Source organism: Oncorhynchus mykiss, chromosome 8 (genome assembly GCF_013265735.2).
Source record: "Oncorhynchus mykiss isolate Arlee chromosome 8, USDA_OmykA_1.1, whole genome shotgun sequence".
NCBI lineage: Eukaryota > Metazoa > Chordata > Actinopteri > Salmoniformes > Salmonidae > Oncorhynchus > Oncorhynchus mykiss.
This window is the reverse complement of record NC_048572.1, coordinates 19875362-20019540: the sequence shown is the minus strand read 5'-3', so window position 1 is coordinate 20019540 and position 144179 is coordinate 19875362. Positions and strand designations below refer to the sequence as shown.

General features: G+C 43.4%; 3 protein-coding genes, 2 long non-coding RNA genes, 1 other non-coding gene and 1 pseudogene across 8 annotated transcripts; 4 read left to right on the top strand and 3 right to left on the bottom strand.

Moving 5' to 3' along the window:
• Positions 1-7435: 7435 nt before the first annotated feature.
• On the top strand, positions 7436-12315 carry LOC110529560 (hairy/enhancer-of-split related with YRPW motif protein 2). Its single transcript, XM_021611842.2, has 5 exons — positions 7436-8232; positions 8642-8720; positions 9057-9140; positions 9271-9352; positions 9850-12315. The coding sequence occupies exons 1-5, from the start codon at positions 8150-8152 to the stop codon at positions 10527-10529; spliced, it is 1008 nt and encodes a 335-aa protein (XP_021467517.1). The 5' UTR covers positions 7436-8149; the 3' UTR covers positions 10530-12315.
• Positions 12316-58574: 46259 nt separating this feature from the next.
• Positions 58575-61455, top strand: LOC110529559 (solute carrier family 35 member D3-like). The gene is made up of 2 exons (XM_021611841.2): positions 58575-59456; positions 59968-61455. Exons 1-2 carry the CDS (start codon positions 59021-59023, stop codon positions 60831-60833), a joined length of 1302 nt encoding a protein of 433 aa, XP_021467516.2. The 5' UTR covers positions 58575-59020; the 3' UTR covers positions 60834-61455.
• Positions 61456-81748: 20293 nt separating this feature from the next.
• On the bottom strand, positions 81749-87108 carry LOC101268947 (interleukin-20 receptor subunit alpha). Of its 3 annotated transcripts, none has more exons than XM_036984975.1 (7): positions 87015-87108; positions 85098-85230; positions 84448-84653; positions 84158-84333; positions 83791-83935; positions 83307-83446; positions 81749-83220 (listed from the first exon to the last, which is right to left on the bottom strand). In XM_036984975.1, exons 3-7 carry the CDS (start codon positions 84638-84640, stop codon positions 82210-82212), a joined length of 1665 nt encoding a protein of 554 aa, XP_036840870.1. In that variant the 5' UTR covers positions 84641-84653; positions 85098-85230; positions 87015-87108; the 3' UTR covers positions 81749-82209. The 3 variants fall into 3 exon arrangements, with proteins under 3 accessions (XP_036840870.1, XP_021467513.2, XP_021467514.2); XM_021611838.2 differs by lacking the exon at positions 87015-87108 and adding an exon at positions 86842-87008; XM_021611839.2 differs by lacking the exon at positions 87015-87108 and adding an exon at positions 86842-87008 and having other exon boundaries at positions 83791-83851.
• Positions 87109-87263: 155 nt separating this feature from the next.
• Positions 87264-89289, top strand: LOC110529557. Its single transcript, XR_002474410.2, has 3 exons — positions 87264-87625; positions 88371-88399; positions 88493-89289. It is a non-coding gene; the product is annotated as an uncharacterized LOC110529557 (long non-coding RNA).
• A 4-nt stretch (positions 89290-89293) lies between these two features.
• Positions 89294-91789, bottom strand: LOC118965499. Its single transcript, XR_005052829.1, has 2 exons — positions 90684-91789; positions 89294-89861 (listed from the first exon to the last, which is right to left on the bottom strand). It is a non-coding gene; the product is annotated as an uncharacterized LOC118965499 (long non-coding RNA).
• A 1340-nt stretch (positions 91790-93129) lies between these two features.
• LOC110529204 lies at positions 93130-126274 on the top strand (annotated as a pseudogene).
• Positions 126275-143552: 17278 nt separating this feature from the next.
• LOC118965655 lies at positions 143553-143608 on the bottom strand. Its single transcript, XR_005053036.1, has one exon. It is a non-coding gene; the product is annotated as a U7 small nuclear RNA (small nuclear RNA).
• Between the last annotated feature and the right edge of the window lie 571 nt (positions 143609-144179).

Here is a 144179-nt window from a genome sequence, read left to right as displayed (position 1 = left end):
TGGGCATCCAGCCAGGATGGATGGGGCCGGCTTAGCGTCTCTTCGGCCCAGGATAACCTGCGCCGGCTCTGCGCACTGTGTCTCCGGTGCGTCTGCACAGCCCAGTGCATCCTGTGCTAGCGCCCCGCATTTGCCGGGCGAAAGTAACCATCCAGCCAGGACGGGTTGTGACGGCTCTACGCTTGAGACCTCCAGTACGCCTCCACTGCCCAGTGTATTCGGTGCCTGCTCCACGCATCAGGCTTCCAGAGACCTGTTCTGATTCCACGAACCAGGCCAACAGTATGTCTCCCCAGCCTGGTAAGCCCTGTGGCAGCCCCACGCACCAGGCTTCCCATACGTCTCCTCAGTCCGGTGAGACCGGTTACGGCTCCACGTTCGAAGCCTCCAGTGATGATCCATGGCACAAAGCCTCCAGTGATGATCCATTGCACGAAGCCTCCAGTGATGATCCATGGCACGGAGCCTCCAGTGATGATACATGGCCCGAAGCCTGCAGTGAGGATCCATGGCACAAAGCCTCCAGCGTTGATCCGCAGTCCGGAGCCTCCGACGACGGTCCCCAGTCTGGAGCCTCCGGCGACGGTCCCCATTCCAGAGCCTCTGGCGACGGTCCCCAGTCCGGGGCCTGCGGCGAGGGTCCCCAGTCCGGGGCCTGCGGCGAGGGTCCCCAATCCGGGGCCTGCGGCGAGGGTCCCCAGTCCGAGGGTCCCCAGTCCGTTGCAAACTTTTTTTGTACAGCTTTGACAGTTGTTCTGATAGTAGTGGTGGCGCTCAGCTTACATTCTATAACAGAATTGTGTTATGTGACATGTCAAATTAAAAGCTTATTTAATGCATCAAATAGTGTTATATGACGTGTATCTTTTGTGACATGCAATGTTCAATGTGCCTCACCCTAATAATTTGGTCTATTTTCATCGCTTAATTTTGCCTACTGTTCTAACTTGGTGGTGCACATATAGCCTATACCCTGTTTTAGAGAAATGTAATCATCGAATATGATCTTATATCATCGAACAAGATTTACATGCTAAAATCGCCACTGAAGACCCCTGCTGTATCCTGCAGGCCAGGGCAGCGACTTCACAGTGGTCAGGTCAATTTATGTGTGACTTATGACTTCCTCACTCCCAACTGCTAATTCCTTTTACAAATTTACCACGGGAGTCCCTCCAGTGTGCATAGCGCATGCTGCGTGTGTGTGTGTGTGTGCCTTTCCTTCTTTTAGAGGTGAAAACAACAAATCGGACACTCCATGCTGTTCATATGGACTGGTCATTTTTGTAAGTTTGAAAAAACATTGTACATTTTTGTTTTTGGCAAGGGATGCTACTGCAGATTTTAATGAATGAGTTGAAGGGTTTTGGTGGAAAGCTTTGCAATTCAAAAGTGAAATAGAAAACAAGCTGTAGGGAGACCCATAACTTCCTAAGGCATGTATCCTGACCAAACATTCAGGTGACTAGACAGGAAATAGAAACAGTGAAATGGAGCATCCATCTGTAATGTGTCTATAAATATGTTCTGTACCACTTCTTCCACAGGGATGCTAAAGGTCTCTCATTGCAACAAAAAAAAACATACCACCAGACAAGTGAATGTGCTCGTCCTCAAGCATTCGAGTTCTCTGGGCATGAACATGCATACCTACCCTATGGAGTGATGCAATCTGGACACACCTTTTCTGGACCAGGAGCTGTCAATGCAGAATGGGGGAGGATTTGTGGGCTACTGAACAGAGCCTCCGAGCCTGTGTTGGGGGTGACAGGGTAGCCTAGTGGTTAGAGCGTTGGACTAGTAACCGGAAGGTTGCAAGTTCAAACCCCTGAGCTGACAAGGTACAAATCTGTCACTCTGCCCCTGAACAGGCAGTTAACAGTCATTGAAAATAAGAATTTGTTCTTAACTGACTTACCTAAAAATAAAGGTAAAATAAATACAAATGTTGGTTTTAAAAAGGCCTGACAGAAATACAGCAGTGTGATAGGGAGAATGTCAGGAAGGGACCTATTATTCTGTGCCATTTTGTTCCAGTGTTGTACGACGCCTGGATTCTCGCTTCCCAGGATATCCGACTCACGGCCACTGCTCCGACTAAGAGCCAAATATTTCACTCCTGAGACGCACACTACTTCCTGATATAGGATGCACTTGCTTGTCTCTTTGTGACCTTAAACACTAATAAAGGGCCTATAATGTAACTGGAGTCCAGAGGTTTGGAATCCGCCCAGCCAGGGCATTGTCATAGTGACAGCTCGTTCCCACTCTCAGGGAAAATAAACAGAGGGTCGTTCGTCTCTGACAAAATGAACAACAATAAGGAAGAGTCTGGATTATTTGGATAGGACTGGATAGTTAATTTAGCTAACATGTTGAAATGATGTACACAAATGTTTTGATATTAAATGGGATGGATTAATTTATTGCTCACAGATTGTCATAAAGTCTAAAATAATTGTAAATATTAAATAGACAGTTTAGGGCTGAATCATTAATGATACAAGCAATCAAATACAGGGTATTAACAGGTGCAGCTCTCAGTGCTCTTCAAAAGTAATGGATTTACACAGTAGATCCAAGGTCTGTATTGCACATTCTGTAAGACATCCATTTGTTTTGCACTCATTTTGGGTGTGGCTAAAGGGGACGTCCTTGTCGGACCCCAAGAAAAGAGAACGCATCTGTTGCCATGAAGCAGTTAACTTTGTTTAAAGAAGGCAGCTCACAGGTTACTAAGGCCAGCCTTGTATTAGGAGGGCTTGAGATTATGGCTGTTGCTGTTGTTTTCATTGTGTGCTGGGGACTTGGACAAGAACAATAATGCATGTAATGCTGATTTTGGAACGACTCCACACAGCCTTTCCCAGGCTGGGCAGCCTTGGGAACCACTGATACCATGGCACACCGGGGCTGTGGCTGAGGCATGGTGCTGGGGTTGGGGTTGGGGCTGGGGCCGGGCCCCCATTGCATGGCACAGGGGCAGAGGCTGGGGTATGTTTGGGATGACAAGAATCCTTCCTTCTGCATGGGAATGGAAGACGCACGCTCACTCTCTCTTTCTCATACAAACACACTCTCTCTCACACACACACACACACACACACACACACACACACACACTGTACACACAGTACATTATGCCCTTGCACACGTCGCCCAATGCTGAACCAGCCTCATGCTCAGACTATTCTAAGAGGTGACACAAGACATACTGTTTCAAGATGCCGTCAAGGAGACTCAACGACGGCAGCCATTTTCTAACTTATGTTTTCAATCCATGCCCTGCATCTTTAGCAGTGGCTCTTGTTTTCTATGTACCAAGGATGGAACGTGAAAACAAACAGATAAAGGAGGAGGAAATTTTATCCCCCTTTTGGCAAATTAAATGTTCAACAGCTTACACTGTTTTAGACGATCTGGAGGACACGTGAAATTAATTCTAGAGTACTTTGCCACATTTGTTGCAAATTATAATATCAAAACTGCCTTTGAAATCCCTTTTCAAGGGTTTTGCGACCTGATATTGTTATTGCTGTCATTAGCTGGTCGGCTTGATCACAGCTAGTCATGGAGGAATTGGAATACATTTACAGTAACACACTGGTTTAAAATGCAGATATCTCTCATCATGGGAGGGATTGGTAGGGCAAGTCCCAGTAGGACTAAATGTTCTATTTACTCTATTCCCTGGGTCACACCTGAAAGAGCTTGTGCACGGCACTGGGGTATGTGAGGGTGTTGACAAGTAAATTTGACTGATTTTAAGCAAGAGGTGGGTATGGAAGAGGGAGGTGGGGGGAGTAGAGACCAGCCTCTCAGACCCAGGAAGTGGGGCAGGGGGAGTAGAGACCAGCCTCTCAGACCCAGGAAGTGGGGCAGGGGGAGTAGAGACCAGCCTCTCAGACCCAGGAGGTGGGGGGGAGTAGAGACCAGCCTCTCAGACCCTGGAGGTAGGGGGGAGTAGAGACCAGCCTCTCAGGCCCAGGAGGTGGGGGGGAGTAGAGACCAGCCTCTCAGACCCAGGAGGTGGGGGGGAGTAGAGACCAGCCTCTCAGACCCAGGAGGTGGGGGGGAATAGAGACCAGCCTCTCAGACCCAAGAAGTGGGGGAGGGGGAGTAGAGACCAGCCTCTTAGTTATTTATGAACTGTTTTCACAAACAGAATTTTAAAAAAAATACCACCTCGCTGTTGAAACAAAGTTGTGAAAAAGAAATTAACGTGTGAAAGGTCAAAAGTTGCCCTGGCCCATTATGGAAGCAGTGCATTTCTAAGCTTTTCTATCATGTTAGTTCAATTGGGCAAACAACAAACACAAACAATGTGAAGAATCGGGTTACGAGCAGTGGTGTCGGCAATGGGGCCGACGCTTGGCTAGAGGTAACCTCCCTGTCATACCAGCCCAGCCTGTGTTCCTGGCTGCCTCTCACACGGCGATTGGGTTTCACTGCAGTGCGGTGAGCTGTGGGAACAAGTCATCACACTGGCAAGCTGCCTGGGAGACTGTGCTACCCTCCACCAGGGGTAAGGCACATGACAGGGGGGTGGGGGGTTTGTGCACCAAACAATGCACTATCTTCACTGTTTTACCCAGGAATTGAACTACAGCTGGAGCCTCCAACTGGCAGGGGACCCAGTTCATATGTGCCCCTCTCGGGGGGGGGGGGTGTTCCTCTTAATTGCCTTGTGGTGAGCTACTCCTCTCACAGGAACTGCAATGTGTTTAAAACCAGAAGCAGCATTTGTCTTTGGTTTAATATTTCCTTTCTTTTGGACCCTCAGTTATAATTACCTTTTTTCTGTGTTTTTATTTGATCTTTTTCCCAATTTCTTTACTTCAGTTCCAAACAGCACTCCCTGTTGCAAATCTGCTTTGGGTCCAAGGCTGTGTTTGCACAAGCAGCCTAATTCTGATATTTTTTCCACTAATTGGTGTTTTGACCAATCAAATCCGATCTTTTCACCTCAGATCTTTTTCAGAGCTGACCGGATTGCTAATTAGTGAAAAAAAAATCAGAAACGCAGCCATAGTGGCATATCCATAAGCATATTATTCAGATGTGTGAAAATCTCTTTTACCAAGGCTCACGTCAGATGTTCTTGGCACCTCTATGTCTCCATCTACTCTTTTTATAGTCCTTTATGTTTAGTAGACATTCTCAGTTCAAGACCAGGTGTAGACTCTTGACATTCTCCATGCAAGTACATGTCATACAGTACACACTACACACTCCTTCCCCTCCCTGGGGGCAGATTAGGATTGCTTGTGGTCAGGATGTTCAGTTCCACCATTTTCAATTTTCCTTAGATTATCTAACTTCTCTTAAACACACCATCCCTTTGACAACCATTTCATAATAAGCTAATGTGATAAATTATGAAAATGTATTTCTTCAGGTTATTCTGGCAAACTATTCCAACTATTCAACACATAATTCAAAAGTATATCACTAAATCTCTGCATACTGCACTCTAAACTCCTCTATAAACTGGTCATCTCTGTATACCCGCGTTTTGTGCTTCTACCATGTTGTGCTGCCGCCATGTTGTGTTGCTACCATATTGTTGTCATGTTGTGTTGCGACCATGCTGTGTTGTCATGTGTTGTTGCCATGCTATGTTGTTGTCTTAGGTCTCTCTTTATGTAGTGTTGTGCTGTCTCTCTTGTCGTGATGTGTGTTTTGTCCTATATTTATAATCCCAGCCCCCCTCCCCACAGGACGCCTTTGCCTTTTGGTAGGCCTTCATTGTAAATAAGAATTTATTCTTAACCGACTTGCCTAGTTAAATAAAGGTTAAATTAATCAAATACAAATATCCAACGGTGAATGATGGTGAATACAGTTCTGGGGGGAAATAAAAAAGTAGTAATAGTATATAATACAGTGGGGAAAAAAAAGTATTTAGTCAGCCACCAATTGTGCAAGTTCTCCCACTTAAAAAGATGAGAGAGGCCTGTAATTTTCATCATAGGTACACTTGACAGACAAACTATGACAGACAAAATTAGAAAACAAATCCAGAAAATCACATTGTAGGATTTTTAATGAATTTATTTGCAAATTATGGTGGAAAATAAGTATTTGGTCAATAACAAAAGTTGATCTCAATACTTTGTTATATACCCTTTGTTGGCAATGACAGAGGTCAAACGTTTTCTGTAAGTCTTCACAAGGTTTTCACACACTGTTGCTGGTATTTTGGCCCACTCCTCCATGCAGATCTCCTCTAGAGCAGTGATGTTTTGGGGCTGTTGCTGGGCAACACAGACTTTCAACTCCCTCCAAAGATTTTCTATGGGGTTGAGATCTGGAGACTGGCTAGGCCACTCTAGGACCTTGAAATGCTTCTTACGAAGCCACTCCTTCGTTTCCCGGGCGGTGTGTTTGGGATCATTGTCATGCTGAAAGACCCAGCCACGTTTCATCTTCAATGCCCTTGCTGATGGAATGAGGTTTTCACTCAAAATGTCACAATACATGGCCCCATTCATTCTTTCCTTTACACGGATCAGTCGTCCTGGTCCCTTTGCCAAAAAACAGCCCCAAAGCATGATGTTTCCACCACCATGCTTCACAGTAGGTATGGTTTTCTTTGGATACAACTCAGCATTCTTTGTCCTCCAAACACGACAAGTTGAGTTTTTACCAAAAAGTTATATTTTGGTTTCATCTGACCATATGACATTCTCCAAATCTTCTTCTGGATCATCCAAATGCTCTCTAGCAAACTTCAGATGGGCCTGGACATGTACTGGCTTAAGCAGAGGGACATGTCTGGCACTGCAGGATTTGAGTCCCTGGCGGCATAGTGTGTTACTGATGGTAGGCTTTGTCAGTTTGGTCCAAGCACTCTGCAGGTCATTCACTAGGTCCCCCCGTGTGGTTCTGGGATGTTTGCTCACCGTTCTTGTGATAATTTTGACCCCACGGGTGAGATCTTGCGTGGTGAGATCTTCCCCAGATCGAGGGAGATTATCAGTGGTCTTGTATGTCTTCCATTTCCTAATAATTGCTCACACAGTTGATTTCTTCAAACCAAGCTGCTTACCTATTGCAGATTCAGTCTTCCCAGCCTGGTGCAGGTCTACAATTTTGTTTCTGGTGTCCTTTGACAGCTCTTTGGTCTTGGCCATAGTGGAGTTTGGAGTGTGACTGTTTGAGGTTGTGGACAGGTGTCTTTTATACTGATAACAAGTTCAAACAGGTGCCATTAATACAGGTAACGAGTGGAGGACAGAAGAGCCTGTTAAAGAAGAAGTTACAGGTCTGTGAGAGCCAGAAATCTTGCTTGTTTGTAGGTGACCAAATACTTATTTTCCACCATAATTTGAAAATAAATTCATTCAAAATCCTACAATGTGATTTTCTGGATTTTTTTTCTCATTTTGTCTGTCATAGTTGAAGTGTACCTATGATGAAAATTACAGGCCTCTCTCATCTTTTTAAGTGGGAGAACTTGCACAATTGGTGGCTGACTAAATACTTTTTTGCCCCACTGTATGTCCTTGTCCCTATGTCCACTGCTGCTGGAAATACTCAGTTAGCCAAAAAAAGGTAAAAAAAAAGTTGTCCTAGCTGTGTAAAATGTATTTGGAGACATGGACATTTGCAGGAAGGGTTGCGACATAAAGTCAATATATTTATCAATGATTATATATTTTAGATTTTGATCATCTTTTTTATGATCTACTTTTGCTTTCTTTTTTCAAGTTCAGGTAACGGTTTGGCTACTATACTTGACTATTATCTGCCACACATATATGTTTTGTCATGGTCGAAGCAGTGTTATGTGTCCTGTGTATGTTCTGTCACATTCCGAGTTCGTGTAAACAGTTCCACATGCTTTTCGCGGCTCGCGTGTGTCTTAAACAGTACTAAAACGGTGCAGTCAAATATCTAGCGAACTTGGTCCAGCGTTGGAGCACAAACCTCTCTCTCCTCATTGCTCAGTGGCTCGGGGCGTGTTTTTTCTGATGTGGGTGTTCCCAAGCAGGACGTTGGCAGCTACGCTCCCCTGCATCTGTGAGGTGAGGCTCCAACGGCTCGTTGGGAAAGCTGTACAAAGGGAATTGTACACGCACCAGTCAAGTCTACCTGGACGCGCACCCATCCACGGAACGTTAGTAAAGACAGCGAGTGTATCACCATGAAGAGGCCTTGTGAGGATAGTACTTCTGACAGCGACATGGATGAAACTATTGATGTCGGCAGTGAGAATAATTATTCTGGGTGAGTTCTTAAAGATGAAGATGTGGGGTAAATGTTGGGTAGATACAGAATGGCATTGGTCTTTTTTCCGCGTGTACACCAGGCAAAACGGATGAAACTTTTAACTTGAGTAAAGTTTGTCAAATGTGCATGCCAAAAACGTTTCACTCTGGTGTAAACTTTTAGGTGACAATTGCAAATCATCACCTTTATGTGTGGTTCATGAGCGATGCAGGACAATTTTAGGAGAATTATCTTTACGGTATTATAAATAGTGTTGGTGCAGGCTACATTAGTGTTATCAAAATATGCATTGATGCATAAATTACACAATGTAAACTGTGTGGTTTTGGATAATTGCTCATCCATAACAAAAATAAAACATTCTGTTGAGTAAAATGAACATATATCTTATGTTTGTCCCATGCAGGCACAGCAATGGATCATTTATTAGATGTGGCTCCCCAACAACAACAACCCAAGTTATGGCAAGAAAAAAACGAAGAGGGGTAATTATTTATTTAGTAGTTTATTATCATCATTATTATTATGTATAACTTATTATTTAATAGTGAAGATTCGTTTATAGTTGATTAATTCGACTATTTTAAAAACGAACACGCAGACGTAAATGTACATGAGTAAAATCATCGCGGATAACACACACTAAAGTCTGGGACTTATTTACATTGTTGTCCTCTTGTTCCATTGTAGTTGTCTTTATTGTGTATTACTTATTATTTAAACATGTATTTAATTATTGTTGCGTTATTGTTAAAATTATTATTATTAGGCCTTGTATTGTTATATTTCAAAGTATGCAATAAAATATTTATCTATTGTAGATCATCGAGAAGAGAAGGAGGGATCGAATCAATAATAGTTTATCAGAGTTACGTCGACTTGTCCCAACTGCATTTGAAAAACAAGTGGGTTGAAATTAAATGGAACTTCCTCAAAAGTTTCATTTTCATCAAAACAGTTATGACATTTTGTGGATATTTTTTCATTGAAAGTTATGAGAGTTCTAAGACTCATACATCCTGTTGCTCCTTGCAGGGTTCAGCCAAATTAGAGAAGGCAGAAATATTGCAGATGACAGTGGATCACCTAAAGATGCTGCAGGCCACTGGCGGTAAAGGTAAGGAGTTAATTGGCTGCTTCTCTCTGCCTTACTGTGTAGTGAAATCTGAGTGAGCAGTCCCCTTTGACAAGTGGAAATCAATGCTAATGGTAGGTTTGAACTCGTGGAAAAGTGCTGCTGGGACTAAAGGAGCACTTGACCCTAAGATTGTGGTTGCTTTCATAAATCCGTGGTAGGGGAGAAGGCTGCATTCACAGGTTGCCCTGTCAGGGGTTTGTTTGAGGTTTTCGGCAAGTGTAAAAACAGGTGAGACAAAACAAACATATAAACATCCCAGCACAATCCCAGACTGTTAAGGTTATGCCTGGAAGCACAGACGGAGCCCTAATGGTCAGCCTCGGAGACCAGCATGTATCCATCCCTCTCCATTTAGTAATCACTCCCATCAGTAGCTGGTGGCTACATTACAGATCATTAGAGAGACCGGCAGTATTTATAGGTGTTTGTCATTCATAATTTCAATATCCATCCTTTGTGTCTGTCTGTCTCTATAGGGTATTTTGATGCCCACTCCCTGGCCATGGACTTCATGAGTGTGGGCTTCAGGGAGTGTCTGACGGAGGTGGCCAGATACCTGAGCTCTGTGGAGGGATTAGACAGTAGCGACCCCCTGCGTGTGCGCCTGGTCTCCCACCTCAGCACCTGCGCCTCCCAGAGGGAGGCGGCTGCCATGACCTCATCTATGGCACACCACCAGCAGGCGCTCCACCCTCACCACTGGGCCGCCGCCTTCCACCCCTTCCCCACCACCTTCCTCCAACAGAATGGACTGCCCTCCTCAGACAGTGCCGCCAGCAGACTGTCTGTGGAGGTGCCCCAGCGTGGCTCGGCCCTCCTAACGGCAACCTTCTCCCATACCGATTCCTCTCACAGGGCGCCCTCTAATGGCAGCGTGGCGCCCTGCGTCCCCCCGCTCTCCACCTCCCTCCTGTCGCTCTCGGCTACTGTTCACGCTGCGGCCGCTGCTGCTGCTGCGGCCCAGACTTTTCCCCTGTCATTCCCTGGAGGATTCCCCATCTTCACACCTCACAGTGTGAGCAGCACATCGTCTATGGTAGCTTCAGCTGTGAGCCCCTCCATATCCACCACATCCACCTCACAGCAGAGCAGAGACAGAGAGAGCAGCAGCAGCAAACCATACAGACCTTGGGGAACAGAAGTAGGAGCCTTTTAAGTGTTTGTCTTTTCAAAGGTCTCATGGTGACTAGAGGACTTCCAAACTTTGAAGATAAAGGAACAAGACTGTTTTATTAACTATAGCTTGGATTTTTTGGTGTTCATGGACTTTTATTCCACCAGCTTATTTAATTTCTGATTGTGTGCAGATTCAGAGCAAATGCAAGTTATCTTATGGGAGCGAGAGCGACGATAATGAAATTCACTTAAAATGTACTAATGATTTATTTTTATTGAATAACAACACTCAAATTGGACCTATCTAGCTTCTGTCTTTTTCTCCATTTTCAGTGTCCGTTTGTTTTCATAATTTTCTTAACACTGTCACTAGACCATTTGCTTCCCCAAAATTGGCTATATAATTCATATTATTATGACTATTATTTTCTGAATATGTGAAACAAAATTCCTTAAAATATCCAGCAGAAGTTTTGTTTTGCTCTGACCTCTGACCTCAACTCAGTTGATTCTCTTGGTGGGGAAATAATGTGATAAACACTCACAAACCACCCACTGGACTCAGACATCAGTTCAATGTCTACTTTTGATGTACATTTGGTTGAGTTGTCAACCAAAAATGTTACCATGTCATTGGGTTTAGGTTAAAAGTTGGATGAAAAATATACAAAATTCCCTTACGTTGATTACTTTTTCAAATCTAATCAGTTCTCCACTTTGATTCAACATCATGACAGTGGGCAGTGTCTTTAGGAGTTGTTCTAATCAGTCAGATGAAGAACCAAAGGGTTTGGAGATAATCAGTCAACGAATGAATCGAAGCAGAGTGTTTCTAATCTCATCCATTCATTTTGTAAATATGAGATGAACTACAAGCTATATTGAAGATAGAAGAATACATATTTGATGGTGCACTTCAATTTGCTGCTGGAAAGAAGTGACAAGCGCGTTTTCCTTTAGAAAGTACAAAAACAACACATCAAATAGCCTAGTACTTCCAACTGCAGTTCAATGATACAACTGTAACTTGTTTGGCTTTTTTATTTTGTACCAGTTGCCTATGCAAACAAGCCCTCTAGGCCTACTCTACAGATGTCACTGATTAAAAACGTTTATATATATATATATATATATTTGGCCACTCAGAGAATATTCTTCTTTGTTTTCACCACAGCAGATCAATGGAGCCAGAGTATGTGCCAATGCTCTAACGCCATAATAAAATAAATAGTTTTTTGAAGACCACAAAGTATATGTTTAATCTATTTTGGTGAGGGAAAATATTCATCCTTCCTGTTATGTGTTATTGAGAGGATGGGTAAAACAAAACTCCCTAAGAGAGACACACATAATAACAATTGCATAACTGGCACTGTCTGTACACAGAGTTGTAAATCAGTCACCAACATTTCTACAGCCTTTCGAGACAACAACTCACCCTATTCTGTAATTATATCTACTGTAGGGACCTATAGACATTTAAAACATTTAAAAATATATCAATTTCCATGTGTCTGTTGTGACAATTTTGGACTGCACCTCTAGACAATTGTATGCTATAATGTTATTGGTTAGCCTATTGTTATGCGAGATGGTATTCAAAGGGGAAAAAGGGAATATGTACAGAGTCTGGTTCAGTTATTTTCTCCCTTGGAGAAAGAATATGTCGACGCGATTGCAGGGTATCAGCATCCCTGACGATCCGTTGGATTGGAAGTGGTCCCACTGGGCACAGACATCAGTTTAACATCTAATTTTGATTTACATTTGGTTGAGTTTTCAACTAACGTGAATTCAACGTGAAATAAAAAAATTAAAAAATGAAAATAAGACGAAATGCCCTTAAATTGATGACTTTTGCAAATCTAATCAGATTTCCACATTGATTAAAAGTCATCAACACGTAGATTTTTTTGTGTTGAAATGACGTGGAAAAACATTGATTCAAACAGTTTTTGCCCAATGAGGTATAAAGGAAAAACAACTTTGGTCACTCCTCCCAAGATGGGTATTTACTGGCCTAGTGCACTCTCTTTATCACTGGTCTGTTAGAAAGATTTACGTTAGTAAATCACTGTCAAACCATTAAATTCCTTAATGGAAAAAGTATCAGCATTTCTGCCTACTGCCCACCGACAATCATGGGAACCGCGCTCGGTTATAAATCAGAGGGTTATCTGCTTTAATCTGGACTGGTTCTCACGCCGGGGTGAGCGCATTGAAGTGGCTGTCATAAATCACATGATCCACAGAAACATGAAATGGCCAATGCTGTGGGATGGCCTTACCCTTTGATCAGTTCTACTACATTGCACATACGAGTCATTGGACGAAGGCGTATTCTGATCCCCAATGCTCAAAGCGGTAAGGTATTGGAAGCATTAGGACCTTATCTTTCATATCAGCGAGAAATCATTTTCCAAAAACAAAATATTAAATTGATACCTACCTTGGTAGGGTTAGGGTTCCCACATGGTCATATCTCCATGTTACAGCGCTTATTTACATGAAACAGACAGAAGACAAGATGCGACCACCTGTGCGAATTAGCCACTTAGCATGCTCAGAACACATTTGTGTAAGCGTAACTCGGGAAGTGTAGTTTCGTTAGATGGAGGCGCCCATTGCTGTGTGTATCTGGAAAAACTGCTACAGTAAGTGTCTATTTTTAATTTGTAGGATTCTTTCTCGCTGATGAAAGGTAAGGGCCATGTTTCGAAAGTCGTATCGCAAGCGATGATTCTAAACGTTAAAACAGCGGTGGGATTGTAGTTCATATGAGGCAGTCATGGGCGAAGCTAATGGCTTGCGAAATGTATGGAGAAGGCCACCCAGAGTTTGAGAGCTAGGATGGCCTGTGCTGGTCTGTACACCTTTTAGTGTACATCATCGTTTATCATTGTTAAATATAATGTTTATCGATTCCATCTACATTTTTTATGAAACTCAGTCTACTATAACGTTTCGAGATGCATCATCTCTTGGTTATCAATGTGCCTTTTTTTGGCATGTACCCTAATTCCAATATTTTTTCAATTTTATTACGTGCCAAAAATTGTATTCACATTGACAACAACGGGTTTGATGTTTTTACATTAAGACTGATTCATTATCATCAATGAAGCTTCATCAAGAAGGACAAAATACCTAACTTTTTACTTATACTTTTACTTATAATTGCCAAACTCAACAAGTTGATCTAAATCTTTAAATGATTTTAAACATTTGTGATCATGTTGCAACAAAGTGTTTATTTCTTAAATTGAAAATAACCTACTTCTTATAGGTTATAGGATTAGTTTCAGTAGGTTGTCCCACCATCTAAAGTTAGGCCTACCTAACGAAAAATTATATAATTTTTTTTTTGACAATCTGAAGTTGTAGGCTACAGGTGACAAATAACATTCTATCATTTACACAAAGTAGGCTAGAAGATGTTCAAGTGAGTGATTGCAGGAAACCATAACAATGTCGCCACCTTGTGATTAAATCTATTCAATCATTGGATACCCATTAGCCAATCCAAGACATACATTTGAACCATTTGAACCCAGAGAATAAGATGCATGACTGGATTGTAGGGATACAATTACTAAAGTGGTAGCCTGAAGTGCAGTAGCGGATTTAGGTATAGGCGACATGGGCACCTACACCACCCGATGTCCCAGGAAGGCCATAAAGATCATCAAGGACAACAACCACTCAAGCCACTGCCTGTTCACGCCGCTATCATCCAGAAGGTGAGGTCAGTACAGGTGCATCAAAGCAGGGACCGAGAGACTGAAAAACAGCTTCTATCACAAGGCCATCAGACTGATAAACAGCCACCACTAACATTGAGTGGCTGCTGCCAGCATACTGACTCAACTCCAGCCACTTTAATAATGTAAAAATTGCCGGGGGCAGCACGGGGCGCCCTCACAAAAAAATGTGGAAAGGTGACATTTGCGCGATCGGTTTTCTATCGCTCATTTGCATGTCACGTCAATGATATCATGTCACCGTGTGGGACTGTGGGTCAATTAACCTTGTTGGAGCGGGAACCCTGATTCTAATTTGTGAGGTAGGCAGGCTACTTGATATTTATTAGTCTTTATTTTGTATATATTTTTATATAGTTTTAAATGTAATGATTCTTTATTTGTGTTCCAGATGTCTGAATAAAAATTAGTTAGTGCAGGGGGGGTTCGCCTAGGAAGCCATACAAGCTACAAATCAAATCAAATGTTATTTGTCACATACACATGGTTAGCAGATGTTAATGCGAGTGTAGCGAAATGCTTGTGCTTCTAGTTCCGACAATGCAGTAATAACCAACGAGTAATCTAACCTAACAATTTCACAACAACTACCTAATACACACAAGTGTAAAGGAATAAAGAATATGTACATAAAAATATATGAATGAGTGATGGTACAGAACGGCATAGGCCAGATGCAGTATCGGGTACAGTATATACATATGAGAAGAGTAATGTAGGGTATGTAAACAATATATGAAGTGGCATTGTTTAAAGTGGCTAGTGATACATTTTTTCATCAATTTTTACATTATTAAAGTGGCTGGAGTTGAGTCAGTATGTTGGCAGCAGCCTCTCAATGTTTGTGGTGGCTGATTAACAGTCTGATGGCCTTGTGATAGAAGCTGTTTTTCAGTCTCTCGGTCCCTGCTTTGATGCACCTGTACTGACCTCGCCTTCTGGATGATAGCGGGATGAACAGGCAGTGGCTCGAGTGGTTGTTGTCCTTGATGATCTTTATGGCCTTCCTGTGATATTTGGGGGTGTAGGTGTCCTGGAGGGCAGGTAGTTTGCCCCCGGTGATGCGTTGTGCAGACCTCACTACCCTTTGGACGTACCAGGCGGTGATGCAGCCCGACAGGATGCTCTCGATTGTGCATCTGTAAAAGTTTGTGGGTACTTTTGGTGACAAGCCAAATTTCTTCAGAGGCACTGCGGCGCCTTCTTCACCATGCTGTCTGTGTGGGTGGACCAATTCAGTCTGCCCGTGATGTATACGCAGAGGAACTTAAAACTTACTACCCTCTCCACTACTGTCCCGTCGATGTGGATAGGGGGGTGCTCCCTCTGCTGTTTCCTGAAGTCGACGATCATCTCCTTTTATTTTGTTGACGTTGAGTGTGAGTGTGAGGTTATTTTCCTGACACCACACTCCGAGGGCCCTCACCTTCTCTCTGTAGGCCGTCTCGTTGTTGATGGTAATCAAGCCTACCACTGTAGTGTCGTCTGCAAACTTGATGATTGAGTTGGAGGCGTGCAAGGCCACGCAGTTGTGGGTGAACAGGGAGTACAGGAGAGGGCTCAGAACGCACCCTTGTGGGACCCCAGTGTTGAGGATCAGCGGGGTTGAGATGTTGTTACCTACCCTCACCACCTGGGGGCGGCCCGTCAGGAAGTCCAGTACCCAGTTGCACAGGGTGGGGTCGAGACCCAGGGTTTTGAGCTTGATGACGAGTTTGGAGGGTACTATTCTCACATAGGTATTCCTCTTGTCCAGATGGGTTAGGGCAGTGTGGTTAGGATTGCGTCGTCTGTGGACCTATTGGGGCGGTAAGCAAATAGGAGTGGGTCTAGGGTGGAGGTGATATGGTCCTTGACTAGTCTCTCAAAGCACTTCATGATGACGGAAGTGAGTGCTACGGGGCGGTAGTCGTTTAGCTCAGTTACCTTAGCTTTCTTGGGAACAGGAACAGTGGTGGCCCTCTTGAAGCATGTGGGAACAGCAGAATGAGATAAGGACTGATTGAATATGTCCGTAAACATACCAGCCAGCTGGTCTGCGCATGTTCTGAGGACGCGGCAGGGGATGCCGTTTGGGCCTGCAGCCTTGCGAGGGTTAACACGTTTAAATGTTTTACTCACGTCGGCTGCAGTGAAGGAGAGTCCGCAGGTTTTGGTAGTGGGCCGTGTCAGTGGCACTGTATTGTCCTCAAAGCGAGCAAAGAAGTTGTTTAGTCTGCCTGGGAGCAAGACATCCTGGTCCGCGACGGGGCTGGTTTTCTTTTTGTAATCCGTGATTGACTGTAGACCCTGCCACATACTTCTTGTGTCTGAGCCGTTGAATTGCGACTCTACTTTGTCTCTATACTGACACTTAGCTTGCTCGTATGATAGCACAAGAGGGCTGATTTGGCATCAGTAAATCTGCGCTCAGTCATTCGACCAATGAGGTGCTTGCAAGAAATAATCATCAATCAGTAGGCTTGTGATCTTTATTCTTCCACTGTGATCATCAAAACACGGAAATGTCGAGACCAGACCATGTAATAGGGTTGTCACTAGTTACTACAGCCACAAAGTCATACACCCTTCCCATTTGTACAATGAATCGTCTTAAAATGTGATTTTAAACCTAACCACACTGCTAACCGTATGCCTAATCTTAAATGTTAGTTTTCATAAATGTTTACAATATATGCCATTTTGACTTTGTGGCTATGGTAACTAGTGGAAACCATGTCGCTGGGTGTCTGCTTCATCAAACAGAGAACCACTTGGTTGTTGTAAAACGCACATAGTTTTATGAGAATACAATGTAACAAAGCTTTATTAATCAGCAAAGTAAATATATTTTGCTAATCAATCTTTAAACATGTCTCTCTGGGGTTTATGACGTTGTGGCTGTAGTAACTAGTGATGACCGTGACATAGTTAGTAGGCCTACTCACCAAACTACTCAAAGGTTAGGAATAGATTTCCTGCTCGACATGTCTATGCAGTGGAGATATCACCGTTTATCCTGACACGAGTGGCGTGTGTGACATCCCAGTACTATGGAAATGCCGGTGAATAAACTGTGTATTTAATAAATCAGTCTCATGACGATTTATTAAAGTTGATAATCAATTTGTGCTAAAACTAATTTAAACCATAGATTACTACTAGCTAGTTACTGGTAATCTCAACTCAATGACCCAATTGTTGCATGCAAAGGACCTACTCAGGGACCCTAATGCTGCAAAGTAGGCTACCAGAGGTCAATAGAGAGAGTCACGTAACCGTCAGGGTATCCAGTAACCCTTGAAAATGACACAAGTCATTACACATATGTCTTTGGAGAAGGTGTCTTCTGCACGAGTTTTGTTAAAGCCCCGGTGCTCTTAAAATTAACAGGACCTGTCATAAAGAACAAAAGGTTAAATTGATGTACACCTTTTATAGTGTTAGGGTTCCCACATGGCCATGTTACAGTGCTTGTTTACGGAAGACGAGAAGCCCACTCCATCTTCCTTCTCCACCTGTGCTAATTAGCTATTTGTGTCTCCGAACACCTGTGTGTTGTAAACGTGTTGTCACTGAAAAATACTGTTGGCTGCAACTGTTAAAATTGGTTCAATCCGTTTTACAGTAAGTGTGTATTATGCTTAATAACAAATGGAATAAATAACATAAAATAATATATGTACATTGTCATATTGATATCCACAAAGCAAATCTCCTCATATATATATTTACAACTGTTGATAATACACAGCAGTTCATTCATGGTTACACTATTGGAGCTGTAGCAACCAGATTTTGGTGGTTCTTTTGAATATATTAAAACGTTCCAGCAGTTTATAATTCTATTAAAATGTGTGAAATAATTTTTGGGTGATATGAAAGTAGAGGGATTTATGTTTCTAGAACCATACTGCAATTGAGAATCGATTCACGTTTAGATGGAGTATTTGGCTGTTTTGGTTTCCAGAGCCAATTCGCCTTTAAACAGAACATGTAAGGTCCTTGGACTATAAAGGGGTAACATTAGGCTACTTTAGTCCATTATTGGGCTAGGTAGCCAGCAGATTCCGACCATACCGTTACGGTTGTTTACACTGAGCTCCATGGTGTCGGAATGTAATCATGTTTAGATTAAGGCACCGTGGAGCCGTGCGAGATACCTCAATGCAGGGATGGGATGTGCCACTGTACTCCATATTTGACCAAACTGATACATCGAGAAGATTTAAATACTGCTCATTTTTACAGAAAACTGCCATTTTCATGCTCATGCTAATTAGCATTAGCTACCACAGCTATCAGCCAATCAGCTCATTTGATGTTTAACACAACGTGGCATTTATTTATTGTTCCATTATAGCCCTATGCTAATGAGTGTAGTTGTGGTGTTCCAACAGTGGGATCCCAGCTGTGGCGGCCAGTCGCTCTGCACCCTCCAGGGTCATGGAGGGGTCATCTACAGTACACTGTGGTCTCCACACAGAGTACAGTTATACTTCACTTGGTCATTCATGCTTCAGATATTAAATGAGTTAAAGTAGCATTTAAATTCTGTAGCTTGATCAGGTAAAGATGAATTGTAATGCCTCGTCATCACCTCATGGTGTCACTAAAGCTCTAGTTCTGATATACAGGTCCTTGCTCTCTGCCTCGGGAAGCTTAGTGTACAGCTGCTGCTAATCAGTAGACATGTAGCCTTTCATAGTAAGTATTTTCATATTGTTCAATTCTGAATTATAGTGTAGAGAATATAGTGACTTATGCTTCTAAAAAGGTTAAGTCCTAAACTCATTATTAAACAGAGTTGGGGAAATCGGCTTTTAGTTTCTTTTCACCCAAAGTTCCCTGCCACTAGATGTACTGGTGCCTCTCAGGTAGTTAAAGTTGTTGATTGGGGACGACTTTGCAGAGGAATGTGATTGTTTATCTTGATTGTGTATTGTAAGTTTGTTTATTTGTATTATGTATATTCAGGGCTCCCTTGTAAAAGAGACCTTGGTCTCAATGGGACGGAAATAAAAAGGACTTACCTGCATTTATCGTGAGCGCTTATCTCGATCAGTTATCTGGTCCATGTGACCTGCAGTGTTCTGGTTCTCTGTTTGCAGACAGCTGCCACACTATGATCTTATCTAACATGAGGCGTTTTGCTTACAGTGTCCTCCCTCTCTCTCCCACAATCAATTCCCAGTCGCAGCACACTGGGACCTGGTGCTAACATGGTTTGTCACCGCTGATAAGTCTTGGGCCCTGGATGCTACATTGAGGCCTGATGGGTATCAGAGCCTCTCTGTGGAGAACATATCAGAATTAACAAGGCTGTGTTTGCTCTGACATAACTGTATTTTATCTGGCTGTCTTATGATCGCCTACAGTCTGTGTGCCGGTGTTTAGACAGTGTTCAGCCAGGGAGTCATAAGAGAAGATGTGAAGACATGGTACTCTCCCAGCGGGCAAAAATTGGCATGTGGTTTCATAACCACGACATCAATTTTTTTCGGGTGTAAATCATGTGTCCTAGTTAAGGGCACATCCATTTTTTTTTAAGTGTTCAAATGTTGTCCAAAAGATGCCCAGTGGGTTCATGTGTCAATGGTTACACATTTCACAGTTTCGCACACAGAAACATAACACAGAAAACGTTAAACCAGTGTGTTTATCGGTTTATGAATCTACTCTTGTTAAAGGTTTAGACTTTTTTGAAGATGTATCAGAAAAATATGTAGGGTTATCAGGAAATGTTATAGGCCTATTACCAGTCAGATACCTGTCAAAGATCAGCAATAACAATGATTTGATAGAGGGGAAAGTTACCTTTTGTAAGAGCTGGGGAAATGATGTTGAAATGATGAAGTGTGACTGAAATCACATAATCACAACTGTTCTGGTATTCAGTGATCACCGGTTTGATATCAAAATCTAATACATCTGGTAAAAATGTTCCAGATTGTTACACCATGATGACATTTTGTATTTCTTTCTTGATATACAGTGGGGCAAAATAGTATTTAGTCAGCCACCAATTGTGCAAGTTCTCCCACTTAAAAAGATGAGAGGCCTGTAATTTTCATCATAGGTACACTTCAACTATGACAGACAAAATGAGGAAAAAAAATGCAGAAAATCACATTGTAGGTTTTTTTAATGAATTTATTTGCAAATTATGGTGGAAAATAAGTATTTGGTCACCTACAAACAAGCAAGATTTCTGGCTCTCACAGACCTGTTTTCTTCTTTAAGAGGCTCCTCTGTCCTCCACTCGTTACCTGTATTAATGGCACCTGTTTGAACTTGTTATCAGTATAAGAGACACCTGTCCACAACCTCAAACAGTCACACTCCAAACTCCACTATGGCCAAGACCAAAGAGCTGTCAAAGGACACCAGAAACAAAATTGTAGACCTGCACCAGGCTGGGAAGACTGAATCTGCAATAGGTAAGCAGCTTGGTTTGAAGAAATCAACTGTGGGCGCAATTATTAGGAAATGGAAGACATACAAGACCACTGAAAATCTCCCTCGATCTGGGGCTCCACGCAAGATCTCACCCCGTGGGGTCAAAATGATCACAAGAACGGTGAGCAAAAATCCCAGAACCACACAGGGCGACCTAGTGAATGACCTCCAGAGGGCTTGGACCAAAGTAACAAAGCCTACCATCAGTAACACACTACGCCGCCAGGGACTCAAATCCTGCAGTGCCAGACATGTCCCCCTGCTTAAGCCTGTACATGTCCAGGCCGTCTGAAGTTTGCTAGAGAGCATTTGGATGATCCAGAAGAAGATTTGGAGAATGTCATATGGTCAGATGAAACCAAAATATAACTTTTTGGTAAAAACTCAACTCGTCGTGTTTGGAGGACAAAGAATGCTGAGTTGCATCCAAAAAACACCATACCTACTATGAAGCATGGGGGAGGAAACATCATGCTTTGGGGCTGTTTTTCTGCAAAGGGACCAGGACGACTGATCCGTGTAAACAAAAGAATGAATGGGGCCATGTATCGTGAGATTTTGAGTGAAAACCTCCTTCCATCAGTAAGGGCATTGAAGATGAAACGTGGCTGGGTCTTTCAGCATGACAATGATCCCAAACACACCACCCGTGCAATGAAGGAGTGGCTTCGTAAGAAGCATTTCAAGGTCCTGGAGTGGCCTAGCCAGTCTCCAGATCTCAACCCCATAGAAAATCTTTGGAGGGAGTTGAAAGTCCATGTTGCCCAGCAACAGCCCCAAAACATCACTGCTCTAGAGGAGATCTGCATGGAGGAATGGACCAACATACCAGCAACAGTGTGTGAAAACCTTGTGAAGACTTACAGAAAACGTTTGACCTCTGTCATTGCCAACAAAGGGTATATAACAAAGTAATGAGAAACTTTTGTTATTGACCAAATACTTATTTTCCACCATAATTCGCAAATAAATTCTTAAAAAATCCTACAATGTGATTTCTGGATATTTTTTCTCATTTTGTCTGTCATAGTTTAAGTGTACCTATGATTAAAATTACAGGCCTCATCTTTCTAAGTGGGAGAACTTGCACAATTGGTGGCTGACTAAATACTTTTTTGCCCCACTGTATACTTCACGTGATCCCCCAATGATTTGCCATGAGAGGGGTACTGTAGTTTTTCATAAGTTCAGTTGCAATGACAATGGTTTAGTGTGTGATAAAAATATGACATAGCTTCAGGGGCTAGCCGGTGACGTTTATTACCCTGGTGCACATCCACACATACCCCCCCACCCAATACCCCCCACCACACACAAACACAGACAGAGACCTAGGGAGGCTATATTATCCATCACTCTCTGCATCTCACTCAGTGAGGCAGCCTACCCCGAGAGACATTAGCTATGATAACACAGCAAAGTGTTGAGGGAGGGTCACCATTTTCCTATTAAAACCATGACACTGAAGACCTATTAAACCATGACACTGAAGACCTATTAAAACCATGGCACTGAAGACCTATTAAAACCATGGCACTGAAGGCCTATTAAAACCATGGCACTGAAGGCCTATTAAAACCAATGCACTGAAGACCTATTAAAACCATGGCACTGAAGACCTATTAAAACCATGGCACTGAAGGCCTATTAAAACCATGGCACTGAAGGCCTATTAAAACCAATGCACTGAAGACCTATTAAGACCATGGCACTGAAGACCTATTAAAACCATGGCACTGAAGGCCTAATAAAACCATGGCACTGAAGGCCTATTAAAACCATGGCACTGAAGGCCTATTAAAACCATGGCACTGAAGACCTATTAAACCATGACACTGAAGACCTATTAAAACCATGGCACTGAAGACCTATTAAAACCATAGCACTGAAGCCCTATTAAAACCATGACACTGAAGGTATATTAAAACCATGGCACTAAAGGCCTATGAAAACCATGTCACTGAAGGCCTATTAAAACCATGGCGCTGAAGGGGTCACCTTTTTGTGCCCTCACCCATTTGCATCCCTGCCACACACTCATAAGCCAAAAACAGCAGTCAGACACATGCTCCAGAATGGCGCATTGACAAAGCTGCCTTGTAGCCTTCCACAGTCAGTCCAAACTCAGTGAAGGGAACTCTATATTGGTTATGTTTTGGGGGGATATATTTGTGCCATATAAAATGGATGATTGCACCTTTGTAATGGCCGTTGGTGGTGGAAGAAGGTGAGGACCAAAGCGCAATGTTGTATGTGTTCATGATGTTAATATTTAATTATTCAAACTGAACACTGAAATAGAAAACAACAAAGTGAACGAACAAAACAGTTCTGTCTGGTGCAGAATACAAACACTCAACAGAAAATAATCACCCACAAATCAAGGGTGAAAACAGGCTGCCTAAGTATGGTTCTCAATCAGGGACAACGATTGACAGCTGCCTCTGATTGAGAACCTGTCACGATCGTTGAATGGAGGAGACCAAACGCATAGTTTAATGGATGACGAAAAAACACGAAGTACACTGAACAAACGAACAAAACAACAAATGAACGTGACTGCTAATGAACACTGTGCTAACATGCAACATAACATAGACAATAACCCACGAAATACCCAAAGAAGATGGCTGCCTAAATATGGTTCCCAATCAGAGACAACGATAAACACCTGTCTCTAATTGAGAACCAATCTAGGCAACCATAGACCTACATAAACACCTAGATGGTAAACAACCGCATAAACCTACAAAACCCCTAGACAGTACAAAAACCCTAGATGAGACAAAAACACACATACCACCCTCGTCACACCGTGACCTAACCAAAATATATAAAGAAAACAAAGAATACTCAGGTCAGGGCGTGACAGTACCCCCCCCCCCCCCCCCCCACAAAGGTGCAGACTCCGGACGCAAAAACCTAATCTAAAGGGGAGGGTCCGGGTGGGCCTCTTAAATGGTGGCGGCTCGGGTGCGGGACGTAGACCCCACTCTACCATAGTCATTGCCCTCTTCAAGGGCCTCTTCAGAGGGACGACCCTCGGCTCCGACCTAGGGTCTAAGACCTTAATTAAAGACCCCACTGGACTGAGGGGCAGCTCCGGACTGAGGGGCAGCTCCGGACAGAGGGGCAGCTCCGGACAGAGGGGCGGCTCCGAACAGAGGGGCGGCTCCGAACAGAGGGGCGGCACAGAACAGAGGGGCGGCTCTGGACTGAGGGGTGGCTCCTGGCTGACGGCTCTGGCGGCTCCTTGCTGGCTGGCGGCTCTGGCGGCTCCTGGCTGGCTGACGGCTCTGGCGGCTCCTGGCTGACTGACGGCTCAGGACAGACTGGAGACTCTGGCAGCTCAGGACAGACGGGAGACTCTGGCGGCTCAGGACAGACGGGAGACTCTGGCGGCTCAGGACAGACGAGGCGCACTGTAGGCCTGGTGCGTGGTGCCGGCACTGGTGGTACTGGGCCGAGGACACGCACCTCAGGGAGAGTGCAGGGAGGAGGAACAGGGAGCACTGGGCTCTGGAGACGCACAGGAAGCCCGGGCTTCCACCGGAGGGCTGGTGCGTGGAGATGGCACCGGATAGACCAGACCAAGAAGGCGCACTGGCGAACCAGGGACACCATGCGTAAGGCTGGTGCCATGTATGCCTAGCGGTTAGAGTGTTGTGCCAGTTGCCGAAAGGTGGTTAGAAGCTGACATGATGAAAAATCTGCCTGTGCCATTGAGCAAGGCACTTAACCCTAATTGCTCCTGTAAATTGCTATGCTAAATTACAAATATACATTTCAAACATGTTATTTAATCATTAGATTTTGGACTAGATGGGAAACACTTACAATTTAATTTGAATTTAATTGATTTAACTTGACAAGTCAATTCTTATTGACAATGATGGCCTACCCCGGCCAAACCTGGACGACGTTGGGACAACTGCCCTATGGAACTCCCAATCACAGCTGGTTGTGATACAGCCTGGAATTGAACCAAGGTGTATAGTGACACCTCTAGTACTGAGATGCAGTGCTTTAGGCCACTGCGCCACTCTGGAGCCCCACCAAGATGGGCTCCACCCTCAAAATAGAAATGTCAGCCTTAATTGTGCATTATTGTAGCTTGCAGTAGTGTAGTATTGTATAGGGTGAAATGTTGTTAAGTTGGCATTGGTCTGTGAAGCTGACACAGCAGGTTTCCATTGATACATGTAATAGACACTGAACTCCCTGCCGAGGTCATTCACTGCAGACTGCAGAGGGAGTGGCCTAAAAGCCCATTGTTAGAATCTCACTAGGAAGCCCCTTCCAGCCAGGATATCCGTTAGTCTGCTTTTGGACATAAATGTGAATAAATAGAAAAGCCGACAAATACAATTGGCACCGGCCAATTGTCTGGGAGAAGAAAACAAATTCCATTGCAAAATAATGCTTTTTAGATGTAAATACATTTGACTGGCAATGTTTATTGGTCCATGGGTTCATTTGCATAATTCAGTGGAATTAAATTGCTGTGTGTGTATATTCGTGATGCATCTTATTTATCACACTCGTACAGCATAAAGATCCAGAGCATCTGAGCAGACAATCTGTCACACAGCGCTTTTAGAAACCCAGTCATTGCGCAACAATTCTAAATGTGATTGTGTGTTGAAAATAGTTTTTGGCCATAATTGAAAATGGCTACTATGTTTTTATTTCTCAACTGGTAATTGAAGGGTGCTTCCCATTTGCCATTCAAATGCATTAGCAATAGAAGGCAGGCTTCATCAGCGAGTAACCATTTTGCAATGAGCTGGAGGCATTATGCATTTTGAAAACGCATAGCTACTTAATTGTTTGAAACCTGATAATTTTACTACATATTATGATGCATGTTTTACTTGGCTTCAAAGTAGACTAGGCATATCCTTGGGAGAAATGATTTTATAAACACTTCCATATGCCATTGAAACCAGTAGCCTATTTCTCTCATGTGCTGTTGGTTTTCTACTTTCTTTCATTGTCCGGTAGCCTTGTCCGGTAGCCTACATTCATGGGTAGCCTACTCCCTTGTGTGCTTTTCATGAATTTGGGATCTATCATCCCATAACTATCCCAGAGTCTGTTTGGGCTATTTCTTTCTTGACAAGCTAACAGATAGAATAGGTCAACTTTTCTTCTAAGTGCTATAGTAGATTGACATAGGCTCATAGGCGGCACGTCCATAAGGCTAGGGGAAGCTTTCCCTCAGTAAATGTTATTAAATCACCAAATGATATAGCCTAATTAGCCTACTCCTGTCTATACACCAAAATAGGGTACTAAAGCATGATTTGGCCACAAGGGATCATTAGCTTCCCCTAGCCTTAAAAAAAATAAGTTGTGGATTGTTGCAAATGGGTCAATATCACAAAACAGTACCATATGGACGATGCAACATTTGACATTTTATTTCAGAATTTGTATTCCTTTAATGTTTTACTATAAAAAGGAAATATTAGACTTGTAGAAAAACATGTTGGCCAAGCTCCAGCACTTAGAGTTAGATAATTATAAACACATTTTCAGTGAATCAGCGATATAAACTATTTTTCAGCACCCTGTATTTCAAAAATAATTCATAAAAATCCAAATAACTTCACAGATCTTCATTGTAAAGGGTTTAAACACTGTTTCCCATAAACATTTCATGAACATGCACATGCATGTTCCGTTGTGGAACGGTCGCTAAGACACTAACAGCTTACAGATGGTAGGCAATTAAGGTCACAGTTATGAAAACTTAAGACACTAAAGAGGCCTTTCTACTGACTCTGACAAACACCAAAAGAAAGATTCCCAGGGTCCCTGCTCATCTGCGTGAACGTGCCTTAGGCATGCTGCAAGTAGGCATGAGGACTGCAGATGTGGCCAGGGCAATAAATTGCAATGTCCGTACTGTGAGACGCCTAAGACAGCGCTACAGGGAGACAGGACGGACAGCTGATCGTCCTCGCAGTGGCAGGCCACGTGTAACAACACCTGCACAGGATCGGTAGATCCTAACATCACACCTGCGGGACAGGTACAGGATGGCAACAACAACTGCCCGAGTTACACCAGGAATGCACAATCCCTCCATCAGCGCTCAGACTGTCCGCATAAGGCTGAGAGAGGCTGGGCTGAGGGCTTGTAAGCCTGTTGTAAGGCAGGTCCTCACCAGACATCACCGGCAACAACGTCGCCTATGGGCACAAACCCACCGTTGCTGGACCAGACAGGACTTGCAAAAAGTGCTCTTCACTGACGAGTCGCGGTTTTGTCTCATCAGGGTGATAGTCGGATTCGTGTTTATCGTCTAAGGAATGAGCGTTACACCGAGGCCTGTACTCTGGAGCGGGATTGATTTGGAGGTGGAGGGTCCGTTCTGGTCTGGGGCGGTGTGTCACAGAATCATCGGACTGAGCTTATTGTCATTGCAGGCAATCTCAACGCTGTGCGTTACAGGGAAGATCCTCCTCCTTCATGTGGTACCCTTCCTGCAGGCTCATCCTGACATGACCCTCCAGCATAACAATGCCACCAGCCATACTTCTCATACTGCTCATTCCTGCAAGACAGGAATGTCAGTGTTCTACCATGGCCAGCGAAGAGCTCGGATCTCAATCCCATTGAGCACGTCTGGGACCTGTTGGATCGGAGGGTGAGGGCTAGGGCCATTGCCTCCAGAAATGTCCTGGAACTTGCCTTGGTGGAAGAGCAAGAACTGCCAAATCTGGTGCAGTCCATGAGGAGGAGATGCACTGCAGTACTTAATGCAGCTGGTGGCCACACCAGATACTGACTGTTACTTTTGACCCCCCTTTGTTCAGGGACACATTATTCAATTTATGTTAGTTACATGTCTGTGGAACTTGTTCAGTTTATGTCTCAGTTGTTGAATCTTATGTTCATACAAATATTTACAGATGTTAAGTTTGCTGAAAATAAACGGTGGACAGTGAGAGGACGTTTCTTTTTTTTCTGAGTTTATGTCCACCATGTTACGGACATGCACTTAACTGTCTTTAATCCCTTTTATTGGACTATTTCAATAATATTTACATTTTCATTAAGCTATTGTGTCCCCTTGTCAACGCTGTCCATTTGTTCTGGTCAAATTATAAATAAATAACAGATTTTGTATACAATGTGGGTTTTATACAGAACTTCTGTCAAGGCACAAGGTGAGACCCAAATGCAGACACAGAAGGCAGATGGTTGGAGTCTTACAATGTTTATTAATCCAAAGGGGTAGGCAAGAGAATGGTCGTGGACAGGCAAAAAGGTCAAAACCAGGAGGACTAGAAAAAGGAGAATGCGAGAATGCAAAAACCAGGAGAAGGGGAAACCACTGGTTGACTTGGAAACATACAAGACGAACTGCCACAGAGAGACAGGAAACACAGGGATAAATACACTGGGGGAAATAAGCGACACCTGGAGGGGGTGGAGACAATACCAGGAACAGGTGAAACAGATCAGGGCGTGACAACTTCATCTGATTTGCATCTTATCTTTCTAAATTGAGACATATATTAATGATATTTTATCCAAGTTTATAATTGCGTGGTGTTGGTCATGTCTTATTCTTTAAAATACATTACACAAATTCTTGATATTTGACAATGTAACTGAGTACCAACAAATGTCTTCCTTTGGACTTGGCCAGAAGAATTTGTTGATGCCATTCCGGTGTATGCACTTCACCTTAATGGGATGTTCCTCTACTCCATGATGATGCCAGGGTATCTTTCATGGTCATAATTGACAACGCACCAGTCCCCTACATGATTAAGTTAAATGGTGCCAGGTCACCATGTGGTGTCAGCCTTGTCATGAGACACAAGGAGCTGGTTAGATGCTGCAGTGTCACCCAGAGTTGCCTCTTTGAGCTGAAAACAAGGACCGGCCAACATGCCACTATCCAATTTGCATAGACAAGTAATGTCCCTGTATTTTATCTGGCCTGGTGAGACTCTGATAACCTGATGAATCTTCATTGTTCCTTTAATGGCATCTAAGGTGAAAAGAGATAGCATATGATAAGATAAAGAGTAACAAACACCTTACACATTTCAATACTCAACCAGCTACTGTTCATCTATCACTCCAGTATTTAATTGCTAAATTGTAATTATTTTGCCACTATGGCCTATTTATTGCCTTACCTCCCTAATCGTACTACATTTGCACACATATGCTTTTCTATTGTGTTATTGACTGTACGTTTGTTTATCCCATGTGTAACTCTGTGTTGTTTGTGTCGCACTGCTTTGCTTTATCTTGCGACCTGGCCAGTTGTAAAAGACAACTTGTTCTCAACTGGCCTACCTGGTTAAATAAAGGTGAAATAAAAAATAAAAACATGTGTGTATGGGGAGGAAGGAGGGTTACCTCTTCAGACTGTAGCAACGCACTAGCCTTGGCCCTGGCTCTGAGTATTCTTTTTGAATCTCTCCATTTCTTCCTTTCTGCAGGCTGCACTCTGTCACTGAGTTCAGCTCTTGTCTTCTTCTTCCCTGTCTCTTTATCTTTCCTCCATTTCTCCCTCTCTTTCTGGGTCAGCATTACGTCCTTCTCTCTATTGCCGCTGTCTTTTACCTGCACTAAGAGGTGCCATTCCTTCAGAAAGACCTGATTCAATTGATATTAATTTATTCTTAAATAACTATACATGCTATATATACTGTAATTATATAATACCATTTATGAACAAAAACACATATTTTGCAACACATTAATGCAAGATATCCATTTGTCCTCCCTGTTGAGTGCATGCCATTTTGAGCAAAAATTAGAAACTATACTCCAAGTGATCGTGATGAAGCTAGGATAATGGCTGCCACTTGAAAAGGAATTTGCATAGCTTGACAAATATATTTTGAAATTATGAAAGTCTTTTGTATTTTTGCTTACAGGGTGGACATGTTATGATTTCCACATCCCATCATCAAGTCCATGTCATTATGCTTCTATTATCATGAAGGCATATACACATGAGGATCCTTTTAACATTTTATCCAGTGTTTATTTTTTTTTTTTTTACTGTAAGTTTGAATGATTTATCTTGAGGACAAAAAATAACACTTAGTAATATTGACCCAACTATAAGTGAAAAGTAGAGGCCCAGCTAAGCATATAAAAATATTTCTGTCACAATCATCGTATGAGTGAGATCAAGGCGCAGCGTGGTATGCGTACATTCTCTTTTAATGAATGAAACACTGAACAAAAACAAAGAACGAAACGTGAAGCTATACATATAGAGCAGACAGGCAACTAAACATAGACAAGATCCCACAACTAACAATGAGGAAAATGGCTACCTAAATAGGATCCCCAATCAGAGACAACGATAAACAGCTGTCTCTGATTGGGAACCATATCAGGCCAACATAGACCTAGATGACCCACCCTAGTCAGTATCACGCCCCAACCAACACAGAGAAAAAAACAGCTTACTATGGACAGGGTGTGACAATTTCAAAATTCAATTGTGTGAAAACATTCTGTAATTTGGAAAGCAAATGGCTATTGCTGTCTTTCAGTCATCAACATTCTCAATTTAATTGAGCGAACAACAGTAGGCCTATAGGCTATCTTGCTGGCACCAGCAGGGAGAGCATGTGTCACTGCAGATTTCCTCCTCTGAAGAGGTGAAACAAGGATCGGACCAATACGCAGCATTGTAGGTGTCCATGGTTTTTAATAAGAAAAAAATAAACATGAACACAAATACAAACTAAAAGTGAACTGGCAACAAAACAGTCCTGTGTGGCACAAACACTGATACAGGAAACAATCACCCACAAAATACCCAAAGAATATGGCTGCCTAAATATGGTTCCCAATCAGAGACAACGATAGACAGCTGCCTCTAATTGAGAACCAATCTAGGCAACCATAGACATACAATTTGCCTAGACAGGGAACAGCCCCATAAACATACAAACCCATAGACAAGACAAAACACATAAAACCCCGATGTCACACCCTGAGCTAACCAAAATAATAAAGAAAACAAAGATAACTAAGGCCAGGGCGTGACAGCATGGGCCATATCCCTGGTGAGAGCGTGTTGCGAATATTCACTCTTTATCATTGTTGGGTTAGTGCCACATAAGTTAGTTCTTGGACAATAATTGCCTCCTCCAGTTTAGATGGATATCATATTATATTTGTGTCTCCCATTCTTTTAGGCCTATTATACGGACAAGGTTGTTTTTAATGATCTGTTTGTCAGCAGAGTAGGCTACCCTGTAATTTGTCGTATTAAAAAAGATTCTGCTAATCTCTCCAGTCATAATGTGTAGTAGAATTGCATGAAATGTGTTTTTCCTGTGCAAAGAAGAAACATATCAGATATGGCCTATAGCCCAGGCCTCTCTCTACGCTATACGCGCTCAGCCCTCTATGCTATACATGCTTATGTCACGGTCATCGTCGGAAGGAGACCAAGGTGTAGCGTGGTGAGCATACATTTTCTTTTATTATTGTAAATGTCGCCAACAAAACAAGAAACGACCATGACGCTTAACAGGGCTATAGTGCCACTAACAAAGATAACTACCCACAACTCCCAAAAGGGAAAAGGCTGCCTAAGTATGATTCCCAATCAGAGACAATGATAGACAGCTGTCCCTGATTGAGAACCATAACCGGCCAAAACATAGAAATATAACACATAGAATGCCCACCCTAATCACACCCTGGCCTAACCAAAATAAAGACTAAAAACCCTCTTTATGGCCAGGGCGTGACAGCTTAGCCATGCATTGAACAGTCTGTTTTGCAAACAGTGATTGAGTTATATTATTAGCCTAAATTATGACTATCCAATCTACTCATCATATTACACAAGTCTGCAAATGCGATGATTCATGGAATGCTTTATTATAAAGGTGAATTTTTATGGTGAAAATGTGCTTCCCCCAAACACGGAACTCACGCGCTGCCTATGCATAGGCTAGTGATTTTGCTGTTAATTACTAGTCTTGTTGGCTGAGGGAAAGTACATGTGGACAGTTATAGTGCGCGGTAAGGACACACGTCATTGCATCCTGGACTTGCATGTTCTGTTAAGATTAATTACCATAATCTAAATGTGATTTCTATCCTTCTGAGCACCGTGGGTGGGCGCCTTAATCAGGTTATGCACCCAATGCATATGGGTCCGGTACATTGCTCCTGGACTTCCGAGATGTTAAAATGCTGCCGGTCAAATGTCTGGCGCCACATTTTCATAACGGAAACCCTGGTCTGAGTATGTGTTTTAGAAGAGGAAAGAGGGAGAGATGGAGGGTAGAGAGAGGGTGGGGGTAGGGAGAACAGGGGAGAGAGATAGAGAGGTTTGGGGAGCCTCTTGTCCAGACCCTCTTAAAATGCTTCATCTGGCTGCTGTTGTGCTGATGAGTGTCGCAGTCCCTTGGCAGACAGGGCTACATCACCCTCTGGGTCTCTGTTCCAGGTTCAAGTTGAGCCAGTGGGAATGGGGCTGCTGCTCGCCTGCCTGCCTGCCTTCCGCTGCAGAGGGAGAAGCTGGCCCTTGAAATAAGCGTCATGGTCCAAAACCCTCTGGTAGATTGTGGGAGGGCGGCTGAATGTGGGTACTGTGGAACTGTGAGTTGTGACTAGAACAGCATGGCTGCCTGTGTCTGTGACCTTTCAACCCTGAATCTAGTATTGTCTTTGTCAGCAGGGGACGGGGCTCAGAAAGTCACATTTTTAACACATTCAACTTTGCAGTGTCAGACATTTACTAAACACTAGTGAAGTCCGTGAAGCGTGATCACTAAATGAGGTTTCCATGATTCTCCTGGAATTATTACACAAATGAACCTCCATGAACACTTGTGTTTAAGAGTCTGTAGAACGATGCATACAAGCAGTCGTTGGAAGACAAACTGTCACGTTCTGACCTTAGTTCCTTTGCTTTGTCTTTGTTTTAGTATGGTCAGGGCGTGAGTTGGGGTGGGCAGTCTGTTTTTTTTCTATGTTGGGGTTTGTGTTCGGCCAAGTATGGTTCTCAATCAGAGGCAGGTGTCGTTAGTTGTCTCTGATTGAGAATCATACTTAGGTAGCCTTTTTCTACCTGCGTTTCGTGGGTGTTTATTTCCTGTTTATTGTTTTGTCATTCACCTTACGGGACTGTTCGTTTGTTGTTTTTGGTTCAGTGTTCATTTTGCTTCATTAAGTTATGGACACTTACCACGCTGCGTTTTGGTCCTCCAATCCTTCTCGCTACTCCTCCTCAGAAGAGGAGAACGAGATCCCTTACACAAACCACAATCATATTGTGTTGGGTGGGGTCATAAAATCTGTAATTTCAAGGTAGACTGGTTTATTTTTATTTGGGGATATTCTCCATCTCTGAGTTGAAATATATGGGGTCGTCTTTGCATGAAGACAATCATGATCTCAATTCCCAAACAATGCAGACAGTCAAGTGTGTTTGTTTAGCATCATTTATACGGTATGTATACATTTAAAATCATGTTAGAGAGCATACCTAGCACAGATATTACTAACATTAGCACATGGTTAGCAGACAATAAGAGGTCATGAGCAGATGAGCTCCTGCATTCTTCAGCATGTTCTTGGAAAATATAGATTTGGTGTTAGATAAACTTAGATTTTTTGTCAGGGACATGTACAGGATTCTACCCTCCACAGCATAATCACTCCAAATCAAAACTCAAAACCTACAAACTGATTTTGGAAAGAATTATGGAATTACCTGGAAGGCCCAAGCTATACAGCAAATGCTCTGGCAAACAAACTAAAAACACCATCCAACCTGGAACTGAGTGAGTAATGTTTAGTCTGCTAATATTTTATTTTACCAGGTAAGTTGACTGAGAACACATTCTCATTTGCAGCAACGACCTGGGGAATAGTTACAGGGGAGAGGAGGGGGATGAATGAGCCAATTGTAAACTGGGGATTATTAGGTGACTGTGATGGTTTGATGGCCAGATTGGGAATTTAGCCATGACACCAGGGTTAACACCCCTACTCTTACGATAAGTGCCATGGGATCTTTAATGACCGCAGAGAGTCAGGACACCTGTTTAACGTCCCATCCGAAAGACAGCACCCTACACAGGGCAGTGTCCCCAATCACTGCCCTCAGACATTTTTTAGACCAGAGGAAAGAATGCCTCCTACTGGCCCTCCAACACCACTTCCAGCAGGATCTGGTCTCCCATCCAGGGACTGACCAGGACCAACCCTGCTTAGCTTCAGAAGCAAGCCAGCAATGGTATGCAGGGTGGTATGCTGCTGGCTATCTTTTATATTCAAAAGCCAAGAAGAAAAATACATTACAATGATATATTTTACTTTATGGGGACTGAATGCTGAGTTGGACTAGCAATCTTGCTAGGACAAGGAGTTGGACTATCATGGGGCGGCAGGTAGCCTAGGGGCTAGATTGTTGGACTAGTAACCGGGAGGTTGCAAGATTGAATCCCCGAGCTGACAAGGTAAAAATCTGCCATTCTGCACCTGAACATGGCAGTTAACCCACTGTTCCTAGGCCATCATTGAAAACAAAAAAAATGTTCTTAAAACTGACTTGCAAGGTAAAGTAAATAAATAAGAAGGCGATACAACTTCAATTAGCACTGGCGTGAGAGGTGTCAGAGACCTTTAGCCCAACAATGGCAGGAGAATCAAACAGGCTACTCCAACCAAATGCAGAGGGATTTGAAGCTGCCTCCCACTGTTCAGAGGTAATTAAAATACAGTATCGTCTGTGTGTAAAAAATTATTTGGCAAGAAAAGAGTGCAAAATGGAGCTCCTTATGGAAAATCAAGAGACACTTTTTGCTGACTTATAAAAATGGGAACATAAGCAACTTAATCTTCCACACAGACCATCCCCTGGCATGGCACAGTGCTATATTAACACAGACCATCCCCTGGCATGGCACAGTGCTATATTAACACAGACCATCCCCTGGCATGGCACAGTGCTATATTAACACAGACCATCCCCTGGCATGCCACAGTGCTATATTAACACAGACCATCCCCTGGCATGGCACAGTGCTATATTAACACCCTCTGTTAAATGGGGGGGGGGGGGTGATTACACTCCAGTCAACACTGACCTAGACAACTAGACCTGGAGAGCTGGAGGTGGAGAGAGACATATCGGCACTCTGGACTGTAGTGAGACAACATAAACAGGGGAAAGAGCAGGAGCAAGAGAAGAACAGAGCACTAGAGGACAGGATCAGACTGCTGGAGAAGAGGGTGATGGGGGTGGAGTGTGACAGAGAGCAACCTACTTGAGAGGTGGCCACCCCCACAGAGAAGCCATCAGAACAACCCACCTCAGACCATAGCGTCGAAATCACAGCATGACAGACAAATGAAGAACCCCAAGCCCAGGGGATCCCACCCCCTCTGAGTACCCCCTCTGACAGCCACCTTGATAGCCCTCCTGACAACCCCCCCACACCCACTGAGGACAAACACAAGACACAGACTGTTCTCCTTATGGACTCGAACAGGAAATATATACAAGAAAAAAAACTTTTACCAAACAGAGTGTCTAAACTCTGGTGTCCAAACACCTAGACCTTCTGTCTGAGGACCAACTAGGGTCACCCAGCCACATAATAATACACACAGGCACAAATGACCTGAGTGCAGAGCACAGCAGAAAAGGGTGGCCACAGAGCTCAAGGGAGTGATTGAAAAATCTTCTACTTTCCCCAATGCACAAGTGGTTATCTCCACCCTGCTACCACGAAAAGACTTCCACCCTGCTACCATACTGCGGGTAAACGCAAGTATTTCCTGTGACTGTGCCTCAAAACAAAATGTTTTCCTGGCCCACCACTCCACCCTGGACTTGAATAGCCTTTTTGACCAGGTCCACCTATACAAGGCAAAAGTGCCCATCTTCACCCGGAACCTAAAGGACATCGCTCTCAAACGCAGTCCCAACACTTCACACAGGAGCAACAGTTCAATAGACACCCTGCCCAGACCAGCGAGAAAACCGAAGAAAATGGACAACAATGACAAATGGTTTGATGAAGAATGCAAAAACCTAAGAAAGAAATTGAGAAACCTGTCCAATCAAAAATATAGAGAGTCTACTCCTTCACTATGGTGAATCACTGAAACAATACAGAAATACACTATGGAAAAAGAAGGAACTGCACTTCAGAAATGCAGTTCTGCCGAGGCGGCAGGTAGCCTAGTGGTTAGAGCGTTGGGCCAGTAACCTAAAAGGTTGCTGGATCGAATCCCTGAACTAACAAGGTAAAAATCTGTCATTCTGCCTCTGAATAAGCCAGTTAACCCACTGTTCCCCAGTAGTCCATCATTGTAAATAAGAATTTGTTCTTAACTGGCTTGCCTAGTTCAATCAATAAAATATTTAAAAATCATTTCAATGTAATTGAAGAATCCATAGACTCTAACCACTTCTGGGAAAATTGGAAAACACTAAACAAACACAAATAATGATCTATCCAAAATGGAAATGTATGGGTAAACCACTTCTCCAATCTCTTTGGCTCTATAACAAAGAACAAACAGCAAAAACATATACATGATCAAATACAAATCGTAGAATGAACTATTAAAGACTACAGGACAAAATAAAAACCCTCCAACCCCAAAAGGCCTGTAGTGTTGATGGTATCCTCAATGAAGTGATAAAATATACATACAGCAAATTCCAATTGGCTATACTAAAACTCTTTAACATCATCCTTAGCTCTGGCATCTTCCGCAATATTTGGAACTAATGACTGATCACCACAATCCACAAAAATGTAGACAAATTTGACCCCAATAACTACTGTGGGATATGCATCAACTGCAAATTTGGGAAAATCCTCTGCATTATCATTAACAGCAGACTCGTACATTTCCTCAGTGAAAACAATGTTCTGAGCAAATGTCAAATTGGCTTTTTACCAAATGATCGTACGACAGACCACGTATTCACCCTGCACACCCTAATTGACAAGCAAACAAACCAAAACAAAGGCACGTCTTCTCATGCTTTGTTGATTTAAAAAAATAAATGACATTTGGCATGAGGGTCTGTTATTCAAATTGATGGAAAGTGGTGTTGGGGGAAAAACATACGACATTAAAAATCCATGTACACAGTAAGTGTGCGGTTAAAATTAGCAAAAAACATGCATTTCTTCCCACAGGGCCGTGGAGTGAGCCAAGGATGCATCTTAAACCCCACCCTCTTCAACATATGTATCAACAAATTGGCAAGGGCACTAGAACAGTCTGCAGCACCCGGCCTCACCCTACTAGAATCTGAAGTCAAATGTCTACTGTTTGCTGATGATCTGGTTCTTTTGTCCCCGACCAAGGAGGGCCTACAGCAGCACCCAGATCTTCTGCAGAGATTCTGCCAGACCTGTGCCCTGACAGTAAATCTCAGTAAGACCAAAATAATGGTGTTCCAAAAAAAGTCCAGTAGCCAGGACCACAAATACAAATTCCATCTAGACAGCATTAACATAGAGCACACAATACATTCCTTGGCCTACACATCAGAACCACAGGTAACTTCCACAAAGCTGTGAACGATCTGAGAGACAAGAATGGCATTCTATGACATCAAAAGGAACATAAAATTCGACATACCAATTAGGATCTGGCTAAAAGTACTTGAATCAGTTATAGAACACATTTCCCTTTATGGTTGTGAGGTTTGGGGTCCGCTCACCAACCAATAATTCACAAAATGGGACAAACACCAAATTGAGACTATGCATGCATGATTCTGCAAAAATATCCTCAGTGTACAACGTAGAACACCAAATAACACATGCAAAGCAGAATTAGGCCGATACCGCTAATGATCAAAATCAGAGATGTTAAATTCTACAACCACCTAAAAGGAAGTGATTCCCAAACCTTCCATAACAAAGCCATCACCTACAGAGATAGATTAACCTGGAGAAGAGTCCCCTAAGCAAGCTGGTCCTGGGGATCTGTTCACAAACACAAACAGACCCCACAGAGCCCCAGGACAGCAACACAATTAAACCCAACCAAATCATGAGAGAAAAAAAAGATAATTACTTGACACATTGGAAAGATTTAACAAAAAAACAGAGCAAGCTAGAATGCTATATGGCCCTAAACAGAGAGTACACAGTGGCAGAATACCTGACCACTGTGACTGACCCAAATTTAAGGAAAGCTTTGACTATGTACAGACTCAGTGAGCATAGCCTTGCTATTGAGAAAGACTGCCATAGGCAGACCTGGCTCTCAAGAGAAGACAGGCTATGGGCACACTGCCCACAAAATTAGGTTGAAACTGAGCTGCACTTCCTAACCTCCTGACAAATGTATGACCATATTAGAGACACATATTTCACTCAGATTACACAGATCTACAAAGAATTCAAAAACAATCCCAATTTTGATCAACTCCATATCTACTGGGTGAAATACCAGTGTGCCATCACAGCAGCAAGATGTGTGACCACAAGAAAAGGGCAACCAGTGAAGAACAAACACCATTGTAAACCCATATTTATGTTGATTTATTTTTCCTTTTGTACTTTAACCATTTGCACATCGTTACAACACTGTATATATACATAATATGACATTTGAAATGTCTTTATTCTTTTAGAACTTCTGTGATTGTAATGTTTACTGTTCATTTTTTTTGTTTATTTCACTTTTGTATATTATCTACTTCATTTGCTTTGATAATGTTAACATATGTTTCCCATGTCAATAAAGCCATGCCAATAAATGGAACTGAATTAAGAAGCAGATCATCTCTGCACTTTGGTACAACTGAGGCAATTATTTTGGGGTCCAGACCTAAATTGTGTAGGTCCTCTGAATTCAGAGTGGATTTAGGGAGTGAGATGCTGACTATTAAAACCTCTGTTAGCTACCTGGGATGCATCATTGATGGAAGCTTGGTAGGTTAATGGTTAATGCTAGGACAAAAATGTTGTCTAGAAAGTCCAAGCTGCTTGATAAAGACTCCATGAGAGTTCTAGCCACTGCCCTCATTCAATTACATTTGACTACGCTAGTACTTCATGGTTTGGGGGCTTATCTAACCTTCTGAAAGGGAAGCTCCAGATAGCCCAAAATACGCTGATCAAGATAGTATTGAAGGTGAGTCCACATACTTTCAGGAGCTCGAACTGCTGCCTGTTGAGGCTAGGGAGTTCCAGATTAGACTGGGGCTGGTTAATAGGATTATTTATGGTTCTGCAGTCAGACACAACCACAGCACCATATCAGGTGTTGCTAATGTGTGCTTATACAGGTTCATGAGTAATGCTGGAAAAGGTACTTTCTTGTATAGAGGAGCATCAAGGTGGAATGAGCTGCGTCTGCCCATAAAAACAGCTTCAAGAGAAATACTGAAAACCTTTCTGATTTAATGTCTGCCCGTATGAATGGCCCTTCCAGTATAACTGCAATAATGAAATAGATGTTTTTCTTCTTTGTTTTTATGTTTTTTATGTATTTCACAGCCATACTGTGTACAACCGTGTTGCCGATCTTGCCGAGCCATCTTGTCACAAGAGGACCACAATAGAAATTAGTGTGATGATTTTACTCATGTACATTTTTCAAGTTGTATGTGTGCTTGTTTTTAAAAAGGTTGAATGAATAAACTAAACTAAACAACATGCCTCCACCAACAGAGCCCACATCATCAGAGCATGCCTCCCCAGTGCAATAACTTGTCTATCTATCTGGTGGCGTGCAGAGGGCAGATTAGCTAGTTGGCTGCTGAGGTTTGGACCAGCACCAGCCTGACTTATTGATCTGACCACTGATCGAGAGCATGCTGACTGGTTGCATCACTGCCTGGTATGGCAACTGCCAGGTATGGCAACTGCGCAGCCTCCCACCTCAAAGGGTAGTGCGTATGGCCCAGTACATCACTGGGGCCAAGCTTCTGCCATCCAGGACCTCTATACCAGGCGGTGTCAGAGGAAGGCCCTAAATATTGTCAAAGACTCCAGCCACCCTAGTCATAGAATGTTCTCTCTGCTGCCGTATGGCAAGTGGTACCGGAGCGCCAAGTCTGGGTCCAAGAGGCTTCTAAACAGCTTCTAGCCCCAAGCCATAAGACTCCTGAACATCTAATCAAATGGCTACCCAGACTATTTGCATTGACCCCCCCCCCCCCCCCCCCCCCCATTACACTGCTGCTACTCTCTGTTATTATCTATGCATACTCACTTCAATAACTCTACCTACATGTACTTGTTACCTCAATTACCTTGACATCTGTGCCCCCGCACATTGACTCTGTACCGGTACCACCTGTATATAGCCCTGCTATTTTTAATTTACTGCTGGTCTTTAATTATTTTGTATTATTATCTCTTACTTTTTGGGGGGTATTTTCTTAAGACTGCATTGTTGGTTAAGGGCTTGTAAGTAAGCATTTCACTGAAGGTGAGTGTGTTGTATGTGACAAATAAAAATGGATTTGATTGGGCTTACCAAAGAAAAACCACACCAAAGAAAAACCACTCAGGAATGAGTCCTTTTTGGGATGTTTTTCTTTGATACGCCCTATCACTGGATTACTGTCATACTGTAATTCAAGGCACACCTTGAACTCTTAACACACATACCACACATATGATGCTATTCACTTTTCACGATCAGGCTTTTTGTTTCCACTGTCACATGTGAAAGTCAGTGGCTATGGGAAAGCACTTCTATATATTATAGTCATCATTGTGTCCCACCCTGGTGCTTTTGTGCTCCTGGGCACAGAGCAGGATCATGAGTCTCTCACACGTGGCACATGACCATTTTTTCCTCAAGGCTAACTTACAATATTGTGTTGTTCTGGCCTCAGTGACTTGTATTCGTGTGTAACATCATTCACATTTGTGTATGTGTACCTGATCGGGTATTGAACCAGGATTGTCAGTGTAAGTTGTAAGACCATGTGTGTATACAGATTTATATCCGAAGTACGGCCACTCTGGAAGCTACATAAACAAGTCCTGCAGCATTACTGTTTAGATCAGTGTGTTTTACCATTAGGAACATGTTGCTGTCTCATATTCAGCTAAGACACCAGGTCATTATTGTCCAGTACCGTACTGCACTGCATTGATCAACTTCACTTTAAAGGTAATTAACGGAAATTATTTCCCTAAGATCGTCATGGCGCTTTGTTTTCCTATAGATCGAAAAGACGGCCTGTGCCTTGTGTGTCATGCCTGTACTATCCATTCATTAGAGGCATGGGACTGGATTGAGGCGAAGGCATCGGTTGTAACACAGACCTCATCCAAGGCCTCATGTTGGGTGCCTTTAGAATTCTACCAGCTTCTGGTGTTTACATGACATTATGTGTCCTGTTTGATTCACAGTGCTAGGTGAGCTTGGCTTGCCATGGTGGGCTCTGTTCAATCAGGAGTTTTGGGACAGAAGGTAAACAATGCGCTGGCCGCTGCCTCCTGTTACTGGAGGGCTAATTATAGCAGGATATTGTCTCACCTGAATTAGCCTGAGCGCTGGCTGGGCATTGTGGCAGGAACGAGAGCGAGAGCCACCTACAGCGTCTGAGCCAGACCATGTCATCACTGGGCCTGGATCAGATTTATTGTTTGTTTCCACAGTTACTTAATGAGTGTAAGTCATGGAGATAGACTGTGTCGTCTTCTGAGTCCTACTGTCACTAGTCTCTTTAGAGTGAAGGTGTTGATATGTACTGCAGACTTAAAGGGGGAGCCTTGTTCTCTTTGTGGATCTGTTTCATTCTTCTGTTGAACACCAATCTATCATTTAGACTAGAGAACACGTATTCATCCTCTGCATTGTTCTTCCAAACCTCTTATTTCCTTTGATTCAAACGCATTGTACATTCTTTCTTGGTAGCCTACTGGTTAGAGCATTGGGACAGTAACCGAACGGTTGCTTGTTCGAGTCCCCGAGCCGGCAAGGTGGAAAAATCTGCCATTCTGCCCTTGAGCAAGGCAGTTAACCCCCAACAATAACTGCTTCCCTGGCAGCCCCCCACACCCATCTGATTCAGAGGGAAGACACATTTTGGTTAAATGCATTCAGTTGTCCAACTGACTAGGTCTCCCCTTTCCCTTTTCCAATCCCACGTGTTAACTTCCAATGGGCTCCAGTCCCACAGTGCAGTCATAGTATGGGAGAGGCCTAATGCTGATTAACAGCTTTCTATCTATAATATCACTCTAAATGACTGACTCCCCTGGCACACATAAAACACAGGCCTTGGCCGTGCTCTATGGCAGTGTTAGTATTATTGCTTCCCTAATGTATTTCAATAGGCGCAGAGTATTTTCAAAAGAAATGATTTAATTACCTTTGCAAAGTGGATCAGTCTGGCGCGGGCTGCATCAGGGCTTTTAGCCACCACCCCCACCGTCAGAAGGGGAAGGGGGAAAGAGAAATGTATTTTCAATTAGTTTGATTGCCTGGTATTTTGTTGGGCTGTGTCTGCTTCCACAGGCTCTGCGACTGCTCCAGGACAGAGCAGCCGCTGCTGGAGATGCTGAAGCACCACTCAGAGTTTGTCTGTGACCTGGACATCAACCAGAACAACCTCAACCAGGTAACTAACAACAATCATTTCATGTCTCACTGTCCTCACTGTCCTCACAGCCACAGGACTCAGTCATTGGACCCGACCACCTTGGAAAACAGTGCTGCAAGAGGTTCCGACATAGCGACACTTACCACTGCAATGGACACTTACCACTGCAGAGCACTTTCACTTAGAGAAAAACTCTCAAATGCTACTCGTGCCTTTTCCTGAGGGATACGTTGCACTGAAGAAAACTGTTGTATAGAGTAAAGACCTTTAAACAGGTCAACGTTCACAAGGCCGCAGGGCCAGACGGATTACCAGGAAGTGTACTCCGAGCATGCACTGACCAAATGACAAGTGTCTCCATTGACATTTTCAACCTCCCCCTGCCTCAGTTTGTAATGCCAACATGTTTCAAGCAGACCACTATAGTCCCTGTGCCCAAAAACACTAAGGTAACCTGCCTCAATGACTACTGACCCGTAGAACTCACATCTGTAGCCATAAAATGCTTTGAAAGGCTGGGCATGGCTCACATCAACACCATTATCCCAGAAACCCTAGACCCACTCCAATTTTCATACAGCTCCAACAGATCCACAGATGATGCAATCTATTTTGCACTCTACACTGCCCTTTCACACCTGGACAAAAGGAACACCTATGTGAGAATGCTATTCATTGACTACAGCGCAGTGTTCAACACCATAGTGCCCTCAAAGCTCATCGCGAAGCTAATGACCCTAGGACTGAACACCTCCGTCTGCAACTGGGTCCTGGACTTCCTGACGGGCCGCCCCCAGATGGTAAGGGTAGGTAAGAACACATCCGTCACGCTGAGCCCTAACACAGGAGCCCCTCAGAGATGCGTGCTCAGTTCCCTCCTGTACTCCCTGTTCACTCATGACTGCACGGCCCAGCACGACTCCAACACCATTATTAAGTTTGCCGATGACACAACAGTGGTAGGCCTGATCACCAACAACAATGAGACAGCATATAGGGAGGAGGTCAGAGACCTGGCCGTGTGGTGCCTGGACAACAATCTCTCCCTCAACGTGATCAAAACAAAGGAGATGATTGTGATCTACAGGAAAAGGAGGACCGAGCACACCCCCATTCTCATCGACGGGGCTGTAGTGGAGCAGGTTGAGAGCTTCAAGGTTCCTTGGTGTCCACATCATCAAAATACTAGCATGGTCCAAGCACACCAAGACAGTCATGAAGAGGGCATGACAAAACATATTCCCCCTCAGGAGACTGAAAAGATTTGGCATGGGGTGTCAGATCCACAAATGGTTCCACAGCTGCACCATGGAGAGCATCCACAGATGATGCATGGTTGCATCACTGCCTGGTATGGCAACTGCTCAGCCCCCGACCACAAGGCACCACAAGGCACTACAGAGGGTAATGCGTACGACCCTGTACATCACGGAGATCTTTGTGGGCTATACTCGGCCTTGTCTCAGGATGGTAAGTTGGTGGTTGAAGATATCCCTCTAGTGGTGTGGGGGCTGTGCTTTGGCAAAGTGGGTGGGGTTATATCCTGCCTGTTTGGCCATGTCCGGGGTATCATCGGATGGGGCCACAGTGTCACCTGACCCCTCCTGTCTCAGCCTCCAGTATTTATGCTGCAGTAGTTTATGTGTCGGGGGGCTAGGGTCAGTCTGTTATATCTGGAGTATTTCTCCTGTCTTATCCGGTGTCCTGTGTGAATTTATCTATGCTCTCTCTAATTCTCTCTTTCTCTCTTTCTTTCCTTCTCTCGCTCAGAGGACCTGAGCCCTAGGACCATGCCTCAGGACTACCTGGCATGATGACTCCTTGCTGTCCCCAGTCCACCTGGCCGTGCTGCTGCTCCAGTTTCAACTGTTCTGCCTGCGGCTATGGAACCCTGACCTGTTCACCGGACGTGTTACCTGTCCCAGACCTGCTGTTATCAACTCTCTAGAGACAGCAGGAGCGGTAGAGATACTCGCAATGAAAACTCTTACTCCTGACCTGGTGCAGACCTGTTGCACCCTCGACCACTACTGTGATTATTATTATTTGACCATGCTGGTCATTTATGAACATTAGAACATCTTGGCCATGTTCTGTTATAATCTCCACCCGGCACAGCCAGAAGAGGACTGGCCACCCCTCATAGCCTGGTTCCTTTCTAGGTTTCTTCCTAGGTTTTGGCCTTTCTAGGGAGTTTTTCCTAGCCACCGTGCTTCTACAACTGCATTGCTTGCTGTTTGGGGTTTTAGGCTGGGTTTCTGTACAGAACTTTGTAGCCTAGTGGTTAGAGCGTTGGACTAGTAACTGGAAGGTTGCAAGTTCAAACCCCCGAGCTGACAAGGTTCCTGTCGTTCTGCCCCTGAACAGGCAGTTAACCCACTGTTCCTAGGCTGTCATTGAAAATAAGAATTTGTTCTTAACTGACTTGCCTAGTTAAATAAAGGTTAAATAAAATAAATATCAGCTGATCAAAGAAGGGCTATAGAAATACATTTGATTTGAAATTTGATTTGTAGTGTGTGTGAGTGATAGGGTGTATACATTGAGTGTACAAAACATGATGAACTCTTGCTCTTTCCATGACATAGACTGACCAGGTGAATCCAGGTGAAAGCTAGGATCCCTTATTGATGTGACTTAAATCCACTTCAATCAGTGTAGATGTAGGGGAGAACACGGGTTAAAGAAGGATTTTTAAGCCTTGAGACAATTGAGACATGGATTGTGCATGTGTGCTATTCAGAGGGTGAAAGGATAAAACAAAAGATGTAAGTGCCTTTGAACGGGGTATGGTAGTAGCTGCCAGGCACAGCGGTTTGTGTCAAGAATTGCTACGCTGCTGTGTTTTAATGCTCAACAGTTTCCACCATCCAAAGGACATCCAGCCAGCTTGACACAACTGTGGGAAGCATTGGAGTCAGCATGGGCCAGCATCCCTGTGGAACGCTTTTGACACCTTGTAGAGTCCATTCCCTGATGAAATGAGGCTATCCTGAGGGCAAAAGGGGGGGTTGCAAGTACAACTCATTATTAGGAAGGTCTTTTTTGTGTTTTGTACACTCAGTGTACATCGTCTTGTGAATGTACACAGAAGAGTCAGTGCAGGATAGGGTCAATGCAGATAACCATTTAATGAACTATTGAGCGGCCTTATGGCTATTTAGCAGTCTTATGGCTTGGGGGTAGATGCTGTCTCGGAGCTTGTTGGTCCGAAAGCCGGACACTCCGGTGCCGTTTGTTGGACACTAGCAGAGTGAACAGTCTATGGCTTGGGTGGCTGAAGTCTTTGGCAATTTTTCAGGCCTTCATCTGACACCACCTGATATGGAGGTCCTGGTTGGCAATGAGCTCCGCCCAAGTGATGTACTGTGTCGTCCGCACCACCCTCTGTATCGCTTTGCTGTCGAGGGTGGTGCATTTGTGGTGATGCAGCCAGTCAAGATGCCCTCTGGTGTAGCTGTAGAACCTTTTGAGAATCCGAGGGCCCATGCCAAATCGTTTCAACCTCCTGAGGGGGAAGAGGCGCTGTCGTGCCCTCTTCACAACTTTTTGGGTTTGTGTGGACCATGTTAAGTCCATAGTGATTTGGACACCAAGGAACTTGAAGCTCTTGACCTGCTCTACTACAGCCTCTTTCTCCTGTAGTCCACGGTCAGTTCCTGGTTCCTAACCGTGTGTCAATTTCTCACAGAATGTTGGTGTACATGGAGGTTCTAGGATTTGCATGGTTTCATTGATAAATCAGAGCCATACTATATTTGTGCGCTCGTGAACGATCGTTACAACCCGGCCTCAGAAATGCTCTCCATTCACCTTTTATGGTAACAAAATTGCCCTAATTTTCTGTATGATTTGGAGATGTTGGAACTGGGCTGTGACCGTTTCTAAAATAAACTGCAATGTCAAATTTGATCACATTTAAGTAGAGGTATGGGCAGAATGTTTGAATATTTTTCAGTTACTTTTTCAAACAACAATAGCGAGTGCCAAACATTGATTGTCTATTCGAAAAATGTCAACGCAAATGCTACAGCACACAATTGTTGTTCAATGTTTTGTTTATCAATAGATGTGGTGTTTTTATCTCCCGCCTTGGTATAGTTTTAATTTAATTTAAACTCCTATCGCACATCAATACTGTAGCCTACTGTATACCCATACTGTCAAATATTTTAAATAGGCTACCGGTCTATTTACTTTATGCTTGCAATACAATTGATCAACCAGTAGAAGTTGTGCATACGCATGGTCTGAGATTTGCGTGGAGATGCGCTCACTTTCTCATCAAGTTCAATACTGCTAAATACCATCCTGGCACATGCAACGTTTAGTCTTTAATCTTTTTTGTGCTCACACACCTTTGATAAAGGAGGCCCAGGGGAAACTCTCTGTCAGGCCTGACATCAGTTCAGGGTGATGAATGAGAGACAACAGGTCAGACCAGTCAATGAGACATCACAGCTAGGCTCAGACAGTTGCCATCAACAACTCCACCTACAATACACTGTACTACAGGATACCTCAACTGTGCATATATTAGAAAGGATTTTTATTTTCCCTTTCTTGATAAAAATAGATTTCGGGGTCTCCCAAGTGGTGCAGCGGTCTAAGGCGCTGCGTCGCAGTGCTAGAGGCATCACTACAGACCTGGGTTCGATCCAGGGATGTATAACAACCGGCTGTGATCGGGAGTCCAATAGGGCAGCACACAATTGGCCCAGCGTTGTCCGGGTTAGGGGTACTTTACTTGGCTCATCGTGCTCTAGCAACTCCTTGTGGCGGGCCAGGCACCTGCAGGCTTATCTCAGTCGTCAGTTGAATGGTGTTACCTCCGACACAGTGTGGCTGGCTTCCGGATTAAGCGGGCAGGTGTTTCGGAGGATGAATGACTTTGCCTCCCGAGCCTGTTGGGGAGTTGCAGCGATGAGACAAGATCGAAAAGGGGGGTAAAAAAATTAAATAGATTTCGAAGAAAATATGGCTTTTAACATTCTGCTTTTAAACAGTGGGAATGGCATCTCAGTCATCCATTTAGGTCTTGTACATAACATCATTTCAGTTACCCGTAAAGTTTGTAAATACTTGGTGAAATACAATGCCGCCGATTTTATTTCAATATCAAATCATTTCTGGGTAACAATTAAGTACCTTACGTGATTGTTTTAAATTAAAAGGGTACAAAAATAAACAAAAATAGCCTCTTAGCAAAATACCATTTCTCAAGAAAGTATTTTTCTCCCTCTCTGAGAGTGGTCAGAGAGGGGGCAAATTGTAGGAGCCTAATGGGAGGGATGTTTAACCTGAAAATGAGCTGGCAGAGAAGAGGGCAAACTCTCTTTGTAAATGGTCTATTAACTTGTAACGGTTGTCTTGGATGGAAGAAGGAGAGGACCAAAGCGCAGCGTGTTTAGTGTTCATCTTTTTAATAAACAACTGAACACTTCAAAAATACAAAACAACGAAGGGACAACCGAAACAGTTCTTTCTGGAGCAGACACGCAAAGACTGAAAATAACCACCCACAAAACATAAAGGAAAACAGGCTACCTAAATATGGTTCTCAATCAGGGACAACGGTAGACCGCTGCCTCTGATTGAGAACCATATCAGGCCAAACACAGAAATAGCCTCCTCAACCGCCCCCGTGGCCTCTTATGACAGGCGGGAGACTCTGGCAGCGCCGGACAGGCGGGAGACTCCGGCAGCCCCGGAGTGAAGGACGGTTCTGGCGGCTCCTGGCTGACTGACCGCTCTGGCAGCTCCTGGCTGGCTGACGGCTCCTGGCTGGCTGACGGCTCTAGCAGCTCCTGGCTCGCTGACGGCTCTGGCGGCTCCTGGCTGGCTGACGGCTCTGGCAGCTCCTGGCTGGCTGACGGCTCTGGCGGCTCCTGGCTGGCTGACGGCTCTGGCAGTTCAGGACAGACTGGCGGCTCTGGCGGCTCAGGACAGACTGGCGGCTCTGGCGGATCAGGACAGACTGGCGGCTCAGGACAGACTGGCGGCTCTGGCGGCTCAGGACAGACTGGCGGATCTGGCGGCTCAGGACAGACGGGAGGCTCTGACGGCTCAGGACAGACGGGAGGCTCTGGCGGCTCAGGACAGACGGGAGGCTCTGGCGGCTCAGGACAGATGGGAGGTTCTGGCGGCTCAGGACAGACGGGAGGCTCAGGTGCCTCAGGACAGACGGGAGGCTCAGGTGCCTCAGGACAGACGGGAGGCTCTGGCGGCTCAGGACAGACGGGAGGCTCTGGCGGCTCAGGACAGACGGGAGGCTCTGGCGGCTCAGGACAGACGGGAGGCTCTGACAGTGCTGTCCAAGAGGAAGACTCTGGCAGCGCTCAACAGGCAGGCACCTGTAGGGAGAAGACGGAGAGACAGCCTGGTGTGGGGGGCTGCCACCGGAGGGCTGGTGCGTGGAGGTGGCACTGGGTAGACCGGACCGTGCAGGCGCACTGGAGCTCTTGAGCACCGAGCCTGCCCAACCTTACCTGGTTGAATGCTCCCCGTAGTCAGGCCAGTGTGGCGAGGTGGAATAGCCCGCACTGGGCTGTGCTGGCGAACCGGGGCCACCATGCATAAGGCTGGTGCCATGTACGCTGGCCCGAGGAGACGCACTGGAGACCAGATGCGTAGAGCCAGCTTCATGGCACCTGGCTCGATGCCCACTCTAGCCCGGCCGATACGAGGAGCTGGAATGTACCGCACCAGGCTATGCACACGTACCGGGGACACCGTGCGCTCCACCGCATAACACGGTGCCTGCCCGGTCCCTCTCGCTCTCCGGTAAGCACGGGAAGTTGGCGCAGGTCTCCTACCTGAACTCGCCACACTCCCCCCCCAATACATTTTTGGGGCTGCCTCTCGGGCTTCCAGCCACGCTGCCGTGCTGCCTCCTCATACCGGCGCCTCTCCGCTTTCACTGCCTCCAGCTCTGCTTTGGGACGGCGATATTCGCCTGGCTGAGTCCAGGGTCCTTTGCCGTCCAGAATCTCCTCCCAAGTCCACCTCTCCAGGTATCGCTGCCTCTCCTGCTGCCTGTTACCACGGTTCTTGGTCCTTTCTTGGTGGGTGGTTCTGTAACATTTGTCTTGGTTGGAAGAAGGAGAGGACCAAAGCGCAGCGTGGTTAGTGTTCATCTTTTTAATAAGCAACTCAACACTTCAAAAATACAAAACAACAAAGTGACAACCGAAACAGTTCTATCTGGTGCAGACACACAAAGACTGAAACCACCCACAAAACACAAAGGAAAACAGGCTACCTAAATAGGGTTCTCAATCAGGGACAACGATAGACAGCTGCCTCTGTTTGAGAACCATATCAGGCCAAACACAGAAATAGAAAATATAGAAAAACCAACATAGACTGCCCACCCCAACTCACGCTCTGACCATACTAAATAAAGACAAAACAAAGGAATAAAGTTCAGAACGTGACATAACTTATAACCCACTCAGCCAAACAATCTGACATTTCTGTCTTTTCAAACAGCTCTTACACTAAAAGTGCATTATCATAATTTTCCCAATTTCACAGTATTATTCCAAACTCATAGTGTGAAAATATATGTAAAACACATGAAAATCACTATTTTAACTGCATCCCTTTTCAGGATATGCCTGCACTTGAACAGTAATCAAAATTATTCAGATGCACAAATTTGCCCTGCTTCTAATTGATTTGAATGACGATGTACCCGTCATCTCCAGTTAGCCAAACTCAGTTCATCTGCGGGCTGAAAATCTCTTTCTGGCAGATGTGTGCCAGTTGCACGTCTCCGGCTGCCAATGGAAGTCATGCCTACCCAGCACAACTACACAAAAGCCTGCTTGGCGCTCCAAACAATTTGTTGGGATAAGTGTGTTTGAGCAAGCATGCATTTTGCCTAAATTGTTCTCTGTCAAGCCCAGGTTTGCCTGTTGCCAGCCTGCGGGGGTGCTGGAGGGTTTGGTTAGCTGTGCCAGGAAAAGGGGGCATGCAGTATGGAGGAGGGGAGATACTCCTGCAGCAGTTCTTCTCTCCCTCTCCCCATCAATGGAGAGAATAAACCACAGGCTAAAGCATATAGCCTCCCAACCTCTATCTCATTACGGCAAGAAGATACAGCCTTTATACAGCCCACAACCCTCTTCAGTCTACACGTGATGGGTTGTCTCCTATAATACAGCCCCAAAACACACAGCGCACCACTGCCCCCCAGACACTTACCCTCTCCCCAGCTAATCTGCAGAGCAGTTCCCTACCCCTCACCCTCTCCCAGGGCAATGCTGCATGAAATTCAGTGGTTCTCCCTTACCCTGCTTCATTCACACGTATCTGATTGATCACCTCTCTCTAGGTTGCGCTAGCCTTTGACCAGCGGTATAGTCATTGTGCTGTGAAGTGCAGCACACCACACAGTATAGCACCACACAGTATAGCACCACACAGTATAGTACCACACAGCACCGCACCACACAGCACCGCACCACACAGTATAGCACCACACAGTACAGCACCGCACCACACAGCACCGCATCACACAGTATAGCACCACACAGTATAGCACCACACAGCACCGCACCACACAGTATAGCACCACACAGTATAGCACCACACAGTACCACACAGTATAGCACCACACAGTATAGCACCACACAGTACAGCACCACACAGTATAGCACCACACAGTACAGCACCACACAGTACCACACAGTATAGCACCACACAGTATAGCACCACACAATATAGCACCACACAGTATAGCACCACACAGTATAGCACCACACAATATAGCACCACACAGTATAGCACCACACAGTATAGCACCACACAGTATAGCACCACACAGCACCACACAGTACCACACAGCATAGCACCACACAGAACAGCACCACACAGCACCACACAGAACAGCACCACACAGTACCACACTGCATAGCACCACACAGTATAGCACCACACAGTACCACACAGTATAGCACCACACAGTATCAAGCTATAGCACCACACAGATCAGCACCACACAGATTAGCAGCACACAGTATAGCACCACACAGTATAGCACCACACAGCACCACACAGATTAGCAGCACACAGTATAGCACCACACAGTACCACACAGATCAGCACCACATAGTATTGCACCACACAGAACAGCACCACACAGTATAGCACCACACAGAACAGCACCACACAGTACCACACAGTATAGCGCCACACAGTACCACACAGTATAGTACCACACAGTACCACACAATATAGCACCACACAGAACAGTATCACACCGTATAGCACCACACAGAACAGCACCGCACAGTACAGCACCACACAGTATAGCACCACACAGTATAGTACCACACAGTATAGCACCACAGTACCACACAGCATAGTACCACACAGTACCACACAGTATAGCACCACACAGAACAGCACTGCACATCACAGCACCACACAGTATAGCACCACACAGAACAGCACCACACAGCACAGCACCACACAGTATAGCACCACACAGAACAGCACCACACAGCACCACAAAACACCACACCACACCGAAGAGCAGCCTCTCCTCCCCTACATAGACCCTCCAACCTTTAGCAATTACATGTTAACAGCTCCTTATGGAGCAGGAGTTTGAGCTGCTTTGAGGCCAGGCTGGGGTAATGCATCACAGAGGGGGAGAATATGACAGCTATTCTAACATTCAGAGGAAATCCACGATTTTGGAGAAAGTTGACATTTGGGATTGGATCTCTCCGCTCTCGGCCACCCAGCAGGGACTGGGGATAGGTATACCCCTCAGGGGTCATTCCTCTTCCTACCCTCCTCCTCCTCTTCCTAAGTTAACCCTCCAGACTGCTGCAGCGCTGGCCTCTATGTGGCTTTCACTTGATGTTTTACAGTAAAATAATTCATGGAGACCATTTTTTCCTTCAATGGAAGTGTCACGGGCTGCTTGGCAGCGAGAAAGTCTCCTCTCTGTAGTACTCAGGAATAATGAATCCCCCTCTCACTGAGATGCACAGGAGAGGAAATTAACTGTGGAGCTCAATGGAGACGTATTTCTTCCAGGCTAAATCATACTGGATGAATTATATACTGTAGGTCCCTGTTTGTTTTTATGACCCTCCATGCTTCATTGTTCATAAAAGATAAATCATCTTAGCCTTTATTCAAATGTATGTGGATAGATAGGCCAATATATAATTTGTTGTATGTGAAGACTTTTGACTGCCATGCCATGGAGCTTTTTTGTCTTTGGAGCTAAAAAGCCTAGATCAATTTGCCATGCATGCTATTGGATAGCATTGTCCATGTCTTTATGAAGACTAGATGAAAGTGGACAGTATGTAACTCACTTGACAACCATGACATGCTGTACGTCTGGTAGAGTTCAACCTAATAATAAACCCCACGAAGGCTCAAAGACATATTTGTCTCCACATTGTTGAAAAGGCACGTTGAGGCCTTTTTGAAGGTGCTTTAAAAGCAATGACTGCTTGAATTGTCAATTTTCTTTCAATCTCCACCCAGACACTCTACCCACAGCATGTAAAATAATACAGTTGTACTGTGTGCAAGTCTGATGATCAAAAATATTTGCCCCAACACTAAGACACTATAAAACATCCAATGCTATTATAGGAACACAGTACAACTGTGTACCGAAATTACACAACTCTCAAATCCCACCTATTGTATGAATGTGACCATACAAAACTCACATGCATCCTAATATATCAAATAAAATCAAATTGTATTGGTCACATACACGTGATTAGCGGATGTTATTGTGAGTGTAGTGAAATGCTTGTGCTTCTAGCTCCGACAGTGCAGTAATATCTAAAAAGTAACGTCTAACAAATTACACAACATATTCCCAATACACACAAATCTAAGTAGGAATTAATTAAGACTATATACATATGGATGAGCGATGTCAGAGCGGAACGGACTAAGATACAGTAGAATAGTATAGAAACAGTATATACATATGAGATGAGTAATGCAAGATATATAAGCATTATTAAGTGACATCATAATCCTCTGTCTGACACCAGTTCGAATCCCAACAAAACTTCCTTTCTCATCATATTTCACCTCACATGAGGTCATCATCTCCATCCCTCAGATCACATGGAATCTCCTTTTGATGAGTGCAGTCTGTCTGTGTGTTCACAGGTGGTGGACTGCTCCTAGGTCAAAATCTATGCACCTCCATGCCTGGCTGCCCCTACACGCAGTGCACTGCAAAGAGCTCATAATTGGCCTGCCACAAGGAATGGAGGACTTTTAGGACGGCGGTGGGTTTGCCAAAGCTTCACTGCAGCTTTCATAGTGCTGCTATTAAGAGCCCCCACACACAACTGAGCCTGAATACAGATGGGAAAGCAGGGATTTCTCCTTAGCTCAACACACAGGTCTGGACTCTATCAATTATCTTTGTTAGACTGTCCATTGCATTACAATGTTCAAATCAAACTTTATTTGTCACATATGCTGAATACTTAGGATGCGCCAAATACTCATTCTTAGGATATGAAAGTAAATGTCATGAATCTGACAGAAGGTTCTGTGATCCCTAGAGGAACAGTTGAGTGGAGAGATCCCTAATTTAGCCCTCAGCGATCCCAGCTTTGTGGTGCTTAATGCATAAGAGTTACAATGCTGAGGCCTGATCCAAATGTTCTCTGCAGCCATTTTTTTCTGTGAGTAATTATCATAATAAAAGTGACTGCACTCAGACTCTATGGGCACTCACTCGCTCTTTGAAGGTCTTACCTTACATGAAGCAGAGTCACTGCAAAGCTGTCTGGCATGGCACAGAACTGATATAGGCACACATTTGCTATAACTCTCTTTAAATGAGTTCTTTACAGTCTTTGCAATTGCTTTTTTTGCAATTCATTGTCTTTCACCACTTTATTCTGTCGCCTATAGGCCTACTTTTATGTTAATGTTTATGTTAGTTTTTGTTGTTCATGTCTTATCAAGATTTGCTTAGAGCTATGGACTAAATTATTTAATGGCAATAACACTGGATGCATTCTTATCACTCGTACAGTAATTCCTCCTTGTCGATATGGGAAAACTAACGGGGAATATTAGAATTTGCCTTTCTTGGCTCAAAATGGGATATCATCATGAAACATTCTAATTAAAATTGTTGTTAATATATTTTGTATGCCTATTGCATTTTAATTATCTGCCCTAATGTTGATTTTCCACACTGGAAGCTAAATTGGCGTGGTCAGAATGAATCTATAGATATAGTTAAGACATCAGAAGCAGTAATGAGTGGTTGAGATAACATAGTGAGGAATTGAGGATTCTCCTCAAAGTTTTGTGTCTTAAGGAAAATGAACTGGGTCCATGTGCCCGGCTCCCCGTTTATCATGGCACGACAGACAAAAGATTTAAGTGCCTTTGAATGGGGTATGGTAGTAGGTGCCATGCACACCGGTTTGAGTGTGTCAAGAACTGCAACACTGCTGGGTTTTTCATGCTCAACAGTTTCCCGTGTGTACCAAGAATGGTCCACCACCCAAAGAACATCCAGCCAACTAGACAGAACTGTGGGAAGCATTGGATTCAACACGGGCCAGCATCCCTGTGGAACGCTTTCGACACCTTGTAGAATCCATTCGAACTGACGAATTGAGGCTGTTCTGAGGGAAAAAAGAAGTGAAACTAATTTAATGTAGGAAAGTGTTCCAAATATTTTGTACACTCAGTGTAGGTCTTCACTGCATCTGAGCATACACCACAGCCCTATAGTTCCCCTTCCTTACATTTACATAATTTAGCAGACACTCTTAACCAGAGTGACTTACAGGAGCAGTTAAGGTTATGTGACTTGCTCAAGGGCACATAGACAGATTTTTCACCTAGTGGCTTGGGGATTTGAACCAGCGACCTTTCTGTTACTGGCCCAATGCTCCTTTCCGCTATAGGCTACCTGTCGCCCCATTGCATGGCTGTGGCGCAACACTTGGCACCTTCTTGCTGAAACTGAAATGCTGTGCGTTGAAGCACTTGCAGTTGAGTTGCTTCTGTGTTGAGCACATGCAGATGACATCACAATATATCAGATGGCATATCCACATATAAAGATTTAGACTGTGAAGATCTACGCAGAAATGTTGATTGACAAGAATAGAAGGCTCTCTCCAGTGACTTCACTCTAATACACATATACACATGGCCTATGGACTGCTGTATATATCACAGGAAGTTGGTGGCACCTTAACTGGGGAGGACAGGCCCATGGTAATGGCTTGAGCGGAAATGAGTGGAATGGTATCAAATACATCAAACAAATGGTTTCCATGTGTTTGATGCCATTTCATTTACCTTGTTCCAGCCATTATTATGAGCCGTCTTCCCCTCAGCAGCCTCTACTGGTATATATATTCCTTAAGGTCACCTTTGGGCACGAAAAATTGTCCAACTCCGCCTCTTTCAAACAGAAATGGAGTGTGCCTTTGGTGGTTCATCAATGTGTCATTTTGGTTATGCGTAGCTAGTTCATTAGCTAAGCTAGCCACTGTAGCTACTGTAGCCAGTAACTCCTCCTGTACGTGTTGACTTCATTTCACAGGATTTGTTTTTGGACAGAAGGTGTAGAGATCGGTAAGAAATAGCACTCCTGTATCCAAATATCTTATTCATCCATTTTAAATATATTTTTTTGCATTAAATGACCTGGTATGATGGTGCATTGATCAGTTATACAGTTTAAAGCCATTTTTTTGTGTTTTTGCCCAAAGTCAACCTATAACATTACAGTCAACATATGCATATGGTTATAAGAATAAACATAGACAATAATTAAGTGGAATAATTGGAAAACTTCACAAACAAAGCGACAAACTCAACCATGTCATAGTCTTACAACCATGTTATGATCAAACAAGTATTGGGGTTGAGTGTGGCTGGGTTGAGTTTTTTGGCTCAAAATGTGCTCCTCGTGTGGTGAAGAACAGGAGACGACATGGCATGCATGAAATTAAGAATTGGCTTATATTTTTGCAATAAAAGGTAATAGATTTCTATATTTATTTCATGTAACAGAGTTGAGTTGTTGAGCATGAGGACGCCAATCTAACAATAAAAATACATTTAAAAATATATATATATATAAAAAAATGCATGACGTGCTTGTCTTTGCACCATATTGTTCCGAAGACTTGTATGATGTCACTTCCAGTTGATGACACAAGAATAAATTCACTATTTTTATGGGTGTAATGATGGGGCAGTGAGTCGGAAGCAGGTGCAGGTGAATCGTTTTAATAAAACAACAAAACCAAGAACACGACACTAACATAAGGCAGTACGTCGATACACAAGAACAATACCAACTGGTGAGTGAACATGGGAGAGTGACATATAAAGGGGAGGAAATGATTAAGGTAATGGAGTCCAGGTGTGAATCATAATGATTGATTAAAATCACCTGTGAATCATAATGATGAGTGTCAGGTGTGCGTAAGGATAAATCCCAGGACCAGTGGTTAGTACTCTGGCGACGTCGTACGCCGGAGGGGAGGAACAGGAGCAGACGTGACAGTACCCCCACAACCAGGGGGACGACCTCGAGGACGAGGAGCTTGTCGGCAAAGGTGGAAATCGGAGGATTAGGAAGAGCAGGAGACAATGGGGGATATTGGTTGACGCAATGGGGGGATAGACTGAAGTATGCAACTTAATATTGTGATTTTAATCAATAATCATGCATTTATTAAAAAAAATCCTCAACAAAAAAGCACAAATAGATGTTCACATCTACGGCAAAATCTATGACAAAATGCTTTCTGTCAGTTAATGTATGTGGACATCCCTTCAAATTAGTGGTTTCGGCTATTTCAGCCACACCCGTTGCTGACAGGTGTATAAAATTGAGCACACAGCCATGCAATCTTTATAGAAAAATATTGGCATTAAAATGAACTTACTGAAGAGTTCAGTGACTTTCAACATGGCACTGTCATAGGATGCCACCTTCCCAACAAGTCAGTTCATCTAATTTATGCCCTGCTAGAGCTGCCCCGGTCAAATGTAAGTGCTGTTATTGTGAAGTGGAAAAGTCTAGGAGCAACAATGGCTCAGCCTTGAAGTGGTGGGCCACACAAGCTCACAGAACGGAATCTCAGAGTGCTGAAACACGTAGCGCATAAAAATCGTCTGTCCTTGGTTGCAACACTCACTACCGAGTTCCAAACTGCCTCTGGAAGCAACGTCAGCACAAGAACTGTTCGTCGGGAGCTTCATGAAATGGGTTTCCATGGCCGAACAGCCGCACACTGGGTGTAAAGCTTGTCGCCATTGAACTCTGGAACAGTGGAAACGCATTCTCTGGAGTGATGAATCACGCTTCACCAAATGGCAGTCCGACAGACAAATCTGGGTTCAGCGGATGCCAGGAGAACTCTACCTGCCCCAATGCATAGAGCCAAATGTAAAGTTTGGAGGAGAAATAATGGGCTAGGGCTGTTTTTATGGTTTGGGCTAGGCCCCTTAGTCCAGTGAAGGGAAATCTTAATGTTACAGCATACAATGACATTCTAGATGAATCTGTGATTCCAACTTTGTGGCAACAGTTTGTGGAAGGCCCTTTCCCATTTCAGCATGACAATGCTCCTGTGCACAAAGTGAGGTACATACAGAAATGATTTGTTGAGATTGGTCTGGAAGAACTTGACTGGACTGCACAGAGCCCTGACCTCAACCCCATCAAACACCTTTGGAATGAATTGGAAGGCTGACTGCGAGCCAGGTCTAATCACCCAACATCAGTGCCCGACCTCACTAATGCTCGTTGCTGAATGGAAGAAAGTCCCCGCAGCAATGTTCCAACATCTAGTGGAAAGCCTTCCCAGAGGTGTGGAGGATGTTATAACTTGTATATAATAGGCTGTTATATCCATAATAATGCCCATGATTTTGGAATGAGGTGTTTGATGAGCAGGTGTCCACATACTTTCGGTCATGTAGTCATTGTAAATAAGAATTTGTCCTTAACTGACTTGCCTAGTTAAATAAAGGTTAAATAAAACAATAATACAAAATATATATATATATATATATATATATATATATATATACATTTAATTTAAAAAAGCTTTATGACCAAAAACTTAAAATATACTTAAAAAGGTAAGAGTGACTCAAATCGTACCTGTTTCATGGAATGACCCCTTTATTGTGAGCAAAAAGTAACCGTTGTTGTGGCACAAGTGTTATTCCACAAGGCAAATTCAGCGCTTAATTAAGTGTTGCGCTCATGCAGCTCTCTGGTGCTAGAGGGGATATACAGTGCTGGTGGGCTTATCCATATGCACGTCGCACTGTAGTTTAGTTCTTTCAAAACAGCTCTTCCAGCAGTCTCTGGTCTCTCTCTCTGCTGTATCCAACAGCATGTGAAGCAAAAGAAAGAAAGCTAGAACTTCTCCAACATGAGGTAATTTAATTGATGAAAAACGCATGCTGTCTGGCTGCAAATTGAAACAGACGCGTCAGCATACCCAAGCTTTTTTTCTCTTCAACGTTTTGGGACCAGCCTCTATTTGCTTTTAAGGTCCTGCTTGTAGGTCCTGCTTGCAATTAAAACATTTAAACATCCTGACATTAACAACTTGGACATTTACAGCTGTGCGTTCAAGGAGGAAGACTGTACACTGTGTACACCACTTTATTCCAAGGGACTGAGTGAGTGTTCAAGAAAGACTCACCAATATTTTCATTTTCTTGCTCTTGCGTAAAGGGAAATTCAAGGCAAACATGGAAGTTTGTAAAGGTCGTTTACTTGGTATCTCAGTCGCTGTTGCTCATGGATTTTTCTCGGGATCGTTGAACATTTTACTAAAATTTCTCATCACGACTTATAACTTCAACTACCTCACTCTCATCCAGTGCCTCACCAGCACGCTGGCAGCGATTACACTGGAGATACTGAGGAGACTGGGCAAAGTAGACATACCTCCGTTCAGTCTTCAACTAGCCAAAGTCTTCGGAGGTGTTTGTATTCTGTCCACATTACAGTCCACTCTAACACTATGGTCTCTCAGAGGACTGAGTCTACCCATGTATGTCGTTTTTAAACGGTGTCTACCGTTGGTCACCCTAGGCATCGGCGTTTGCGTTCTGAAGAACGGTATTCCGTCAGTGGGGGTCATAACGGCGGTGCTCATCACTACTGGAGGAGCAGCTTTAGCTGGTAAAATTACACTTATTCAAATAACAATAACTTATACTTACACAGTAAAGTAGAAACGAAACATCATAATTGATTCTAAATAGCCTATGCATAGGGTGCATACCACGCAGTCAATTTTGATGATCAAACTGCATAACAGCAATAATCTATCCTAGTGTTAATAATATTACAAATACACGAATGGTGTTAGTGTAAAAATAAAACAAAAAAAAGAGATTACCACCGTTTTTTCTAGAAACGTCCCTGGTAAAGTATCCAGATGCAACAGCTCTCAATGTTGCCTCTACGGTGAGGAAAGTTCAGCATCATGCTCTGTCCCCTTTAGACCACACATTTAACGCACATCCTATCCATATGGATAGAATGTGTGTTAAAGATGTGGCTCCACACTACTTTTTAATAATGTTTAGAGCATCAGGATACCTTACAATAGGTTTCACCCCCCAAAAAACTAATGTAATCACTTTTTTTTTTTTTTACTGTTCTCACCACTGTGTCTGTGTTTACTCAGGATCTGGTGACGTGACGGGTGACACGTTTGGCTACGTGACGGGCGTCCTGGCTGTGATCATCCACGCCTCCTACCTGGTCTTGATCCAGAAGACCAGCACAGACAGTGAATATGGCCCCCTCACGGCCCAGTACTCCATCGCCATCATGGCCTCCCCAGTTCTCTTAATCTGCTCCATTGTCAGCATGGACTCCATCAACATGTGGAGCTACACTGGCTGGAGTAACCCCTTCATCTCAGGCATCTTCTCCCTCTGCATAGTCATCGGCTGTGCCATGAACTTCACCACGCTGCAATGCACCTACATCAACTCGGCCGTCACCACCAGCTTTGTGGGAGTGGTGAAGAGCATCGCCACCATCACAGTGGGCATGGTGGCCTTCAGCGACGTGGAGCCCACCAGCCTGTTTGTTGCCGGTGTTGTGGTCAACACTGTGGGCTCCATCACCTACTGCATCGTCAAGTACTTTGAGACCAGGAGGAAGACCCTCTACCAGGACCTGGAGGAGCAAAGCAAGGACGAGAGTCTGCCTGGACAAACTTACATTGAGAAGAAGCCTCCCAACGGAGACCTGGAGCCCTTGCCCAATGGTCACGGATGGTCCGATGAAGGATCGATTGAACAGGTCCCCACACAGGACCACCTCCTCAATGATCAGAGCCTCAGTGACATCCCACTTCCAGACACCAGCAACAGCATGGAGTCTATAGAACTCCAGAGAGAGGCCTTTCATAACGAGAATCGGGCCAACCAGGCCAACCAGTCTGTGAGTGACAGTTACCTAAGGGCGTGTAGGTCCATCCGTAACCTGCAGTTCTTGAACAAAGACACCTTAATAGATAATATGGAGGTGCAGAGCCCTTAATGGGGAATCACTCTAATTTCAAACGGTGCATGTTTTGTCAGTCTTTTCTGTTTGTATGTTTTTTCTGTTTATTTGTAAGACTGGTTGGACATTGGGCACTGATTTAATGTTTAGAGATCTGTATTTTTCTCATGGACATGCGTTTATGGAAGCAGCAAAGTATTTTTGAGAAGATGGAGTGTTTATATGAATTGGAAAAAATATACTGACTATTTATAAAAGCATTTATGTTTAAATGTTTTATATGGATTTATCAGTCATATTAATAACAGGTGAATAGTTGATGGTAAATTGCTAAAACTAGGGGTCAAAGACATCTGATACCATAATAATGGAATACCTCCCAACCACTATTTTGCTGTATGGTAAACAAAATGAATTGTCTGTGTGACAGTGCATCGGGTATGGTTGATATGTATTTACATGTTATAAAAAGATTAATACCAGTTTTTGTTTGAATCATTTTATTTGCACAAAATGTTACTGCCTGTCCAGATTCTGTATAGTCCATGAATTGTGATATTTGTCAAGTGAAGAGCGATAGCAACTTCCATTTGCATGTACAATGCAAAGTACATTTAAATGTTTTTATGAAACTCTTCCACTGTGATGTTGGCCTCTTCTTTACGATAAATCCATTACATTGAAATCCATGGTAAATGTTTTAGCCAAATTGCCTTTCCATTGTGAAATGTTTTTGAACTACCAACAATAGATAACTGTTTTGGTAAGGTTCACTTAACATCAACACAATATAGGCGTACTGAACATTTCTTCCTGGGGCAGATAGATATGAGGTAATTGTATTTGTGAGGAGATCATTATCATTAGAGCATATAGATCCTTAATGTCAACATTAGATTGGAAAGAGACTAGAGAATGACTTCGATCCTACATCACTTCTCTTACTGGGTCATTAGTCAAAGTACACCACAACAATTCCCTCAGAGAAAGTCTCAACTGCTCTGGAGTAGAAAACAGCTATTTCACATCACACCCAAGGAGGATGCCTGTGTCATGATTAAAGTAATACGGCATACGTAGCTGTAAAGTAATGCATTCTCCAGTATGTCTTAGAACCCCTCCTTATCTAACTGTATGCAGTGAGAGTATGTCCTTCCAGAGTACCTGCAGGGAGAGGAGAGGGGAGAAGTGTGAGCAATCGGTCCCCTCATCAACCAGAAAGAGAGAGGCCTGCAGTCAGCACATTAGTTGCAGGAAAATCCCAAAGTGCCTTTGAAATGCTCCATTGGGACTCTTGAAGCACAGATAAACCAGGAACTCTGAGTGCGGATAACAGAGGACTTCAAGAAACAGGAACAGAAAAAAATTCAACTTTGTAAAGGAAGGGGGGGGGGGGGGGGGGGTCAGTCAAATGGCCAGGAAAGGAAACACCATGTCTGAATGGTTTTTAAATTAAACAATGTTCAAGATTGGCTCTTATAATTTCGGAATGCAGCATATTTTCAATTATGCTGTTATCCGGGCATTCTCTCTGTAGACCACTGATTGTGGAATCACAGAGGGATATTTAAACACCTCATTAACCATATCTGCATGGGATGCTCCTAACTCTGTACAATCCATACCATGCAGCTACACTTTCTCATTTTGGCCTGCCCATCACATCCTCATCTATGTGATAAGGAAATTCCTTTAATGAAATGTAATCTGTTTTTCCATTTCTACTACCACTTACAGGTCCTTCAGAGAGCATTCACACCCTTTACTTAATCCACATTTTGATGTGTTACAGCCCGAATTCAAAAATTATTTTAAAAAATGTTACTTTATTTTGTGCTAATTCATTGAAAATGAAATACAGAAAAATCTTATTTCCATGACAATTCACACCCCTGAGTCATTACTTTGTAAAATCACCTTTGGCAGCGATTACAGCTGTGAGTCTTTCTGGGTGAGTCTAAGAGCTTTGCACACCTGGATTATACAACATTTGCAAGTTATTACTTTCAAAATTCTTCAAGCTCTGTCAAGTTGGTTCAAATCAAATGTGATTTGTCACATACACATGGTTAACAGATGTTAATGTGAGTGTAGCGAAATGCTTGTGCGTCTAGTTCCAACAGTGCAGTAATATCTAACAAGTAATCTAACAATTCCACAACAACTACCTAATACACATAAATCTAAGTAAAGGGATGGAATAAGAATATGTACATATACAGTGGGGCAAAAAAGTATTTAGTCAGCCACCAATTGTGCAAGTTCTCCCACTTAAAAAGATGAGGCCTGTAATTTATCATAGGTACACTTAAAACTATGACAGATAAAATGAGAAAAAATATCCAGAAAATCACATCGTAGGATTTTTAATGAATTTATTTGCAAATTATGGTGGAAAATAAGTATTTGGTCAATAACAAAAGTTTCTCAATACTTTGTTATATACCCTTTGTTGGCAATGACAGAGGTCAAATGTTTTCTGTAAGTCTTCACAAGGTTTTCACACACTGTTGCTGGTATTTTGGTCCATTTCTCCGTGCAGATCTCCTCTAGAGCAGTGATGTTTTGGGGCTGTTGCTGGGCAACACAGAATTTCAACTCCCTCCAAAGATTTTCTATGGGTTTGAGATCTGGAGACTGGCTAGGCCACTCCAGGACCTTGAAATGCTTCTTACGAAGCCACTCCTTCGTTGCCCGGGCGGTGTGTTTGGGATCATTGTCATGCTGAAAGACCCAGCCACGTTTCATCTTCAATGCCCTTGCTGATGGAATGAGGTTTTCACTCAAAATCTCACAATACATGGCCCTATTCATTCTTTCCTTTACACGGATCAGTCGCCCTGGTCCCTTTGCAGAAAAACAGCCCCAAAGCATGATGTTTCCACCCCCATACTTAACAGTAGGTATGGTGTTCTTTGGATGCAACTCAGCATTCTTTGTCCCCCAAACATGACGAGTTGAGTTTTTGCCAAAAAGTTATATTTTGGTTTCATCTGACCATATGATATTCTCCCAATCTTCTTTTGGATCATCCAAATGCTCTCTAGCAAACTTCAGACGGGCCTGGACATGTACTGGCTTAAGGAGGGGGACATGTCTGGCACTGCAGGATTTGAGTCCCTGGAGGCATAGTGTGTAACTGATGGTAGGCTTTGTTACTTTGGTCCCAGCTCTCTGCAGGTCATTCACTAGGTCCCCCCGTGTGGTTCTGGGATTTTTGCTCACCGTTCTTGTGATCTTTTTGACCCCACGGGGTGAGATCTTGCGTGGAGCCCCAGATCGAGGGAGATTATCAGTGGTCTTGTATGTCTTCCATTTCCTAATAATTGCTCCCACAGTTGATTTCTTCAAACCAAGCTGCTTACCTATTGCAGATTCAGTCTTTCCAGCCTGGTGCAGGTCTACAATTTTGTTTCTGGTGTCCTTTGACAGCTCTTTGGTCTTGGCCATAGTGGAGTTTGAAGTGTGACTGTTTGAGGTTGTGGACAAGTGTCTTTTATACTGATAACAAGTTCAAACAGGTGCCATTACTACAGGTAACGAGTGGAGGACAGAGGAGCCTCTTAAAGAAGAAGTTACAGGTCTGTGAGAGCCAGAAATCTTGCTTGTTTGTAGGTGACCAAATACTTATTTTCCACCATAATTTGCAAATAAATTCATTAAAAATCTTACAATGTGATTTTCTGGATTTTTTTTCTAATTTTGTCTGTCATAGTTGAAGTGTACCTATGATGAAAATTACAGGCCTCTCATCTTTTTAAGTGGGAAAACTTGCACAATTGGTGGCTGACTAAATACTTTTTTGCCCCACTGTAAATATATGGATTAGTGATGACCAAGCGATATAGGCAAGATGCAATAGATATTATAGAATACAGTATATACAGTTGAAGTCGGAAGTTTACATACACTTAGTTTGGAGTCATTAAAACTCATTTTTCAACCACTCTACAAATTTCTTGTTAACAAACTATAGTTTTGGCAAGTTGGTTAGGACATCTACTTTGTATAGGACACAAGTAATTTTTCCAACAATTGTTTACAGACAGATTATTTCACTGTATCACAATTCCAGTGGGTCAGAAGATTACATACACCAAGTTGACTGTGCCTTTAAACAGCTTGGAAAATTCCAGAAAATTATGTCATGGCTTTAGAAGCTTCTGATAGGCTAATTGACATGATTTGAGTCAATTGGAGGTGTACCTGTGGATGTATTTCAAGGCCATTCCTTCAAACTCAGTGTCTCTTTGCTTGACATCATGGGAAAATCAAAAGAAATCAGCCAAGACCTCAGAAACAAAATGGTAGACCTCCACAAGTCTGGTTCATCCTTCGGAGCAATTTCCAAATACCTGAAGGTGCCACGTTCATCTGTACAAAGAATAGTACGCAAGTATAAACAACATGGGACCACGCAGCCGTCATACCGCTCAGGAAGGAGACTTAGACTCTCTCTCCTAGAGATGAACGTACTTTGGTGCGAAAAGTGCAAATCAATCCCAGAACAACAGCAAAGGACCTTGTGAAGATGCTGGAGGAAACAGTTACAAAAGTATCTATAGCCACAGTAAAACGAGTCCTATATCGACATAACCTGAAAGGCCGCTCAGCAAGGAAGAAGCCACTGCTCCAGAACCTCCATAAAAAGAAGCCAGACTACGGTTTGCAACTGCACATGGGGACAAACATCGTACTTTTTTGGAGAAATGTCATCTGGCCTGATGTAACAAAAATAGAGCTGTTTGGCCATAATGACCATCGTTATGTTTGGAGGAAAAAGTGGAGGCTTGCAAGCCGAAGAACACAATCCCAACCGTGAAGCACGGCGGTGGCAGCATCATGTTGTGAGGGTGCTTTGCTGCAGGAGGGACTGGTGCACTTCACAAAATAGATGGCATCATGAGGAAAGAAAAATATGTGGATATATTGACGTAACATCTCAAGACACGTCAGGAAGTTAAAGCTTGGTCGCAAATGGATCTTCCAAATGGACAATGACCCCAAGCATAATTCCAAAGTTAAGCAAAATGGCTTAAGGACAACAAAGTCAAGGTATTAGAGTGGCAATCACAAAGCCCTGACCTCCATCCCATAGAACATTTGGGGGTAGAACTGAAAAAGCGTTTGCGAGCAAGGAGGCCTTTACAACCCTGACTCAGTTATGCCAGCTCTGTCAGGGGGAATTGGCCAAAATCCACCCAACTTATTGTGGGAAGCTTGTGGAAGGCTTCTCAAAATGTTTGACCCAAGTTAAACAATTTAAAGGCAATGCTATCAAATACTAATTGAGTGCATGTAAACTTCTGACCCACTAGGAATGTGCTGAAAGAAATTAAAGCTGAAATAAATCATTCTCTACCATTATTCTGACATTTCACATTCTTAAAATAAAGTGGTGATCCTAACTGACCTAAGACAGGGAATTTTTATTAGGATTAAAAGTTATGAATCGGGAAAAACTGAGTTTAGTAGAATTTGGCTAAAGTGTATGTAAACTTTCGACTTCAACTGTAGATATGAGATTAATAATGTTTACATATCTTGCATTACCAAAGTGTCATTATTAAAGTGACTAGTGATCCAATGATTTCGAGTCTGTATGTTGGCAGCTGCATCTCTGTGTCAGAGATGACTGTTTAACAGTCTGATGGCCTTGAGATAGAAGCTGTTTTTCAGCATATTGGTCCCAGCTTTGATGCACCTGTACTGACCTGGCCTTCTGGATGTTAGTGGGGTGAACAGGCAGCGGCTCGTGTGGTTGTTGTCCTTGATTATCTTTTTGGCCTTCCTGTGACATTGGGTGCTGTATGTGTCCTGGACTGCAGGTTGTACCAGGCGGTGATACAGCCCGACTGGATGCTCTCAATTGTGCATCTGTAAAAGTTTGTGAGGGTTTTAGGTGACAAGCCAAATTTCTTCAGCTTCCTGAGGTTGAAGGCTGTTGCGCCTTCTTCACCACACTGTCTGTGTGGGTGGACCATTTCAGTTTGTCTGCGATGTACACGCCAAGGAAATTAAAACTTTCCATCTTCTCCACTGATATCCTGTCGATGTGGATAGGGGGGTGCTCCCTCTGCTGTTTCCTGAAGTCCACGATCATCTCCATTGTTTTGTTGACGTTGAGTGAGAGGTTGTTTTCGTGACACCACACTCCGAGTGCCCTCACCGCCTCCCAGTAGGCTGTGTCATCATTGTTGGTAATCAAGCCCACTACTGTTGTCTCGTCTGCAAACTTGATGATTTAGTTGGAGGCTTGAATGGTCATTCAGTCATGGGTGAACAGGGAGTAAAGGAGGGGGCTGAGCATGCACCCTTGTGGGGCCCCAGTGTTGAGGATCAGCGAAGTAGAGATGTTGTTTCCTACCGTCACCACCTGGGGGCGGCCCATCAGAAAGTCCAAGACCCAATTGCACAGGGTGGGGTTGAGACCCAGGGCCTCAAGCTTAATGATGAGCTTGGAGTGTACTATGGTGTTGAATGCTGAGCTGTAGTCAATGAACAGCATTCTTACATAGGTACTCCTCTTGTCCAGATGGGATAGGGCAGTGGGCAGTGTGATCGTGATTGCATCGTCTGTGGACCTATTTGGGCCGTATGCAAATTGGAGTGGGTCTAGGGTGGCAAGTAAGGTGGAGGTGATGTGATCCTTGACTTGTCTCTCTGTCACAGATAGCTAGGAGTGGTGTTTGTGGAGTCAGGTACAGAGAGCAATGCTCTCGTTTATTAAGCTGGGTCTAGCCAACAAACAGGCAAAATGACCAATAAACAGGTATGTCCCCAAAACCAGGGAAAATAACAGTCAGCAAAATACGTAAGCAAAACAATTTCACCGCTGACAGTGAGAATAAGCCCACACAAAAGCTGTTTCAACAAGTGTGTTACGAATCCCTTTTGGCCCGACAGTCTAGGGGGATGGTAATGAGACCTGTAACATAACTCATGCAAATTATAATAGTGATAAAGTAAAAGTGTGAACGAAATAACCAGGACAACTGAAATCTACCGTCAAACTCAAGGTTTATTTGAAAACACACGGTAATGGGGGGAGCAGGAAAAGGGGCTGAGCTAGACCCAAGGAAAGAAACAATGAGTATTCAAAAACACCCCTAAGCTAGACTAGCCTACTTTAACAACAGCTAACTAAATAACCAAAAATACAGTTCTAACTAGTGTATTTAACAAAGTCTACCTACGGGTAGTGTATGCCCATGGGCGACTTGTCTTGGTTTCCCCTTTTCCCACCAGCAACAAACAAACACCATAACCAAAACAATACTCACAGGAGATGACAAAGTGCTATGGAGGTGCTCAAACAAAAGAGAGGTTAAGACACAAAACGAGAGTGAAACACGGAGACCTACAGACATGGCATTTACAGAGAGATTGAGCTCTAGATCAAACAGCTGATGGGGTTTTTAAACCAAGGGAAAGGAACTGTGATAGGGTAGGAAACACACCTCCAGGAGGAACTCTTTTGACTTTTCTTCTGGATTTTGCGCTCACGCATTGTGCCTTTTGAATAGTAAACTAAACGTGTGAACAAAACGAGGTATTTGGACATAAATATGGACATAATCGAACAAAACAAACATTTCTTGTGGAAGTGGGAGTCCTGGGAGTGCATTCTGACGAAGATCAGCAAAGGTAAGTGAAGATTTGTAATGCTATTTATTACTTTTGTTGACTCCACTATTTGGCGGGTAACTGTATGGCTTGCTTTTGTGGCTGAAAAGCCGTAAAGCTTTTTTGAAATCTGACACAGCTGTTGCATTAAGAACGAGTTTATCTTTAATTCTATGTAAAACATGTATCTTTCATTGAAGTTTATGATGAGTATTTCTGTTATTTGATGTGGCTCTCTGCAATTTCTCCGGATGTTTTGGAGGCATTTCTGAACATGGCGCCAATGTAAACTGAGGTTTTTGGATATAAATATGAACTTGATCGAACAAAACATACATGTATTGTGTAACATTGAGTCCTGGGAGTGTCATCTGATGAAGATCGTCAAAGGTTAGTGATTCATTTTATCTATATTTCTGCTTTTTGTGACACCTCTCTTTGTTTGGAAAATGGCTTAATGCTTTCTATGACTGGTTGCTGACCTAACAAAATGATATGTTCTGCTTTCGCCGAAAAGCATTTTTGAAATCGGACACTGTGGTTGGATTAACGAGAAGTGTGTCTTTAAAATGGTGTAAAATACTTGTATGGTTGAGGAATTTTAATTATGAGATTTCTGTTGTTTTGAATTTGGCGCCCTGCAATTCCACTGGCTGTTGGCGAGGTGGGACGCTAGCGTCCCGAACGATCCCAGAGAAGTTAAATAGGCCATGATTAACAACAAATAAGTAATAGGTGAAAACAATCAAGACAAAACTAACAGAAAAGAAAAAGGAATCGGTGGCAGCTAGTAGGCCGGCGACGACGACCGCTGAGCGCTGCCTGAACAGGGAGAGGAGCCACCTTCAGTGGAAGTCGTGACACTCTCAAAGCACTTCATGATGACAGAAGTGAGTGCTAGTCATTTAGTTCAGTTATCTTTGCCGTCTTGGGCACAGGAAAAATGGTGGCCATCTTCAAGCATGTGGGGACAGCAGACTGGGATAGGGAGAGATTCAATATGTCTGTAAACACACCAGCCAGCTGGTCTGCGCATGCTCTGAGGACGCGGCTAGGGATGCCGTATGGCCCGGCAGCTTTGCGAGAGTTAACAAGTTTAAATGTCTTACTAACGTCGGCCACAGAGAAGGAGAGGGGGGACCTGCAGGCCTTGGTAGTGGGCCGTGTCGGTGGCACTGTATTATCCTCAAAGCTGGTAAAGAAGGTGTTTAGTTTGTCTGGAAGCAAGACGTCGGTGTCCGTGACGTGGCTGGTTTTCTTTTTGTAGTCCGTAATTGCCTGTAGACCCTGCCACATACGTCTTGTGTCTGAGCCGTTGAATTGCGACTCCATTTTGTCCCTATACCGACGCTTCACTTGTTTGATTACCTTCTGGAGGGAATAACTACACTGTTTACAGTATGTTTGGCCATATTCCCAGTCATCTTTCCATGGTTAAATGCAGTGGTTTGCGCTTCCGTTTTGCTGAAATGCTGCTATCTATCCACGGTCTCTGGTTAGGGTAGGGTTTAATAGTCACCGTCGGTACAACATCTCAAACGCACTTCCTTACAAACTCTCTCACAGAGTCAGCGTATGAATCAATGTTATTTTCTGAGGCTTCCCGGAACATTTCCCAGCCCGCGTGATCAAAACAATCTTGAACCGTGAAATGCGATTGGTCCGACCAGTGCTGAATAGTTCTAGTTACAAGTACAACTCTGTTTGAGTTTCTGCTTATAGGACGGTAGGTTGTTGATCATTGCTTGATCATTTTTTTAACCTTTATTTAACCAGGCAAGTCAGTTAAGAACAAATTATTATTTACAATGACGGCCTTCTCTGGCCAAACCTGGAAGACGCTGGGCCAACTGTGCGCCATCCTATGGGACTTCAAATCATGGTTGGGTGTGATGCAGTCTGGATTCAAACCAGGGACTGCAGTGACGCCTCTTGCACTGAGATGCAGTGTCTTAGACCACTGTGCAACTCGGGAGCCCATTTTCAGGTATCTTCATAGAGTTTGAAGTAGATTTAAGTCAAATCTGTCATTCGGCCACTCAGGAGCATTCAATGTCTTCTTGGCAAGCAACTCCAGTGTAGATTTGGCCTTGTGTTTTAGGTTTTCGTCCTGCTGAAAGATTAATTAATCTCCCAGTGTTTTGTGGAAGCAGACTGAACCAGGCTTTCCTCTAGGATTTTACCTGTACTTAACTCCATTCCGTTTCTTTCTTATCCTGAAAAACTCCCCAGTCCTTAATGATTACATGCATACCCATTACATGATGTAGCCATCACTATGCTTGAAAATATGGAGAGTGGTACTCAGTAATGTGTTGTATGGGATTTGCCCCAAATGTAAAAAAATTTTATTCATTACAAAAGGTTATTTTCTTTGCCAACATTTTTGCATTATTACCTTAGTGCCTTGTTGCAAGCGGGATGCATGTTTTGGAATATTTGTGTTCTGTACATCTTCCTTCTTTTCACTCTGCCAATTAGGTTAGTATTATAGAGTAACTGCAATTTTGTTGATCTATCCTTAGATGTCTCCTATCACAGCCATTAAACTTTGTAACTGTTTTAAAGTCACCATTGGCCGCATGGTGAAATCTCTGAGTGAACCCGAGGCTACCCAAGTTCCCTCTGAAGACTGCCAATTTATCTCTTCCCGAGCTCTTGCAACTAGGCAGAGCTATGCTGTCTCCAGCTGAATGCTTATACATGCTTCACACTAAGAGCTGCCTATGTTGCGGGACTGCTGGTTATTTCGTCTCTACCTGTCCACAAAAAGACCAGGCTTAACGGTTGGAGCGAGTACTCTGGTGGGCCATACGGAGAACTTTTCCTCTCTCCTTGCTCGCATACCTTTTCATGCCATGTTGCTGTGGGGGAACTAGTTAAAATTTATCCGGGTACCAATCGACTCTGGGGCCAATGAGAGCTTTATGGACGCTACCCTGGCTTCCGAGCTGGATATCCCCACTCAGCCCCTCCATTCCCATGGATGTTAGAGCACTGGACAGGGGCTCTATAGGCCAGGTCACCCACAATACCACCCCCATCAACCTATGTGTATCAGGGAACCACAGCGAGACGATCCAGTTCATGCTCACTATGTCTTCTCAGGTTCCCGTGGTATTGGGATTCTCCTGGCTCCAACGACACAATCCCCTGGAGCCCATTCTGCCATGCCCATTGCCTGAAGTCAGCGCAGCCTGTCCCGGGATGTCTTCCTGGGAGCTCGGAAGTTTCCCTGGACCTCGCCACCATTCCCGTGGAGTACCAGGACCTCCAGGAGGTGTTCAGTAAGGCCCGGGCCCCTTTGCTTCCGCCGCAACGACCATATGCCAGTGGGATTGACCTTCTCCCATCTGACAGGTTCTTTAACTTCTTGATGCACCCATCCCGTTACCGGGATCATTTTCATCAACATCCGCTGAATTGCAGCCTTGTGCAGGTCTACAATTTTATCCCTGATGTCCTTTCACAGCTCTCTGGTCTTGGCCATTGTGGAGAGATTGGAGTCTTTTTGATTGAGTGTGTGGACAGGTGTTTTTATACAGGTAACGAGTTCAAACAGGTGCAGATAATACAGGTAATGAGTGGAGAACAGGAGGGCTTCTTAAAGAAAAACTAACAGGTCTGTGAGAGCCGGAATTCTTACTGGCTGGTAGGTGATCAAATACTTATGTCAGGCAATAAAATGCAAATTAATTACTTAAAAATCATACAATGTGATTTTCTGGATTTTTGTTTTAGATTCCGTCTCTCACGGTTGAAGTGTACCTATGATCAAAAATTACAGACCTCTACATGCTTTGTAAGTAGGAAAACCTGCAAAATCGACAGTGTATCAAATACTTGTTCTCCCCACTGTATGTGCCCTCTGTTCCCGCTGTCTTTGTCGGTTATTGTTCCCATGTCCATTGGTCGTGTGAGTACCTATGCGTTGGCGTAGCTGTTATGCTGTGTGCTATATATGTTGTGTATTAGTATTAGTAGTATACGTGTTTGTTTTGGGTGTATTAAAAACCCCTATTGTGTATTCCTGCGCCTGTCTCCAAATCCTTTATACAAGCGTGACACGTACCCTTCGTATACATCACACCTTTCATGTGTCCAGAGTTAAACCCATGTCTCACAGCCCTGCCGTTCTCTACCTTGCCCCACCTCACTGGATTATTGACCCCTGCCAGCCCCGACCCTGAGACTGCCTGCCGTTCTTGAACCTTTGCACCTTCTCTGGATTCCTGAACCCTGCATGCCGTTGACCTGTTGTTTGCCTGCCCCTGTATTAGAAATACACTTTTGTTTCTTCAACACTGCATGCATCTGGGTCATACATGAAACGTGATAATCCAAAGTGTAATTAATAACTTCACCAGCTCAATCCATGCAACTCATTAGGTGACTTGTTAAGCAAATTCTTACTCCTGAACTTATTTAGGCTTGCCAAAACAAAAGGGTTGAATATTTATTGACTCAAGACATTTCAGCTTTTCATTTTTTATTAATTTGTAAAAATGTAAAAATATATATAATTCCACTTTGTAATCATGGGGTATTGTGTGTAGACTAGTGACAACAAATCTAATCCATTTTAAATTCTGGTTGTAAAACATCAAAGTTTTTCGTGACATTTAATCCTAGAAAAGTAAACATTTCCTGTTTTAGGTCAGATAGTATCAGCACTTTATTTTAAGAATGTGAAATCTCAGAATAATTGTAGAGAGAATTATTTATTTCAGCTTTTATTTCTTTCAGCACATTCCCAGTGGGTCAGAAGTTTACATACACTCAATTAGTATTTGGTAGCATTGCCTGTAAATTGTTTAACTTTGGTCAAACATTTTGAGAAGCCTTCCACAAGCTTCCCACAATAAATTGGGTGAATTTTGGCCCATTCCCCCTGACAGAGCTGGTGTAATTGAGTCAGGGTTGAGTCAGGGTTGTAGGCCTCCTTGCTCGCACACGATTTTTCAGTTCTGCCCACAAATCTTCTATAGGATGGAGGTCAGGGCTTTGTGATGGCCACTCTAATACCTTGACTTTGTTGTCCTGAAGCCATTTTGCTTAACTTTGGAAGTATGCTTGGGGTCATTGTCCATTTGGTAGATCCATTTGCGACCAAGCTTTAACTTCCTGACTGATATCTTGAGATGTTGCTTCAATATATCCACATATTTTTCTTTCTCCATTTATTTTGTGAAGTGCACCAGTCCCTCCTGCAGCAAGGCACCCCCACAACATGATGCTGCACACCCCCGTGTTTCACGGTTGGGATGGTGTTCTTCGGCTTGCAAGCCTCCCCTTTTTCCTCCAAACATAATGGTGGTCATTAATGCCAAACAGCTCTATTTTTGTTTCATCAGACCAGAGGACATTTCTCCAAAAAGTATGATCCTTGTCCCCATGTACCGTAGTGGCTTTTTATGGAGGTTCTGGAGCAGTGGCTTCTTCCTTGCTGAGCGACCTTTCAGGTTATGTCGATATAGGACTCGTTTTACTGTGGATATAGACACTTTTGTACCTGTTTCCTCCAGCATCTTCACAAGGTCCTTTGCTGTTGTTCTGGGATTGATTTGCACTTTTCGCACCAAAGTACGTTCATCTCTAGGAGAGAGAACGCGTCTCCTTCCTTGACGGCTGCGTGGTCCCATGGTGTTTATACTTGCGTACTATTGTTTGTACAGATGAACGTGGTACCTTCAGACATTTGGAAATTTCTCCCAAGGATGAACCAGACTTGTGGAGGTCTACAATCTTTTCCTGAGGTCTTCACTGATTTCTTTTGATTTTCCCATGATGTCAAGCAAAGAGACACAGAGTTTGAAGGAATGGCCTTGAAATGCATCCACAGGTACACTTTCAATTGACTCCAGTTATGTCAATTAACCTATCAGAAGCTTCTAAAGCCATGACATCATTTTCTGGAATTTTCCAAGCTGTTTAAAGGCACAGTCAACTTAGTGTATATAAACTTCTGACCCACTGGAATTGTGACACAGTGAGTTTTAAGTGAAATAAACAAAGTAAACCATTTTTGGAAAAATGACTTGTGTCATGCACAAAGTAGATGTCCTAACCGACTTGCCAAAACTATAGTTTATTAACCAGAAATTTGTGGAGTGGTTGAATTTCTTTTTTAATGATTCCAACCGAAGTGTATGTAAACTTCCGACTTCAACTGTAGGTATATTTGGCAAATCTATTTACTCCAATGATACACAAAAGCCCATTATGCCTGTGTTCAAACACACATTTTGTTACATTATATCCTTTTTCTAAAATTGATTCAATAGTTTTTTCCCCTCTACACACAATACCCCATAATTACAAAGTAATAACAGGTTTTTAAGAAAAATATATATAATTCATAATTAACAAAAAACTGAAATATGACATTTACATAGGCATTCAGACGCTTTACTCACTACTTTGATGAAGCACCTTTGGCAGCAATTACAGCCTTGCTTCTTCTTAGGTATAACGCTACAAGCTTGGCACACCTGTATTTGGCGAGGTTCTCCCATTCTTCTCTGCAGATCCTCATCGACCTCAAAAAAAAATCCAAGATGGCATAGCAGTTCAGACGTCTTTTGTCCTCGTCTTGTCGTGTTCTGTTATTATCTCCACCCGGCACAGCCAGAAGAGGGCTGGCCACCCCACATAGCCTGGTTCCTCTCTAGGTTTCTGCCTAGGTTTTGGCCTTTCTAGGGAGTTTTTCCTAGCCACCGTGCTTCTACACCTGCATTGCTTGCTGTTTGGGGTTTTAGGCTGGGTTTCTGTACAGCACTTTGAGATATCAGCTGATGTACGAAGGGCTATATAAATACATTTGATTTGATTTTATTTGGAAATTAGCTGACCTCGTCATCTGTAAGGTAAGTAACTCCAATGTTGGGTTGGGTTGGCAGGTAGCCTAGTGGTTAGAGCATTGGGCAGTAATCAAAAGGTTGCTTGCTCGAATCCCTGAGCTGACAAGGTCAAATCTGTCGTTCTACCCCTGAACAACGCAGTTAACCCACTGTTCCCAGGTAGGTTGTCATTTTAAATAAGAATTTGTTCTTTACTGACTTGCCGAGTTTAAAAAAAGAGGGCCAAGCAGATTACATGTTTTCTTTGCCATTTTCGAAACATAGCAATATTTAAGACATGGATTAAATATTGTAATGTTAACAAGGTAGTTAATGTTTTCATTTTATTAGCTAAACATAACATTTTTAAACAGTGAAATTGTTGCAGAAATCAGTCTTGTTTGCATAGCGATGATGAAATTAAATCATTTAGGCCGTAAGGATCTCCAAAATTCTAATCATCATCAATTCTAATCACAGCGTTGATATAGCAAAGGACGCTAGTAGTTTATCGAATCCCATTGTGACATAGAGGAGGACACTATTTGGCCAGGGGACATTACTTGGGATGGGGGCCCCTCAGGGAAGCATGCTTAGTCCCCTCAAGTACTCCCTGTTCACCCACGACTGCGTGGCCAACCACGACTCCAGAACCATCATTAAGTTTGCTGACGACAAACAGTGACCTGATCACCGACAACTATGAGACAGCCTATAGGGAGGAGGTCAGAGACCTGGCAGTGTGGTGCCAGGACAATAACCTCTCCCTCAATGTGAGAAAGACAAAGGAGCTGATTGTGGACTACAGGAAAAGGAGGCCGAACACACCCCCATTCACACCGACGGGGCTGTAGTGGAGTGGGTCGAGAGTTTTAAGTTCCTTGGTGTGCACATCACCAACAAACTATCATGGTCCAAACACACGAAGACAGTCGTGAAGAGGGCACGACAACACCTTTCCCCCCCTCAGGAGACTGAAAAGATTTGGCATGGGCCCCCAGATCCTTAAAAAGTTCTACATCTGTACCATCAAGAGCATCCGATGGTGCAGCTGGTTGGTTGCATCACCGCCTGGTATGGCAACTGCTCGGCATCCGACTGTAAGGCGCTACGGGCAGTGCGTACGGACAAGTACATCACTGGGGCCAATCTTCCTGCCATCCAGAACCTATATACTAACCTGTGTCAGAGAAAGGCCCAAAAAATTGTCAAAGCCTCACCCACGTCATAGACTGTTCTCTCTGCTACCGCACAGCAATCGGTAATGGAGTGCCAAGTGTAGGTCCAAAAGGCGCCTTAACAGCTTCTACTCCCAAGCCATAAGAATGCTGAACAATTAATCAAATGGCCAACCAGACTATTTACATTGACACCAGTACCAGTACTCAAGACGAGTACGGAGAGCTGACTCAGGTGGCATCAAACAGATAACACGTTCCTTAGGGAAAATGTTGTGCATCATACACCAACACAACAACTCTCTCATTTCTCTCTCCTCCAATTTCTCCATCAACTCACTGACGGTCTCTGACTCTCTCCGTTCACTCTCCTCCAATTTCTCCATCTTTTCCCAGACTGGCTCTGTTTCACTCCCCGGCTCCGCCGATCACCCCTTATGCCCCCCACCCCTTCTCTCCTTGCGTCTGCTTCCAAGGAAGGCTTTGTCTCCTGCCATAATTTCCTCACAAGTCCAGGATATCTTATCCTCATTGATCTCCTCCCAAGCCCAGGATACCTTCTCCTCCTGGGCACGCTGCAAGTGTCCTGTTGTGGTGGGATCTTCTGTTACGATCGTCGTAAGCATACTCAGACCAAAGCACAGCACAATATGGGTTCCACATGTTTATTTAATGAAATGCACAGAAACAATAAAGAATAACTGAAGCGTGACGTTCTGGAGTGCTCACAGGCAACTACACAAAAACAAGATCCCACAAAACACAGTGGGGAAATGCTGCCTAAATATGATCCCCAATCAGAGACAATGATAAACAGCTGCCTCTGATTGGGAACCATACCAGGCCAACATAGAAATAAACAACCTAGATAGGAACACCCTCCTAGTCACACCCCGACCTAACCAAAATAGAGAAATAAAAGGCTCTCTATGATCAGGGCGTGCCAACTAGGCTGTTTGAGAAGGTTTGAATCCTAAGCAACCTGCATATACATAGTTTGAAGTACAATACCAACATAGCTACAGTAGTAGGTCAAAGTTGTGTGCTGGAAAATATTGGTACAGCATGGGTGAAATAGGCATTCTGGTGTTTGTGAATTTCCTTTATTTTTCTGCTTCAGACCCATGCCTATTCTCACTTAAAACATAATATTTTTGTTTTTAATAGTCCCAAGCTCTCGTCTTCTGGCCTATAGATAATCCATCAGCATTAAACTTTGCTTGGTCCATAGCTGTCTATTACCCAGTTCTGCTGCAAATATAGATTTCCTTTACAGAGGAGCACAATCATGAATTTCTGATATGATCATTCACCAACCATAAAACCTACTTCCCGATAATGAAAGGGTTTTGGAGCGATAGTGTGATAGCTCCAGCTCAGAGCTGTATATTACCCCATGGCTCTGGCTGTGAGGATGACAGATTGTGAAGCTTGGAGTGGGAAGATTAGCTGAAGGCTTTCCTGGCCATTACCGCAGTTGTCTCCTCAGCTGTGCAAGGTAATTGAGCAGAATATATGTCTGGTCTCAGCACTGTGTTCAATATCACCCCACTCACCCCTCATTTGTGCAAAATAAGCAATATGACTTAAACAGGCAAGCACTCCTTCGTCTTCCTCAAAAGAGTGAGGCTGGCTGTGAGAGGAGGGAGAGAACTCAGTGAGTGAGGGAGAGTGTGACAGAGAGTGTGAGGACTTTACTTTGATGGTGTTTGCAGTGTGTGACCCACATGGAAACACAGCTTACAGGTTTGAGCTGTCTTCACTCTGTGTAGTGCTGCATATCCACATTTGCCAGGCTTACGAGATTTAAATACAGCAGAGCTTTGCTAAATCAGCTAAATTGGAACTTCATAGGTTTTTCTTTAAGAAGCATATGAATGATGTTTTTTGCCTAAATAAAAGGAATGCTCAAAGAGAAGTGAGATAAGCTTGCCTTGAGCTATCACATTTGTACAGAGCAGGAAACTGTCTCTCAGAAGTGCACCTTCCAAATCCATATCTTCCAATTCACAGTCAGTACAGACAGATAGACTGCAGATGTGCTGTTATAGGAAAAGGGCCCCATCTAGTGTACCTATGATTCTGTTTTTATGATATAAGATATGAAGTTCTGGTTTCACGTGTGAGCAACAGATTGAGGCCACTGATGTGTACAGTAGGCCTGCATGTATTTTTTTATTTAAAAAACTCTGTCTTGAAGTCTTGAACTGTTGTGCTTTATCTTGGCCAGGTCGCCAGTTGTAAATGAGAATTTGTTCTCAACTAACCTACCTGGTTAAATAAAGGCGAAATAAAAATAAAAATAAATGTAAAAAGTCTTGAGAGATCTTTCATATTTAATCTGTTCAATTTTCAAGAATGTCTGAATCATGAGAATAAAATACTAACGTCCACTTAGCTCCTCTTTTCTGAATCCTGATTGGTCCATTTCCTTTTCTTCAGTTCCTCTTTTCAAAATCTTTCATCACAAAAGAGAATAGCTCGCTTGTGTTATGCTTCACAATGAACCAACATAATGCTTCTGGCAGTCTGTTCTATGTTTTTTTGATACTGTGTACAACACAGGAGGTTGGTTGCACTTTAATTGGGGAGGACGAGCTCGTGGTAATGGCTGGAGCGGAATCAGTGGAATGGTATCAAATACATCAAACACATGGTTTTCATGTGTTTGATGCCATTCCATTACTCCGTTCCAAACATTATTATGAGCCGTCCTCCCCTCAGCAGCCTCCCCTGGTGTACTTTACAATATATTGTAGGCCTACATCATTGTTGATTTCTTAATTAAGAACAACAATTGGATTGCTTTTGTGCACACTCAGTGCTGTATGGTGTAAAAGTCACTGGTCTTCTCATATAATGGTTGAAAACCCTTGTTTGAACACGCAGATAAAAGCACACAGTTGATTTACACCATGTTCCAAATCTACAGTAACTGCATATTTTATTCTTAAGAACAGATGACAAGATATTTCATAACCACAATGTATTCTTAAGTCTATTTCCTCACGCCCTCCCTACTCAGTGAGGATTAGAATACATGGAGATTCCATAGGGAGCTTTGTCACCTCCTCAGGTATTGGTCAGAGCATGGACTGTTATTACCAAACAGTTTTATGCCACATGGACGGTCGTTTTCAGCATTGAATCATGACTAGTTGTGTGGGTGATGCCCTACACAATGTAATATTATATGTTGTTATATGATAATTTTATAATGAACCACTAACAAGCCTGCAGATGGAAGCAGGAGTTATCAGGGTGTACAATCATTTATCTGGAACAGACTGGTTCTGTCCTTTAAAGAGACTACAATAAAGCTCACATTCTGCAGTATAAAGACAAATCTGTTTTTAAGGAATGATGTTAAATGTCAAACACAGGCAGATATTTTTTTTTACCTTTGTAGATGCCTTTTCGTGACATAAATGACTCACTTCCTTTTTAATGTGGCTTTTTGAAACAAACAAAAACAAAAGGTCCCTCAGTTCATGTTCTAAATGGTAGACCTCTTCAAAGAGGTGATCATGAGAATAAATATCCACAGTCCATGTGAAAGTCAACTGTTAACAGTTAACCAGTTCACACACACACGCACACACAGTCACACTCGCATACCCACCAAAATATGAAGTAGAAAAAAGTGAATAAACATGCTTTTGGTCATTGGTGCTTTTAAAAGTCAGGTAACATTGTAAAGTCAATATTGCCTCAATGTGCTAAGTATAATACAAGGCACCAATGACATCAACGTGTAAAGTGTTTAAGGAAATAACAGATATACAGTACCAGTCAAAAGTTTGGACACACCTATTCATTCAAGGGTTTATCTTTATTTTTTACTATTTTCTACCTTGTAGAATAATAGTGAAGACATCAAAACTATGTAATAACATATGGAATCATGTAGTAACCAAAAAAGTGTTAAACAAATCAATATATATTCTATATTTCAGACGCTTCATAATAGCCACCCTTTGCCTTGATGACAGCTTTGCACACTCTTGGCATTTTCTCAACCAGCTTCATGAGGTAGTCGCTTACATTTCAATTAACAGGTGTGCCTTGTTAAAAGTAAATTAGTGGAATATATTTCCTTAATGCATTTGAGCCAATCAGTTGTGTTGTGACAAGGTATGGGTGGTATACAGAAGATAGCCTTATTTGGTAAAAACCAAGTCAATATTATGGCAAGAACAGCTCAAATAAGCAAAGAGAAATTAAAGTCCATTATTACTTTAAGACATGAAGGTCAGTCATTGCGGAAAATGTCAAGAACTTTGAACATTTCTTCAAGTGCAATCGCAAAAACCATCAAGCGCTATAATGAAATTGGCTCTCATGAGGACCACCACAGGAAAGGAAGACCCAGAGTTACTTCTGCTGCAGAGGATAAGTTCATTAGAGTTACCAGCCTCAGAAATTGCAGCCCAAATAAATGCTTCACAGAGTTCAAGTAACAGACACATCTCCACATCAACTGTTCAGTGGAGACTGTGGGAATCAGGTCTTCATGGTCAAATTGCTGCAAAGAAACAACTACTAAAGGGCACCAATAAGAAGTATAGACCTGCTTGGGCCAAGAAACAGGAGCATTGGAAATTAGAGTGGTGGAAATCTGTCCTTTATTCTGATAACTCCAAATTCTTGATTTTTGGTAAAGTGTTTTTGGGAGTCGGTGAACAAATTATCTCTGCACTTGTGGTTCCCACCATGAAGCATGGAGGAGGAGGTGTGATGGAGCTTTTCTGGTGACACTGCCTGTGATTTATTTAGAATTCAAGGCACACTTAACCAGCATAGCTACCACAGCATTCTGCCGCAATAGGCCATCCCATCTGGTTTGTGCTTAGTGGGACTATAATTTGTTTTTCAACAGGACAATGACCCAAAACACACCTCCAGGCTGTGAAAGGGCTATTTGAACAAGGAGAGTGATGGAGTGCTGCATCAGATGACCTGGCCTCCACAATCACCCAACCTCAACCCAATTGAGATAGTTTGGGATGAGTTGGACCGCAGAGTTAAGGAAAAGCAGCCAACAAGTGCTCAGCATATGTGGGAACTCCTTCAAGACTGTTGGAAAAGCATTCCAGGTGAAGCTGGTTGAGAGAATGCAAAGCTGTCATCAAGGCAAAGGGTGGCTACTTTGAAGAATGTAAAATATATCTTGATTAACAATTCTTTGGTTACTACAAGATTCCCTATGTGTTATTGCATAGTTTTGATGTCTTCACTGTTTTTCTACAATATAGAAAATTGTCAAAATAAAGAAAAACCCTTGAATGAGTAGGTGTGTCCAAAAGTTTGACAGGTACTGTATATATCCTTTATTTGCATTGTCTTCATAGTTTAGTGTGTGGTTATAAACCTTTACGGCAACACTCCCCCTGCTTGTTAATCATCATGAGGTAAAGTGGCATTGCATGTGCCTTCATATAAATTTTGAATTCAATTGTAAAAAAAAAAGCTATCTGGCAATACATCAATCGTGATAAGTTAGTAGAAAAGTATGGATAAAAGGTACAAAGTAAACAAAACCTCAAAAATAAATTAGTTGCAATCACATTGCTGAAGCATTTACAAAGCATTTTGGATTAGTTAAAAAGATGTCCTTCATTTGATTTGGCAACTGAATCAAATGGTACAAACAGCAATCTGAATTATTCTTCCACATACGGTAAACAAACTTTTTTGCTGTAATAATGTGTGTCCAATAGGTTAACTGTCTGATAGGTTAAGTGTCCAATAGGTTAACTGTCTGATAGGTTAGTCCTCCATGTTGATCTGTAGACTCCAGACATTCTGTAGTTTAGTCAGGTCACTCTCACCCTCACTCTCCTCTGAGGATTGTCTCACTAACACACTGGGTAAGATCTCCAACTGCTCTGACTCCCTGTCCTTCCTTGCTCCCTCCACTTCTGGAATAGGCTTGGAGAGCAAAGGCATCTGGAGGATCCCTGTTGTAGGGCTCCAGTCAACACAGTTACCACCACCTAATCCATCCTCTTCCTCAGACTCCTGTGGAAACAGAGCTTGCCTCTGGCTTCTGTACAGGTTGACCTGGGCTAGCAGCAGGGGCTGATTATCCCTCCTGTTAGACCGCGTCTGGTACTTTGTTGGCACCATCTGCTGCTTTGGGGCTGCTCCCACGAAGCCGTAGTCTGAGGGGTAACTTTGGGGCTCTTCAGCTTTGTCTCCCCACAGGTCCCCCTCAGTGGTCTCTCTGACAGAGACGTGCTGTGGTGCGTAGGGACCCATTTGATCAGGCTCTTTGTAACTTGTGCTCTCCACCCCCAGCTTTATATCAGACAGCAGTGGCATTCTAAAGAGCCCTGTCTTGGGGTCCATGTCTAAACACATCCCAGTCAAAACATTCTCTACAGGCTCCTGTGAACCTGGTGCACATCTCTGTGCTATGTACGGGTTGACCTGGCTGAGACGCAGGGGCCGGGTTTTCTCAATGTCAGATGCCTCACTTTCTCTTACTTCCGGCATCGCTGGGGCCGCTCCAACGAAGCCGTAGTCTAGATGCTCTGGTTGGGCCTCATCGAATTCATCTTCGCATGATCCCTCCTTTGGAGGTTCTATGCCAGGGGCTTGCTGGGAAGTGTAGGGTAGTTCGAGCTCCCACTCTGTTTGGTGGATCAGGGTAGGGATGTTGTTAGGCTTTATGGCTATCAACTCCATGGGCTTGGCAATGTTGACCAGTACCACATTCACTGTCACAGTATGCTCAGGACAGAAAGTCTGCGGTGGGTTCTGAACGTCCAATATTTCCTGTAAGAGCAAAAAGGGTGACATCTTAGTAAATTGCACTTCGTAGCCATTGTTGAAGGCTTCTATTAGTCTCATATTATTCTTACCAGGAAAGGGGGACTTTTCTGTTTATTACCACAGACAAAGTAGTAGAAAAGGCATCCGGCCAGGATCAGCATGAAAAGGCAGATAACTGATGGTACAATGGCTCCCATCAGCATCAGTAGCAGCTGATCGTAGAAGGGATCTGTAAAGACAGAGTGGTAGGGTCGAGATCAAACAAGAGATCTATACAGTGTACAGCCATCATAGGAAGAGAAAAGTCTATAGGTTACAGCTGAGAACATACACACACACACACACCTTCGAATTCAACAAAATTCCTTCTCTACCAGGAAGAGAAAATGCACTCTGGGAAATACCTAAAGTCTCCTGTCACATTTACCGGTAGAGAGAACAATTCTTGGAATGCTTTTGCGATTTACCAAAACCTGTTGGGCAGGTTAATCCTGACAGACATCCATGCATGTAATAAACATTTTCAAAAACACTACACACTAGGCCATTGGATTAACTCAAGTCGTATTTTACCCTTTGGGGTTGTTAGGCACTGCCATTCAGAGGCATGCCAAGGTATAGGAAGTGACAGGACCTGGGAATTAGCAGAGAAACAATACTGGGTTTCATAGGAAAGCAACCCATATTCAAAGGATCTGTTTTCCACAGTGAAGTGATGCTAAAAGACAAAATGAATACAGAAAGTTAAAATACACAAAATAGAACTAACACTCGTAAAAAATCAGCATTATAAAATAATTACGATTATATAAAATATAGAATTGTCTATTATAATATATTAATGCAGCAATTTGCACTGATTAAAGTCCCTATAGGGAGTCCTATATATTATGTCATTTAATTATTTACACAGTGTTACAGTAACCAACATAACACCAACCGTTTTGTTGCTTCTGTTGTCGTACACAGAGAGGTTGTATGTCATCTGAGGGTATATTTTCAACAAGGAGTACTCTTTTGTCATGTTTCCAGTCTTCCATCTCATTGGACCCTTCAGCTTGACAGTAACACTATTCTCCTTCAGCACAAGTTTTACAAGTGGAGGTCCAAAGGTTGCTGTTGGGGAGGATAAACATTTCATATCCTTCTCTGATTTTATTTTGAAGTGGTTCGCTATCGCTCCTAATTCATAGATAAGGAAAATTATATTTGAAGAGGATCTCAACTTACTGTCAGCTTTGGGGTCAAACCTCTTTTCCGTGAATGCCCATTTGGAGGATAGGTTTGTGCCCACAGCCTTGACTCTGGCAAAGTAGCCTTCATCCAGGTCAGTGGTCTCATTGGATAGATCACACTGGGTCTGAGGGATGTCTCTGCACTGGTTCTTCACCCTCCAGCGCACCTGTGTCGCCCCACTATCCATTCTGTCACCATAACTAGGAGACGACAAATAAACACATCATGAGATGTTTCCTTAAATCCATGGATCATGGGTATTTATTTACAATTATAAACTGGGTGGTTCGAGCCCTGAATGCTAATTGTCTGAAAGCTGTGGCATATCAGACCGTATACCACGGGTATGGCAAAACTTTGATTTATACTGCTCTAATTACGTTGGTGACCAGTTTATAATAGCAATAAGGCACCTCCGTGTTTGTTGTTTATTGCCAATATACCACAGCTAGGGGTTGTATACAGGCACTCCGTGTTGTGTCATGCGTAAGAACAGCCCTTAGCCGTGGTATATTGGCTGTATACCACACCCCCTCTGCCCTTATTGCTTAACTAGTTAATGGAAATAGTCTCTCGTGACGAAATTGAGGGGCTGATTTGGTTCTGGGTACCAAGATTATGGAAATGTATAAAAGTGTCCTTACATTGCATACTCCACTGTGTAATGTGTGTCATTTGGTGTGTCTTTCCCAGGATGCCACTTTGCAATGTTCCTCAGGTTCACAGAGTTAAAATGAACTCCTTCAGGACATCCTACACTGGACCCATGTGAGACAACTAGGAAATCAGAAACAGCAGAAAGTAGATGATCAACTGCCAAGGGCATTACGAATTGTCAACTTGAGACACTTTACACTTTATAGAGAGCATCACTAAACAATTCTAAAATGAAATAAGATTTTTAAGAGAATGAAATTACATCCTTTTTCCTTAACATAATGTAGAATGTCTTAAAGTTCTAGTTGAAGAGAAACAGTGTATAGAACAACAACAGGATGTTGATGTGATTAAGGTTGAGAGATAAGATATTTCATAAGCCCTCACAAAGAAACGCTTATTTTCCCCACTGCACGAGACCACATTTGTTTCCTGTGTGTTTCAGAATACCACATGTGCTCAGTTAAACATGTCTTTCAAGGACCTCTCATGATTATATTAACCATATTAACCCTATTTATTGCATCATAAATGCTTGTTTGTTTTTCTGTAAGCTTTGCCAACATACTTTTTGTTGTGATCAATGCCTCAACAAAGCATTAAGTGTTATATATGTCACTACTCAACTCTGTAACTCTATATTTTTTTTGATATAGCACATACTATGTAAGGTAGGTGGAAAATACAGTAGAGGGAGTGAAAACAAAAGTAAACCAAAGTAAATGCCACCCACATACGTGTTGCAGTTGGCTACAGCTGAAGGTGTGTTTGGGCGAGTTTTAAAATGACACAAAATTATTACATTGGTTAAGCATGCTTAACCCCCAATAGGGTGAAAGGTAGCCTAGCAGTTAGAGTACTGGGCCAGTAACTGAAAAGTCACTGGTTTGAATACCTGAGCCGACAAGGTGAAACATTTGTCGATGTTCCCTTGAACCCTAATTTGCACCATAGGCGCTGTACTACTATGGCTGACCCTGTAAAACAACAAATTTCACATGTACTTGTGTAGGAATTTCTAAAGAAGCATATTTGATTGGTTTTGAACATATTTTGTTTTTATATATATTCCAAAAAGTTTTATTTTGTTGCCTCAGGGCAACGTTGGGTAGTTAGGGTACTTTTCAGGGTGCCCTAACTACCCTTTTAACATGATGTTAAAAGATGGCCTTGGTCAATGTTTTTGCCAACATATCCACTGACATTGACAAGCAATTGAGCAGTTAAGATCATACCCTCTGATAGTGAGGACAGTGAGCTTAAGGACAGTGACAGCAAAGAAGAATAGACCCCAGAATCAGGTTTGAGAGGCAGTGAAAATTACTAGTTTATGTCCAACTTGTATTTTTTTTATGAATATTTGTTTCTACTATATTTCACTTAATAAATGTTCTGAAAATATTTTTTGTATCCTTATGGGACAGCATTATGCCATAAATGTCTGGGTGTGGGGGGGTAAACGTTTTTTATTTTATTATTATTGATGGGAAAATGGGAATCTTAAATTATATACAACATATATCCTCCAAATTGATCTACAACAGCTGAACAATGACAGCTGAACTATTCCTATAGCTTGACGGAAAATAATATTAGCAAAATATTGAGATTAAGACATAAACTTGCCCGTTCAATATGTGATAAGATGTAAACTGCACTAGATACCACAATAGTAAACATTTTCCTTGTAATTACTGATTATGAGACGCAGCCAATGAAAACGAAGCCTACCTGGCGTCCATAGATAAATAATCAAGAGATATTTGATCATTCTTTCCCGTAGTATTGGTAAAACAAATATATACTCTTAAGCTCATGGACATTTCAACCAATCGGCTACAGTAAATTATTCCGTTCGAGGATCTCCTTCAGTGTCTTTTATGTTGCTATTTGCTTTACTTTACCTTGGTCAGGTAGCGTAGGAGTCAATACTCACGTGAAATGGGCGGAGTTATTTACAGTAAGCAAGGAGGAATTTAGTGAACACGCGTCTGTTAATAACGTCAGAACAACTTTGGCCGGGTATGGTAAGATAGCGCTCCGTAAGCCACGCCCCAGTGGGCAGAGCTAGGCATGTTGGACTGTGACACGCAACAAACTGGCCTTGCCGAAACCTCCCCCTCCTTATATTTTCCTTCATTTTGTCACTAGGGTCAAATACTTTGTGGCACACATCAGAGTCAAATACTTGCTAGAGAACAAACTACACTCCAGGATAGGCAACCGAAATTAATAATGAATGTATGTGTGTTATATTAAACATAGAGGAGGGATTGACAGCTTCCTTGAAGGACACAAATAAAAAATGCATTCTGCTACTAAGGTCAGTGAAAACTGACAACGGAGTGAAAAGCAGAAATCTCAACTAGCAAGCAAGTCGCAGCAATGAAGAATTGTGTGCGCGTCCACCCAAAGGGAGGGAGAATTCTGTCGGGGGAGATTTTCGGTACAACACCTGTTACCTTCAGACAAATTCCCTGGGTCGAAGAGTAAAACGGAGAACACCATCGTGTTCGTAAGAGTCTCCCCTTTCCATAGATTTTAATACGATAAAATATCTAATTTTATGAGAAACGGCGGAGAATGGGTGGTTCTGTGTAGCCTAGTTATGATAATATAGGCTATTTGAGACCAATGCATTGCAGTTAATTTCGTCTTTGACCTAATAAGTCAAATATCTTTGAGTGTATTTGAGTAGTAAACAGGTAAACAACAACGAGTCCTAGACAGTTTGCAATAGAACATACCAGAGGGGGGCATTGTTTACTAGGCTACTTAAATGATTGGGAACATCTGGTTACCAGCAGTGTTCAGAACACATTGAGTTTATGACAAAACAGATCAGAGGACACCTTTTCACACAGATATGTATTTATAGCAGTGAATGTCATGTATTTCTAAGTAGCAGCCATATCAGGCAGGGAAACTAATTGTTCACAGTTTGATAGAACATTCCAATTTTACAGCTTGACGGTGGCACTCTTTAGCCTACCTGCATTGTTAGGATGTTCAAGTGATCACAACAAAACTACTTATTGGGCTCAAATAGAGATATCATTTTTCTTTGAAAAAAATAGGTCTGGCTGAGAAAAGAAGATTCAGTTTTCTGCCTGAGTGTGGCTCCGATTACAGCAATTTTCTGGATTATCTCGTGACCAGAACAAAACTACCTATTTTACTAGAGAGTGAAATAAATGGTGTTTCTTTGAAGAGATGGGCCTGGCTGACATTAACTGTTTTCTCACCTTGTTCTCCTTAAGGTGATCCATGGTTGTTGGTTATTTACCAGGTAAGAAGAAGTGAAAATTAAACAAGGACTGAAGCAATATACACCTTATTTTACATAACTAGAGATTGAAATAAATGTTGTTTCTTTGAAAAGGAGGGCCTGGCTGACATGGTAATGCAGTAAAGGAAAGGATCCACAGACACACAGGCTGATTATCTTCCTGCACATCTCTTTATTTACCATGCTGGCTGCCATGGTTAACACAAACGCAGGACATTGAATGCTACCTGAATTGGCTCAGGAAAGTATCATAAGTAGGCCTACAGTATCACAGAGAGGTCGAACAGGTGTGTGCTAGTTAGATTATCCAGGTTCCACAGCAACACTATTGACTATTCTCTACCTCCAGTGCATGCTCTCACTAACACTCATATTTTCTCTGTCTCCCCTTCCAGAGGGCCTGAGGCTCTGGGACCGTGACTGAGGACACCCTGGCCTGACACCTCGACATGCCTGGCCCAATTCAAGCTGGCCACACTACCTCCTACCTGCCTGTTACCATGACGACTTTGTGAAAAGCGATCTGACCTTAGGGTCTTGAATGCATGCTTTTATACGGCCTATATCTTTGTATTACAGCAGTCAAATAGAGTATTGAAAACTGGAAGTGTGACTTCTTTCCCTAATGATTTCCTATGGCTGAGGTATTGTGTTAGTAATCAGGTATTCCATACCAAGGCTAGAGCCTGAATGACAACACCAGACACAAATGCAATGCAACTAATTAATCTCATTGTTAAATGACTGTTCAGCCTGTTGAATATTCCATTAAGGAAAATATGGATTTGTTGGCTGAATTAAGGTTTTATTAAAACTTCAAAAAGGTCACACACACACAATAGGGTACGTTTATAAAATAAAGTAATTGACAAGAAAAGTAATTTACAACATCAATTATTGTCACCGCCTCTCCCTTTATTTTGCTTAACTGGGGGAATGGGAGAAATGGTTTACAGTAGGCAGGGTAGTGCTCAACAAGCAGAATGCATCCCAAATGACACCCTGTTTGCCTGTATAATGCATTACTTTTGACCAGAGCCCTATGAACCCAGGTCAAAATTAGTGCACTGTGTATTGGGAAAATGGTGCCATTTGGGAGACATTCCATCTGTTGATGAAGCCACCTAAAAATCAATGGCTGCATACCAATTATCCATCCCTCGCCTAATGGATTGGTGTAAGCATTAGCTTGAGCCTCTTTACGCCATTGTTAAATGGACATGCAGCCAAAGTTAATGGTCACACACCTTTGAATCATTAGTTTAAAAAAAAGGTGTTATATAAACTAGCAAGTAATTGACACAAGTAGTGGGTAAGACATTGGATCCAGAGCTGTATAAGTTAATTATGGACTTTAAAGTAACAGACAGGAAGCATGTAGAGGGGAGCCAGGTGGGATTGGGCAAGGCACATCCAGGTGTCAGGCCAGGGTGTCCTCAATCACGGTCCAAGTGCCTCAGCCCTTCCGGAAAGAGAGACGGAGAAAAATAAAAGTTAATAGTTAGTGAGAGAATGGCTAAAACTATAGTACACACCACATGCACTGGGGTAGAGAACAATCAAGTGTTGCTGTGGACACTGGATAATCTGACTAACACACACACCCGTTTGACCTCTATGTGTCACTGTAGGCCTGTTTATGTTACCCTGTCTGATTCAATTCCGGTAGCATTCAATGTCCTGCGTTTGTGTTAACCATGGCAGCCAGCATTGTAAATAAAGAGACACACAGACAGATAATCAGTCTCTGTCTCTGTGGGTCCCATCCCATTAATGTATTTTTCATTTCAGCCAGGCCTATGTTTTCAAAGAAATACCATTTAATTCAATCTCGAGTTGAGTAAAATAAGTTGTTTGGTTGTTAACCAAATAACACAGAAAATTGCAGTAAACAGCCCCACACTTAGACAGAAAGAGCAATGTACTTTTCTCAGCCAGGCCCATCTTTTCAAAGAAAACAATAGAATTCTATCTTTGAGCTAAATAAGTAGTTGTGATCACAAGAAACTCCTAACAGTTCAGGTAAAGAGCGCCAGTCAGGCAGAACATTTGCACATAAATATGAGTTAAAAGTCTCTCCTAGATTTAGGACAGACACTTCAAAAACTTGTTTAAGATTAATTTCTTTATTTGATTGTCCTTTTTGCCATTTATGAATGTATTAGTCAATGCATACACTGGTCTCAAATATATTAGCATAACTAGGCTACACAGAACCAAGGCTGACGCATTGTAAAATTAGATACTTATCATATTGAAACGTGTCCCAGTCCAAAATGCCTACCCTTGCCCACTGGGGCGTGACTTACAGAGCGCTCTTTGAAATAAGCGCTCCGTATTGTCGTATTCCACCGGATCGAGTTCTCATCACGCCGGTTGTAAAAGCACACAATAACCCTACAATTATTGCCTAATTAAAGCACTGGACTATTCTGACTGGGTAACAAAGGTTATGTGATAACTTCTGTGAATTGTTATATGATAATTAAATGTTTTACAGAAGATTCTACAAGATCTGTGTAAACGTTTGTAATAACTTTAGTTTTGTAGGGCACCATAACATTAACCGTTTGTCAGGCCCACAACATTCTTGAGACGGTAGTGCAGTCATTAATGTACTTGATTGCCTGATTGAAGACTGGTTTGACTGATGTGAATAATTTATCAGACTGTCAAAAGAGCACCAATGGCACCACTCGATTTGAAGCGCTTGATTTTTTACATTATTATGAAAAAGTACGTTTAATTTATTTTAACTAGACGAGACATTAAATGCAGCGGTCTCATTCATATCATTTCAGAAACGTCCCTGGTCTCATTGAACCGTAGATCGTATTTTTATATTAGATGAAATTACTCTACAGATGTGGAACAATTTACTTTTGATTGTGCTACATCGGTTTGTTTTTAAGGCTGTACAAACGTCCGGTCAACTATAATTAACTACAGATGATGACAGTTATACAAATATTTGCCTTAGCAAAGACAGTACAGTTTAGAAATTCCGTGGCCGTTGCATCCAACGGCAATCCATGCTCCGTGAATGGAGCAAAGTGATTTTGCGATTTCTGAAATTATTTCGTGATGTTACTTTTCATCGTTGAAACATGGCGATTTCATGGAAACCCAGCTCCAGCGTATATTTAAGCAATAAAGCACGCGGGGAAGTGGTATATGGCCAATATACCACGGCTAAGGGCTGTTCTTGGGCACGACGTATCGCAGAGTATATTTTTGCCATTACATTTACTTTTGATAATTAAGTATTAAAACCAAATGATGACATTTTACTAAAGTAGTATTTTTCTGGGTGACTCACTTTTACTTGAGTCATTTTCTATGAAGGTATCTTAACTTTTACCCAGGGATGACAATTGGGTAGTTTTTCCACCACTTCCATAGTCTGAGTTACTCCTTGGCTAATGAAAAACACGCCATAGATTTGTCAACTAACCTGGGGTGTATTCATTACGCCGATTCTTCAAGGTGATGTAGGGCGGCAGGCAGCCTAGCCGTTAGACCAGTAACCGAAACATCTCTGGTTCGAATACCCGAGCCGACACCGTGAAAAATCTGTTGATTTTCTTTTGAGCAAGGCATTTAACCCTAATTTGCTCCAGGGGCACAGCACAGTAATACTATGACTGACCTAGTAAAACATTTTACTGCACCCATCTGGTAAATGTGACAATACAACATTTGTATTTAGTTTTTATTTGATAAAACTTGTGTTCTTAAGCAGAAGTTGTAGTTCATTTAATTCACAAATTGTATGGTTTCAACAGTTGCCATTCTAATCTGAATAGTCTGCAAATTGCCTACACATCAGACAGGTTTAGACATTTTTGCAAATGTATTAAATATACAAGTACATGCTTATGAATTATTTTGGCAATTATTTGATTGCAAAAGTGACCAATCTGGTGATATAGTCCAGCTTCTCTGGGATCAGGGCTTTCTTTGGCAGTGGTGTTTTCATGTCATGCTCTATTTTTTTTGTGTGTGTTCTGTTGTAACCAACTTTTCTGAGACTCCCATTTGGGCCAAGTGACTTTAGTGATGTTGGTGTGAGACAGTGTTTGGGGTGAGAGGGAAGAGAACTTTGAATGAAGCAGTCAATGAGGCCAGTCAAGTGCCACCTTTTTTTAAATGAACTATATTTCTGAATCCACTAGTGGCTGATCTCACTTGTGGGAAGTGCAGGTCAGTGTTGGAACCCCCCCACCCAACGTCAAGCAAATTCCCTGTATTGACAATTACTGAATTTTACACCCCTCTGACATCGCTCTCTCTGGGCCCTCCCCCCACACATCCGGTAATCGAGGACCAGCTGGTGTACCTGGCGGTGTACACCATGGAGCGCTCTGAGACGTAGGAGCAGTTTACGACGGCAGCACCAGCCAGCTCCGGTGGCAGCACCTCTCCAGCCAGCTTATTTTCTTTGTGCTCTTCCAGTTCAAAGCTTCCCACACATGGTGCTCTCGTTTCACCAGAAGGTGGGATGGTGTTGATTGGAACAGAAACTCATTTATAGATGTGGACACAGTCAATTGTCCTATTATCTTTAACACTTGTTCTTGCTTAATTTTTTACCATTAGCGGATGAATAAGCACTTCTGTTCCACACAGTTAGTGTGTGAGACAGAGACCGTAAGACAGACCATGTCTAAAATGTGTGTTGCACCTCAGCTGGCCGGCCGAGGCCTGATCAAAAGCAGAGACCACCTGATATGGGTCCTCCAGTTAATCTCTGGCAGACTCAGAAGAACGCCCAGGCAGACTTCCTCCCTGTCATGAAGCTGTTCGACCTGCTCTACCCAGAGAAAGAGGTGTGTGTGTGTGTCAATGACTGTATATATGAATGGACAAAGCCATGGGTCACGTGACTACATCCGTTTCTATGTGACTCAGTGCACTGAAGCCAAATAAAGTTGATTAAGATATTATTATGGACTTTATTATGGCCTCCTGAGTGGTGCAGAGGTCTAAGGCACTGCATCGCAGTGCTTGAGGCATCACTACAGACCCTGGTTTGATCCCAGGCTGTGTCACAGCCAGCCATGACCGGGAGACCCATGAGGCGGCGCACAATTGTCCCAGCATTGTCCGGGTTAGGGGAGGGTTTGGCCGGCCGGGATGTCCTTGTCCGGTCGTCCTCTAGCAACTCCTTGTGGCGGGCCGGCGCCTGCAAGTTGACTTCTGTCGCCAGCTGGACAGTGTTTCCTCTAACACATTGGTGCGACTGACTTCCGCGTTAAGCATGCAATGTGACTTTGCAGGGTTGTGTTTTGGAGGACACATGGCTCTCGACCTTCGCCTCTACGAGTCCGTAGGGGAGTTGCAGCGATGGGACAAGACTATTGTCTTGTCCAACTACCAATTGGGGAGAAAAGGGAGAACGAGTACCAAAAAAATAAATAAAATATTATTAAGATGGAGACATAACATAGCAGATTGAGCTACTCCAGGAAGTGACGTTGCAGGCTATCTCGGTGCTGCCCCCTCTCATTGAGTATCTCAAGCTGAAGGCCGACCGGGGTACTGCAGGCTGCCATGAACAACTAAATTGTCCTTCCTTCTTCTGTGTGCGATTTATAAAATTATCGGTTCAAGGTCATACATCTGGTGTATTAGAATCAATTATTTTCTTGAAAAAAATATTTGACACACAAAGATTGCAATTTTTCCATTCCTAATAATGGGGATCCTGTTTTCTGCAAACCAGGCCTGCAGTACCACCTTGAACTTCCGTGGCTTCAATGAGAAAGGCCAGTCATTCTCCCCTGGTATGTGTATGTCTACCGGTGTAAAGGTTAGCATGCTCACTGTATCTAGAGGGGAGATCATGGAGTAGGACTATACAGTAGCATTGCCCCCTGTGTATCTGTGTGATAGCTCAATAGAGAGACTGTGCTGCCATCAGAGCTCTGAGGGCCTGTTATTTCAGTTTCCTCCATCTGTCTGAACAGCCCTGCAGGAACCCTTACTTTGAGCCTAACTACATCTGGAGCTGCCGTATCCAAGGGGACGTAATTAAGGCATCTGCAGCCACATCTCCATCAATTAACTCCCAGACAAATCTTGCATTAGCATGCAAATACTGAATCTGTGTACTAACGCTGCACTAACACACACACTCATGTTGACTCGTACAGCTTATCCCGGAGCTAAGTGGTTATTTATTAGCTTTTGACCAATGATGATACAGCAAATTGTGAACAAATGAGTAACGTGTTTCAATGAGATAATGCATTATAATAGTCCGGTTCTAAAGCTATTTACTTGGTGTCTACTTTGTTTACAAGACATTGTTATGAATTTAGGATTTATTGAAGACGATTTATTGGTATTGCTAAAGACATTGTGTTGTGTGTATTTCGACAGTGCATCCGGGTGCCGAACATCAGCAAGCCCCAGTCGACCAACGCCAGATCCCACTCCCTCAAGCTGCACCATGAGTAAGAGACTGTCTCCTCCACCTTATAGAACAATAGGCCCTTAATACCAGCTCTTATCTGTCATGCTGTCTACTAGGAAGCTCAGATGGATACACTTACATGTAAGGTGTCCACATGCTTCCCATCCGAAACAGTTCGGAACAGTTCATGCATACATTATGATGACATTTTGGTCTTCGGCAAGGGTATTTCCAGCTGTTAGTGCACACCAAAAAAATTTCTCAAGACAACCGGAAGTCGGTAGTCTGTGGCCGAAGTCTACGCGCCGTCGCTGGTGATTGGTCAACAGAATGGATTCTTCAATTAAGTCTTTGTCTCATTCAGCGAGAGATTAATCGTTTTCATGCACACTTTTTAACTTGAGAAATACTGCAACAAACATCTTAATGTAAAATTGTGCGATTAAGATCGACAAAACGTCAAAATTAATGAGATTTCTTGATTAATTATGACTATTTTCAGGAAGTATGCTGTAATTGTTTTTCAAGCTAAAGTTTTTTAAAGGGAGCATGCGAGCACACTCGTTCGGTAGGCGCCAGCTGAACCAGAAGCATGCAGAAGGCTTTAGGCAGTCAGTCTAAAAGTATTACAGTCGTCAGTGGTCACCAACGTGTAGTGTAACTCAGATGCATGATTTTTGATCCCTTGAGTTTGAGATAAAAGCAACATCTCAAATCTGTGATTCAATTGCATTTAAAAAAAGACTTGCCTCACATTGAACTCTACCTGTCCTTGTGTGTTTAGGTTTCTCCAGCAGAGCCTGACGAACAAGTCCCTGGGGATGACGGATTATAAAAATCGCCTTGCTGTGTAATGCCTACTCCACTAACGCAGAGTGCTTCACTCTGCCCATGGACATGCTGGTGGAGACTATTGCAACGGCAACATGCGCATAACCTTACCTGGCACCAACTGTACCGCATCAGGCTCCATCACACCACTACCCATGAATCCCCTGGACTCTCACTGTCCACACCAGGATGAGGTGAGCTATACTTACCATAGAGATAGATACCAAATATCTCTATTGTGTAACGGGATTCTTCCATCAAAGGAGAGGAGGACCAAAACGCAGCCTGGTTATAATTAATGTTTTTTTTAATAAGAAAAACTATACATGAATAAACTACAAGCACCATGAAACCCCAAAACAGTCCCATGTGGTACTGACACAGGAGACAAATACCCAAAGAATATGGCTGCCTAAATATGGTTCCCAATCAGAGACAACGATAAACACCTGCCTCTGATTGAGAACCACTCCAGGCAACCATATACTTTCCTAGACAACTCTACTAAACACAACCCCATAAATCTAATAAACCCCTAGACAAGACAAGACACATAAATCACCCATGTCACACCCTGGCCTAACCAAAATAATAAAGAAAACACAGAATACTAAAGCCAGGGCGTGACATATTGTCCCTACAACCACTACTACTGTTCTGCTCACAGGATAATACAGCAACATAAACAGTAATGATTAATTTACTCTGAACAAAAATAAACGCAACATGTAAAATGTTGGTCCCATGTTTCATGAGCTGAAATAGAAGATCCCACAGATATTCCATATGCACAAAAAGCATATTTCTCAAAAATGTTATGCACAAATTTGTTTACATCCTTGTTAGTGAGATTTTCTCCTTTACCAAGATAACCCATCCACCTGACAGGTGTGGCATTTCAAGAACCTGATTAAACAGCATGATCATTGCGCTGGGGACAATAAAAGGACACTAAAATGTGCAGTTTTGTCACACAACACAATGCCACAGATGTCTCAAGTTTTGAGGGAGTGTGCAATTGGCATGCTGACTGCAGGAATGTCCACTAGAGCTGTTTCCATAAGCCGCCTCCGACGTCATTTCAGAGAATTTGACAGTAGGTTCAACTGCAGACCATGTGTAACCAGGCCAGTCCAGGACCTCCACATCGGACTTCTTCACCTGCGGGATTGTCTGAGACCAGCCACCCGGACAGCTGAGTAAGCTGTGGGTTTGCACAACCAAAGAATTTCTGCATAAACGGTCAGAAACCGTCTCAGGGAAGCTCATCTGCGTGACCATTGTCCTCACCAGGGTATTGACCTGACTGCAGTTTGGCGTCGTAACATCTTACTTAATTTACAAAAATATAAATGCAACATGTAAAGTGTTGGTCCCATGTTTTTTGAGCTGAAATAAAATATCCCAGAAATGTTTCATACGAACAAAAAGCGTGTTCCTCTCAAATTTTGTGCAGAAATTTGTTTACATTCCCGTTAGTGAGCATTTCTCCTTTTGAGATGAATATCTGTATTCCCAGTCATGTGAAATCCATAAATTAGTGCCTAATGAATTTATTTCAATTCACTGATTTCCTTACATGAACTGTAACTCAGTAAAATTGTTGCATGTTGCGTTTATTTGTGGTCAGTGTAGTTAGAGCTCTTAATAGGGGTTATTGAAGTAAAAATGGAATATCCTCAGCCTACGAGAGAGGCTTACAGGAAGACTTGAGGAGGCGTCCTATGATGTTTTAAATTAAGTAAAAAAATACCCTGCTTGAAATGCTGTGGTAAAAATAATCTCCTTAAAAATAGTCATTTGGATCCTTGTCGTGTTTTTTTTAATGACATGCCATGTCAATTTATTCACATTAATACTGTCCTGTTTAAAACGGAATGAGGTTTAAATAATGAGTTTATATCTAAACATAACATGTAAATGTCGTCATTTCACCTAAATCAGTTCAGCGTAGCCCAATGTGTAAGAAATTCAATTTCTCTGTGCTACATCACAAAAAACAGATGAGCATGTTGAAGCGTGACGTCTTCCTCCCTCTCTTGTTGATCACTGTTGTATTTTCCCTGCTGTTAGTTGCCATTTAGAACTGAGGAAAGAAGGTGGTGGTGGTGAGTTTAAACAACATATATCCATTTCAACCTAAAAGCTATTTTTACAGAGATGAGTGGGCTCTTCTTTAAGTCATGAAAAATACGCTCTGGTGGCTTTGCAGAGGATTCAGTGCTTATTGATTTTACAAAAAAAAGCCATCTGCAATTTCTAAGCCAATAATGCCTTGAACATTTAGCTGTTTTCTGCAAAACCAACACTTGCATATGCAGTATTCTGACAATTTAGTGATCAAAGCCTTTTAAAAAAAGGTAAGCAAATACTCAATCATTTAAAAAAATCTGACTAAATGTCCCGTCTAATTTCACTCCAGCCTCATCAACAGCATCGCCACCCGAGTGATCAAGTTTGCCCACGCCAAGTCCAGCATTGCCCTGGCCCCAGTCCTGGTGGAGAACTACAGCCCTCTGCTGGTCTACATGGAGATAGAGTCCCTGGGCATCAAGGGATTCATCAGTAAGTCCTAGGCTGTGTTCAGCAGGGTACAACGTTGTGGAACGTTCAAATAAAACATTATGTAGAACAAGTATGCCTTTCACTGTAGAAAAAGAAGTCACGTCAGATCTAGCGCGGACATTTGGGTCTGCTATGTTTAAGCTTCATTTATACAGCACATTTCAGACATGGAATGCAATGCACTTTGCTTTACTGGAAAAAATAACAAAACAATGAAAATAAAAGCTGAAATATTTACCACACCACAAACCTAAGATACAAAACAAAAGAATGACAAACTGAATAACTAAAAACCATCCTAGGGAAAAGCAAAGCTAAAAATATGTTTTAAGATCTCTTTTAAATATGTCCACAGTCCAAAAAGTTAGACTTTTGACTCATCTGTCCATAGAGCATTCTTCGAAGAGTCTTCCAGGTGCTTTTTGGCAAACTTGCGTCAACTTTTTAGACGAGATTGGTCCGATTATGTCTGGACGAAAACCAAACACTGCATTCCACAGTAAGAACCTCATACCAATGGTCAAGCATGGTGGTGGTAATGTGATGGTTTGGGAATGCTTTGCTGCCTCGGGACCTGGAAGACTTGTCTTAATAGAAGGAACCATGAATTATGCTCTGTATCAGAGAATTCTACAGGATAATGTCAGGCCATCTGTCTATGAGCTGAAGCTGAAGCACAGCTGGGTCATGCACCAAGACAATGATCCAAAACACACAATCAAATCTACATGAAAATGGTTAAAAAGCAACACATTTCAAGTTTTAGAATGGCCTAGTCAAAGTCCAGATCTAATCCCATTTGAGATGTTGTGGCAAGACTTGAAAGAGCAGTTCATGCTTGAAAACCCACAAATGTCACTGAGTTTAAGCAGTTCTGCATGCAAAGGTGGGCCAAAAGTCCTCCACAGTGATGTGAGAGACTGATCAACAACTACAGGAAACATTTGGTTGCTGTCATTGCAGCTGAATGTGGCACAACTAGTTATTGAGTGTAAGGGGGCAATTACTTTTTCACACAGGGGAATTGGGAGTTGCATAACTTTTATTTTATAATTAATTTAAGTATACATTTATTTTGTTATTTGTTATCTCAGGTTCCCTTTATCTAATATTAGGTTTTGGTTTAAGATCTGATAACATAAAGAAAATCAGTAAGGGGGCAAATACTTTCTCACAGCACTGCATTTGGAAAGTATTCAGTATCCTTGACCTTTTCTACATTTTGTTATGTTACAGGCTTATTGTTTTTCCTCCTCAATCCACACACAATACCCATAATTACAAGCAAAAACAGGTTTAAAAAAACTGAAATCACATTTACATAAGTATTCAGACCCTTTACTCAGTAGTTTGTTGAAGCACCTTTGGCAGCGATTACAGCATCGAGTCTTCTTGGGTATGACGCTACAAGCTTGGCACACGTATATTTGGGGAGTTTCTCCCATTCTTCTCTACAGATCCTCTCAAGCTCTGCCAGATTGGATAGGGAGCGTTGCTGCACAGCTATTTTCAGGTCTCTCCAGAGATGTTAGATAGTGTTCAAGTCCGGGCTCTGGCTGTGCCACTCAAGGACATTCAGAGACTTGCTCCGAAGACACGCAAGTGTTGTCTTGGCTGTGTGCTTAGGGTCATTGTCCTTTTGGAAGGTGAACCTTCGCCCAAGTGTGAGGTCCTGAGTACACTGGAGCAGGTTCATCAAAGATCTCTCTGTACTTTTCTACGTTCATCTTTGCCTCGATCCTGACTAGTTTCACAGTCCCTGCCTCTGAAAAACATCCCCACAGCACAGTGCTGCATGGTGGTGCTTCACCATAGGGATGGTGCCAGGATTCGAACAGACGTGACGCTTGGCATTCAGGCCAAAGAGTTCAATCTTGGTTTCATCAGACCAGAGAATCTTGCTTCTCATAGTCTGACAGTCCTTTAGGTGCGTATTGGCAAACTCCAAGCTGGCTGCCATGTGCCTTTACTGAGGAGTGGCTTCTGTCTGACCACTCTACCATAAAGGCCTGATTGGTGGTGTCACGCCCTGACCATGGTTTACTTTGTATTTTCTATGTTTTGATTGGTCAGGGTGTGATCTGAGTGGGTATTCTATGTTTCATGTCTTGTTTGTCTATTTCTATGTTCAGCCTGATATGGTTCTCAGTCAGAGGCAGGTGTTCGTCATTGTCTCTGATTGGGAACCATATTTAGGTAGCCTGGGTTTCACTGTGTGTTTGTGGGTGATTGTTCCTGTCCTTAGTGTTAGTTTGCACCAGTTTAGGCTGTTTCGGTTTTCATTACGTTTATTATTTTGCACTGTTTGTATTTAGATTCGTGTTGCTATAGTCAATAAACATGGATCGTAATCTACACGCCGCATTTTGGTCCGACTCTCCTTCACATACAGAAAACCGTGACAGGTGGAGTGCCGCAGAGATGGTTGTCCTTCTGGAAGGTTCTCCCATCTCTACTGAGGAACTCTACAGCTCTGTCAGAGTGACCATCGGGTTCTCGGTCACCTCCCTGACCAAGGCCCTTCTTCCTTGGTTGCTCAGTTTGGCCTGGGGGGAATGATGTAAGCCACTGTGTTCCACTGGGATTGTCAATGCTACAGAAAGTTGTTGCTACCCTTCCCCAGATCTGTGCCTCGACACAATCCTGTCTCAGAGCTCTACGGACAATTCCTTTGATCTTATGGTTTTTGTTCTGACATGTACTGTCAACTGTGGTACCTTATATAGGCAGGTGTGTGCCTTTCCAAATCATGTCCAATCAATTGAATCAACCAAAGGTGGACTCCAATCAAATTGTAGAAACATCAAGGATGATCCATGGAAACAGGATGCACCTGAGTGCAATTTCGAGTCTCATAGTAAAGGATCTGAATACTTATGTAAAGAAGGTATCTGTATAGAACAAGTATACATTTGCAAGAAATTTGAAAAACCTGTTTTCGCTTTGTAATTATGGGGTACTGTGTGTAGATTGAGGATTTGTTTAAAATTTAATCAATTTTAGAGTAAGGCTGTAACGTAACAAAATATGGAAAACGTTTCCGAAGACACTGTATGTACAGTATGCATACACACATCAAATAGGCTACATCAAATGTATAAGACCCATATTACGGGTTACCTCAGTAGTTGGATGAGCAAAAATGTCCCTTCTGCTCCTTGACGGAATTAATTCTAAATGTATAGTCTGTTGTTGCTGTCCTTGTGAGGCTATCCAGGTGTGCATTGGTCAGTCTGTTTCTCTGTTTTTGTTTCACAATGTTCATTGTTGAGTCCCTTCTCCTTTCCTCACATTTTTTATTTTATTCATTTTAATTTCACCTTTATTTAACTAGGTAGGCTAGTTGAGAACAAGTTCTCATTTGCAACTTCGACCTGGCCAAGATAAAGCATAGCAATTCAACACATACAACAACACAGAGTTACACATGGAATAAACAAAACATAGTCAATAATACAGTAGAACAAAAGAAAACAAAAAGTCTATATGCAGTGAGTGCAAATGAGGTAAGATAAGGGAGTTAAGGCAATAAATAGGCCATGGTGGCGAAGTAATTACAATACAGCAATTAAACACTGGAATGGTAGATGTGCAGAAGATTAATGTGCAAGTAGAGATACTGGGGTCGAAAGGAGCAAGATAAATAAATAAATACTGTATGGGGATGAGGTAGGTAGATAGATGGGCTATGTACAGGTGCAGTGATCTTTGAGCTGCTCTGACAGCTGGTGCTTAAAGCTAGTGAGGGAGATATGAGTCTCCAGCTTCAGAGATGTTTGCAGTTCATTCCAGTCATTGGCAGCAGAGAACTGGAAGGAAAGACGACCGAAGGAGGAATTGGCTTTTTTGGGTGACCAGTGAGATATACCTGCTGGAGCGCGTGCTACGAGTGGGTGCTGCTATGGTGACCCGTGAGCTGAGATAAGGCAGGGCTTTACCTAGCAGAGACTTGTAGATAACCTGTAGCCAGTGGGTTTGGCGACACGTATGAAGTGAGGGCCAACCAACGAGAGCGTACAGGTCACAATGGTGGGTAGTGTATGGGGCTTTGGTGACAAAACGAATGGCACTGTGATAGACTTCATCCAGTTTGTTGAGTAGAGTGTTGGAGGCTATTTTATAGATGACATCACCGAAGTCGAGGATCGGTAGGATGGTCAGTTTTACGAGGGTATGTTTGGCAGCATGAGTGAAGGATGCTTTGTTGCGATATAAGGAAGCCAATTCTAGATTTAATTTTGGATTGGAGATGCTTCATGTGAGTCTGGAAGGAGAGTTTACAGTCTAACCAGACACCTAGGTATTTGTAGTTGTCCACATATTCTAAGGCAGAGCTGTCCAGAGTAGTGATGCTGGACAGGTGAGTAGGTGCGGGCAGTGATCGGTTGAATAGCATGCATTTAGTTTTCCCTGCGTTTAAGAGCAGTTGGAGGCCACGGAAGGAGAGTTGTATGGCATTGAAGCTCATCTGGAGGTTAGTTAACACAGTGTCCAAAGAGGGGCCAGAAGTATACAGAATGGTGTCGTCTGCATAGAGGTGTACCAGAGAATAACCAGCAGCAAGAGCGACATCATTGATGTATACAGAGAAGAGAGTCGGCCCGAGGATTGAACCCTGTGGCACCCCCATAGACTGTCAGAGGTCCGGACAACAGGCCCTCCGATTTGACACACTGAACTCTATCAGAGAAGTAGTTGGTAAACCAGGCGAGGCAATCATTTGAGAAGCCAAGGCTGTTGAGTCTGCCAATAAGAATGTGGTGATTGACAGAGTCAAAAGCCTAGGCCAGGTCGATGAATACGGCTGCACAGTAATGTCTCTCATCGATGGCGGTTATGATGTCATTTAGGACCTTGAGTGTGGCTGAGGTGTACCCATGACCAGCTCTGAAACCAGATTGCATAGCTGAGAAGGTACGGTGGGATTCGAAATGGTCGGTAATCTGTTTGTTAACTTGGCATTCGAGGACCTTAGAAAGACAGGTTAGGATAGATATAGGTCTGTATCAGTTTGGGTCTAGAGTGTCACCCCCTTTGAAGAGGGGATGACCGCGGCAGCTTTCCAATCTTTGGGAATCTCAGACGATACAAAAAAGATGTTGAACAGGCTAGTAATAGGAGTTGCAACAATTTCGGCAGATCATTTTAGAAATAGAGGGTCCAGATTGTCTAGCCCAGCTGATTTGTAGGGGTCCAGATTTTGCAGTTCTTTCAGAACATCAGCTATCTGGATTTGGGTAAAGGAGAAATGGTGGGGGCTTTGGCGGGTTGCTGTGGAGGGTACAGGGCAGTTGACCGGGGTAGGGGTAGCCAGGTGGAAAGCATGGCCAGCCGTAGAAAAATGCTTATTTCAATTCTCAATTATAGTGGATTTATCGGTGGTGACAGTGTTTCCTAGCCTCAGAGCAGTGGGCAGCTGGGAGGAGGTGCTCTTATTCTCCATGGACTTTACAGTGTCTCAGAATTTTTTTTAGTTAGTTCTACCGGATGCAAATTTCTGTTTGAAAAAGCTGGCCTTAGCTTTCCTAACTGCCTGTGTATATTTGTTCCTAACTTCCCTGAAAAGTTGCATATCACAGGGGCTATTCGATGCTAATGCAGAACGCCACAGGATGTTTTTGAGCTGGTCAAGGGCAGACAGGTCTGGAGTGGGCGGCAGGGTAGCCTAGTGGTTAGAGCGTTGGACTAGTAACCGGAAGGTTGCGAGTTCAAACCCCCGAGCTGACAAGGTACAAATCTGTCGTTCTGCCCCTGAACAGGCAGTTAACCCACTGTTCCCAGGCCGTCATTGAAAATAAGAATTTGTTCTTAACTGACTTGCCTGGTTAAATAAAGGTAAAATAAAAATAAAAATAAAACAGGTCTGGAGTGAACCAAGGACTATATCTATTCCTAGTTCTACATTTTTTGAACGGGGCATGCTTATTTAAGATGGTGAGGAAGGCACTTTTAAAGAATAGCCAGGCATCATCTACTGACGAGATGAGGTCAATGTCATTCCAGGATACCCCGGCCAGGTCAATTAGAAAGGCCTGCTCGCAGAAGTGTTTTAAGGAGCGTTTGACAGTGATGAGTGGAGGCCGTTTGACCGCTGACCCATTACGGATGCAGGCAATGAGGCAGTGATCGCTGAGATCTTGATTGAAAACAGCAGAGGTGTATTTGGAGGGTGAGTTAGTTAGGATGACATCTATGAGGGTACCCGTGTTTACGGATTTGGAGTTGTACTTGTTTGGGGCGCAGTCAGTGCACACAGATGCCACATTTGACCAGTCAATATTATTATCAGCAGAAAATGTAACAAGGGTTTTCAGAATATCCTCTCCTCGTGTTTGTCCCTGAAGGGGCAGTAAACATAAAAGTCCCTTTATGAACGACTCGTTTTGAGGAAAGCGGAACCAAACATAATTGGGCAATGTCACTTACATCAGTGCTTTCGTCAAGCGCAATACGAAAACATGGCGCCATGGATATGTCAGTAATCAGTTGCTTACCGATGTCCTCGCTGATGTCTTCTATGCATCTTGTTATGATCGTTGCAGTCCCTTAATTTGCTTTAAAATAGCTTTCTTGTTTGTGAAATCAGCATACAATATTTCGGCTGAGGCCAAAAAACATTATTTTACAATCTCCACGTCTGTGAAGGCCTTCTTGTTTCTCGCGAGTATCTAAGCAATCTCATATGTTGCCTCTTGTCGTTTTCTCTGCAACGGTGCAAGATCTGTCCATCATTTGTTGTTGTTTTTTGAGCTGTCCTTTGAGTTGCGCAATTTTGTTGTTTCTGAGATTGCTTCGTGGCAGATATGTTTTGTCAAAGTAGGCATGGTGTGACTAGAAATGTTGCTCTTAATTTACTTGTTTAAAACAATTGACTGCCTTGTATAATAAGACAAAGTGAGCTAGTCCCATCATGCAGTACAAAAATACTTGTCTTTCCATTTCTCTTGGAACTTTGTGTTCTTCTTGAATCGACTGTATCCTTCTCTTAGCCACTGGAGCCACGTTAGCTAGCTGCATCTCCCCACCTCCATCTTCCTGGTTATCTGGTGATTGTTCGTTCATAGCTGTCACGTTGTTCTCCAGCTCTTCCCTCTCATTTTTATTGTCAATAGATTTACGTTTATTTTTTTACAATAAATCGATCCATGTCGACCAGACTGCAAAATGAGCTAGTAGCATATTGATATGTGTCGGTCGCTGTATGTGAGTGGTTGCGTTCTATTTCTGCAAACCTTCTATTTCGGCCTTCCTGTTCAACAGCTACGCTATACTGTCATCTATCTGCCGTCCAGGGAACAATTCAATGAAGTGATTCAGGCCTGCATTAAACACATTGAAATGAAATGGTATCATTTATTTTTTATTTCAAAAAAAAATTCTCCCCAATTTCGTGGTATCCAATTGGTAGTAGTTACAGTCTTGTCTCATCGCTGCAACTCCCGTACTGACTCGGGAGAGGCAAAGGTTAAGAGCCATGCTTCCCCCGAAACACAACCCAACCAAGCCACACTGTTTCTTGACACAATGCCCATCCAACCCAGAAGTCAGCCGCACCAATGTGTCGGAGGAAACACAGTACACCTGGCTACCGTGTCAGCGTGCACTGCGCCCGGCCCGCCACAGGAGTCGCTAGTGCGCAATGAGACAAGGATATCCCTGCCGGCCAAACCCTCCCCTAACCCGGACGATGCTGGGCCAATTGTGCGCCGCCACATGGGCCACCCGGTCGCGGCCGGCTGCGACAGAGCCTGGACTCGAACCCAGAATCTCTAGTGGCACAGCTAGCACTGCGATGCAGTGCCTTAGACCACTGCACCACTCTGGAGGTAAATTGTATCACTGTTATGTATTATGAATGGAAAATAGGAAAATCACCACAAGCCGCAAAAGTAGGGCGGCCCCGAGGGCCGCGCAATAAGTACCCCTGTCATAACCCAAGACTCATTTTCCTTCCTCTGCTTTCCCTGTCCCAGATTTCTTCACAGGCCCTGACTCCATCCAGGGTACTGGTGTAAGGGCATCCTGCAGACCATTATGAACCACACTCTTCACAGCAGGGCCTCTCACACCCTCAGCTTCTTCCCTGCTCCTCTTCAGGTACAGAGAGTTAGTTCCTGAGCTTAGGGTTTATGTCTACAGGGGTAGCCATAGAGAATTATTGACTCAGAGAATCAGATAGATATCTCTGTATCTATACTGAATACAAATATGAACACAACATGTTAACTGTGGGTCCCATGTTTCATGAGCTGACATAAGATCCCAAAAATGTTCCATATGCACACAAAAAAGCTTTTACAAAAAAGTTTTTACATCCCTGTTAGGGAGCATTTATCCTTTACCAAGATAATCCATCCACCTGACAGGTGTGGCATGTCAAGAAGCTGATTAAACAGCGTGTTCATTACACAGGTGCACCTTGTGCTGGGGACGATAAATGGGCATTCTAGAAATGTGCAGTTTTGTCACACAACACAATGCCACGTGTCTCAAGTTTTGAGGGAGCGTGCAATTGGCATGCTGACTGCAGGAATGTCCACCAGAGAATTGAATGTTAATGTATCTACCATAATCAATCAATCAAATGTATTTATAAAGCCCTTTTTACATCAGCCAATGTCACAAAGTGCTGTACAGAAACCCAGCCTTAAACAGCAAGAAATGCAGATGTAGAAGCCGCCTCCAAACTCATTTTAGAGAATTTGGCAGTACGCCCAACCGGCCTCACAACCGCAGACCATGTGTATGGCGTTGTGTGGGTGAGCGGTTTGCTGATAACGTTGTGAACAGTGTCCCATGGTGGCAGTGGGGTTATGGTATTGGCAGGCATACGGTACAGACTATTAACACAATTGCATTTTATCAATGGCAATTTGAATGCACAGAGATACAGTGGAAATTAAATCCACAGGCCCCACAGGCTCACCTCATGTTTCAGCATGATAATACACAGCCCCATGTCGCAAGGATCTGTACACGATTCCGGGAATCTGAAAATGTCCCAGTTCTTCCATGGGCTGCATACTCACCAGATATGTCACCCATTGAGCTGTTTGGGATGCTCTGTATCAACGGGTACGACAGCGTGTTCCAATTCTGCCAATATCCAGCAACTACGCACAGCCATTGAAGAGGAGTGGGACAACATTCCACAATCAACAGCCTGATCAACTCTATGGGAAGGAGAGGTGTCATGCTGCATGAGGCAAATGGTGGTCACACTGACTGGTTTTCTGACCCACGCCCCTACTTTTTTTTAAAGGTATCTGTAACTAACAGATGCATATCTGTATTCCCAGTCATGTGAAATCCATAGATTAGGACCAAATGACTGTATTTCAATCTATATATATCATTAATAAATAATATGAGTTAACCTGGGAACATTGTAATAAAGTAACATGTTTTGATAAGATGATTAGGTGAGCTCTGTGAATGTTAAGTGAATGGGGAATAGAGGGCATGGTCTCCCTGTGGTGCAGCTGCTCCCTCTCCAGACAAAGGACAGTGCCCTTTCAGTCTGTCACTCGGTATAACATACTATGAGGAGTCAACGACCAATCCTATTCACCCGAAGCAAACTGATATGACGCCCAACTGAGCTCACCCTCGGAAGCCCCACCTTCCTGGCTATAATACCGGGGCCTGCATCCATTTCCTAAATTCTTTGCTCTTCAGTGAGCCTGAAGGAATAACGTGTCATGCAATTTACAAACTTTTCAAGCACTTGAAGGCTACGAGATTCGGCTCCAACTTAGGTGTCTGTTAGTGGTGAGAATAGTACTTGTCCCCCTAGATGTTGCGAGTTTTGGGTCTTGGTATCGGTTTTTGTGTTTGCTAAAAGCTAACTACTTTCTGCTCTGCTTGTGCTGATGAAAATGGCGCCGGAAGAAATGGCAGCAGTTTTACGGACGCCCAACCAATTGTGCTATTATGTGGGGGGGTTTCGCGATATTTGTCAATTATTTTGTACATAATGTTTCTGTAACCGTATCTTACGGCAGAAAAGAGCTTCTGTACGGTTCTACAGCTGCAACATCGAGAGCATCCTGACCAGTTGCATCACAGCCTGGTAAGGCAATTACTCGGCCTCTGACCGCAAGGCACTTCAGAGGGTAGTGCAAAGCTGCCTGCCATCCAGGAACTCTACACCAGGCGGTGTCAGAGGAAGGCCCTAAATATTGTCAAAGACCCCAGCCACCACAGTCATAGACTGTTCTCTCTACTACCGAATGGCAAGTGGTACCGGAGTGCCAAGTCTAGGACAAAAAGGCTTCTTAACAGTTTTTACCCCCAAGCCATAAGACTCCTGAACAGGTAACCAAATGGCTACCCGGACTATTTGCATTGTGGGCCCCCCACAAACCCTCTTTTACGCTGCTGCTACTTGCTGTTTATCTTATATGCATAGTCACTTTAACTATACATTCATGTACATACTACATCAATTGGCCCTACCAACCAGTGCTCCCGCACATTGGCTAACCGGGCTATCTGCATTGTGTCCCACCACCCCCTCTTTTACGCTACTGCTACTCTCTGTTCATCATATATGCATAGTCACTTTAACCATACCTACATGTATTTGGATGAGCCTTTTTCGTTAAAAAGGTTGTTTGGCTCGGGGCCCTTCTCCCCAAGCATTTTCTGTGGCAACAGTACCCCCAAGTGGCTTGGTCAATGGGGGGCAACCAGGGATCTGGTTGCCGAGGTCCCTGAAACCGGTCTGGGCCAGGTATCAGAACGCACAATTATTTCTGCATGTTCAGAAACACAGTTGTCAAGAGTGATGGATATGAATAACATAAAATGATGGGAATTGACAATTCAGATATGGTCCTGTGTATGACCGGTAGGGGTTAATGCAGTTAAATCCACATGATCCTGGCTGGCTACCTACCTTCCTGCTGTCCCCCACCCACTGGGCAACGATAGTATTAATAGTGTTTTAGGTTCTCTGTTGTGTGCCTCTCCTTGTTCTCAGTGGTTAGTACATGGAACTTCATGTCCCACTTCTCATTAATGTGATGGCTCGTTGCAGTGATATATGACAGCGTGTTCATAGATGTCCAACAGTCTGCTGTTAACTCCACATATGGCATTTGAGACATTGCGCTTTGTACTTGCAGAACATTCATTGTAAAATTGATCCATCAGAACTGTCACGACATCCTCTACCATTGACAATGGCTGCATATCAACTGCAATCATTTCTGTAATCAGCAATGGGATTTTCTCACTCTGTCCCTTATCACACTGCTGCCAGCAATTGGTTGGGTCTCAGGGTGCGTCCCTTTCAGCATTATATCTGTACTGCCACTGTAGCCCAATTCCACCTCGCAAGTTTGAATTTCATCACCTTCTCATTTAACTTCTCGAAGTATTGCCATACAAGACTTTGCTGCTTTCGCATTAAAAAAATATATATAATAATAATAACAAAGGAATTGCAGCAATCTGCACACAGTACCCCATAATAACAAAGCAAAAACAGGTTTTTGGAAAAAAAGGGAAATTACGTATTTACGTAAGTATTCAGATCCTTTGCTATGAGACTTGAAATTGAGCTCAGGTGCATCCTGTTTCCATTGATCATCCTTGAGATGTTTTTACAACTTGATTGGAGTCCACCTGTGGTAAATTAAATTGGTTGGGCATGATTTGGAAAGGCACACATGTCTATATAAAAGGTCCCACAGTTGGCAGAGCAAAATCCAAGCCATGAGGTCGAAGGAATTGTCTGTAGAGCTCCGAGACAGTATTGTGTCAGCGCACAGATATGGGGAAGTCTACCAAAACATTTCTGCAGTATTGAAGGTCCACAAGAACACAGTGACCTACATCATACTTAAATTGAAGAAGTTTGGAACCACCAAGACTCTTTCTTGAGCTCTCCGCCTGGGCAAACTGAGCAATCGGGGGAGAAGGGCCTTGATCAGGGAGGTGACCAAGAACCCGATGGCCACTCTGACAGCACTCCAGAGTTCCTCTGTGGAGATGAGAGAACCTTCCAGAAGGACAACCATCTCTGAAGCACTCCACCAATCAGGCATTTATGGTAGAGTCGCCAGATGGAAGCGACTCCTCAGTAAAAGGCACATGACAGCCCACTTGGAGTTTGCCAAAAGGCACCTAAAGGACTCAGACCATGAGAAACAATGTGCCTTTTACTGAGGATTTGATTCCATCTGGCCACTCTACCATAAATGCCTGATTGGTGGAGTGCTTCAGAGATGGTTGTCCTTCTGGAAGGTTCTCTCATCTCCACAGAGGAACTCTGGAGTGCTGTCAGAGTGGCCATCGGGTTCTTGTTTCTCATGGTCTGAGTCCTTTAGGTTTTGACCCTTGCCTGTTTTCTGGACTCAGTACCCGCCTGCCATTCCGGCCATTCCTGCCATTGCCGGCCATTCCGCCTGCCCTGACCTCGAGCCTGCCTGCCCCTCTGTACCTCCTGCACTGAACTGGTTTTGACATTTTGTCTGTCCACGACCATTCTCTTGCTTACCCCTTTTGGATTGAATAATACATATCAAAGACTCAAACCATCTGCCTCCTGTGTCTGCATCTGGGTCTCGCTTTGTGTCCTTATAGTGCCAAGCTTGTAGTGTCATATGCAAGAAAACTCAAGGTTGTAATCGCTGCCAAAGGTGCTTTAACAAAATACTGAGTAAAGGGTCTGAATAGTATTTATTTTTAATAAATATGCAAACATTTCTTAAAAAGCTGTTTTTGCTTGGTCATTATGGGGTATTGTTTGTAGATTGATGAGGGGGACTTAAAAAAATAATAATTAGAATAAGGCTGTAATGTAATTTTTGGGGGGAAAAGTCAGATAGTTTATTTTGATTGTACAAATTCTATGGCATAGGCTAAATCTGTGTCTAGAATAAATGCAGGCAGCAATAGCCAGACATGCATTAGGTTATTTATTAGCCTATTTCATTGATAATTGAATAGAACTAAGTAAGTGAATCATGCGCATTTTCATATGTCGTTCTTGTTCTTTGTACTCTGAGATGGTCATCACTATTTACCACAGCCACAAAGCCATTAAACCCTGCATATTTCTACAATTTATCTTCTTAAAATCAGATTTTAAACCTAACCCTAAACTTAACCACACTGTTAACCTTATGCTTAACCCTAACCTAAAATTAATTTTAAAACATCATACATTTCAATAGAGCACATTTTTTCTCTGTGGCTGTGGTAAATAGGGGAAACCCTTTGAGATGCGCTCTGAGTGATAGTACAGTAATGTGCACTTGAGATATAGGCTTTACAGGCATTTAAAGCACACTTCTGGGTTTTCCGATCACGAGTGAATCCTATTATGAGTATCAAGTGTGACGGAGACGAATAGTAGTTTGACGAGGTCGGCACACCCCTGTTTATAACTGTACGTTGTGTGGATGGAAACCGCCTGACCATACACACACACACACACACACACACACACACACACACACACACACACACACACACACACACACACACACACACACACACACACACACACACACACTCCTTAACTGCCCACTTGTCATTCTAATCACAAGCTCTGAATGAGAATTACACTTGACTAAATGTGAATCTCTACTCTCCACTATTTCTGATAGCACCGATACAGCTTTCCTGCCGCTAACATCTTTAAAAAAAAATCACACGCCCAGTCTATACTAGCAAGGCACTTTTAAAGTGCTTTCTGAAGCAGAAGTTGTGGAGTCTGACTGACAACCTGTAGCCAGCGCCGTGCTGCTAAAGTGCTGTTGTGGATTCCCTCTCACAGTGTAAAAATCAGCACGGCCTCACACCCAATCCCTGGAGCCACTTGGCAAGCCATGTGCTGAAAACTACTGTTCAACAGAGGCTATGTTCTATCTGATGTCTGCTCTCTCTGCAGGCCAGGGGTTTGGAGAGCAGAGCCTTTCTGCTTATCAGCAGGCAGGAGGGGTGATAATGGGTCTGTGAAGGGCTGTTGTTTGCATAACCCTCCGGGGAGAGTTTCTGAATGTGTTATTAAACGCTTCAACTCCCTCCCTAGCACTTTTATCCCCCTGTCTATCCCTCCCTCTCTCTCCCTCCCTAGCACTTTTATCCCCCTGTCTATCCCTCCCTCTCTCTCCCTCCCTAGCACTTTTATCCCCCTGTCTATCCCTCCCTCTCTCTCCCTCCCTTTTCTTTCTCTCTCCCTCCCTAGCACTTTTATCCCCCTGTCTATCCCTCCCTCTCTCTCCCTCCCTTTTCTTTCTCTCTCCCTCCCTGGCACTTTTATCCCCCTGTCTATCCCTCCCTCTCTCTCCCTCCCTTTTCTTTCTCTCTCCCTCCCTGGCACTTTTATCCCCCTGTCTATCCCTCCCTCTCTCTCCCTCCCTTTTCTTTCTCTCTCCCTCCCTGGCACTTTTATCCCCCTGTCTATCCCTCCCTCTCTCTCCCTCCCTTTTCTTTCTCTCTCCCTCCCTGGCACTTTTATCCCCCTGTCTTTCCCTCCCTCTCTCTCCCTCCCTGGCACTTTTATCCCCCTGTCTTTCCCTCCCTCTCTCTCCCTCCCTGGCACTTTTATCCCCCTGTCTTTCCCTCCCTCTCTCTCCCTCCCTTTTCTTTCTCTCTCCCTCCCTGGCACTTTTATCCCCCTGTCTTTCCCTCCCTCTCTCTCCCTCCCTTTTCTTTCTCTCTCCCTCCCTGGCACTTTTATCCCCCTGTCTATCCCTCCCTCTCTCTCCCTCCCTTTTCTTTCTCTCTCCCTCCCTGGCACTTTTATCCCCCTGTCTTTCCCTCCCTCTCTCTCCCTCCCTGGCACTTTTATCCCCCTGTCTTTCCCTCCCTCTCTCTCCCTCCCTGGCACTTTTATCCCCCTGTCTTTCCCTCCCTCTCTCTCCCTCCCTTTTCTTTCTCTCTCCCTCCCTGGCACTTTTATCCCCCTGTCTTTCCCTCCCTCTCTCTCCCTCCCTTTTCTTTCTCTCTCCCTCCCTGGCACTTTTATCCCCCTGTCTTTCCCTCCCTCTCTCTCCCTCCCTTTTCTTTCTCTCTCCCTCCCTGGCACTTTTATCCCCCTGTCTTTCCCTCCCTCTCTCTCCCTCCCTTTTCTTTCTCTCTCCCTCCCTGGCACTTTTATCCCCCTGTCTATCCCTCCCTCTCTTTTTTTATATATACCTCTCCCTCTCTCTCCCTCCCTTTTCTTTCTCTCTCCCTCCCTTTTCTTTCTCTCTCCCTCCCTTTTCTTTCTCTCTCCCTCCCTAGCACTTTTATCCCCCTGTCTATCCCTCCCTCTCTCTCCCTCCCTTTTCTTTCTCTCTCCCTCCCTAGCACTTTTATCCCCCTGTCTATCCCTCCCTCTCTCTCCCTCCCTTTTCTTTCTCTCTCCCTCCCTAGCACTTTTATCCCCCTGTCTATCCCTCCCTCTCTCTCCCTCCCTTTTCTTTCTCTCTCCCTCCCTGGCACTTTTATCCCCCTGTCTATCCCTCCCTCTCTCTCCCTCCCTTTTCTTTCTCTCTCCCTCCCTAGCACTTTTATCCCCCTGTCTATCCCTCCCTCTCTCTCCCTCCCTTTTCTTTCTCTCTCCCTCCCTGGCACTTTTATCCCCCTGTCTATCCCTCCCTCTCTCTCCCTCCCTTTTCTTTCTCTCTCCCTCCCTGGCACTTTTATCCCCCTGTCTATCCCTCCCTCTCTCTCCCTCCCTTTTCTTTCTCTCTCCCTCCCTGGCACTTTTATCCCCCTGTCTATCCCTCCCTCTCTCTCCCTCCCTGGCACTTTTATCCCGCTGTCTATCCCTCCCTCTCTCTCCCTCCCTAGCACTTTTATCCCCCTGTCTATCCCTCCCTCACTCTCCCTCCCTTTTCTTTCTCTCTCCCTCCCTGGCACTTTTATCCCGCTGTCTATCCCTCCCTCTCTCTCCCTCCCTAGCACTTTTATCCCCCTGTCTATCCCTCCCTCTCTCTCCCTCCCTAGCACTTTTATCCCCCTGTCTATCCCTCCCTCACTCTCCCTCCCTTTTCTTTCTCTCTCCCTCCCTAGCACTTTTATCCCCCTGTCTATCCCTCCCTCTCTCTCCCTCCCTTTTCTTTCTCTCTCCCTCCCTGGCACTTTTATCCCCCTGTCTATCCCTCCCTCTCTCTCCCTCCCTGGCACTTTTATCCCCCTGTCTATCCCTCCCTCTCTTTTTTTATATATACCTCTCCCTCTCTCTCCCTCCCTTTTCTTTCTCTCTCCCTCCCTGGCACTTTCTCTCCAATTCTCCCTCTATCTCTCATCTGTAGGAAAGAATCTACACCCTCTTTCCCCCACAGAGTTTGAGTGTCAGGAATGAATAAAGCCTTTTCTATTGTAAACCTGCCTGCACTCTTTATGTCACTACCCAGCAGAGAGTGATGGCTTTCCTCGAGAAGGCAGTCATGGGGGGATTTTTGGAGCATTGTGTCAAGCGCCGCACACCGCCATTTGTAATTTGATTTACCGCCTCAGGTATTTTCCAAAGGGGATTTTAATTAAAAAGTGGCTAAAGGCTTTGGAGGGGAAAGTGTGCTCACTTTTCCAGTGACTGGAAGTCTGGTAATGACTGTCTTGTAATGCAGCTGAGCTGCTACAGTAAAACTGTTCTCCTGTTCTCTAAATAGGGCCTGTCTACCAGGAAGCTGGAGCCTGGGGGATTGGGAGATGCCAGTGGTGGTGGTTGTGGTGTGGCCAGGAATGGTGGTAGGAAGGGGTATGCAGGGGGAATTACCACTGGAAAGAGGAAGGGGCTGCTGTGGGCCCCAGGCGCTCTGTCTCTGGATGCTGTTGAGGAACACACACACACACACACACACACACACTAGAGGCAGATGGTGTCAGAAAGCTGTTTGGTGGTTGTTTGTGTTGATGATTGTTTTAAGGGTGCTGATAGTGTTTGAGATAACAGCTTTGCGTTGAATCATGAAATAATCTTGTTATTGACAGATGGCCTTTTTTAAATTCAGAGGAAGACTAGTAATGATGACTCATGGTAAACAATGAGCCATGTTACAGTACATTATGCCAATTTGACGTGTCTGTGCGTTCGTTGTGAGGTGAGGCCATCATCCTGACCAGGCAGTGTGTCCTGTCTTGCCCCAGAGTTCTGGAGAGGATAGGTGCGCGGGCTCTGGTGGCTCATGTCAGGACGTTTGCAGACTTTCTGGTTGATGAGTTCTCCACGTTGGCCGGTGGCCAGCAACTCAACAAGTGTATCGAGATCCTCAACAACATGGTGTGGAAGTACAACATTGTCACGCTGGACAGACTCATCCTGTGCCTGGTAAGGGCATGAACATTATTTATAATAAGGGTTAAATGGAGAAAATCGGACCTCTCTGAAATGAAAATGGATGGCCCTCCCTTTAGCTAAACGTATTTGAACTAAACCCAGTCTTAACGCTTGGAAACGTGACCCTCCTCTATACCCCAAATAATGAATTTAAACAAAGTGGATAGCAGAGAACATGTCTACTGTTAACACTCACGTCTTGGACTAGAATTTCTAAGCAAACAGCTGGAGGCAGGGCTTTCTCCTATAGAGCTCCATTTTTATGGAACGGTCTGCCTACCCATGTCAGAGACGCAAACTCGGTCTCAACCTTTAAGTCTTTACTGAAGACTTATCTCTTCAGTGGGTCATATGATTGAGTGTAGTCTGGCTCAGGAGTGGGAAGGTGAACGGAAAGGCTCTGGAGCAACGAACCGCCCTTGCTGTCTCTGCCTGGCCGGTTCCCCTCTTTCCACTGGGATTCTCTGCCTCTAACCCTATTACAGGGGCTGAGTCACTGGCTTACTGGGGCTCTCTCATGCCGTCCCTGGAGGGGGTGCGTCACCTGAGTGGGTTGATTCACTGATGTGGTCATCCTGTCTGGGTTGGCGCCCCCCCTTGGGTTGTGCCATGGCGGAGATCTTTGTGGGCTATACTCAGCCTTGTCTCAGGATGGTAAGTTGGTGGTTGAAGATATCCCTCTAGTGGTGTGGGGGCTGTGCTTTGGCAAAGTGGGTGGGGTTATATCCTTCCTGTTTGGCCCTGTCCGGAGGTGTCCTCGGATGGGGCCACAGTGTCTCCTGACCCCTCCTTTTTCAGCCTCCAGTATTTATGCTGCAGTAGTTTATGTATCGGGCGGCTAGGGTCAGTTTGTTATATCTGGAGTACTTCTCCTGTCCTATTCGGTGTCCTGTGTGAATTTAAGTGTGCTTTCTCTAATTCTCTCTTTCTCTCTTTCTTTCTCTCTCTCGGAGGACCTGAGCCCCAGGACCATGCCCCAGGACTACCTGACATGATGACTCCTTGCTGTCCCCAGTCCACCTGGCCGTGCTGCTGCTCCAGTTTCAACTGTTCTGCCTTATTATTATTCGACCATGCTGGTCATTTATGAACATTTGAACATCTTGGCCATGTTCTGTTATAATCTCCACCCGGCACAGCCAGAAGAGGACAGGCTACCCCACATAGCCTGGTTCCTCTCTAGGTTTCTTCCTAAGTTTTGGCCTTTCTAGGGAGTTTTTCCTAGCCACCGTGCTTCTACACCTGCATTGCTTGCTGTTTGGGGTTTTAGGCTGGGTTTCTGTACAGCACTTTGAGATATCAGCTGATGTACGAAGGGCTATATAAATAAATTTGATTTGATTTGGACGGACCAGAGCCTTAGATATGCCGTTTTATAAACTGTTCTTCGTCCTGTGAGTATTACATGGTAACGCAGTAGTTTTCATAGCGTACCGTGGACAAGAGTAGGGATGGAAATATCTCCTTTATAGTAAAAGCCTTGCATGAATCTATCATTGTATTTGCTGAGAAAAATAGCATTTTATAAACATTTCATGCAATTCTACGTCATTTTACATATTAGCAGAATCTTTTTTAATGCCACAGAGCAGCCTGGTGACCTAAAGGCCGGAGAGGGAGCACTCGTGACAGTATTTTGCAGCATGTTTGCGCTGTTATAGATCACTTTATCTAATCGGATTTGTATTACTTTCTTAAACATCTTATAAGGCCTGTCCTTTTTAACATTTTCTTTAAGAAGAGGTAGGCCTATGGCATACCCTCTGAAACACCCTCAATTCGAGTCCTGGTTTTAACTTCACAGCTTCTCACTGACTCGGAGGTAGGCTCTTTAAAGAGCGCATGGTGGGTGGAGGAATTGACCAATAAATCTATGGATATAGCAGCCTATAGCCTAATTCCGTCTATCAAACAGGTAGGCCTACCTGTTATTTATTAAATAGGAAGAAAGGCTACAATACAAATCCCTCTTTGTTGTTAAGTCTAATTAAAATGAACTGTTTAAATGAATTATGACTACTCAGATTTACCTACTTAGAGCACCATGAGCTGTCCATTTCTGATTTATTTTTTTATTTAATCTTTGTTTAACTAGGCAAGTCAGTTAAGAACAAATTCTTATTTACAATGACGCCTAGGAACAGACAGAGATACACTGACCTGACAGAGACAGGTTAAATGCCTTGTTCAGGGGCAGAACGACAGATTGACACCTTGTCAGCTCTGGGATTCGATCTAGAAACCTTGCGGTTACTGTCCCAACACTAGGCTACCTGCCGCTCCTACTCTGCCACGGCTGCTGTTTCAAGTTTCAGCACCACAGTGTAAGTTACTCAAATTTGACTTATTGTGAAGTCAATAACTCTGATAAATACATCATGGGCAAGAAACATATTGTTAGTTTTATCAAATCAATTCTAGTAGTAGCAAGCTATCAAAATTGACCTCCGGTCCTCCTTCTCATCTTCACGCTCTCCTTCTCAAACAGAACAGAACATAGGCTATAGGCACACAAGAGAGTTGAAGAAGCCTGACATTCTTCCTGAACTGCCACCGTAGGCCTACACAGCACAGCATTGGTTAGGCAGCACACAAAATGTTTTGATCAGCAAGAGCAGAGCAGGCCGGGGCTCTAGATTGGAATATCCATTGCAGTTTGTAATGCAGCCTAGTTGTATTTACACCATCCCAGCAGCGATCTTAGAAATATAAATTGGCTCTGTGCTTCTCCCGAGCATGCATTTTGTAGCCGATAGGCCATGGGTCATTTGATTGAGACCATACTATAGGCGCACTTGATATTGCGAGCCCAGAGGAGAATCAGAGATGAAAAGCTGCATCGGGCACACGTTGATATACACTGAGTATACCAAACATTAGGAACACCCTCCTAATATTGAGTTGCTCTCAGAACAGCCTCAGTTTGTTGGGGGCATGGACTCTCCTTCTTTAAGGCCAGGCACCACAGTCAAACATTTTGATTTTGCTTCCATCAGTCGATTTTCAGATTTTGGGATATTTTACTATAACTTATAACTACTACTATGACTTCCCTACTTTCATAAAATGTAAAAAATAAATTGTCAATAATGTATATAAATACTTGATTTGTATCATTTTATCCCAACTCCGTCAACTACACCTAGCATACATTGTGTTCTCGTTAGCATGTTTCATGTAGATATTCAACCACTATTTTTAAAACTCTCCATGTTGAATCGTATATCATTCAAAAGCTTGTTTTCCGGAGCATATCGTTAGCTAGTCCATACATGGCGATATGCTTTGTAGACTTAGTGATTTGTGCTGAAATATTAGTAATTTCCTGACATCCGATTGGTTACTGGCATTTAAAGACCCTTTCCGGCAACCTGATTGGTTAAAATGCCTCACGTGCGCGCAGCACGTCCTTGTTTGAAAATATCTCTGGCGAAGGATCTACGTAAAGAGAGACAAAATGAGCAAATCTCAAAGAATATACCAACAGTATGTGAATAAAAATAGTTGAGCTCAGTTAGCCAATGCGAGAAAAGTATTGAATGAAAGAAAAAATGAGCCTGATCAGCTGATCGAGGCAGTGGCAGTACAGGTAGATGAGCAAAAGGAGGTAGCCGGAAGCAGCGCGTTGAGACGCAAATGAGTTGAGACGAAGATGACAGCTAGCAGCGGTCAACCAGCCAGCAGCCAGCCATCAGTGTCTTTTATTCCACGTCACAAATAAACCAACTTGTACATGATTTAATTTCCCCCACGTGTCTACACACTGGACTGAAAATCACTATTGACCCCACCAACCAGGGATTCTGTCATTCTGTCATGATACAATGTAATGTGCACACTGTGAAGGTGATCTTGATGCATTTAGAAGAAGTGTTTACACTTCCTCCAGGCTGCAGCACTCCGAGCACTCCGCTCCAGGAGAGATGTGGCATTTTACATAAATATGAGGATAGTTCTTCTAGCCCACAAACTTGAACTTGGTTATGCAACACTTAAGAAAATAAGCAAAACCCTAGGGATTCCTTCTTGTGTCTCAGCTCATATCAGAGACATGACAAGAGAGTGACAGGTAAATACAAGTGGAGTGTAGCCCATTATTGTCAGGTGACTTGCTATGTATAGATTTCCTTACTCCAGCAAATGTATTCAAAGTGAATAAACAGAGTGATAGGAAAACATACAATGAGACAATCACATAGGCAGGCCTACATTGTCATATGGCTGTAGCCTACTGTGATTACTGAGAAATTAGCTTTACGTAAAGTAAATCACATGCTGATATGCGAATATTTACATAGGGTAACATGCTGATATTTAGTCATGCGGTTATGGCAGGAATGTCGACCGACATAATAAGTACCCCCCCTCCCCCCACTTTAGTTGCAGAGATTCAGAGAGGGATACAGTCAATGCCATCATAGACATAGACATTCTTGTATCCTTTGATGGCACTTTGCACAATAGAGGTTTCACTTCCAACTACGGGATAGGTGTGTGCATAGACATTGCAACAGGTCTAGTGATAGACTATGAGGTGTTGTCTTCATACTGCCATGCATGTGTGATGAAAAGGAAAAGTGGAATTAGTGAGGAGGAGTTCAGAGAATGGAAGGATTCACATGCAGATGACTGTGCTCAAAACTTCTCTGGTTCGAGCAAAGCAATTGAGCAGGAAGCAGCTAAATGCATGTGGGCCAGATCAGTCAGTCGCTACCACTTTCGTTACACCGAGATGCTCTCAGATGGGGACAGTACTGTATACAATACAGTTGTCAAATTAGATCCCTACCCAGGCATTGAGATAGGGAAACTAGAATGCATCAATCATGCCCACAAGAGGATGGGAACAGCGCTTCGTAAACTTAGTTCAGAGAAACATTTTGGGGCGAGAGGTGTAGGGAAACTCACTGCACAAAAATGTAAGAGTCTGCAAAACTATTACAGGGGTGAGATTCTTAAGAACCAGGGTGATATAGAGGGCATGAAGAATGCTATCTGAGCTGGTCTTGTCCATTCCATGTCAACATCTTGGTGCTGGTACCAGCGAGCCCTAGAAAATGGTGAAGATCCACCCAGTCACAAAAACCATGGAGGCCATACATTTTTGAATAGAGAGGTTGCACAGAAAATGGTATCTCTATATCATAGGATGTCAAATGATAACCTCCTCAAAAGAATGCAGCACGGAGGAACCCAGAATGCAAATGAATGTCTGAACTATAATATGGTGCCCCAAAACGGTCTTCGTGGGCAAAAGCCACATTGACGCAGCAGCCAGTATGGCAGTAGCCACCTTCAATGAGGGAGCCACTGTTATATCAAATGTGATGGACAAATTGTGGCTTGACAGCACCTTGGTGACACTGGAAGCAATCAGAGAGGAGAATGCTAGGCGTGTTGTGAGAGCTGATGCTGCTTCAACGGAGTGTGCCAAGAGTAGGCACAGGTCCCATGACTCAGTCATGAAAGTAAAGCGGCACTAGCAACAACTCAAAGAGGACCTTACATATGGGGCAGGCATAGCTGATTAATGTTCTGCACATTTCAACAGCCATACAAAATCCTTGTATGTGACAAATTGAGCAAAGCGATATGAGAATTTGCCCAAAACTGCATATTTGCCCAACAGACCAGTATTCAAAGCATATGCTCTATTGCTAGAAACAAATGTATTAAACATGCTCATGTATTTATTTGTTAAAGGTATATTTGATGTTTACTTGTCGGTTTTGAAGTGATATACGAATAAGAGTTTAATTAATGTGACAAATGGTCATATTTATGGAAAGTGCATTTTAATTGCATTAGCCTATCTTTATCGGCCATTTTCTGAAAATGACATGTTTCCCCTGTGCCAATTCATTCTGCTTAGTCTTCCAAGGACGTACATTCACATTATTCCACACACAGGTTCTTAGGTCTTGTAGTCAGACTTTTACAGAGGCTTTTTTAAATATCTTGTGTCGTTTTGATTTTAGGTGGCATTTTATATGTAAGTGAGTGTCTTATCACAATAAAAAATGAAAACATTCTGCCTTGAAGCAGTGTTGAAAAAAAAATGGATTCTCGTAATATGCAAATTAGCGCATATTAAAGGAGGTTGTCTCATTTGCATATTTTAATGTTAAAATATATCAAACTTGTAATACAATAATGTGTTGTATTTATGTATACTTTCAACTGGTAAAGATTCAGTCTGACTAGACTAAATAAGAAAAAAAATCCCTATTAGCCTGTGGTGCCTGGCCTTATCCTGTCTCCTCCCCTTCATCTGCACTGATTGAAAGGATTTAACAAGTGACATCAATAAGGGAATAAGGGACTGACCAGATAAAAGCTGTCATGGAAAGAGCAGGTGTTCTTAATGTTTAGTATTATCAGTGTATACTATAGCCTAATAAGCAACTCATTCTAAATTCATCAATTACATGACCCTCTGCTGGACTAGATTTAAAAAAGACTAAACCCTCCCCGGGACTGAAATTTTCCTCCAGGTAACCATTCTGTAAATTTCGATCCATCCCTTAGGATGTGACAAACATATTTAGAACTATGGTCCAGTCATATGTTTGACCTCTATTTAAGTCTTTGGAAGCTTCAATTACATTGTGATAATGTACATTCATATTTCTTTGTTCAATATTAATCTGTGCCGGTTCAGCAGCTATCAAACAATTGTTTAATTCCCTATTAACCTCTCCCTCTTTCCCATTACTTCCCTCACTCATCTCTCCCCTCTTCCCATCTCTCCCTCTCCTCCCCCCTCCTGTCCAGGCCATGAGGAGTCACGAGGGTAACGAGGCCCAGGTCTGCTACTTTATCATCCAGCTCCTCCTCCTCAAGCCCAACGACAACCGCAACCGCGGCTCAGACCTCGTCAAGGAGAACGTCCCCGAACACTGGCTGCAGAGCGACTGACACACCAAGCACATGACCTACCACAAGGTACCATACTGGCTCCAACTCTGCTGTCTGCTAGCATGAAAAGAGCAGTGTTGCCTGAAAAACAGTTTGAAAGAACCACTAGGCACAGAGTGGCTCAAGGCGATAAGAACGTGAATGTCAAAGGGAGGCCGCTATTGTCCAGCCTGCTCCATTCCCTGTTGAAGATTGATCCTGTTTAAATTTGATATTTACATTGGCTCAACTGTGTTCTCTAACTGAGCAGTGGAAATGGGTTGTCTCTCGTTCTGTTCTGCTGTGGTGACTATTGCTTTGACAACTTACTGTTTTGCTGTTATCAAACATGCTCTTTTAATACAGCTTAAAGATGATACAGTTACAGCGTTTGACGTTTCATGTACTTTGAGGGCCAGGCGGAGCATGTAAATCCACCCATGCAGCATCAGTCCCACTACTTGCCCATCTACTTAGGTAACGTGTGCCTCCTTATCCTGCTCGTCTTCAACATTGTCATCTACCGCTTCATGGAGCTGCTGCCCGGAGACGCTACTGGACCACCTGGGAGGACGTGAGGGAATGGGAGAGGGAATGGTTGTGGTCTGTAGCTTTGATTGTGTACACAGCCTGGTATAGCATGTATTTTCCACAATTCTACACATTTTTCCATGGAGCCGAGATACATTTCCTGCAATTCTATGCATTTTGCCAAGACTAATACTGTTATTTTGCTCAAACAAAATATATACTGCTAATGGTATTGTTTTTGGAATTTTAAATTCTCCCTGACTGTCGGGCCATTCCCGAACTGTGACTGGAGGTTCAACGAGTTCCCCAATCCGGCCGCCCACGCCCTGCATGTCACCTGTGTAGAGCTGATGGCCCTGGCAGTGCCCGGCAAGGACATTGGCAACACTCTGCTCAGCGTCGTCCTCAAGAGGTCAGCATGGGGTCAAGGCTCGTAGGTCGAACAGCGGCTGCTAACCAGTCATTGAGAGGGGGAGAAGTCTGAGAACGGGCTCTAGACTATATAAAATAAAACATATATATATTCTGACTGCACTGTCCTCTTGAAGCATGTGTTAAGTGCTCCCAAGTGGCGCAGTGGTCTAAGACACTGCATCTCAGTGCAAGAGGTGTCACTGCAGTACCTGGTTCAAATCCAGGATGTATCACATCCGGCTGTGATTGAGAGTCCCATAGGGCCCAGCATTGTCTGTTTGTCATTGTAAATAATAATTTGTTCTTAACTGACTTGCCTGGTTAAATAAAAGTCCCTGTTATTATGCAGAAGCCTTGTGTGAGGAATGGATGATGAGTCATCTTGAAGTGGTGCTGAATCACTGCAGTGTTAGTTTTCTGCAGAGCTCAGTTAGACCTGTGTGCCCCTCTAGATGACAGTGTGTTGTGTTTTGTTATGTTGTGTGTGGATTGGCCTCCTGATGTCATGTGCCTTTTAACAGCCAACTGCTGTTGCCTCGGGGGAACATAAGTGCCTGGATGAACGCTGGTGATCACTGCCTTGCCTGTGAGATTCCTCTCTAAGCACGCACGCATTCACGCACCCACACACACACACACTTTGTTACAGATCAGGAATGTTGTTCATGGCATACAGCAAACTTGTTTTTCCCCATTCGCATGATCAAGTTTCAACTATCCATGAAAGACAAGGTCCATAAATTGTGATATTTTATTGCTCAATGTGAAATTCTGGGCAGTTAGACAAGAGTGATGGCTTTACCCAAATAAGCATTACTTCATCTGTCCTCCAGACTCTCGTCTAAAAGCTTCTCTAAAGTCTGAAAAGTAGTGAGCTTAACGTTGTATGTTTTCCTCTCTAGGAGCCTTACTGGGTGGTCCTGCAGGACCGTATTATGAGTGTTCTGGGCAGCCCATGCCTCACATCAGAGACTGAGTGGGTGGGGTACCCCTTCGCACTTCTGGACCGCCTGCCACCAGTCTTACTCTTAGATGTACTGCAGCTACGTGCTGGCCCTGGCCAACACCATCTGGCACCACTCCAGCATTGGACAGCTCTCCCTCCTACCCAAGGAAGACGCACCAGTAGCCCCTGATTAGCTGTTTTCCACCCCTCTAGTCCTGGTACCAGCTGCCCACTGATTAGCTCTTTTCCACCCCTCTAGTCCTGGTACCAGCTGCCCACTGATTAGCTGTTTTCCACCCCTCTAGTCCTGGTACTCCCTAAAGTGTCAGCAAGTGCCTTTCCTGCTCTGACGGACTGTCATGTGAAATGACAGCAGAGCTATGGCCTGCTGAGATTACATTACTGTAAAGCAGATGGAAATGCCATCAGTGTGGGCCGTGATGTGTGGGAGGGCGGAACATGAGACATGGTAGATCTCAGCGGGCACCGCAGCATTCTGACGGCAGAGCCCGGTGACGAGACACCCCTAGTGGCACAGGCAGCCGAGTGTGTACGCCTCACACTGACGCTTCTGAAACACAGAACACACATGGCTCTCGCTCTGGAAAAACTGTGTACACACACACACACACACACACACACACACACACACACACACACACACACACACACACACACACACACACACACACACACACACACACACACACACACACACACACACACACACACACACACACACACACACACACACACCTGGGATCTATCTTGTCATCTGCAAACACACTCTGACGCTTTTGTTCTGCTGTACATCTGGTTTATTATCAGCTGTCTGTTCATTCAGAAAATCCTGTAGTTTATCATTCAAATTCAGTGCCTCCATTGTCTTCTTCCATTTTCACACAGCTCTCACAGTGAGAGCCTTAGTCACTTAGCATCAGGTCCTTGGCTTTACAAAGCCTTTCATTAAGTTCTGTAGAGACGTTTTTGTCCTTTTCTCCTCCTTCCCCATATGTCTTTGAGAGAGCAGTCCATTCTCTCCTCTTCAGTCTCTATCTTTCTCTAGGAGACGTCTAACATCTCCTCTCTCCTCCCTCCCCAGGTTCCTGTCTGAGGTGCTGAAGCCCCTAGTAAAGACAGAGTTCCAACTCCTCTATGTGGACAACCTGGTGGGGCCCTTCCTCCAGCGCTTCCAACAGGAGAGGACCCACTGCATGCTGGAGGTCCATTTCTGTCCATATATCCCCCTCCTTTCCTCCCCCATATCCCAGTATAACCTGAATACACCATACAATCCCACACAAAAGGCCTGTAAATGAAATTCCCTTTCACACTCCCTCGACCATTAGAGAGAATAGAACTGATGGTGGGTGTGTGGGTGGGTACATATATGTGTGTGTGTCCACGTGCTGTGTGTGTGCACATTTGTATGTGTGATATGTGCGTGTGGCCCTGAGGTAAATCCCAGGGCTGGTCCCCCATCTCCAGGTTTAACCTCAAGAAAATGAACAATAGCTTGGTAGATTAAAGGGGGATTAGCTGGCTCAGGGAGAAATCCTGTTATTTGCGGAGAGCAGAGAGGGAGAGCTAAGGTCCTTGGTATTGGCTCCTCTCCCCAGCGGCGGTGTCTCTTCCCTGGGCTGCACTGTGGCTTCCCATTAATCTGCAGTTCTTCTGTTGACCAGCCTGCCACCCCATGGACAGCTCATTGACAAAAATATCCATTCTTAGAAATTCTTTGGTTTTTCACTCTAGCATTGTGTTCATGAGACGTGCGACACACCATCGCCATTCAATCAGGGACTGATATGCCTGTTCCTTTCTTAAAGATCTATGTTGTGAATCGCAGATTGGAGTGGCGTTCCATGAGATGCTGCAGACTGTGGACCAACACATTGTCAACACCTGTCCTTCATGGACCCCATCTGTGACTTCCTCTACCACATCAAGTACATGTTCACCGGGGACAGCCTCAAAGGCCAGGTACAGTAAGAGCAATACTGTGTGCTGTACCTTGTCCTGTAAATGTATGCTCACTTGTTTCTGTCCAGTCCTGCATTTGTCCAGCCTCTCCTCGCCTCCTCTAATTATATTGTCAACACCCCAAATAAAAAAAATATCATTTGTTTGTCCTCCAAACATTTCCTCTTGCATTTAGCTTTGATGTCACTCTCTGCAGCGTCCCACTTCATTTCAGCGTCTGAAGCTGGAGTTGGCGTCTCTCCTCAGTAGAAGTAGAGCAGAGATTAGTTGAATTCTCCTCCCTCCTCAGTCCTCTGACTGAGAGCCCAGCTTATCCCTCGTATTTCCTAGTGTTGAGTGTCTAATGTTAAGAGCCTACTAATGTGTGTATGTGTGTTCCCAGATGGAGAAGATCATCATGGCCACGAGACGCAGCTATCGCCCACAGCAGCAAGATGGAGCTTGCAGCCGCCAGTGTTCCCCAGCCCTCCTCCTCTGTCCTCACTTGACCCCCAGAGCAACCACAGCCCCTCCATCCTCCCCCTGTCTTTAGCCCAGTAACACACCCACACCAAGGGAGGAGTCTACAAGCACCATGACCGTGGTCCCACTGACACCAGCTGACACCAGCTGAAGTATTGAGATGGACACACTCCATGAATGTGTAGGTCAGGGTTGCAGACAGACAATATGATCCCGAGAGTCTGGTCTCCTGAGAGTGACCATGCAACGACTAAGTGCTGTGGTGTGTTTTGCTAGCACAGACTGGAATATGTTCTGGGATTCATCCAATGGCATTGAGGAGTATACCACCTCAGTCAGTCACTGGCTTCATCAATAAGTGCATCGACGACGTCATCCCCACAGTGACCGTACGTACATATCCCAACCCGAAGCCATGGATTACAGGCAACATTCGCATCGAGCTAAAGGCTAGAGCTGCCGCTTTCAAGGAGTGGGACACTAATCCGGACGCTTATAAGAAATCCCATTATGCCCTCAGACGAACCATCAAACATGCAAAGCGTCAATACAGGATTAAGATTGAATCCTACTACACGGGTTCTGATGCTCGTCGGTTCAACACCGGTTCTACAAAGGGAAACCCAGATGCGAGCTGCCCAGTGATGCGTGCCTACCAGACAAGCTAAATGCCTTTTATGCTCGATTCGAGGCAAGCAACACTGAAGTATGCACTAGAGCACCAGCTGTTCTGGATGACTGTGTTATAACGCTCTCGGTAGCCAATGTGAGCAAGACCTTTAAACAGGTCAACATTCACAAAGCATGCGCGGACCAACTGGCAAGTGTCACACTGACATTTTCAACCTCTCCCTGACGGAGTCTGTAATACCTACATGTTTCAAGCATACCACCATAGTCCCTGTGCCCAAAGAAGCGAAGGTAACCTGCCTAAATGAATACTGTCCCATAGCACTCACGTCGGTAGCCATGAAGTGCTTTGAAAGGCTGGTCATGGCTCACATCAACAGCATCCTCCCGGATACCCTAGACCCACTCAAATTCGCATACCGCCCCAACAGATCCACAGATGACGCAGTCTCAATCACACTCCACACTGCCCTTTCCCACCTGGACAAAAGGAACACCTTTGTGAGAATGCTGTTAATTGACTATAGCTCAGCGTTCAACACCATAGTGCCCACAAAGCTCATCACTAAGTTAAGGACCCTGGGACTAAACACCTCCATCTGCAACTGGATCCTGGACTTCCTGACAGGCCACCCCCAGGTGGTAAGGGTAGGCAACAACATGTCTGCCACGCTGATCCTCAACACTGGGGCCCCTAAGGGGTGTGTACTTAGTACCCACCGGTACTCCCTGTTCACCCACGATCGTGAGGCCAAACATGACTCCAACACCATCATTAAGTTTGCTGACGACACAACACTGGTAGGCCTGATCACCAACAACGATGAGACAGCCTATAGGGAGGAGGTCAGAACTGGCAGTGTGGTGCCAGGACAGCAACCTCTCCCTCAATGTGAGCAAGACAAAGTAGCTGATCGTGGACTACAGTAAAAAGACGGGCAGAACAGGCCCCCATTATCAGACGGGGCTGTAGTGGAGCGGGTCGAGAGGTTCAAGTTCCTTGGTGTCCACATCATCAACAAACTATCATGGTCCAAACACACCAAGACAGTCGTGAAGAGGGCACGACAACACCTTTTCCCCCTCAGAAGACTGAAAATATTTGGCATAGGACCCCAGAAAGTTCTACAGCTGCACCATCGAGAGCATCCTGACCGGTTGCATCACCGCCTGGTATGGCAACTGCTCGGCCTCTGACCATAAGGCGCTACAGATAGTAGTGCGTACGGCCCAGTACATCACTGGGGCCAAGCTTCCTGCCGTCTAGGACCTACATAATAGGCGGTGTCAGAGGAAAGCCCATAAATTGTCAGAGACTCCAGTCACCCAAGTCATAGACTGTTTTCTCTGCTACTGCACGGCAAGCGGTACCTGAGCTGCTACTCACTGTTTATTATCTATGCATAGTCACTTCACCCCTACATACATGGACAAATTACCTCAACTTAACCTGTACCCCCGCACACTGACTCGGTACCTTTTATATAGCTTAGTTATTGTTATTTTGTGTAACTTTTTATAATTTTTTACTTTAGTTTATTTGGTAAATATTTTCTTAACTCTTATTGAACTGCACTGTTGGTTAAGGGATTGTAAGCATTTCACAGTAAGGTCTACCATCTACCGGATTCGGCGCATGTGACAAATAAAGTTTGATTTGATTTGTTCCAAAGCTTTAAAACAGCCAGTCAGTCCAAACACAACCGAGCGCAACCAGACACAGACATGAACTGTTACACATCACAGACATTCACTTTTTAAAACCTTTAGCTTTATAGTGCTTTTTTTAATAGATCTTGTTGAGGAGTGTATTGGAAAAAGACAAGTGTTTCCTCTGCAATCATTGGTCTCTTAGTGTGTATATAAAAGACGAGGGTTGATGTCTGCTTCTCTGCTCTGTTATTGCTCTTCCTTTGTAATAACATGAGACGGTCCAGTGCCTTGTGACTCCCCACTTAATCATGAAAGAGGTGGTTTATGTTGTATTTTTCACATTAAATAATAATAATGAAAATGTCTTAGTACCCTGTAGTCTGTGTTGGATTGTTGTTTGTCTGATCATCTGTGTTATTCTGTACTGAGCTCTGTAGAAAGGATCTGTAGTCTATCAGCTCAGGACCTCTGCCAGATGTCTGTACAGATGTATGATCTTAATTTGATCACCCTGTTGCAGGATAACTTTGTAGTGTGCTTGAGATTTAAAAAGGCTTCTGAAGTCTGTAATTTCACTTTGAAATGTCAGACTTGATATTTCCTTACAAAAACATTTATCAACCCCTACAAAAATGTCCATTAAATATAATCCACATACTTCACGTTTCCTTTTGTTGCAGGATTATTTTCCTGCTGTAGCAAACTGTCTCAAATTAAGATCCTACATCTGTATGTTGATGCACAAACACTAAGGTCAGAACAGGGTCAACAACTCACTGTTCTTTAAACACAAACTGACTGGAGAGGCTTAGTGTGTTAACAACACCATCTCCACATGATTGGAGTGAGTCAATCCACTCATAGTGAGATGTGTGAAAACATGAGAATGGATTTGAATGTATATTGATTGACTGGTTCTGAGGATGCTTTAGAACTCCTCAAGCAGAATAAGAAGCTGTCAAGTGGATTTGACTGAATTATCGTAATTAACTTTGTCACTTGTGTTCCCTCTCCGGCATCTAGGTCACCAGGCTGCTCGTTAGGGCGCACACCTGTCACCAGCGTTTCACGCATAATGACACTCACCTGGACTCCATTTTGATTACCTGCCCTTTATGTCCCTCCCTTTGGTTTCTTCCCCAGTCGTCATTGTTTCTGTTTTATGTCAGTGTGCTGTTTGTTTCTTATTTTGTTCATTTCTGAATTAAATGTATTCACTCCCTGAACCTGCTTCCCAACTCTCAGCATACATTGTTACAAACCTCTTGTGGATTCTCTTGTCTAGTCCGTTGATGGTGTTTCATATAGTATTCTCTTATACATAGAAACAACTGCAATGTTGCTAGTGTTTTCTGTGCCTGTGTTTATTTGAATTTCCAGGTGTGATAAGTCAGAAAAGTCCTTTAGATGTGTTATGCAAAGCACACACCTTCATATCTCCCATAAATGAATGTACAATTTGGGTCAATCATACCTTATGATGAGCCTGCAGCTGCCTTCAGTGCCAGTAGCTTTTTTTCAATAATTTGTCAGACATCGACAGTAAATTAGGTGTTGCTGCTAAAGCAGGCTCTTAAGACATTACCAAGTTGGAGATGGGGCTCTGACAAACAGAATGACAGCACTAGCAGTCAGTGGGGGGGATGTGTGATTTCATGTCAGCACTGTTGGAATAGGAAATGAACTCATAGACGAGTGGAATAAGGTAATCCACTTTTATGTATTTACTTAACCTTAGTAATTCATTTCCATGCCCTAGGATTCTTATAGACACGCATACTGAGTGACAGGCGTTTTGCTGAGTGATGACATCTAACTGGTGCTGTAGGGGCGGGCCAAGGGGTTGTGAGCGTCACACTGCATTGTGAAATCTCGACCAATCACAGCAGGCACCGCATCACTCCATTTGTTGTTTTATACTGCATAGCGCAAGTGATGCGTGCTTATGGAAACTCGCAAGAATTGATTTGCCAATCAAAAGGTTGGGCTTGACCAAAAACATCCCGGGTTGAAGCCCCGGAAGCTCAGGCCTAGTGCGATGTTCTATGGATTATGCGATTCGCATAATCTATAGAAAGAAATAGATTTTATAAAGAGGTTTCAGAAAGCTGTCAACTGCTGCCCTGAATGATGTATACAGTATAAGATCATTGTAATTATGGTACTGTATGCAATGACACTAATTTAAAGATGCTCTTGATAAAAAACTGGGGCAGTGTATTTGCTATCATGCCTCTAGCACTTGTTGATATAAGTTTAGCTGAGTATATGGTTTTACATTTTGTCTCTCCCATCTTTCCAGTTGGAAACTGGAGAAATATAGTAGCTTAGACCAGCATCCCCCAACTGATGGACAAATTTGGCCCGCAGGTGGTTTTATTCCCCCGTCCTCCCCCCTAAAGTTTTCTAAGCCAAAAAAAACATACATTTTTAGATTTTCATTGTTGGACATAACAGACTGTAAAAACACCAGGTAATCAGCTCCAAGGGATTTACATTTTGGAAATCTGTTCCCAAGTATTCCCATGTATAATAGAGAGACACGTGAAATGCATCAAGTGGTTGCTGAAGCTGAAGCTCAGTAAAAAAAGCAGCATACTGTGGAGTCCTGGAGGACAGTGGCAAAGCACTAATAGTTTATCAGTGTTCACACTTCATACATTCCTGAACTAACCCTTACAGTATCTATTCTCCCAGTTGCCCTTCCAGATCGTTCACACCACATGACTTTTGATGGCTATGTATATTATTATATATCAATATACTATTGATGGCTATGTAAAAGGGAGGTGGCAACGGGCTCCCATCGATACAAATGATCACTGAGATGCTTAGCCTACGTACCGGGGTATTTGTCATCTGAGATGTGGAGGGGTTTAAGTTACTCACATCCTCTCAAATGTTTTGTATGCCACTGGGGATCTATTTGCACAATTATTGTATCATCATATTTATGTCCCTGGATAACCGCCCAATAGTTTATTTGGCATTAATGGTTTGTTGTTTGGATTTGATAATATGTAGCTGCTGGGTGACATTAATAGAGTTATTCTCAGGAAGTATAATAATAAAATAATTTGGGAAAAGACGATATAGAAATACACGGTAAAGGCAACACAGGCCAATCGAATTTCGCTTGCTCATGATAAATCTAATTAATGAGAATAGATGTTACGTTAGGTTAAGATTTCTACTTTATGGAATTATGTAAAGAAAGTGTCACTAATAAATAAGTACACAAAGTCTTCCAGTAGGAGAACTTACTCTCTCCTACACAACCAGGATGCCCAAACAAATATTGTCCTTTACAGAGAGTTTTGGCTTGGTTACTGTGGAGAGACAGGGCCAAGTCTTCAGCTCCCACCTCACCTCTATTTCCTGTTAATGGTTCCAAGGGCCTGCCATTGGTGGACTGCTGCAGTTGCCATGGTCACAGTGACCAGCCAGACCTTTCAGACCAGACCAGAGATCCAATGTGACTCCAGGGAGCCTGAGGGAGAGAACGAGGGCAAAAATAAGGAGGAAGAACTGAAGAGGGAGGGAGAAAGGGAGGGAGTGGGGACAGTCTGGGTAAGGTGCTTTGCTGCTTCCTGTGTCCAGAGGATCAGGCCCTTTCTGTAGGGTCGCACAGGTGCTACAATAAGCATGATTGCTTTCAGTAATCCCTGGTTCAAGCCGAGCCGGTCAATTAAACAAGTGATGCTACTTGTACGAGGGCTGAAAGTTTATGTTCTGTTGAAGGGAACAGGCTAAACATAAGATTGTTTTTGTTCCTTATTCCAAAATGAAAAACAACCGTTTGTTTTTCTGGAAGTGCATGCTGTGTCTGATGTTTGATTGTAGGCTGCACTGTAATTGCTGCTATACCCCCCACCTATTCAGTTGCCGTTAAGAGCTACAGTGCCAAAACATTCTGTTATATTATAAAGTGGGATTAAAATGGATTTAATTGTAATTTTTTTGTCAACGATCTACACAAAATACTCATCAAAGTGGAAGAAAAATTTGAACATTTGTAAAAATATCAATTAAAAAAGTCATAATTTTACAACAAAAAAAACGAATATATATTGATTAGGTAGTATTCAACCCACTGAGTCAATACATGTTCAAATCACCATTGTCAGTGATTAAAGCTGTGAGTCTTTCTGGGTAAGTCTCTAAGGAGGACCGAGCACGCGCCCATTCTCATCGACGGGGCTGGAGTGGAGCAGGTTGAGAGCTTCTAGTTCCTTGGTGTCCACATCACCAACAAACTATCATGGTCCAAACACACTAAGACAGTCTTGAAGAGGGCACGACAAAGACTATTGCCCCTCAGGAGACTGTTACAGGAATTAAATTCCTATATGTTTTAATACTCAATTAAAATTAAACACGGTCAATTCCTAAGAATTTGTAAGGCTCTTATTTGCATAAAATGGACAAAGACCAGTCTCAAAATCAATCAGCAGCGTTTATTCTCGAGAGTACTGAACATGATACAGTTTACCACAGGTTATAAACTAAAAATGACGTCATTAGTTTTCGTACTACCCCGTCTCATCTCCACTCCAGTACAATGGCTGTATAGTTCAAGCCTTCCCACATCGTCTCTCCCAACTTAGATAATTTATGACCCGAGCCAAGGTCTGCCTGTGTAGATAAGCATTCTAGCCAGTCTGATGATAAATTCATTCATTTCTACCAAGGAACAGACAGTCATTGTTCTACTTCTTGATTATAATTACACACATTATATTCAGTACTAGAATAAAAATAAAATTCATACATATACAGTAACATAATAGTACTCTGATTAGTCAGTCCTGATTGAAATGTATACATAATTAGTCATTATTGATAAAACAAATCCCTTAACAGAGACTGAAAAGATTTGGCATGGGTCCTCAGATCCTCAAAAGTTTTTACAGCTGCACCATCGATAGTATGGTTGCATCACTGCCTGGTATGGCAACTGCCTGGTATGGCAACTGCTCTGCCTCCTACCGCAAGGCACTACAGAGGGTAGTACGCACGGCCCAGTACATCAATGGGGCCAAGCTTCCTGCCATCCAGGACCTCTATACCAGGCGGCATCAGAGGATGGCCCTAAAAATTGTCAAAGACTCCAGTCACCCTAGTCATAGACTTTTCTTTCTGCTACTGCACGGCAAGCGGTACCAGAGCGCCAAGTCGAGGTCCAAAAGGCTTCTTAACAGCTTCTACCCCCAAGCCATAAGGCTCCTGAACAACTAATCAACAGCCTTGGTTTCTCAAATGACTGCTTCGCCTGGTTCACCAACTACTTATCAGATAGAGTTCAGTGTGTAAAATCGGTGGGCCTGTTGTCCGGACCTCTGGCAGTCTCTATGGGGGTGCCACAGGGTTCAATTCTTGGGCCGACTCTTTTCTATGTATACATCAATGATGTCGCTCTTGCTGCTGGTGATACTCTGATCCACCTCTATGTAGACGACACCATTCTGTATACTTCTGGCCCTTCTTTGGATACTGTGTTAACTAACCTCCAGACAGGCTTCAATGACATACAACTCTCCTTCCGTGGCCTCCAACTGCTCTTAAATGCAAGTAAAACTAAATGCATGCTCTTCAACCGATTGCTGCCTGCACCTGCCCGCCCGTTTAGCATCACTACTCTGGACGGTTCTGAATATGTGGACAACTACAAATATCTAGATGTCAGGTTAGACTGTAAACTCTCCTTCCAGACTCACATTAAGCATCTCCAATCCAAAATTAAATCTAGAATCGGCTTCCTATTTCGCAACAAAGCATCCTTCACTCATGCTGCCAAACATACCCTCGTAAAACTGACTATCCTACCGATCCTTGACTTCGGCGATGTCATTTACAAAATAGCCTCCAACACTCTACTCAGCAAATTGGATGCAGTCTATCACAGTACCATCCGTTTTGTCACCAAAGCCCCATATTCTACCCACCACTTTCTGAAGGCACTGTACATCATTATTACATTATTTCCCTTGCAATTGTATTTTATCAAGTATGTTTACATTGACTGCATCTGAAAATGTAATGCATTCGTAGTCCTTGTTATTCTCCCAGCAGGCTACAACAAGCTCTTTCTCCAAATGCCACGCTCACAACAGACCTGTTGTTTGAAACCTGCTCAGAAGGCTGATGGGGCATCCATGACTGTCTAATCTGGCCTGACCCTGCCCTTGCCTTTCCCCAGCCTGCACCAGACTTCTCAGACACTCAGCACCTGTCCCCAGGCCATTAGCCCCAGCCTCTCGGGCTTCTCAGCCCTCCAGTTTCTCAGACGCTCAGCCTCAGGACCCCAGCCCGATCCCCTCCATCTGCTGCCTTGCGTTCTGCCCTGGGACTCCTGATGAATAGTAATCAGGCCAGAGCTGTCATTAAATACTGGAGAGACAGCCAGCCCTGCTCTGGATGACAGGATGGCCATTAATTACGTGACACAGTCACAAATGGCACAAATCAATGAGCTGCAGATGTGAGACGGATGCCAGGAAATATGCATAAAATGTTTTCCCAGAGTACGTCACCATACGTCAACGTTTCATGGCTGTAGCTTTTTCCTGCTGTGTTCAATCAATGCCATTTCCATAATATTCATGTTTTCTTTCCGGCCATACCACTCTCAATGCATGTAACAGGGGCATGCATGTAACAAGTTGACAATGAGTTAAGTTGATATACACTGAGTATACAAAACATTAACATGACAGACTGACCAGGTGAATCCAGGTGAAAGCTATTATCCCTTATTGATGTCACATCTACTTAAAATCAGAGTAGATGAAGGGGAGGATTTTTAAGCCTTGAGACAACTGAGACATGGATTGTGTATGTGTGCCATTCAGAGGGTGAATGGGAAAGACAAACAATATAAGTGCCTTTGAACGGGGTAGTAGGTGCCAGGCGCACCAGTTTGTGTCAAGAACTGCAACACTGCTGGGTTTTTCATTTTCCTGTGTGTATCAACAATGGTCTCCCACCCAAAGGACATCCAGACAACTGTGGGAATCATTGGTGTCAACATGGGCCAGTATCCCTGTGGAACGCGTTCAACACCTTGTAGAGTACATGCCCCAACGAATTGAGGCTGTTCTGGATGCAAAAGGTGTTCCTAATGTTTATTATACTCAGTGTAGATAATTGATTTGCAGTCACTATTTGAAATAGGAAATTGTTAAGCCTCTACAAGAGAACGGCACAGTTGTAATTTCCTAAACTGATGCTTTATCATCTCCCCGGCTGATGATGAGACAGACATATGATATGAACCATTGAAGTCTTTGACAGACTCCTATTTGTGTGAGATTTATAGTGTCTGTCGGTGATATCATAAGATTCTTCTTCCTGAGCCTACAGTGTGTCTGAATGATTCAGGAGTGCCTGTTGCTTGTCATTGCATATTTGCAGAATACTGTTCTGTGTTACCTGGCAACATAAATGTAGATGGCAGCCTGAAAAGCCAGGGTCTGTTTCTGTCAGAAAAGTCATGCCCTCACAATTCAACATGAACTATTTCCATTTTAGGATTATGTAAGTTCATGTAAGTTCACATTCTGAATCATATGGTTGTATATTTTTATGATGCTCTTAAAAGTAACCTTTATACTGTTGCAAATCTCTCTGAGAAAAAAGAGCTGCAGTACATTTGTATTATGTCTGAAAAGCTTTAGCCATAATGACTAAGCCAAAGACTTTTATAACTAAACCAAGATAGACCACACACTGTCGTTTCCAATGGGAACAAATAAGTCATAGCGGGCATAACAAGCAAGGAGCTGGGCAGAGCCAAGCATGAGCTAACGAGATCCTATTGGCCCTTTCTAGGATGCATCTGCATATTTCCGTTAGGGAACGCTTACTCTGAAGTGCGCGTGTGCAATAACTCAATTCGCATTTGCACTTCTAAACAATGCAATTTTTTAAAATGTTAGCAAAGGGTAAAGTCTACAAAACATAGTCCACTCTGTTCATAACAGACTGTAGTTTTGGGAACGGAGGAGATGGCTGCCGTTTTATGGGCTCCTAACCAATTGTGCTATTTTGTGTATTTTTTCATGTTGTTAATAACTTATTTTGTACATAATGTTTCTGCCATGGTCTGTTATGACTGAAAAGAGCTTATGGATATTAGAACAGTGATTACTCACCTTGAACTGGAGAAAGATGTTTTCTTTAACGAGTCGGACGCAAAGGATTTACTGCTGATACCGGACCAGGCCCAAATCCCTGTCATTCGCATGAAGAGACGCCGATATAGGAGACGCAGGTCCGAGTGCCTTGTGAGAATTAGTCGGCGAGTGGGTAACCCCCCTCTACCATCCGTCCTTTTGGCCAACGTGCAATAATTGGAGAATAAACTAGATGAGCTCCGTTCGAGACTATCCTACCAACTGGACATTAAAAACTGTAAAATCTTGTGTTTCACCGAGTCATGGCTGAACAATGACATGGATAATATACAGTTGGCTGGATTTTCCGTGCATCGGCAAAACAGAATTGCTGCCTCCGATAAGACAAGTGGTGGTGGTCTGTGTCTATTTGTCAATAATAGCTGGTGTGTTTTCTCAACACACAGAAACGCGTACAAAGCTCTCCCTTGCCCTCCATTTGGCAAATCTGACCATAATTATATCCTCCTGATTCCTACATGCAAAAACTAAAGCAGAATGTACCATTGACTCGCTCAATACGGAAGTGGTCAGATAAACTACAGGACTGTTTTGCTAGCACAGACTGAAATATGTTCCGGGATTCATCAGATGGCATTGAGGAGTATACTACATTAGTATACTACAGGAGTATAATACATGTAGTATAACTACATCGATGATGTCGTCCCCACAGTGACCGTATGTACATACCCCAACCAGAAGCCATGGAATACAGGCAACATCCGCACCAAGCTAAAGTGTAAAGCTGCCGCTGTCAAGGAGTGTGAATCCTAGACGCTTATAAGAAATCATGTTATCACTCCGACAAACCATCAAACATGCAAACTGTCAATACAGGACTAAGATTGAATCCTACTACATCGGCTCTGACGCTCGTCAGATATGGCAGGGAATGCAAACTATTACGAACAACAAATGAGCCTACTAGATTAGCTAAATTACTTCTACGCGCTCTTTGAGGCAAGCAACACTGAAGCATGCATGAGAGCACAAGCCGTTCCGACTTTGTGATCACGCTCTCCGTAGCCAAAGAGAGTAAGACCTTTAAACAGGTTAACATTCACAGGGCCGCAGGAATTCTGGAATTCTGATAGATTTTGGTTATTAATGTAAAGATGTAATTTAATCGTATTATTATATGTAATAGAAAACGATGGGTTAGAAGAAGCCTACATAACCAACCCACAAAGTAAAATGTAACATCTATATGGCCAGCTATGTAAATGTTAACATTGCTTTATCCTGCAATAGATGGTGTTCAATTGGTAACATAGATTTTTGTCTTCTAATGCCTTTTTAGGGGAAATAAATCTAAAAGTAACTGAATGTAATCAGATTACGTTACTGAGTTTGGGTAATCCAAAAGTTACGTTACTGATTATAATTTTGGACAGGTAACTAGTAACTGTAACGGATTACATTTAGAATGTAACCTATCCAACCCTGCCAGCCACCAAAGGTAGATAAAAAAAATCTAGCCGCTGCTCAGATTTTTTTCAAACCCAAATACTTTTTCCCTGCTAGAATTACAGCAACAAAACACCAACAAAATTTATGAGCATGCTTTGGAATGTTCCTAAAACAATACATGTATTACTAGTAAGAAGTAATGTGGTATATTATTTAATAACATTTTTGGTGACCTGAGTCTTATAACCAAAGCATTTCACCTGCCTCTTAGAAGCAGGTGACTTCTCTTCCACTAGCAGTTGAAACTAAAACATGACAAAACAACCAAGCTTGTGAACAAAGTATCCAAGAAACACAAGGACAAAGTCTCACTAGTAGACTTTCATTTCAAGTAAATTGGATCAACTTTTATGCCAGTGTGCAACGCTTCTAAAATGAATCTTTCGCTCGGCTCTTCAAGTGCACACAGCCTCAGCCAGACAGTCTTGCAGTACGAGGTGGAATAGGCTATATAGGATTCATCTCTTTTTTTTTCAGCGATGAATTTACCAGCTATGAAACAAAACGGCAGAATTTATTTGACTATTAATATGATCATACTTGACCATTTTCTATTCACAAATACGAGTGAAATGCTCGCACTGTGTATCCCTGACCATCCACAAACTGTCATGACTTCCACCGAAGTTGTTCCCTCTCCTTGTTCGGGCGGCATTCGGCGGTCGACGTCACCGGCTTTCTAGCTGCCACCGATCCATGTTTCATTTTTCCTTTTGTTTTGTGTGTTTACACACCTGGTTCCCATCTCATAATTATGTTCCTTATTTAACCCTCTGGTTTTTCTTTCTGTTTTAGCGTGATTGTCTTTCGTGTGTTGGAGTTGTATCCTGTTTTGTCCTTGTTTGAAAACGGGATTTTTGTTACGTTCTTGGATTGAGTAAATACAGTGTTTTTTTACTCTTACCTGTGTCCTGCGTCTGACTCCTTCGCTATCTTCTAGATAGACTCTGACACAAACGTGGCTGATGAAATAGACATTTTGCATGCCAATGTCAAAATTGGCAGGTGTTGGCAGGTGTTCATTTTAGGTCCTGGTCTCTGGCCTCTAGTGAACTCCAGTCATTTGCAGCTGAATGGAAAACTGCCCATTTCCCCCTCCATCTTTAGTGCTCTATTCTTTCACCACCAGCCAGGGTTTCCATGGAAACAGGGAGGATTGGTGTCTACCTGGTGTTTGTCAGTCAGTCTGTCATTGCCCCCCTCATGGCTGGCGTGTAATCTGCCTGCATCGTGGGCCTTGTTAAACCACCTTATTCGCTATTCATTACTTCAGCTACAAGCACTCACATCAGCCTCCAGAGGATGAGATGGAGGCAGACCAGACCCCGCTCGCCGGCTGCAGGCTTGTTCAGTCCAGCGACATGGGCCTCCCTCCCTCACTCCCCAAAGAGCAGCCGTGGCCTGGAGATGTGGGCTGCTGTCCAAAGATAGTGTACAGGAGTGTGTATTTGTCTACGCTTGAGTGCTTGTGTGTGTGTCTGAGAGAAAAAGAAAGATAGGAAGGGAGGGAGGGAGAGAGATAATCCAGTGTTTCATGAACAATTGTAGAGTTTAATCCACAGTGATGACAGTGTGATGTGGACAAGAGACAGAAACAAAGCCAGAGCAAACCGAGTTCAGAGGAGCCTACAGGACAGTCACACCAGAGTCATGCGGTCACAGTTGACAAGCTAACATGGTTAAGGCTACTTGAGCACAAAGCAGTGTTACAGGGATTCAGACATTCAATTCAATAGATCTTTATTGTCCCAGAAAGACAATTCTTGACATTGTTTCCTATTGTTTCTAGCTCACAGATGCAGTTATATACCAGGCAGGCACACTATAGTATAATGACATACGTCTGTAGGCTGAATACCATTATGATTACACGATAGATCTGTTAGAGTAATACTCCACGAATTGGTACACGGTGTGGCATCCATCATTGCTACTGGGGGCATAGTAATTTTTTCACAATTGAATAGGCATCAGGTAATTATGCAGGCCAGCCCTCAGGCAGTTCTGGAGTGTTTATGGGGGAATTATAATCAGAATGAGAAGAGTTTTGGGAGAGCGTTCAAGATGACAAGCACTCGTTCTGGTAATCACACTTGATAAAAAGTGCCCAGTCTACCCATACACAACTGCCCTAATCAAGACAGAGGCATCGAAGGCAATGCTGTCTGAAGGTCACATGCACCTCTCGTGGAAAGAACAGCCACCTGAAATACACTACATGGACAAAAGTATGTGGACACCTACTCGTCAAACATTAATCATTAATACGGAGTTGGTCCCCCGTTGCTGATATAACAGCCTTCACTCTTATGGGAAGACTTCCACTAGATGTTGTAACATTGCTGCGGGGATTTGCTTCCATTCAGCCACAAGAGCATTAGTGAGGTCGGGGCACTGATGATGGGCAATTAGGGCTGTCTCGCAGTTGGCATTCCAATTCATCCCAAAAGTGTTTGATGGGGTTGAGGTCAGGGCTCTGTGCAGGCCATTGAAGTTCTTCCACACTTATCTTGACTAACCAATTCTGTATGAACCTCACTTTGTGCACGGGGGCAATGTCATGCAGAAACAGAAAAGGGCCTTCCCCAAACTGTTGCCACAAAGTTGGAAGGGCAGAATCATCTAGAATGTCATTGTATGCTGTAGCATTAAGATTTCTCTTCACTGGAACTAAGGGGCCTCACCCGAACCATGAAAAACAGCCACTGACCATTTTTCCTCCTCCACCACTATGCATTCGAGTAGGTAGCGTTCTCCTGGCATCCTCTGAACCCAGATTAATCCGTCGGATTGCCAGATGGTGAAGCGTGATTCATCACTCCAGAGAACGCGTTTCCACTGCTCCAGAGTCCAATGGCGGCAAGCTTTACACCACTCCAGCCGACACTTGGCATTGTGCATGGTGATCTTAGGCTTGTGTGCGGCTGCTCAGCCATGGAAACCATTTCATTAAGCTCTCGACGAACAGTTCTTGTGCTGATGTTGCTTCCAGAGGCAGTTTGGAACTCAGTAGTGAGGGTTGCAACCGAGGACAGACGATTTTTACACGCTATGTGCTTCAGCAGTCGGCGGTCCCGTTCTGTGTGCTTGTGTGGCCTACCACTTCTACTTTACAATAACAGCACTTACAGTTAACCAGGGCAGCTCTAGCAGTGCAGAAATCTGACGAGCTGACTTGTTGGAAAGGTGGCATCCTATGACGGTGCTACGTTGAAAGTCACTGAGCTCTTCAGTACGGGCCATTCTACTGCCAATGTTTGTCTATGGAGATTGGCTTTCTGCTCGATTTTATACACCTGTCAGCAACAGGTGTGGCTGAAATAGCAGAATCCACTCATTTGAAGGGGTGTCCACATGTAGTGTAGGTGGATCTGGAATCCACATGCTTGGTTCCAAGCACAGCTCAAGGTTGCTTTATTGTTGGATGAAAGCGATTATTTTCCAGAGAAATATAAATACATGCGCTGGTATATGTCTCTGTGCTTTTCTGTTCATTCCACTCCCTCACACTGCAGACTGGCTTTAGGCATTGCCTCAGGGGGAACTGAAGACTTGGCCCGATCTCCCACAGTAACCAAGCCAAGGCATTCTCTGCAGATGAAGATGAGGGAGAAAGTAAACTACTGGGATGCTTCATATAATTATTTATTCGATAAGTAACACCATCTTCATATCAATAAAGTCTGAAGATAAAATCCATTTTCATTAGCTCGATTAATCATGAACAAATTGTAAACTATTTTATTTGTAAACCTATGTCATCATGATGGTTTTGTGTATCCTCACAACTTTAAGGTTACGTGTCTGAACTCTATTTTGAGAGGTAATGTTACGTGGATATCACAGCTCTTCCAGGAGAAGCACAATCGCACAGGAACAGTACTGACTCGAATTAGGGTGCACTGAGCTACTGAATAGATATCGCCCCCTTACCTACACACAGTAAGATACCACACCATGATCATGTGCTGTGCCTTCTACATATCTGGTTGCCTGTGTTGTGTTCCCCTGTTTGAGTGATGCTGTGCTGTGGAGATTAGTTATGCAGTAGGATGATAAAATACATATCTTCAAGCGGTTTGACGAGGCACACAAGATGAGTGCATGTATTACTGAGCTTGCGGTGTGTCAGAGCAACACAGTGGAGGGAGGCAGCAGCTAGAGCCGCGTGGGCCTCACATGCTCTCCTCAACAACAATGTTATTCTAATGAATGCTATTCCCTCACATATCTCCCTTCATTATAATGTGGAAAGCTGGACGGCCACTTCTCCTCTAGCTGTGTAATAGGGAGTGATAACGATCTATCACAACTCTGACTAGGGGTCTCTATCAGGGCTGGAGCTTTAGATCTTTCCCTAGAAGGGAGCCTGGGAGGATGGAGGGGAGCCTGGGGAGGATGGAGGGACATGTTCCACAGGAAGTCATAACAGCCTCCCCTTCATTAGCAGACAGAGAAATAAATGGATGAAGAGAGAGAGCTAGAGCAAGAGAGAGAAAGAGAGAGAGAAAGGAGGAAGACATTCTATAGTCAATGGAGGTGTCTCTCCAAAATGGTGCTGCAGCTGCACTTTATGATATCTGTGGATGCACAACCCTGAGAAGATATAGCAACACCGAACCCTCCCGCTCCATTTCCCGCTCACTCTTATCTCTTCCCAGGCCAGTAATGAGACTGGGAAGCCTAGATTTAAAGGAGGGGTAGAGGGGCAACAGCCATCTGACATGAAAACATACTATGCAGGCTTTACAGTTAATACTGTCATACTGTAGTATACTGCAGTCTTATAAATACTATAGTATTTAGCAGATTGTAGTATTTACCGTAGTGTTTTTGCAGACTGTAATATACTGTTGTGTTCAGTGTTTTTGTTTTATTATCTTTGACAAAGAGGTGGAGGCTTTCTCCTTGAGGAAACCTACTGGAGAAATACTAAAATAGCATAACATGTAGGTAGGTAGGTAGGTAGGACTGGGGTCTGAATGGATAGCTCAGAGCTTTTGCTCTTTTAAAAACCTGTATTGAACACAATTTATAGTCTATACTTGGCATGTAGGTTTCTCAGTCATGGGTGGCACAAATTGGGATATGGGGAAGGGGAATGGGCAGGGTATATGCTAATTAGATACTGTAGAATTTACTATAGTTAAAAAAGTGTAGTGTTTTTGTGGACATTACTGTAGTATTTACTACATAGTTTTTTGTGGTTAATACTGTAGCATTTACTATATTATTCTACAATTTACTACAGAATTCTATAGTACAGTCATGTGGGCTGTCCTGTGATCTCAGCTAGTCTATTGGCTTCTGTGGAACGGATATTGCGTCAACAGAGGAGTTGACCATATGTGATAAACTGTACGGCTGTTTTAGACTAGTGCGTAGTAATGGAACAATGTGGTAGTGTGATACAGTACGCTTGTTGCGCTAGCTTTGTTAACTACAGGTAGTTTAAGTAGCTAGATCTGTTCACTCACTCAGGAATAACATCTTCATCCACTGAACTTGCTATAAAGGGACTT

Excerpts from the sequence above, each read along its gene's own strand:
- LOC110529559 (XM_021611841.2), top strand. The coding sequence starts at position 59,021 with ATGGAAGTTTGTAAAGGTCGTTTACTTGGTATCTCAGTCGCTGTTGCT. Across the intron at positions 59,457-59,967 it reads TGGAGGAGCAGCTTTAGCTG|GATCTGGTGACGTGACGGGT; the intron begins GTAAAATTACAC and ends GTGTTTACTCAG.
- LOC101268947 (XM_021611838.2), bottom strand. The coding sequence starts at position 86,881 with ATGATCAAATATCTCTTGATTATTTATCTATGGACGCCAG. Across the intron at positions 83,936-84,157 it reads ACAACAGAAGCAACAAAACG|CATCACTTCACTGTGGAAAA; the intron begins GTTGGTGTTATG and ends TTTGTCTTTTAG. Across the intron at positions 83,447-83,790 it reads GTGCCTAACAACCCCAAAGG|ATCCCTTCTACGATCAGCTG; the intron begins GTAAAATACGAC and ends CTGTCTTTACAG.
- LOC110529560 (XM_021611842.2), top strand. The coding sequence starts at position 8,150 with ATGAAGAGGCCTTGTGAGGATAGTACTTCTGACAGCGACATGGATGAA. Across the intron at positions 8,233-8,641 it reads AGTGAGAATAATTATTCTGG|GCACAGCAATGGATCATTTA; the intron begins GTGAGTTCTTAA and ends TGTCCCATGCAG. Across the intron at positions 9,141-9,270 it reads CAACTGCATTTGAAAAACAA|GGTTCAGCCAAATTAGAGAA; the intron begins GTGGGTTGAAAT and ends TGCTCCTTGCAG.